Source organism: Seriola aureovittata, chromosome 21 (assembly GCF_021018895.1).
Source record: "Seriola aureovittata isolate HTS-2021-v1 ecotype China chromosome 21, ASM2101889v1, whole genome shotgun sequence".
Taxonomy (NCBI): Eukaryota; Metazoa; Chordata; class Actinopteri; order Carangiformes; family Carangidae; genus Seriola; species Seriola aureovittata.
Genome location: NC_079384.1, coordinates 9233861 through 9367186, shown reverse-complemented (window position 1 = coordinate 9367186; position 133326 = coordinate 9233861). Strand labels below are relative to the sequence as shown.

General features: G+C 40.3%; 4 protein-coding genes across 4 annotated transcripts in view; 3 read left to right on the top strand and 1 right to left on the bottom strand.

Annotated features, from left to right (window-relative positions):
- The first annotated feature begins 11711 nt into the window (after window positions 1-11711).
- Window positions 11712-16273, top strand: LOC130162554 (glycylpeptide N-tetradecanoyltransferase 2-like). Its single transcript, XM_056366304.1, has 11 exons — window positions 11712-11892; window positions 12098-12242; window positions 12939-13057; window positions 13161-13252; window positions 13729-13845; window positions 13983-14153; window positions 14448-14559; window positions 14685-14855; window positions 14985-15152; window positions 15288-15425; window positions 16063-16273. The coding sequence occupies exons 1-11, from the start codon at window positions 11767-11769 to the stop codon at window positions 16084-16086; spliced, it is 1383 nt and encodes a 460-aa protein (XP_056222279.1). The 5' UTR covers window positions 11712-11766; the 3' UTR covers window positions 16087-16273.
- Window positions 16274-18478: 2205 nt separating this feature from the next.
- On the top strand, window positions 18479-73153 carry svild (supervillin d). The gene is made up of 28 exons (XM_056365916.1): window positions 18479-18850; window positions 31612-32111; window positions 47532-47566; window positions 50790-50851; window positions 53768-53865; window positions 54471-54576; window positions 55802-56331; window positions 56905-57040; window positions 63218-63365; window positions 63619-63702; window positions 63939-64025; window positions 64288-64471; window positions 64697-64869; window positions 65491-65646; window positions 65872-66008; window positions 66271-66418; window positions 66817-66962; window positions 67176-67351; window positions 67548-67683; window positions 67857-68157; window positions 68513-68667; window positions 68790-68892; window positions 69120-69461; window positions 69556-69711; window positions 70415-70558; window positions 70956-71068; window positions 71498-71653; window positions 72090-73153. Exons 2-28 carry the CDS (start codon window positions 31735-31737, stop codon window positions 72174-72176), a joined length of 4476 nt encoding a protein of 1491 aa, XP_056221891.1. The 5' UTR covers window positions 18479-18850; window positions 31612-31734; the 3' UTR covers window positions 72177-73153.
- A 39223-nt stretch (window positions 73154-112376) lies between these two features.
- LOC130162975 (G protein-activated inward rectifier potassium channel 1-like) lies at window positions 112377-125617 on the bottom strand. Its single transcript, XM_056366908.1, has 3 exons — window positions 123851-125617; window positions 115277-115493; window positions 112377-114850 (listed from the first exon to the last, which is right to left on the bottom strand). Exons 1-3 carry the CDS (start codon window positions 124517-124519, stop codon window positions 114177-114179), a joined length of 1560 nt encoding a protein of 519 aa, XP_056222883.1. The 5' UTR covers window positions 124520-125617; the 3' UTR covers window positions 112377-114176.
- A 2692-nt stretch (window positions 125618-128309) lies between these two features.
- znf281b (zinc finger protein 281b) overlaps window positions 128310-133326 on the top strand; it is a 6980-nt gene continuing 1963 nt past the window's right edge. Inside the window, exons 1-6 of the mRNA XM_056365194.1 lie at window positions 128310-128447; window positions 130738-131262; window positions 131453-131566; window positions 131713-131836; window positions 132789-132872; window positions 133001-133119. Coding sequence (XP_056221169.1) covers window positions 130810-131262; window positions 131453-131566; window positions 131713-131836; window positions 132789-132872; window positions 133001-133119 — 894 coding nt within the window. The 5' untranslated portion in view covers window positions 128310-128447; window positions 130738-130809. The remainder of the gene's footprint in view (window positions 128448-130737; window positions 131263-131452; window positions 131567-131712; window positions 131837-132788; window positions 132873-133000; window positions 133120-133326) is intronic.

Below are 133326 nucleotides of genomic sequence, written 5' to 3'. Positions count from 1 at the left end.
TAATCTAAAAAGAGAAAAACTAAAGTGGTGAGTGACACAAAATGATGCAAAAGTTAGCTTACTCATATTCATATCTGTTTAGTTTTTTTACCTACTTTAAAAAAAATGCTACAGGAATTCTCAGGTATTCTGGGAAATATGCTTACTTGCTTTCTTGCCAAGAGTTGCACTATCATTATGAAGCTACAGCTAGCAGCCGGTTTGCTTAGCTTAGCATATAGACTGTAAACAGGGGGAAACAGCTTGCGTCGCTCTGTTCAAAACAAACAAAATCCACCTGACAGCAGCCCTAAAGCTCACTGATTAACATGTTAAATCTTCAGTGTTTTAATCCGTACAAAAATCTGAAAATCAACATACTATTTAAAAACCTTTGCTACCTTAAGACAAAGCCAGGCTAGCTGTTTTCCCAGAGCTAAGTTAAATGGCTGCCGGCTGTAGCTTCATATTTAAGTAGACATACATGAGAGTAGCATCAATCTTCGCATCTAACTCTTAACAAGAAAGATGATAAATGTATTTCCCAAAATGCTGAATTATTTCTTTAAGTAAGCAAATGAATAACTTTGTTGCATTTTTTGTTGTCATTGCCTGTAATTATGTTGAAACAAATTGCATCTAAGAGTGACCTTGCAATAAGGAGATAAAACAACTTTATGTTGAGCCATTGAAGCTCAACATGAAATTCATTCACCTCCTTAATTTTCAGACCCGGTCCCGAGTCAGTGAATTGAATTGTGCACTGCTTGCTTTTATTTACTGAACTGAAATTACTCTTGAGGTCTGAAACTGACTGGCTGAGCTGATATAAGGATTAACAGGATGTAACAGCTAAGAACACATTTTAAACAGTCTATTTTGAATGTGTTCAAAGTGAAATGTGTACTTTGAATTACAGCTAAACAATATGTGTACTGTACTTGTTTGTGATGAATTCTGTATTTGAATCACAGTTTATATTCACACTACGCTCATCCAAGTGTCTTGTTATTTTCTACTTGACAAGTTTGGTTCTGGAAAAAGTAAGCCACACATTAATTTACTGAACAAACACGGCAATGCGCTTCTATGCACTTGTGTACTTTAATTCATTGCGGCCTCATTCCTGGCAATGATTTTTAGAATAAGATACATGCTGGCTGTTTTGTAGTTTCAGCGAGGCAGTGCCAGAGGGTTTGAAGTGACGGGCCACGAATCCTGTAAGAGATTATAAACACTGAGCTCCCACAACAAAGCTGTGATTCAGTGTTGGAATCACCTGTCCTGCCCCATTTAAATTGTCCATATTTAGATTGAAAGCCATATAAATGATTGAATCAAACTCATGAAACACATTCACACTACAACTGAGATGAATAGTACATTCTCAAATGATTGTCCACATACATGATCAGTTCATAAAATTATCATTTTATTTGTGTATTTGTGTAGCATATGTACTCAATATTAATTACTTTTGCAAAGATTCAACAGTGTAGACAATATAATTTGTTGCACAGTGCTTGTGCTTTGTATTTGTATTATTGTATGTAGAATATCTATATCCTTCCTTGTACTTCCTTCCGAGTTGCCAGTTTTCTAACCTTGGTGTTTTTTGTGGATTGGGACTCTCAGTAGTAGTAGTCCAGTCACATTCTGGTTCAGAAAGCCAGTTGTTTTTCTTCAGAAGAATTTGACCATTCTATAGGTGAAAAGTAGCTTAGATCAAATAAGCATTAAAACTCCGCTATGTTTCCAATTATGGCCTTTTCTTAATCGACTTAATTTATGAATCTTATCAGTGTTTGGTGTGTTCATTTTGGCCCCTAACTGGATAATCTGTATTTTCATTTGGTTTTATTTCAAATGCTATATTGAATACCATGTCAGGCAGAAAATAATGAGACTGCTGCCTTGACTACAAACCACACATACTATGCAGGAACAGGTATTTGTGAAACAATTACACAACCACACAGTATTTACATTTTCCTTTCTTTTTTTCTTTTTTCTTTTTATAAAAGAGACATTGTGTAGTAGAAAAGAAATGAAGCTGTGGTTAAAATCCTAGATACTGGGGACTGGCTAATTTGAGTAAAATCCATGCTGCAAACAAAAAGTGCTGGAGAGACTGTACAGTAAACAAGACTGGAGTCTGAATGTAAACCCACACAACTTCATAGAAAAATAACTATGTGGTCATCCCTCTCTGTAACAATGTTTCCAAATGTATTAGTTGGCCGGGCCTTGTGTCACTCAGAAAGCAGTCAGCCAATCAGAAAACAAGACTCATTAGACAGACACTAGAGCTAAAGCTCCAGAGGCATGAGGAAGGACATGTCAAACTATATTGAGACAGTTTTTGAAGCTCAAATATAACTTTTTATGGATATCAAAACTTGTGTAGTGGAAAATAGGGAACCTTTGATTGTAGTTAAGATTGATCAAGTATTTGACATGTGTCTTGCTTGTCCTTAAGAGGATTTTTTGATTTTCTCTTAAGGCTCAATGACATTTCCAGGAAGGTAAACACCCAAACAGGTACAATGAGTCTGTTCCTTTTTCTTTTTTTTTCCTTCTTTGCAGGAGTCAGAAAGAAAGAGAATGAGACAGAGAGAGAGCAAGCGATAGAAAAGCAGACATAAAGGAGAGGTGAGATGGAGGTTGTCCATGGTTGTAGATGTAATGGTCATTATTGTAAAGTCAATGTTTCGATCTCCCACAACAGCCATTTTCTGCTATGTCCTTGAACAAGACACTGAACCCTGCTCGCCTCACTTTTAGTCACTTTTAACCATGGTGCCTGCTACACACCTTTGATAATGGTGATGATGGACAAAGGCGGACAGAAATGACTATTATCCAGTTTCAATATTGAAAGCTCTATGGCAAAATCTGGCAGAGAGAGAAAGATAACAGTAATTAGTGCAAGGTGAATGCAAATACTCCGCTCATCATGGCTGGCAACATGGCCAAATATTATCAACAAACAAGGCCCAGCGATTGCATGAATTTAAGAGGGAGGATCCTCCAATCAGAACAAAACCAACCGTTTCATTTTCTGAGTTGTTGGCAACATCAAAGTAGCGTCCTGGACTCTTTGATGAAAAGATGTTGATTAGGACCCAGAAAGCCAGGCCTGCAGTAATTCCAGAGGCAGGGAAGGGGCTGGTGCTGCCATCACCCATTTAACCACAACAGAGTTTTGGTTTTATGGATCTTTTCAAAAAAGTTTCAACTTCCCATGGGTGGATCCCACAGGCCGGCTTACCTGTGATATTACAACATGAAATTTTTCCAATTTCAAAACAACAAAAAGAATAAAAGGTATATCATTTATCTATCTAAGTCTATGTGTCCATGTGAAAATCACCTGTTTGTTTGTTTCATCATCACCCTTGTGGGGAGCCAGTTAACTCAGCCTCAGGCTAGATGTCTTTGCAAGGAAGACAGTCCATCAAGATGACTGACAAGTGTGTGGGATACGTAGATAGCATAGCCCTCCTCCTGCTACTGTTTCTGCAACGTGTTTGGTAACTACTGGATGATCCTGCAAAACCGTGAATTAAATGATGTAAGGACACTTTTGAATGTGTGCTGCTAACATTTTAAAATAATTGTTTAAAGCCACTCTGCAGAAAATTTGATATATCAACGTTGGTGCCCCCCAATGGTAATAGACAGCAAAACACATCAGTGTTGGCCATTCCCCCCCCCCCCCAGTAATCTGACCCAGGGTCAAATGATCTGAAACGATCTCAATGATCTGAAACAAACCCGGAGGATAACAAGGGCCTCCACAGTGGACAGAGAGAAACAAAGAAAGTCAGAAACAAACAGACACATAAAAAAGAAAAGAAAAGAACATACTCCTTATCAATTATCATCTAATCCACTGATTATTGAGGCTGAATGCAAAAGATAGACTGATATTTAACGGCCTAATAATTCCTCTGCACTTTTTAGAAGTATTTACTCTATATTTGGAGACTGTGATGACTTATTTGACAGTCGTGCCTGTCAAGAAGAATTGAGTTGAGTTTAGATAAAGAAATGCATAAGTGACAGAGAATGAGACAAGGACAAAACAATAAACTGAAAGAAAAATCTGAGAGACAGTGAGTCAGAGAAACTGAAAGACAAGAGTCAGCAGAGAGAAAGAGAGATGCAGAGATTGTCGCTCATTCATCCAATCTCGCAAACAACGGAGTTGCAGACACTGAGACAGACGAGGGAGATGGGGAAGAAGAAGAGAAAGCGAGGCAAAGCGAGGAGGATCTTGTTCGGCAGAGAGATCACAGCAATACAGATCTATTTACAGATTAAAAACGGTTCTGACTGTGTGTGTTTGAGTGTGTGTGTGTGCGTGTTTGTGTGTGTGTGTGTGTGTGTGTGTGTGTGTGTGTACTGCAGGCACCAACACATTCACACACAGGCACACACAACTACACATACACACACATGATTGCACAATCACACCTACACACACCTACACACACACACACACACATACACATACAAACACACACACACACACACACACACACACACACACACACACACACACACGCACACACACAAACAGCAAACATAGGTTACCTTTGGCTCCTCATCCCCTGAGCAGAGAGCAACAAATTGCCACACTGCAGTTTATTTGACTGGAACAGTGGTGTGTTTTATTATAGTAGGGGTTTTTGCACCATCTACAGGCCTGGGTCTGAACATATGACATTCACTTATCATAATTGCATATCTAATGTTACTTTTGTGTAGAGTAATCAAAAAATGACATGCATTCCTTGAAAAATAAGATGACTGATATGGTATCTGGAATGAAAAAGCCTGGAGCACACAATTCGAAATAAGGTGCAGTAAATAATGTTTTAACATAATGCTTTTCTTCCTGTTTAATTTGGAGCACTGTGTTGAAGAGGAGGCAGCAGCAGTCAAGACATTTAAATAGTCTGAGCCCAGGCAGCTGTCACTCATAGGACAAACAGGTTGTGGGTCGATCATAGAAACACAGATGAAAGCCAACAGTGCTAAACAACAAGTTACCCTGAAATTAACATCATGTCATCGATGTGGCCGGGCAGGGGCAGGTAGCCTAGCAGCTCTAAATCCAGATGTTTGTTCCTGGGATGACAGCTGTGCCCCTGTGACCCGCTGAGCCACAACATGTAGAAAACTGAGCAAAAGCAGTTGTCTTTCATCTCTTTCAGGTGAACAAAAGATTCACACTGACATCCTTTCTCTTGGTGTCTTGGTGTGCATTGAAAGTTGTATGATTAAGGGAGAAAAACAGTCATTATTGTTACTAAATATTGTATTTGTAGGAGATTATCAATTGTGTTGCCTGTTTTTGTGTTGTTTTGCTATTGACTATTTAATTACATTATATATGTAAAAGCCCAAATAGGGACAGGAGTTGAGAAAAAGCATCATCTCTGTCAAATAAATGAATAAACTAAAAAAAAATGGACTAAAAACCAAACTAAAACGTGGTCAGAACAGCCAAGAGTGAAAGTCTCATCTTAATAACAGCTGCGCCCCAAGTAATTTAAAGTTAAGGTTTATGGTCACATCAGAAACACCTTGACTGTTGTAGATAAGTAATGCCAAGAGGAATGGATTTGATCAGCATCAAATATGTATTACCTAAGGAATTATCATGTTTAAACAGGTGGACAATCAATATTACAAGAAATACACAAAAAATGTCGAATCTGAAAAGTAACAAGCAACAGTGGCTATGTTTGTGTCATTTTTGCGAGTGGCGGGAGTCACATTTATAGACCTTTGAGGATTTCTAAACAGTCATACTGTTTTCATTCCTGTTACGTTTTCACCTGTGTCTGTTTATTTGTCAGCAGGATTATTCAAAAAGTATCTGCACCAAGGATGGGGCATGGGCTGTGGAAGAACCCATGAATTTGAGTTGTTTTCTCTGAAGTCTGGTGCTTGTTGTTTGATATTGGTATTGGTAGAAGTCTGTGTACTCTGAGTGCCTTCCTGGTTTTTTCATTCATTCAACCAGCAGCTAAAGGAGACTGTACACTGGCAGCTAAGCTGCTAAACTACTTGTTTTGCCATGCTTTTTATATTGTATGTCAACTTGTTGTCTTTAGCCTTTTTTTTAACCTAATAGCTTTAAGCCTTGATCCTCATTCACTTCCTTCTGGAACCCAGTCAGTGACATCACAGTGTTCTACACACCAATGTGACATCACCAGTTTTTACAGAGTGCATTGTACCGTTCCAGTCTGTCTCAGTCAGTCTTAGCCTACTGAACGTCTACGTGGACACAACTTCCATTTGTTAGACATGCATAGACAAACTCAAACAAACAACATGGTGGGAAAAACGCAGAAAAGCAAGAATCTCACCTTCATGCCAGTTCCCCTGACAGCAGGGGAGAAGAGAGATATTTATCGGAGGCTCAGTGAACAGGAGCCGGTGGTTTTTGTGGAGCCTTCAGCCTCCACAAGGAAGAAAACAGATTCATCAAATCTGAGGAGCAGAACGACAGGGTTCACTCTGAATAAGTCGATCGTCTTCCTGAACTCTGCCTACCACAAAAAGCAACCAGACGTCAACGTTGCATTTGGATTTTTATCCACCAAGAAGAGGCAGAGGACAGGCATCAAAGAGAGCAACGCTGCCGTTTCGTTCAACTCTTCAGCCTCCTGCAATAAAGAAGCATCCACACGTCCCACCAACATCAGGAGGACGAAGACGGTGCCTGAACAGAGGGAGTGCAAAAATACAGCTCCCTATGAGGAACCTGAGAAGCAGCAGGTGAAACCGAAAGACCTCATCGGCTACGTTACCAACCTCATCCACAGGCTGACTCCTGAAAGCTTTCAGGATTCACTAAGACAACTGAAGGACCTGAACATTGAGGCAGAGGAGAGTCTCAAGTCAGTTATCAGCATCATCTTTGAGAGGGCCTTGTTGAGACCTAACTCATCTGCCCTCTATGCCAGCTTGTGCCAGTGCATCTCAAAGGTTAGGCGTGCGTCTATGATGGATGCTAATTTTTCTCTTATCAACTTAACTTGCTTTTTCCCCACATTTTTTCCCCAACACTTTTTTTGCTCTTTCTGAGCTTAATTATAAGTTCACGGGGAGTTTCCAGTGCTGATAAAGCAGAACACACCGATCACTCTCCAAATAGATATCACTATGTTTTCCAAAGAATGTGAGTTGAACTCGTCTTAACAAGACTTCCTTCTGGTTTTCTCCTCTTCAGATCCAAGTGTCAAGTACAGCTGACCCAACAGCCTCTGTCAGCTTCCGAACCTCACTCATGAGACACTGCCGGGCAGAGTTTGAACGAAACCACGGAAAAAATGACATCTTTGAGAGGCGGCAGAGACGGCTGGAGACCGCCAAGGATGTAAGAATTATGTTCTTTTTGTTGAATTATCACAAAGTTTTTATAAAAACATATTTTCTAACATGAGGAGTAAAGAATAATAAAAAAAATCATTTTTTGTTGACCTTGACGAAGTGTACAGTTCAACATGTTTTTTGTAACATGTCAACAGGAAGAAGAGCTTGAGCAAATGAGGAAAGAGCTGGATGAGGCCAAAGCTTCCCGTCGCTCGATCAACAACATCAGGTTCATCGGAGAGCTCTTCAAGACAAAGATCCTGAGCGCAGCTGTCATGCACAGCTGCATCACGACTTTATTAAAGAACCGAGACGAGGAGTCTCTGGAGTGCCTCTGCGAGCTCTTCGGGACAGTCGGTAAGGACCTGGAGGTTGCCACGGCGAAGCGGGACATGGACTTGCACTTCAACCGAATGGAGACCATCGGAAAGGAAGGGAAGACATCGTCTAGGGTTTGTCTCCTACTTAAGGACACCGTGGACTTGAGAGAGAGAAACTGGTCGTCTGACTTCAATGTGACCTGCATTATGGGTAAGGGCACTGACAACCAGCCCTCAGCCTCAGCCGCACAGACAGCTGATCCTGTAACGTCCCCAGGACAGACTGGCTGCAGAGAGCCTCAGACTGAGGACGCAGACTCAGGCTCTGCCGCTCAACCCCATCTCACTTTGGTTGAAAAGCCACAGCTCACTCTGGACAAAAAAGAGGACGGAGACAAGCAGCTACAGCAGAAGAAAAAGAAGGCTGTCCTCACTGACACCATTCCTTTGAAACACTCACAGACAGAGGACGACATGGAGAACATCTCTGAGGATATCATCAATGAATACATTATTACGAATAACTTGGAAGAAGCCCTGCACCAAGTGACAGAGCAGACCAGCCCCCCCCTGCTGCATGTGTTTGTCAGGTCTGCAGTGGACTTGACATTCGAGTGCGGCAGTGACATCCGGAGAAATATGGGTCTGCTGCTGCTGGAGATGCACAAATCAGGACTCCTGCCAGCAGCCCAGATCTTCAAAGGTCTCCAGGAGATCTTGGAAGTGGCAGACTACATCGCTGAAGACTTGCCTGAAGTCTGGCTCAGCCTCGCAGAACTCATCAGCCCCATGCTGCATCGGGGAGGCATCTCCATGTCAGAGCTCCATGGAAAAATCCAGGCTCTTGTGCCTCTCCCACAGGCTAGTGTGCTGCAGGGACACATCGTCTCTCTGCTGCCCAACAACAGTCCATCTTCTACCCCCCCACCTCCCTATTCCCCCACCCCTCCCACCCCCCCACACCCACCTGAACCCCCGTTAACCCCCAGCTTCCCCAGTCATGTCCATGAACTTGTAAAACTTGCCACTAACCCCCACCCACCACCTCTTTCACCCCCTCCTCTCTCTCTATCTCCCACCCTCTTTCCTCCCCTCTCCCCCCCCTCTCCCCCCCTTCCCTCTCAGTCCCTCTCTCTTCTTCTCTCAACCCAGCCGGCCGAGGCAGACGGCCGCCCCCCATGAGTCCGGTTCCGTTTGAGTGCTTGCTCATGGTGGGAATTGTTGGGTCTCTGTAAAAAGCCCTATACGAAAACCTCTGTTAATCTTTGGCCTTGTATAATTAAAAAATCACTCTCATTCCATTTCATTTTCTTGTCTTTTTTTTTTTTGTTTAAGTTTAAAAAGGAGCCGCGTACAGTATGTATTATCAAGATGTTATTTGCAGTTGAGCACATCCTCTTCAGTTCAGTTTTGAGAGTAGATAGATATCTATGATTATGTTGTACATTTCAGTCATAATCAGTGAATTTAATGCCAGTCGGTGAAGTATGATAGTAATCATCATGCTCAAATCATTAATTCATTCAACTTTATTTACCTACCTTCTCAGCAAAATGGGTGAATTCATTTCCACCTGACAACAAACCAGCAAACCCGAGTGATTCTTCAGGTAGCTCATGAGAGCCTCAGAACAGTTGTAAGATTAAATTTTAATAACCACGCGGAGAAACTGAGTCTTTTTCAGATTCACAGCAGAAATTGGACACAGCCACAACAAAACACAACTGAATGCTTGATATAGACATGGACGTAGAAATAAAGTATATGAGAAGCTGCATCAGCTCACCAGAGAGGTGCTGTGTGCTGTTCAATTGGAAATTTCATTTAGTCTTCATCCTCTGCCTCGCTGCTGCCCCGAGGGTGTGCAGCTGAGCCAGCTGTGTCACCAGTTCAGTCATCCCGCCTGCATCCCAAGTCTTGGGGCTGGAAAGAAAAGTGCACTGACCACGAATAATTGGTCGAGCATGTTGTGCGCTACATTGTGTTGAAACACCTGGGCCTCAAGAGGAACACACTCTCTGCCCTCTCTTCTCTTGCCCACTGCCTCTTTATTGTCAGATCAACAGTTGTTTATGAGCTTTAGCAGGTATACGGGTTATAGGACTGCACTGGTTCCACTACTACACCTTGAATGGTGTCAGGTGTTGCTAGCATCCTTTTCCTGTTGACATTAAGTGTCCAGTGGCAGGATAATACCACAGTAGTACCATGAAGTAGAGACAAAAACAGCTCCAGGCTGCACTTTGAAAATGAAAAAACAAAGTGAAGGCCGCATGAACTGTATATTTCAGCTAAAAAGGGATCAAAAGAGATTTAACCATTTTTAGCACAAATGGTTATACTGAATAATATGGCGCGAGTACTAGGTACTCTTGGGGATGCTCCCCAAATGAATCCAAGCAGCATGTAACAGACTCTGCTGGGACTCCAGTAAACTTTCTTTGGGGTATACAGAGGATGCACAATGCAAGAGATGTCACAATTATTATTAGCAACAGTGCTATGAATGATCAGCAGGGAGAAGCCGCGAGCTGTTGGATCATTTGGTCCAAGTAACAAACTAACTTGTTTGAATACAACTTGCAATCGAATGAGCTGCCAGACTGATTTTTATTAATATAGCTAGTTTAGGTAATCACAGGGGAAGACTGTGGTATGGTTTAATGCAGAAAAACGTCACTGTGACCTCAAAACCATAATGTGGTCTCGCCCCATATACTTCCACAAACATCGGGTTGTGGTCTCCTTATTCAACGTTCATTGTTGGAGAAAATTAGAAGTCTACCCTGCATGTTGTAAAATGCTGCTAAAGGGGTTACCAGTGCGTTAAAAAGAGATGACTATACCAAAAAAGAAAAAACCCTCTGCCTTTGTCTTACCCCCTTCCAACATAATCATTTTTTCACAGTCCCTAACTGACTTATAGCAGACCTGTAGTACCTGAGGAGTGCAGTATTTAGCAACCTCATAATTAGAAAAGGGGCTGGATCTCTGCCTTTATGTCCAGAGATTGCATGGTGATTCAGACGATGGATGAATGTTTAGTTACGGATCTGAGAATGTGTTAATCTCTTTGTATTTGTGTTTTACTTTGGTACTTGGTACAACTTCATCACAGGAACATAAATGTATAAATAGTGAATTGAATTTGTCAGCTGAATTGGATTTTAATTCTATTTTGAGTAAGTATTATTTTATCATTTTTACTGAAAGAATCTTGTCTTGTCTATTAAAGGTGGTCAGTCTAAATTATTGGTCTGATGTGAAGCCATTTCAGAGAAAATAAATATGTAGATCATCAAAAGCTTTAATCTCTAATACTTTAAGTATTTAAAAGCGACCGTTGTTCTGCTGTGTAGCTATTGTTAGATTAAGAAAGCATCTTGTTGAGAAAAACAAGTGAAAATTAAATACATGTAACCCTGTGTATAATTTTTACTTTGTTTTTTAGCTTTTCCTCATCATTACTATATAATGAAACACATCATAAATGATCAATTAAAAGGTTACATTTGTTCTTGTTTGGAATAATCCTCAACAACTTGACAATGGTGAAATTGCTGAGCTGCTGTTAACATACTAATACTGAACATGGATAATGATCATCCAGTCCACAAGATATAATGCTCTGGAAAAAAAGGGCTGGTTTTCAAATAGAACAATGTATGGGAACTCTGCAATTAGACAACCTCAACCAATTAAATCTGCTCCCTGGATCAAGCCGCTATAAGCTTTAATCTGCCGCAGGGCTCTATCCAGCAGCTGTCTGACATATGAAGACCGTGAGAAGTTATATTTAATTGTTAGTATTGTTCTCAGTTATCTATCTGCTGGGTGGGAGTTGGGCTTGGTAACTGAGGCGGTGACTCTCCTCCCCTAACTGCTCGTTGAGATAAGAGCTGAAAAACCACAAATGTGACAGAAAACACCCCAGTTCATCCTCAGCTTCAAGGACTCGCACTTATTTACGATGACTGATTCAAACTCTTTGTAAGTACACTGGTCCTCTCTGTCCTCACTACAATTGACTGGATATCTGAATATCTAGATTGAACACAGGAATTATCGGTGCATGAATATGTCTTTTAGTGATAAGACGCTGACAGAGGATGGTGGTGGCAGTCTAAAAAAGAGCAAAAAGAAGCAAAAGAAGGAAGATGCCTGGAGACCAGAGGGACCCAAAGACCCATTTGCCATGGTTAGTGTCTGTGCGAGTGTGAGTGTTAATATTCAGTGATGTAGTCATTTTGATTTGTGTGTCCACACTCAGAAACTACTACTTAGTTGGATGTTCTTTATGGCAATGATGCGTGAAAAAAGTGTCCATGTCTTTTTTAACTGTCGGCATCTGTATTCAAATGTCAGTTGTCATCCTGTCCTTTCCCTGTGCTGTTCTGTCCTAGCTGGACTCTCTGCCAGAAAAGAAGCAGCAGGAGATCCAGAGAGCCCTCCACCTCTTCTCCTTGGGCCCAAGTCTGCCCAAGAACCTGCAGGAGGCCAAGAGACATACCTACCGCTTCTGGGAGACACAGCCTGTTCCCAGACTGGGTGAGCAGTAATTCCTACTCCAGAAATACTAAGAGAAGTTTGACATTTTGGATTAGTCTTACTTTGACTATGACATGGCAAGTTTAGAGGAGCTAGCAGGTCAGAGCCATGCTAGCAGTTTGCTAGCAGTCTTTATGCTAAGCTAAGCTAACCGGCTGCTGGCAGAGGCCTTATATCTAACAGACAGAGATGACAGTGGTATCAACCTTAACTCTCTGCCAGATTATGAACAGGCATATTTCCCCCAAATGTGAACTTCTCCTTGAACTATTGAATGTGCTTTTCACTTTGAAGAAATATTGAAAGTCAAAACTTTTGCAAACCTGTCTTGTGTATATTTTGAAACGTATTTTTACAACCACTTAGGGGCTACTCCTGCCATCTTATTGGCACATTCCCCCCTTCACCACCACATTACCACCAACAGCATAAATCGATATCATATCACCCTGTGTTGGTAATAATTGTCTACAAGCTTTTATGTTCAATTTCCATGTAAGTTATGCTTTTTATATAAAATGGTAAGGAAGCCCTGAAATGCTCTGTTAGCACTGTCATATGGAAAAGTGTACATTTGAAAAAGTCATTACTCAGAGTACATACATCATTCACTATGATTAAAATGTTGAGAATCAATTTATCTGTATTGCTTTTTGATATATAAAAATCTCTTTTTCTTTATACTTTCATCCTCAGATGACAATATTACAACTCATGGCCCAATAGTAGAGGATGAGATCAGTGCCCGTAAGGAGCCCTACTCTCTGCCTGAAGGTTTTTCCTGGGATAGTCTGGACCTGAGCAGCTGTACAGTGGTAAATTAATAACTCATGTTGCAAACTTTTCTCTGCATGGAGTTCAGGAAAAATCGACTCAAATTTACTGTCAGATTCAAAGCTTTTCCATCTGTCATTTCAGCTGAAAGAACTATGCACTCTACTGAATGAGAACTACATGGAAGACGATGACAACACCATCAGATTTAACTTCACTGTGGAGTATCTGCAATGGTAAGAACACAGGTGCATTTAGTCCCGTTTGATCTCTAGATTTTTGGTATTTGTATCTTTTTTTAACCTTTTATTAACCATTTTATTCATCTAGTGGAGACTGAGCCACTGTTAAAGCGATGAGTGTCTTTAAAGTAGAATATAATTTTCCCACTTTAGTTTCCAGTCTGACCCTCCAACATATTTTATCAGTACAAGCTTTCAACTCTAATCTCTTTGCTGCTGCATTTTTTCTCTGTGATCTGCATAAACTGTATCTCCACCTTTAGGGAACACTTACATAAAAACATAATAACATTTACTTTGAAACTAATAATTAACATTCCTGGAACTGGCACAAGTTCCTAGCCCCAGGGTTAACAGAACCTGCTCTATTCATTCAGCTTAGTCGACTCATGCTAAAATTCTTTTATTGGAATTGTGATTAATCAGAGTTTATTGAGCTACTCTTACGTTTACATTCTTTTCCTCTTTAGGGCTTTACAGCCTCCTAACTGGCTGGCCCAGTGGCACTGTGCTGTACGAGTAGACACCAATAAGAAGTTAGTTGGCTTCATTGCTGCTGTTCCTGCTGATGTGCGTGTGTATGAGACGTGAGTATAGCTCATAAATATATGCAATGTCTTTATGTGAACCCCGATGAGTAATCTTAGTATTCAGAGCACTCAACAAATCTGTAGCAATTTTCCTGCAAATGTCTCAAAGCAAATGCTCAAAATGTGTTCTGCAGGCAGAAGCGGATGGTACAGGTCAAATTCCTGTGTGTTCATAAGAAGCTGCGCCTCAAGCGAATGACTCCAGTTCTGATCCGGGAGCTCACCAGACGGGTCAACCAGCAGGGCCTCCGCCAGGCTGTCTACACAGCTGGCATAGTGCTGCCCACTCCTCTCAGCTCCTGCAGGTAGTTGCTGCTGCACAGGGTTGATTCACATTTGATTTAAAGGGGAACTTAAATTTATTTCTTACTTATTCATGACTATTCAAAGCTATTAAAAAAAGTATTTCGTTTAAACCAAGTTTTCAGGGGCTTTAACACAATGAGGAATTAAATGAAGACAAGCTTCAAACAAATATTTAACAATGGAGGCTACAAATTCTCTTCAGATAGATATAGCTGTATATATTTAAATTGTTGTCTTTTGAAGCAATGTCTACCTTCGCTGCTCCTGTCAAATAAACAGACTTATTATTTTAGATTCTGGCATCGCCCTCTGAATCCCCGAAAGCTGATGGAGGTCAGCTACCCGGGTCTCAGACAAAACATGAACCTGCAGAGAGCTGTCAAGTTCAACCGCCTGCCTGAGTTAGTTTGTGCTGCCACCTAAAGGCAGAAACCTATTAGTGCCAGTACAGTCTGACTTACAGATTTTAACTATCAGGAATTCTTATCGCTTATCTTTTTTCATCTGTCCTGCTATTTCTTTCCTCCAAGGTGACAATGACCAAAGGTTTGCGCCCTATGACCAAAAAAGATGTTGTGGGGATACACTCACTACTCCAGACAAACAGCAGCAAGTTTCACCTCAGCCCCGTCTTGACTCTACAGGAAGTAGAGCACTGGCTGTTGCCACGGGAGAAAGTGATTGACACATATGTGGTTGAGGTCTGACTTTACACGTTTGCAAGTTACAGTGTTGATATCACCACCACCATTTTCTGAAGAAAAAAACACCACATATTACGCAACAGTCGCTACAATAAGAATTCACTCACCTCTGCTCTTCGCGCACAGGGTGATGACGGCACACTCACAGATGTGGTGAGCTTCTATAGCGTCTCCTGCAAGGTGCTAAATCACCCGGTGCACACTGACCTGAGAGCAGCTCATCTCCTTTACATCGTGGCCTCTGCCACAGACCTGGCTGAACTAATGGAGGACACAGTGGTCCTCGCTAAATCTGTGAGTTATCTGTTTATTTTGGATTTATCTTCGTCCATGATTTGGCCTACTGACATAACGATTTTTCTTAGATAAGAAACTTTGGTTTTGTGTGCGTGTGGTGACAAAATAAATGCTCTTTTCTCTCACTGACAGAAAGCTTCCGACATCTTCTTCGCTCTGGATGTGATGGATAACAAGGATTTCCTGGAGAAGCTAAAGTTCAGCGCCAGTGACAAGAGCCTTCATTACTATCTGTACAACTGGGCGTGTCCTAATATGAGCCCAGACAAGGTACTGATTCCTGCAACGTCACTATCTGTCAAGTCACAGTCATGCTATATATTCACAGCACAAAGTCCTGCCAGATGTGATGCCTTTTGCCAAATAACTATGAATTCAACCTTTAAAGTGGAATGAAATTCTTGGATTCAAAAAGGATGATAGAAGACTGTAATCCTGTTTGGAAAACTAACATGCATATTAAATCATTGGTTATTTAAACACTTTTTTGAAATATATATCTTAAAATACCTTACTTACCTAACACACCTAGAAAAAAAAAACATGCTTGAAAATGCTTCGAGATAGATTTTATTATGTGCCAAATTCAGAAAGGATGGGGATACATGAAGAAAAGCTTCTAAAATGCACCGATTTATAATGCTTTCTGTTATTTCCACACAATAAGGCTGGTGGAAGTGATCTCATTACAGCTGAAAAATCACTGACACCCGCAGCAAATTGTGACCTTTACTGAAACTGTAAACACAGACAACACAGCTGGACTACAAAGTGCAGCAGCAACATATAAACATTCGTGGAGTACAAGTTTTCAACCCTCATAAATTTTGCACTCAGTGACGATGATTATTGCGTTTGATAGCTGTCAGTCATCAGTGATTCTTCCTGACGGGTGTGTGTTTTACAGGTGGGCTTAGTGTTTCCCAACTGACCTGCTGTTGAGAGACCGAGGACAGTGGGGAAGATGAAGGAAGATGAAAGGACCACGGTGATTGGCAGGGCAGTGGACATCAAACTGCATCAACAGCATGAATTAGGGTTCAAAACCAGCAAAAAACACACTCACAAATCTATGAAAGAAATAAAGAAATAAAGATAAAATTCAATTTTTCAATACATTCATCATGTGGCTGTCAGTTACTCACTGGGTTAAGCACTTCTGCAAAAGGAAACATCATTTCTGACATGATGAAAAATTGAGTAAACAAATTCATGCAGTTCAGAAAATGCTCCATGTGTATGCGAACCCCAGTTTGTGTGTGTGTGTGAGACAGAGAGAGAGAGAGAGAGAGAGAGAGAGCGAGAGAGCACTAGTCTCTGGGTATTTCAACATGCAATTCACATAACAATGAGTGACATGACACGTAATATTAGTGGGACCAATACACAAATTTGATTCGTGGACACAATCATTAATCATTCTCACACACACAGTAATGTGAGAACACACTCACACACACATGCCCATACAATCCAATTTGAGTGTGCACGCAGCAGATACATAATGTCAGGTGCAAATGCAATCAAATTAAATCTCATCTAGACATGAAATTGATTCAAGATGTTTATGAGAGATCTGTTCCCACAGGTTTAACAAAGATACAGTATGAACCAATGAAAATACTTTATTGTAATTTATGCAAACTCCATGTCTCACGCTGTCAGAAAACATGAAAAAGAAAGAAAAAAAGTTGTTCACAGCCATTTGTTTATCATTGACTTAACCCACTTTCTTGTGTTTTAGAGAAAGCAGGCATTTTATTCTGTTTTTTTTTTCTCTTTGGTTTTGACCATGCAACAGCCACTGATTACTACTACCAGGCATACATGTACTATACTGGAAAGACAGCGTTCAACGAAACCATGAGGTACATACATTGTCAAGATATGAACAGCAGGAGGCGCTGCAACATTAGCATGAACCTTTTCAAGCATCAACTACAGAGGCACGGAAGGTGCAGTCATCACCTGCTTTAGTGTGGAAACACTGGCATGCTGCACAAATTAAGTTAATTTGGGGGATTTGGGATTATTTCGAATGGAATTCTTTTTGCTCTAAATATGAACTGACTGAAAAAGCAGCGTAATAATGAGTACTAATAATGAGTACTAAAGTGTTGCCCTTTGAATTGTGGTGCATTAGGAATAAACAGGAATGGAAAGTAACTAAATATATTTATGCAACTAATGTACTACTTTACTTAAGTATTTCCATTTCCGTGTTAGTTCATAGGCAAATATTGTAAATTTTCTTTCACTATTTGTATTTGATAACTTCAGTTACTAGTTACGCAGATTCAGATTAATAATTCAGACAATAATCAATGAACAAATTATGCTTTACTTTAATAGGTGAAGGCAAGATTAAGGTTAAGACTTGATCCCAGGGGAAATTCAGTTACAAGTTACCCAGCAGTATATACTGCCAATACAAATTATTATTTTGAGTACTGATACAAGTGTCAACACAATCCAGACCACAGAAAAAAAGAAATAATAATAATAAAACAACATCCTGGACACATGAACACTCTTTTTAAATGCTGCAATATCTTCAGCTCTGCTGCTGGTGTGTGCCTGTGCACAGTGATGACCTCTTTAGTCCAGAGAATTCACAGAATGAACATTTGTAATTTACCATTCAAGACTGTCTCCTGTTTAAACATGCATGTGATTTCGTAATTAACAGAGAATAGAAATGCCTCATGTTTGGCCTATTAATAATGCATTCACCTCATAAATCATGACATTTCTCCCCCTTACATGATAGTACATTAACTGCCTTTAACATTAAAATAACATTGTTATTGGTATATTGATATTGATATTGACAACCCTGGTCCTGGTATTACTTGGTATTGGACTGAAACCAAATTCAAATTCAAATTCAAATTCACCAAAATCACCCATCCAATTTAGATTAGCTCCATCTTTCTCAGCTGCAACATTAAAAAAAATAATCATCAATGCAAATTTTTTCTAACTTTTTTCTTTGCTTTATTCCAAAGACAGAAACCGTGTTGTTGTTGGTCTGGTTGTTTCTGTTTGTGTGGGGTGAGCTTGGGTAGTAATTTTTGGAAATTGGCAGTACCTTTTTTCTAATGCTCTGATGTTATTTTTCAAAATAAAAAAGATATCTGAGTGAGTAACTTGTTTCTTGAGGTAAAGTAATACGTTTTTGTACACAGTCTACAGCAACAACAAAAAAACAAGACTCCACAATCAAAGGGGGCGTTTACTAGAAGCACGTGAACGCAGCACCGCCGTGAGTTTTGGCCAATAAGAAGCGACGGAGCATTTTAAGTTTGAAGTTTCTCCAGAGCTGCAGCAACAGAAGCAGTTCGTCTCACCCCCGCTTCTGCACCCTGCCTGGGCAGGACGGAGTCCTGTCTCCCCTTAATTTCGGTGGAGGATGCGTAAAGAAAGCCTAACTGTTTTCTAAAGAGGACAAGAGTCGATTTATTTACATTTCTCTTTCATTCTCGTCGACGACTCGCTCTAACCGGCGAAACTTGAAGTGCCGAGTTACTGCGACGTGCTCAGGTTAACGTTAGCATTTTCACGGACTTTCCAAAACACAGCTAATGTGCGGTTAAAGTTTACTCCGGTTTCGTCGTATAACAGCTGTTTTACAAGGGACTCATAATAATATCTCAGTGGATTCCTCACGAGCAGACCTCCATAAACGATTGCAGGTATGTTATCTTACATTATGCTGTGTGTTTGTAGCGACTACGTTGTTACAGCTGATCTCCTGTTGATTAGCACAAACGGAAAGCTACCTGTGAACCATTTTCAGTATTTGATAGGTTTACAAGGAAGTGCTCATCTGTCACAGACTTATTGTTTGGTAACAAATTGTTACATACAAGGATGTGATACGTAGTTTTGTGTTGAAACACGCCTCACACTCACACGTTCTCACACACACTCATACATACTCACTTATTGTCGTTACATTAGTCAGCGTGGTTTCCTTCCTTAACCATTAGTCTAGGTCTCACAGTTGGCATACAGTAGACACTGGAAGTAGTTTTTATTTAACACTACTTAAGCCTTATGCTGTTTACTCTTGCACTTGAAAACCTCTACTTGATATTTGTGCCTTTTTGTTAAGGCTATGCCATGCATAACTGCACCCTGTGAAGATAACATTCAAAACTATTACATTTTTCTTTTCTTTTTTTTTGTTAAAGCCAGCTGTCTTTTTGCCTTTCACCCACTGTGTCACTTTGGCAGACTGGTAAACAGAGAGTTGAGTGGCTTCCCTGCCTTCTTTCCACAGCCAAGATCTAACCCTGACCAGTCCCTTTGCAAACAGCTGTCAAGAGGAGTGAGCATTTAGGGCTGTGTTGTGCAAAACCACTTGTGAAAACAAAGTGATAAAATGGTTTGAAAATGCTGAAATACGCTTCAGGCTCTACTATCACTATGTACATGTACTTTTCCATCTCTGCTGTTGTGAGAAAAGATTACACAAATGTCACTGCAGACTAGATTATGAAAGTTGGCACAAAATAGTTTGGAATCAAAGTCGCGTTTATCTGTGTCAAACTAACATCGCTATGCAAATACTTGCACACTGCCTGAGTACTGTGTACACTGAGGTGGATGAGACTTGTTTGATTTCTTTTTGAAATATGGTGACTGTACTCTTTGTGAGGTGTAGCCTGTGTTTATACAGTGTGCATTTCTTTCAACAGTCATTTTCCTATGTTTTTCACTGGGCATGGCTCTCACCACCTGCCACCAGCCTGTGAATTCCAGTGTTTCTGTACAAAATACTGAGAAATGATGTAATCTTTAGTTCATTATACAGCATATTTAAAATGTGCTGTTTAAAAATGTGTTCCACACACTACTTTCTCCCAAAAAGTACTACAGTTAATTTTGATTTTATGCTATCAATCATTTTAAGAACAGTTGTTGCTTTTTTACCTCAGATGTTGAATAGAATGAGACTCATTGAAGCTTCATATTTGAGGCCTATGCTTTTTTAGGCTTGCCAAATTGTAATTTTCCTACTGTAGTGGCCTGTGTCACAAAAGGCTTGCCAAGACCTTCCTCGGCCAGCTGGTGTTGAGCAAGACAATAAAAATGTATTGTATGCCTTGTTGTATGCCTTGATGAAACATGCTTAGTGTCTATTTGTCAGGAGAGCACATGTTTGTGTTACTCTGCAGCTCATTAATAACGGAGCATGCTGCTTTGTGTCACTGTTATGGAGTTGGGGAAATAACAGAAAGTTGATGGACAAAGTGCAGTCGCCACTGAGCATGTTTCCAGCCTGTGCAGAGCAGCTGGAGCAGAAGCAGGGAGTGGCTCTTGTCATGCTTCCTTTTCTCTCCCACCTACATAATTCTGCTGCTCTTTACCTGCCTTTTCTTTGGACCGTGTAAAGACCCAAAACAAAGACACAGACACTCCATTGTTGTTGAGCAGAAGTGAGAGTTGTATGGTTGTGGTAAGTGTTATCATCCACCTGAACACCTCGTGTCAGTCAGTCTGGGGGTGGTGCTGCGTTGCCCTAAGCAGGGCTCTTGTTACTCAACGCTGGTGCGAGGGCTTTTGTTGAGTGGAGGAACGTGCTGTAGATGAGGGCTCCTGCTGCAGGGACTTGTCTTTTTCTGTACTGGAACGTCAACTTTTTTGTTTCTCTTTTTTTATTTTGCCTTCACAGCAAGTTCTCAAGAATGCAACGGTGGATCAAGTTTCAAGTCTTGGATCACTAACATAACAAGAAAACAATAGAAAGGAGTGCTAAGGTCTGAACCACAGCTTTAAACCCCTCCTGGCCTTTTTCTCTAGAATGATCCTGCATTTCAGAGCAGTTGTAGCTCAAGAAGTAGTAGCTTAATTGGGAAGGTGATCCCATAGAAAGAGTTTTATCTCAGTTGAGCAAGCATCAGTATGACTCACTGTACCCTCAAAAACTGTGGGACCAAAGCCCTCTCTTGTTGCTTGGTGCATTACAGCTCATTATTGGGAGCCGTCAAAGGACTTTCTCTCCTCTTTAAGCTTCAGAGCAGTTGATGGTCTCTCATTAGGCCTTTATTTTGTGTATTGTGCTGCTGCTTGCCAGTATGCTGCCAAAAAGGTGAAAGATGTTTGGTGCAATGAGTGAATGTACCTCCCACAGGGTGTTGCTAAGCTGAAAAGTAATTGAAGGGATGTAAAAAAAAACAAAAAAAACACTCTTGTTAAATTAGGATTGTAACTTAGATTTATATGGGTGATTAAGGTTTTTAACAAGGCTCTAAAAGAGAGAGGCCCAAAATAAGTACACTTGTGCACCTGGATTGTCTCAGTTTATTCTGAAAGTAGCAGCTAACTACTTTTATGACTGTTTTTGGGTGGCTGAAAGATACCTAGACACACCTTTGTAGTGAATTGTCTTTATTAAAGCTTCTGGTATTATGCATTTCTGCACCTGGTGAGATTAAGCAAAATATCCACGGAGGCCTGTAAGGGTTATTTTTTCATGCTTGTGTTTGTGACCACATTGTATTCATAATATGAAGAAGGCTTAAGAACCACTTGAAAGTGTATCCCACTTGCTCTTGTGTAAAGGTTCTCCACAATGAAGTGCAATGAAGATGCTTATGTACAAAGTAAGACAGCTTTTATGAAATAGAAGAAATGGTTTTACACATGGTCAGTGAGATATAAGTATTATGAGCAGTTCTCAGTCTGAAGCTGTACAGTACCTGCCTGTGTTACTTAACAGTTAAGTAACATGCTGCAGCTGAACCGCAAAACTTGGCTGCAAAAATGACAGGCGCAAGATCCACCCTCTCATCACATCTCCCTCTTTAGGTTTGACCCATCCTCTCTCCTCAGCTCTCACTTGGGTTTAATGTTGGCTGCACAGCAGAGAAGTCCTACAGTACAAATATTTATATAAAGCAGAAGGGATGTGACAATATGAGCAATTGGAAGTCCACAGGGAGGAGTGCTCGGGGTTACCCTCAGGCTAATCTCCGCTAAGACATATTTATAAACTTAGCTAGCAGTTAGCATGGACCGCTTCCAGCTTCAACACCAGGATACTAACTGTATTTGGTCAGTAACTGCACAGCCGAGGCCCACGTTAGTGATGTCTTTAACCAGTGTAATATTTGAATGGCACATAAACATATGGTTATACTTCAGACATTCATTTAATTTGTGCACGCATAATAGTTTCCATGCGTAGAGGCAGCACAAGGCCTCTCTCCATACTACATTTCACTTTGCTTTAGCTCTGTGCCAGAGCCGAATTTCTTCTGACACCATCGTCAACTCAAAACAAAGCCTCTGGATAAAATATCAGAGGGTGTTTTGAATCTGTGTTCAAATGAATGGGTTTATGGGAAACCCTTTCTGTGCATGTCAACCAGGGTTTTATTATCTTTGTGTCCATGTGAGTGACAGATGTTGCCATGAAACAACCATTAATAAAACATGCAAAACAAATGTATCTCTGGTAAACCATATGCAGGGATTGTGTTTGAAATGTTAATGGAAATTGAAGGGGGGTTTTAAGGGTTGCCTTGAATTTATATTAATGGGACAAGTTTACAGTACAAATGCAAATGATGCTTCCCTTTTTCATCTTATCCTCTGTTTTATTACCATTAGATTACAGTCTATATCCTAAACAGTAGCTCCTGTTTCAATCAGGTTTGTGCCATAAAAATGTGACATTGTCAGAATTTGAAGAACCAGTTTTATTTTAGGGTTGTGTCCATGTGAATATTAGTTCAGGAGAGAGGTTTGTTGATTTTTCACAAAGGGGAGTTCTCATAAGCCACCTGCAACATCAGCCACAAAATAGTCACCCGTCATCATTCTCCGCACACTTCACACAATGAACATTTAAACTAATCATAAGGCAATTGACATTTTGAAATGTATGCTTATTCGCTTTATTGCTGAGAGTTAGACAAAAGGATTGATGCCACTCAAATGTTTGTATGGTAAATATGAAGCTACCGCTAGCGGTCAGTTAACTTAGCTTAGCTTAAAGGCTTAAAAGCTAGCATGGCTCTGTCAAAAGGTAAGAACATTTGCCTGCCACACCTCTAAAGCTCTCACACACAAACCCTGTGCCTACGCATATTAGTAGTTCTCGTAATATTATATGAAGGGGCAGTACACACTGTTTCTGCGCACCTAAGCAAACAACAGGTTAGATTTATCGTTTAATCATCATTTTATACATTTTCATGTAGACGCTATACAAGATACAGAAAGGACAACAACCCCAGTGGCCTCAGTATTGCTATCTGTTCATGTGTTTTGTTTTGTTTTTTTTCACTTAAAACAGTTTAGTTCATCTGGCTTAGTGGTAAGTACCACTACTGTTAATACTCCATCTCTCCGCCATAACCCATCCCCCCAAGGATAGGAGACCCCCTTAACCCCTCCACCCCCTGCTCAGTAGCATTCCAGCTGGCCAGATGGTGTCTGCTCCGCGCAGTGGACACCAGAGAGCTGCGAGGGAGAAACCCTGCGAGCAGGATTCTCTGGATGAGACATTCCACCCCACTGATCCCACCCCTCCTCCTCCTCCTCCTCATGTCGCCTTCTTTCTCTGTTCAGTCTTGTCTGTATGAAGACGGTGATGAGGACCATGTTGATAAGTTGTTGACAAGCAGAAAAATCGCATTAGAGGGTTGGAGACTGCTCTGTAGTTACTCTGTGGTAAACTGTGAGTAAGAATGACAGAACACATCACTAACCTCTGCGTTTAGCTCAGAATATTTGTAGAGAAAGTTGGGGTTGCATGCTTTTGATGTTTAACATGCATGTGTAGTTACATTGCCATGAGTGAAATAGCAGTTGTATGTATTTACTTTGAAAATAGTGTGAGGCCATGTATATTTATATAATTTTATGGCAATTGAAGTGTATGTTTTTAATATACTGTATCTAAAGTCATGTCATTTGTCTGTTACTTTCATCCTTGCTGGCAACTTATAAATTTAACTTTATGGTATGCAAGTTACATGCATATGCAAATTTGATAGAAAGCGGCTTCAAGAACTTGTATAATAAATCCTGGAAGTACACATGGAAGAGGACGAATAAATTAAACAAAACATCAGTGATATTCAAAATGACTGGCCTCGTTCAACTTTAAAAATAGTTGGCACACTTTCCATGGAGTTTACTGATAAATACACATTTCTCATTCTTTTCGTCAAAAGTCTGCAAATTTAACACACTTGAAGTGTTGCTGCAGCAAGGCAATGCTTTCCGTATGTTAGTGTACAACAAAGGGTAGTGATTGGTGTGAGGGTAGGTGCTTTAACTGTAGCTACTACAGTATATCTGTCCCATAAAAATACCTGCGTGTGTTTGTTTCTGGCCCACATTAACGCTTTGGAAAGAATCCAATTCAGCACATTGTGAGAGTAGATGCATATTATACCCCACCCTTCCTACTCACCACTGCTGCTTCCATGATTGTAGCCCTGTTGGAGAGTCAGTGTGTGTATTCCTGTTGCCCTGTTTTCACAATTCTTCAGTTGTGTGTCAGTTTGCACTGCAGTGTGTGTTTTTGTGTGAGTTTGCTTGTTTGCTTTCCCATACGTCACATTTAATGGGTCCTTTGAATAGGGCGAACAGAAAGCCGGAAGCCTGGGACAAAGAGCTAGCCTGTAAACGATAAAAAAAGAGGAAAATACAGCATGCTCTTCTGTCTTTAACCTCATAGCTTTGTTGAGATTGAATGATGATCCATCCCCCTTGTCAGAGATTTCAAGGAGGGAAAGCAGCACTCTTTCTTTGCCTGGTGGCAATCGTAGCTCTGCCTCAAGCAGGTCAGTACAGTTTTTACAGTGTCAGTTACTAAGGCAAAGCAGAGTGCAGGCATGAGTACCCAGGGGGGTGTTATGTCAACTGCCTTTCGGGTGACTGGTTACAGTCAGCAGGACTTCTGGTAAAAGGGATTTGAGGGACTTTGTGTCTATGTGAGAACGAGAGGGGAGACAGAGAGGGAGGGAGAGGGAGAGATGGATTAGTCTCCAGTCCTGTTTTTGCCCCATCCTCCTCCTCCTCCTCTGCAGCAGCAGCAGATCTTGTCCTCCCTCCGCCCCCATACCACCAGACTGGGGCCCCTTGGCACCGTGGAGACACATGCCCCACAAAGCCATCACATCCACCCCCACAAAAGCCCATTCTCTCCAGACTCCTTTCCATCTCCTTTCCTCTTTCCCACTTGCTCTGACCTCTGCAGCTCTCTCAATTCTCTTGTTGTACCCACTCTTCTTTGCCTCTGGACTCTTTTCATCCACCCTTCATACTCCTTTTCCTCTTTCCTCTGCTTTTCCTTCCTCTGTCACTCCAACACCCCCGCACCCCCCATTTTCCTCCTTTCTTTGCAGCTGAAAGCCAGGGAAGATTTGAGTCATATGAAAGAAGGGCATTTGCCATGTTAGACAAACACACCCCTCCTGTCGGAATCACCCTTTGAAGTTCTCTGGAAGTGGGGGCCCGTTTCAACAGGATGAAGTGTTGTGAGCGTCTACAAATGCAATTAAAACTTAATGCTGCCGTCTTAAATGCTGAAAGATTGCTTTTTAATGAGAGACACATTGACCACTCAGTATGTGGTTGATTGTTGTGTGAGGGTGGCTTAAAAAAGTGTGACACACCCTGGACCCGCCCCCCACCCCACCCCACCCCTCTCCAGCTGTTTTCTGATGCATTTGTTTGGTTGAATAGATCGGCTGGAAGCTGATGCTTAATGTCCAGTTTGTGGAAGATAGAGTTATTGGATTAGGCACTGGTGAACCATACTTAGGCCTATCTGATTTCAATGGTTGATCACATGACCTAGTCGTTGTCACACACACTCATGCAGACAAACATGCAACACGCTGTTTTCTGTACAAATCAAAGGACACAAGCTATCCTGACAATATTTTGATTATTAGTCAACAGTAGCCTGGTATGTCACTTTTACTGGGTGCTTATTGTACAGAATAAAGGTAAGATTACATCTTCCTTTAACCATAAATAAGATTTTTATTGTGGCTGTCTGAGCACAGAGATTTGGGATAGTCATTATGTGACCGAACCTCAAAGCAAGGAAGTCACTCAGATACTCTATGCAGTGAAACCGTCACTTGCCTCTTCACTCAAGAGTACTTGATACTTCCATCTTTTGTTTTGCTCCTTTATGGTTCCTGAACGTGGCTGAAAATTTCTCAGAACACCAGCCGAAGAACCGGCAGTCGGTTTTTACACTGGCACCTGGTTTTCTCAGTGGAGCAAAGTTTCCACTCTCCACCTTCTTCCCTCAGGAAGAATGTGTGTCAGGAGTTGGCTATATCTTTAACTGCCTCCTCTGTTTTTTTGTGCAGCAAAGGAAAATGGATGTCTTAAAGACTCTCTGATCCTTGTGGTTTCTTTATGTGGATTCCTGAAGGTTTCCAGTGGCAAAATGTTGTCATAATTGTTGTAGCCGAACAGATACCTCGTGTAGTGTCCTTTTCAAGTGTGACTACAACTTTACTGAGGTGTCCATTGTAAACCTAAGAATTGTCAAAATGCTAGAAGGTTAAGGTGTGAAGCTATGTGGTGGTAACTAGAGTTTCAAGGTAAGATTAAAAAAAATGATATAGATGATGCAGAACAATGGAATTCCAGTAAAGTAAATGCAGAAAAATTGCTGACACGTTTGTACAGTAATTTGTTAGTTGCAAGCTCTATATCTTCCATTAGTGCTGTGACCCCTGTCATTAAATTGATGACTTACAGAGAGCTGTGGGTTCGGTGGTTGAACCAAATGGCAGACGGTCTGTCCTTTTTAAATGTTTGCTAAACAGTGCTTGAATGAACATTGCTTGGTCCTGGGCCAATGAAGTGACTGAGGTATCACTTTGCCTCTTCAAGCTTCAGTTTGTCTCACTTTATGAAAAAGCCCCTGATTTCATGTTTTTATACAGTCAAGATCCCTTACCTTTCCCATGCAAATCCACTGTTTATGAGTAGGGTGTAGCCTGCATTCCTGCTCTGTCCGCTTGTGTGGACACGTGATTTCTGAAAAAATACACACTGGTGGGCTACAGGTCAACCTTTGCCTCTGAGGCAGCTTTCTGGCTGGCCCTTGTCTTGGAATGAATCAGTGAGTTAATGTGTGTGTCCTCCCTATGGATCTGTGTGACAGGTATTCTTTTTCCATAAGCAGCCTGCTTCCCATTGTTTCCTGTTGTAATAACATCAGTGGGCTATGAGTAAGAATGAAATCATTAAATTTGAATGGATTTTTTTTTTCAGGTGCTTTACTTGATTCACATTTCATAATGTTAAAACGAACTTTGCGCAATTCAATTTTCCCTGTTCTAACCTTTTTTGCATATCTCCTCATAGTGTTACTTGCCTCAACAATTCCTATTGAGCAACAATACATTTTTTCTGTGCTTTGAGAGCTGCTGTGTTCCTGGTGTACACAAGGATGTTGATAGAACTTTGTGTTGGCATAACAAGACTTATCAGATAGTGTATTTTGAGAGCTTTCTTATTCTACTGAACCTCCTGTGTCTGAAGGTTAGTCAGTTTCAAGTTCTCACCTCTGTGTTAAATCAGAACACCAACACATTCAGAGTATAAGGACACCATAGATGCTGTTAAACTACAGTCTGTAATTCCCAACCAGGGGTGCTTGTCACCCAGAGGGTACTTTGTGTATGTGGAAACCAGGTAACAAGCAAGAAGAGAGGTCTGAAATGCTAAAAGTAATGCATAAGCATACATGGTAGAAATAGTTTACTAAAAGTATTGGATAAATAAGTAAATGTATTGGATAAGTGGTTGAAATAGTTTGGTTTAATGAATTAAACAGCAATTAGTTACCTAAAAGTAATAGATGAATGGTTTACATGTCTGGTAAATGGGAGTAATACAAATGCAACCAACCTAAAACATCAACAGTTCACATTGTTTATATAATGAATAGTGTGAAATAACATCCAGTGTAAAACCAATTCAAATGAACATATTTGGAATATAAAGCGTGGTGTTGATGGTGGAGTGCTTGAGTTTATCTGACAAAGCTGTGGGGAGACAAATGACCAAAAAGGTTGGAAGCCATTGAACTGCTGGATTGGTGGACATAGATAAACTCAACAACTCCCCTCACACATTTTAAATCATCTTTGAACCGCCTCACGTGTTGAAACTTCTGCATTTGTGGTTTATTGCAGTTGTTAGTAGGCCTAAAACAGATATTATATAATCTAAAGTAACTGCTTATAATGACTGGTGCTCTTTGCAGAGAAGTAAATATTTGAAATATGACCACCACAGAGCACTTTGCCTTATAAGAGGAAATTATGATAGTAAATCTGATACTGAGTGCAAAGGGGATGTCTGGCTTTTGAACCCATTCAAAGTTTTCTCACTGCCCTTACCCATCCTGTCTCAAGAGAGAAATGGACATTTGCCAGGTTTATGAGTAACATTTCCTGATTAATGGGGTTTTATGAAGAAGGATATGGGGCACGGCCAGGAAGTGACACATTTGGCCTCTGTTTAGACAGATCTTCCTCTTGTAGCCAGTACGAACTCCCAACGGGCAACAAAAGGTCAGATAACACTCCAGTGATTGGAAACGACGGACTCAGTTTGTTTACATGCCCTAGAGGAGCAGAAATAATATTGCCCGCATGAATTGGCAAGTCGGACTGGTATAACTGCATACTGAGCAAGACAGATGCACTGTCGTCAGTGAAACAAAAGCCAGGTGTGTGCTCAGATATGTTTCCCACATTCTGCCCATCAACAAACTTCTCAGTTGTGTTAAATGTCACATTGAGTGCAGTCAGACCAAACAAGCTTGCTTCTCCACTTCAGTCTGATACTAATGGAAGCAAATATGTTTCTGCCCTCCAAAACTACCTTTATCATCATGTACTTAATCCGCACTTGCACAATTGATCTTATTCAGAGCCCTCTTGTTGTGTTTTGGTCCTGCAGGTTTCTGCCTGCCTGCACTTGTCTGTATTTCTGAAGAAATAACCATAAATAGGTAATGGCACCTCTGGCTATTGTGGCTGTGCAAATCTCCTACCAAAACAAATATTCTTGGGTGAGTTCACATTTGCTGATAGGCATGATGATTTTTAAAGTATGACTCACAACTGTGTTTTCAGTCCCCCTTGTTAAAATAACAGAGGCAGCTTCCAAACAAAGCAGCCCTGATGTTCTGGGTCTCTATGGACCAGCTTTAGCATACTGTTTAGCACTCCTTTTATAGGTAATGACCTAGGTGAATTATGTAAGCTTGTGCATAGTCCTGAAATCAACATCCAAACTCTGGATCGTTTTGCCTTCATAAGGTAATTCACAGGCATTGGAGTGACATTCAGTTGAAACCCAAAAGTTTTTGCATTCATTTTTGATGAGGAAAATGGCTCTTTGCCTAAGATAGGTCAGGGAGCATCACAATTTACTGTTGCCTCAATCTGAGTTTTTTACCATTATTATTTGATGGACTTCACAACCAAAACAAACCTTTTTGAAATGCTAACTTTTTTAACCCTAGAGCAAAAATGTAACATATCTCCTGTGACATCCTTTTCTTATCAAGCTGTGGAGCTCCTGAAGGCTTGAAGCTGGGTAGCAATGGATTTACCACTACCAATTGATTAGGCTTGCCTTTTTAATTGGCCATTTGGTTTTCCTGTTGTCAACTCCATTTAAAAAGCTTTAGCCTCATCTGATCCTGGTTACCTTCCTAGAATTGGTTCTAGTTTCTGTTCTGGCTGTTTGATTGGCTATGGATACTTGCTCGCTGGACTAACAGGAATGGAAATGAACTGTACTGATTTGTTCATTTAACAAACAGATGGTGATTTTTTTCTACATAGGTTAGAGCATATATTTCCCACAGGTGATGGACAACATGTAATAGTCTAGCAGTTTATGGTTTAACTGCATTTAAATTTACACAAGGGAGGCACTGTGGTCCCTTATTGTTTAGTCAAGAACCGTTATGTTAGGTGGAGGAGGGATAGGAGAGGTCAAGGTGAAGACTGAAACACACACAACCACTTAAACACACACACACACACGCAGACACACAGACACACACACACACATCCCCTGACACACACTGATTTCCTGTCTAATTTTTCAAAGCCATAAATTTGAAATGGACCGAGAGTCCTAATTCTGAGCTGGTTTTTATAGCCCAGCAGGTGGTCAAGGGTCTGAGGGATGCAGTTGAGATTTGTTCAGTCTTGTCATCATTACAGAAAAGGCTCTTACGACCAGGGCAGTCTCAAATCTCCTGTCCCTCTTGACTTGACCCATTCTTCACTTTCCCTCATTGTTCCTGACTCTTTAATTACTAACACTTTACAGACAAAGCACCCTCTTGTATATTTTTCCCCTGTTCCCTGGCTATAAATGTGAGAACCAGGGTGCTGAATTAACTTATGCCCTGCCATTTAATGGAAAACAGGGGGCTACATTATCCCCCCCCCAACCTCTCTAACATAAATATACCTCCTTTTTATTCATCTCCTTCTCTTCTGTTTGGCTTTCTTCAGACAGAAGCCCCAAAGCATCGTAAGCATACTTGTGATGTGAAAAACGTCTTGGTGTGGAGCAGTGAAAACCTGCACACACACAGTTTTCATTGCTGCTGTCAGCTGGTGATGCATTTACATAAGTGCAATTTTCAAATCTCTGCATCTCAGCCATGTGTGGTTTTCTACTCTGTGAATACTTAATGGAACAAAATGAGCTCAACTCAGCCTCCTAATTTTTACCTCCTAAATTTAACGCTTGGTATTGAAAAGTGAAAAGTTATTAAATAGAAAATGTTTTATTGTGCAAGAGGTGGAAAGATGCTTAACAGATTTTCTTCTCAGGGACACAAGAGCCTGGAAGGCTATACCAGAGTCTCTGCACACACTGGAGTAGGCGCACAAATATAGACTAAACACATTCACACTCACACTTAAGGGCAATCTAGACTTTCTCATGTACTGTGTTTGTAGTAAATACAGAGTCATTATGGGGTGGGATAATGTTCAAGAGGTGATTAGCCCAGGCACAAAGCCTCAACTAAGTGAGGAATAAAATGGGATGAAGATATTATTTGATGTGTGTTTCTCACTTTCTCTTACTTCCTCCTCCCTCTTTCCAGCCGGCTCCATGTGAGTCAATGGAACAGAGGTTATATGAGAGTCTCGCTGTGGTGGTCGGCTGTCTTTGAGCAGAGCTGGCTGACATCATTCTCACAGGGGGGTGGGGTGTGTGTGTCTCTGCGGTGGGGGGGGGTTAGCTGGGGCAGGGCAGAGCTTGGCTTGGAGCTCTACATTTAAGGCAGTTTCCTATGAAAGCTGGAGAGGTAAATGTCTCGGTACATCTGATTTTACACAGTTTTAGAGAGCCTGTCTTCTTACATTGAACTCTACAATCATAACGCACTAATGATCTCTTCCTTTCTTGTTTGCAGCTCTGGGGTGATTTTGATGGAGTGAGACATTGCTATCGAGGAAGATCTACAAGAAACTTGGACACCATACCAGTTGAAGAAGCAAATTTGAATCTTATCATTTAAACAGTGTTGAACTGCATAATGGATGGAATAGACACCTTGCAGAGCTCAGCCCCAGAGACCAAGGCTGAGCGAATTGCCCGCTACAAAGCAGAGAGGAGGAGGGAGCTTGCTGAGCGCTATGGCAACACAGAAGAATTCACCTCCAAATATGTCCGCAGGGACAGGAAAATTGCTGACACATCCGAAACTGTGTCTTCAGTAACCAAGGAGAAGGAAAAATATGAGGATAATGGAGCAGAGCCAACATATAGCAGGAGGGGCCTCAGGAATAAAGTAGTAGAACCTGTGGAGCAAACTAATGATGAAAAAGAGGCTACCACTCACCTCAAAACAGATGCAATTTTATCCTCCAAATCAGAAGCTGTCTCCTCCATAAAGATGACCTCTCATTTCAGGTTAGTTTATTAACATTTCACAAGTTTAAACAAAAGCACACTCCTTTTTACTCATTGTTTGTGCAAGACCAGTGACACTGTTGTTCTCAATGTGACATAAACTTGGCCGTAGACATTAAACACTAAGCTGACCTGGCATAGAGACTCAGAATGCGAGTGCAAGTGGCCCAGGCTAACATCTCAGGAATAGACTTCAATAAAATCAGCATTTATTATTTAGATTTTCTTGTATGTATCTCAGTTTTGACTAGGGTAAGAGTACGGATAGGGCAAGGCATTGTTCAGAAATATTCGAAAATCGTTACTGATGCAGACACCTTCACTTTGATACCAATTCTTAACTATACTTTTTTCTGTTCCAATTTTATCAAATCCATTTTAACAAAAAGAAAATTACGATGCAAATTGTGGTCCAAATTTTAGTTTTACTTTCATTTTATTTCAAAGCTTGGTCTCTTTACATACTCTAACATGCTTGTGTAAATAAACAGCCAATCATCAGCATTATTGGATTTTGGTCTTAGCATGCTACATGCTTATTGGCTCACTGACGCTGATGAGATTTAGTAATTTACATACATATTCATATTACATCCATAAAAGAATGAAACTCCGATCCGTGGCCGTAAGTGTGGACAGAGTAATGAATAGCTATACAGTCTATACACACATGACGTACAAATAAATCTGCTGAAACTTGGAGCATAATGATCAGATCCACGCAAAAATTGCCATTGAACAGTAGCTCTGTCTGAGGTATTCCTTGATTTAGAGAACATTTGCAGCTTGTAAAGACGTCTATTAGGTTATTGTAAAATGGCTTACTGGCTTCTAATGAGTGAAGAGGAGGCAACAAGTCTGCACATTTGGAGGCCACTTAGTGCTATCTTCTGTTTGAAGTAAATGTAACCCAGGTACAACAAAGGGTTAACTGTTAATAATGTGTTATTGTAATGTTACTGTTTATTCAGAATGAGTGTAGAAATAATCAGCCACTCAGAATGCATAGTTCACTAAGTCCCGCCCCTAGCTGAACATAATTGACAGGTCACTATGCACCTGCGTAATCGGGTCGCGTGTGTGAGACAGAGAGACATGTAATGGCGGAGGAGAGAAACAAAACGGATGAGTAACATTGAAAAAAAAGTTATTATTAGTTAAGCTTAAAACCGCTACAAGCTTACAAAACAACACAGAAGACAGCGGAAGTATTAGCGAGCGGGAGTTGGAAAGCCCCGTTTTTCTTTTCCTTCTATCTCGGTAAGATAGCTAAAAGTGCTAATGTTGCTAATTTCATGTGCAGCGCTGTGTTGCTATGGCGTTGCGTTGCCTGTATGTTGAGTTGATAGAAAAGTTTGTGGTGTAACACCAGAATTGTTTATTGTTAAAAGTGAGTTTTGTTGTTGTTTATTGAAGTGAGTTGATGTAATAATGCTAAATGCTACTGGTACAGTAACAATTTAACAGCACTATATGAGAGAAGGATGTTGAAATATAATGTTGTTTATTATTATTTTATTACTGTTTTCCAGATGTAAATGTTGAGCCATAGTATTTACATTTTACTGTGGGAAATGTGAAGAGTTATGCTAATGTTATTTGCACTTTCATTAGAGAGTGGGCATTGCAAATATTAGCAGAGCCGTGTGTAACATATATATACTGCCTGCAATATTTTCTAATATTGAATTTAAGCAAAATTCAATGCTATTGGCAGGATAGTTATGTTAGTTGTTGTTTAAATTGTATTATAGTATACAATAATGTATGCTGGTATTATTGTACATTGATTAAGATATTTTTTATTGAGATTTGACTTTTGAACTAGAGCGTAATGCAAGGCCTGAACATGTTATCACTGAGTTCTACATCACATGGGATGCTTAGTGTTACATTGTTGTTATGCTTTAGTATTATTGTTGTGCAACAAACAAATAGAAAGAGCAAATTCTTAAAGTCCTGTTTGCTCAATCAAACAGGTCAGGTCTTATGGACAGCGAAAGAACCACTTCTGAAGATCTATCCGATGGCGAGCCTTCCAGCCTGATTATACTTGGAGTAAAGATCAACTCATCGAAACACTTCACCTGGTGGTAGGGTGGTGTTAGTCGCCAGGACTGCACACATATCCACAGGAAGATAACTATATCCAGGACTGTAACAGGAACAGTTACATCTAAGGAAACTAGAGGATTGACTGGACAAATATTGACAGTGATCACAGGACACAGACTCTATTGACTATCAAAACAAACTAAAGACTTTAACTTTAAAGGGCCCATTTTTATTTTTTATTTTCATTGTTGTTATTTACATGTTGTGAATTATCACTCAAAATTCAACTACTAAAGTTACATTTTGAAAAGTACCCTGTTTGTGCTTCATTTATGGTTATAGCAGTCTATGTTCCTTAGCTCCTCACGAACCTAGAGTTAAGTGTAATTTCAGGAGTGGGTTACATGGGTTACAAAAAACATGGCGAGCCAGCCAGGAGCTTTGTGAATGGACTGTAACCATACATGAATGTCACATTTAGTTCTATGCACAGAATAATTTGAATTGCAATTTTTGTACTTTAGTGTTTTTCTAGTTCAAATTTAAAAAATTTGAGGTTGAGAATAAGGGTTCTGGGAATTCTATCTTAAAATGGAAATTGTTGAGACAGAAGGTATTAAAGTGCCAAATTCACTCATAGTTAGTGGGTTGTCTTATACCCCTGTAGATGAGGAGATTTTCGATCACCTTAAGCAGTATGGGCTAATTAGGAGGATAGTTAAAGTTGATAGTCCTGAATCTGAATTCCACAAACAGGCTATTATTGAGTTTGAATCAGGTGAATCAATACAGACTCTTAAAGCCATTCTACCGTTAGACAGGCCAAGTTCTGCAGATCCCAATATCATTCACCATGTGAAAACCCTGGCTAGTGTTTATAGCAGTAAGGCAGGCACTGAAATCACTCATACATTCCTGTCTGAGCTTAAAGGCATAGCCAAATTGAGTGGAAATTCATTCGAAGACATTCTGCGAGCAGAGTTAACTAGAATAACTGAAACCATGGGAGAACAGACACCAGCGGAGGAAGCTGAGGGAGAACATGCACCAACTTCTGTCCAACCACCAAGTGAAAAGTTGGTGACCTCTTCTCCAACTTCCAGAACTCTGCTTAATCTTCAGTCTGGTGAACTGAACCCAGTTGAAACTCAGTCTCATACTGAACGGAACATAGCTGCACAAGCTTCATCTGATGTAGGAGAGTCTATGAATAACTTTCACTTGTCTCCTGATCATCTCAGCACACCTGAAGTGCAGCGAGTGGTAGTGGAACACATTGTGAAAAGCACTGAAATTGCATCCCAGTTTCACTCACCTGTTAAACTGAGGCCTTTCTCAGGAAGAGTCCCTTGTTCCAACTATGAAGTTGACTATGACACTTGGCGAACTAATGTTGATTTCTACTTGAATGATCCCACTGTTTCTCATTCACAGTTGGTGAGAAAAATAGTGGACAGCCTCTTACCTCCTGCTGCTAACGTGGTGAAACCTTTAGGTTCCCAGACTACTCCACATGCTTACCTGGACTTGCTTGACTCAGCGTATGCAACTGTTGAAGATGGAGATGAGTTGTTTGCAAAATTTCTCAATACTCATCAGAACTCAGGAGAAAAGCCATCCAGCTATCTTCACAGGCTGCAGTCATCTTTGAATGTAGTTGTAAGAAAGAAAGCTGTATGTGCCAGTGACGCAGACAAACAACTACTGAAACAATTCTGTAGAGGGTGCTGGAACAATACACTGATTGCAACGCTCCAGCTAGAGCAGAGACAGAATAACCCACCAACCTTCTCAGAGCTTTTGCTGTTGTTACGCACAGAAGAGGACAAGCAAGCAGCTAAAGCTAGTCGGATGAAGCAACACCTGGGCTTCACAAAGGCAAAAGTTCAGGCTAACACGCAAGCTGTGTGTGGCAATGAGATAAATGATTATGATTTGCAAACCCAAGATAACACTATACCTTCAGCCATGGAGCAGATTAAGAAACAAATAGCCAACCTCCAAGCACAGATTGCAGCTCTCACAGTTTCCCCGGGAGAGAAGCCCGTGAAACCTAAAACACAAAAAACCCAGAAACCTAAACCAAAAGAAAACCAGCATATTCCTCAGAAGCTGTCACCATCCCAGTCCACACCATCAAGGCCTAGGCCATGGTATTGTTTTAAATGTGGGGAGGATGGTCATATCGTCACCAGCTGTAGCAACCCTCCAAACCCTACACTGGTTGATGCTAAGAGGAAAGAGCTAAAGGAAAAGCAGCAGGCTTGGGATAAGAAAAACGCTTCTGGAGACACTCCCACTTTAAACTAGAAGCGGCTCCTGTGGAGGGACGGATAGGAACCGACAGACAGAAAAGTCCCAACCGAAAGTTAAACACCGAAAACAAAGCAATACTCAAAGAACAGAGAGTTGAACGAACCAAAAATATCCCAAAAGGACTTATTGGACGAAAGAGTACTGCTAATGTCAAAGTTGGTGGAGTGGAGTGCAACTGTTTGCTCGATACAGGTTCGCAAGTTACAACTGTAACTCAATCATTCTACAATGAGCACCTGTCAGAACACAAAGTCAAGCCTGTGAGCGACATACTTGAAGTTGAAGGAGCAAATGGACAGCCTGTTCCATATGCTGGGTACGTGGAGGTGAGCATGAAGTTTCCTAAAGAGTTCATAGCCTCAGAACCTGAAATACAAACCTTAGCTTTGATTGTGCCAGATTTTCGCTCCAATAGCAGTGTACCAGTACTAATTGGAACAAACACTCTTGATCCTCTCTATGAGCAATACTGTGATGACGACACTCCTCAAACTACTGCATACTGTGGCTATGCACAAGTGCTCAAAATCCTGCAGTTACGGCACCAGCAACACTCCAGCGGCAGGCTTGGCTTGGTCAAACTCAGAGGTCGCATGCCTGATGTCATTCCAGCTGGTCAGAAAGTCATCCTGCAAGGATTTGTTAGTGCAAAAGTTGCAGGCAGTGAGCAATGGGCACTACTTGAAGAACCATCTGTTTCATCCTTACCTGGTGGAATCTTCACAGACCGTTGCCTTGTCACCACACCAACTCAGTATCCTTACAAGATACCTGTAATACTGAGAAATGAAACAGACCACGACATAACACTGCCAACTAACTGTGTCATTGCTGAGCTAACAGTAGCTCAAGAAATTGTGCAAGATACTTGCCCCAACAAAAAGTCAACTGACTTGGAAGAAGAATCCCCTCATTCTGACAGCTTGCAAGATCTCGCCAGCACTTCCAGTCAACAAAAGACAAAGATGAATTCAAACTTGAAGTTTGAGTTCAGTGATTCCCCAGTTCCTGAGGAATGGAAAACAAAAATAAAACAGAAGCTAAACGATTACTCTGATGTTTTTGCTCATCATGATCTCGACTTTGGTCATGCAACAAAAGTCAAACATCACATCAAATTGAAGGATGAAACGCCTTTCAAACAGCGGCCACGCCCCATACATCCACAAGACTACGAGGCTGTGCGACGGCATCTCCAAACTCTCCTTGATGCCGGGATTATCAGAGAATCAGAATCCCCTTTTTCGTCACCTATTGTAGTTGTCAGGAAGAAAAACGGTGACATAAGGCTGTGTGTGGATTACAGGAAACTTAACCTACAAACAATCAGGGACGCGTACGCCTTGCCCAACTTGGAGGAATCCTTTTCTGCACTCAATGGAGCTCAATGGTTCTCAGTGATGGATCTGAAATCTGGATATTACCAGATCGAAATGGAGGAGAGTGATAAACAAAAAACAGCTTTTGTCTGTCCCCTTGGATTTTGGGAATGGAATCGCATGCCACAAGGAATAACTAATGCGCCATCCACATTCCAGCGCTTGATGGAGAAGTGCATGGGAGATATACATCTGAGAGAAGTGCTCGTTTTCCTTGATGACCTGATTGTCTTTTCCAAATCCTTGGAAGAACATGAAGCTCGGTTGATCAAGGTCTTAGATCGACTGAGGGAAAACGGCCTCAAGCTGTCGCCAGAGAAGTGCAGGTTTTTTCAAACCTCAGTACGCTACTTGGGACACATTGTGTCAAGAAATGGAGTTGAAACGGATCCAGAAAAAGTCAGAGCACTTAAGACCTGGCCGAGACCCCAGACTTTGAAGGAGTTGAAATCTTTTCTTGGCTTCTCCGGTTACTATCGGAGATTTGTGCAAGACTATGCCAAGATAGTGAAACCATTAACCAGTCTAACTGCTGGTTATCCACCAACCCAAAGGGGAAGCAAGCAAATCAAAACAGATAGCCAATACTTCCACCCTAAGGAACCGTTTGCTGAGAGATGGACTCCTGCTTGTCAGCAGGCATTTGAGGAAATCATCAGCAAGCTCACATCATCTCCTGTGTTAGGGTTTGCCAATGCCAAGTTACCATATGTTCTTCACACAGATGCCAGTACTACTGGACTTGGAGCGGCATTGTATCAAGAACAGGATGGACAGCTTCGTGTCATTGCCTACGCAAGTAGAGGACTATCACGCAGTGAAGCAAGATACCCAGCACATAAGTTGGAATTTTTAGCCTTAAAGTGGGCTATCACTGAAAAATTCCATGACTACTTGTATGGTAACACCTTCACAGTAGTAACAGACAACAATCCGCTGAGGTATATACTCACTACTGCTAAGCTGGATGCTGCCAGCTATCGCTGGTTAGCTGCCCTTTCCACCTTTACATTTGACATCACATACCGAGCAGGTAAACAGAACCAAGATGCAGATGGTCTGTCGAGAAGGCCTCATGGAGAGTTAACCAATGACAGTGAGTCACAAGGCGAAAGTAAAAGAATACATGAGTTTGCCTCTCATCATCTGAGTCCTGAAAGCAGCAGCTTTTGCTCCACAGAAACCTTCAAGGCAGCCTGTCAGAGCCACACTGTTTCACATGTGAAGGAGTACTTAACATCTCCTTGCTTGGTAGAGTCTCTTGCTATCCATCCAGAGGCCATTCCTACTGTGTTTGAGGAGGAAGCATTCCAAGAAGGTCTTCTTACAGTCCCCAAATACAGTAAAGATGAACTAGCCAGACTACAAAAAGCAGACCCTGCCATCAGTAGTGTCATCAAACTGATTGAGTCGGGAGAACCTGTATCTACCAGCCTCAAGTCTGAGTCATCTGAGTTTCGGCTGATGCTCAGAGAGATAAGTCGTCTTGAACTGAAAGATGGTCTGTTATACAGGAGACGGCAGTGCGACAACAGACCAGTCTGTCAACTCGTCCTGCCACATGTATTAAGGTCATCTGTGCTCACCAGTCTTCACAATGAAATGGGACACATGGGAGTTGAGCGTACTCTTGACCTGGTCAGAACAAGATTCTATTGGCCAAAAATGGCATCTGACGTTGAGACAAAGATCAAAAATTGTGAGAGGTGTGTAAAAAGGAAAAGTCAGCCAGACAAAGCTGCACCTCTGGTCAATATTCAAACCAGTAGACCCATGGAACTGGTATGTATGGATTTTTTGTCTTTGGAACCAGACAGTCATAACACCAAAGATATTCTGGTTATCACTGACCACTTTACGAAGTATGCTGTCGCTATACCTACAAAAGATCAGAAAGCCAGCACAGTCGCCAAATGCCTATGGGAGCAGTTCCTCAGTCACTATGGGTTTCCAGAACGCCTCCATAGCGATCAGGGACGTGATTTTGAATCACAAACCATAAAGGAGCTTTGTGCTTTGGCTGGCATTCGCAAAGTAAGGACAAGTCCATACCATCCCAGAGGAAACCCAGTAGAGCGCTTTAATCGCACATTGCTAAGCATGCTGGGAACTCTGCAGGTTAAGGACAAGACAAAGTGGCGTGAACATGTAAAGCCTCTCACTCATGCATACAACTGCACGAGGAGCGATGTTACAGGGTTTTCGCCCTATGAACTCATGTTTGGACGTCAACCCAGACTGCCCATTGACATTGCATTTGGGTTACCAGTCAGAGACAGTTCATCTACTTCACATTCAGAGTATGTGAAAAACCTGAAGTCTCACTTGAAGGAAAGCTATCAGCTTGCTACTGAAAATGCCAAGAAAGTAGCTGACAAGAACAAACAAAGATTTGATTTGAGAGTGAGAGAGTCCACACTTGACATAGGAGACAGAGTTCTTGTGCGTAATCTGCGTCTTCGCAACAAACATAAACTGGCCGATCGATGGGAGTCAACAGTTTATGTTGTGCAGAAGAGAGCAGGGGACTTACCTGTCTATACAGTGTGTCCTGAAGGTCAGACTGGACCCCAACGCACCTTACATCGAGATCTACTATTACCTTGTGGGTTCCTCTCTGGATTAGAGGAAGAAAAAGTAACACCAAAACCTGGTCGTAGGCCGAGAACAAGGCAGACAACCATTCAGTCAGATGAGCAACCTTTATGTTCAGATGACGATGATGATGAAAGTTCATGGTTCTATCCAATGAAAATTTCTGAGATAGAGACAAAACTTTCAAAAGTCTCAGATACGTCTAAGATACAAAGGAAGACAGCATCTTCAAGTGAAATGCCTACTGGAGCTGAACACTTGCCTGTTAACTTGGACAACTTACCTGAAGAGGAACATCAGATTCTATCTGTGAACTCACCTGACCTGTCGTTGGTCGAGAACGATCCTAAATCTATGGAAATAAACCCTGTGGAACTGGAAGTTGAACAAAACTTACCTGTTGCAAATGAACCCGAAAAAAGCACAGAAAAGACTAACGATCAACTTGAAACAAGTGCAGTAAACAATACAGCTGAAGCTGAACTGGAAAAAGAGCAACAAACAGACACAATGGAACGACTATTGCCTGATTTATTTCAACATGAGAAACTTGCAGTACAACCAGAAGGAGAAACATCAAGTTTACAAAAGACTGTACAAACTGAAGAAACTCAGGATTGTATTTCTTTGTCAGGATCAGAGGATGAATCTCAGAGAGATGACCTCCAATCAGCCACAACTAGTGGTAAAGCTCCTGTTGAAACAGAAAATGCTAACAGTGACAAAGCAGTTGAACACCCTCGGAGGTCTGAGCGTTCAAGAAGAGTACCTGGGAAGTTTACCTACCCACAACTTGGAAATCCCTTGATTTCTTTTGCCCAAACCATATTAGAGGGATTTAATAGAGCTTTAGTTGAAACATTTGAAAGTAATCAATCTTTTGAAAGGAGAACATGAAGGGACTCATGTCAGTTAAGAGGGGGGAGGTGTAACCCAGGTACAACAAAGGGTTAACTGTTAATAATGTGTTATTGTAATGTTACTGTTTATTCAGAATGAGTGTAGAAATAATCAGCCACTCAGAATGCATAGTTCACTAAGTCCCGCCCCTAGCTGAACATAATTGACAGGTCACTATGCACCTGCGTAATCGGGTCGCGTGTGTGAGACAGAGAGACATGTAATGGCGGAGGAGAGAAACAAAACGGATGAGTAACATTGAAAAAAAAGTTATTATTAGTTAAGCTTAAAACCGCTACAAGCTTACAAAACAACACAGAAGACAGCGGAAGTATTAGCGAGCGGGAGTTGGAAAGCCCCGTTTTTCTTTTCCTTCTATCTCGGTAAGATAGCTAAAAGTGCTAATGTTGCTAATTTCATGTGCAGCGCTGTGTTGCTATGGCGTTGCGTTGCCTGTATGTTGAGTTGATAGAAAAGTTTGTGGTGTAACACCAGAATTGTTTATTGTTAAAAGTGAGTTTTGTTGTTGTTTATTGAAGTGAGTTGATGTAATAATGCTAAATGCTACTGGTACAGTAACAATTTAACAGCACTATATGAGAGAAGGATGTTGAAATATAATGTTGTTTATTATTATTTTATTACTGTTTTCCAGATGTAAATGTTGAGCCATAGTATTTACATTTTACTGTGGGAAATGTGAAGAGTTATGCTAATGTTATTTGCACTTTCATTAGAGAGTGGGCATTGCAAATATTAGCAGAGCCGTGTGTAACATATATATACTGCCTGCAATATTTTCTAATATTGAATTTAAGCAAAATTCAATGCTATTGGCAGGATAGTTATGTTAGTTGTTGTTTAAATTGTATTATAGTATACAATAATGTATGCTGGTATTATTGTACATTGATTAAGATATTTTTTATTGAGATTTGACTTTTGAACTAGAGCGTAATGCAAGGCCTGAACATGTTATCACTGAGTTCTACATCACATGGGATGCTTAGTGTTACATTGTTGTTATGCTTTAGTATTATTGTTGTGCAACAAACAAATAGAAAGAGCAAATTCTTAAAGTCCTGTTTGCTCAATCAAACAGGTCAGGTCTTATGGACAGCGAAAGAACCACTTCTGAAGATCTATCCGATGGCGAGCCTTCCAGCCTGATTATACTTGGAGTAAAGATCAACTCATCGAAACACTTCACCTGGTGGTAGGGTGGTGTTAGTCGCCAGGACTGCACACATATCCACAGGAAGATAACTATATCCAGGACTGTAACAGGAACAGTTACATCTAAGGAAACTAGAGGATTGACTGGACAAATATTGACAGTGATCACAGGACACAGACTCTATTGACTATCAAAACAAACTAAAGACTTTAACTTTAAAGGGCCCATTTTTATTTTTTATTTTCATTGTTGTTATTTACATGTTGTGAATTATCACTCAAAATTCAACTACTAAAGTTACATTTTGAAAAGTACCCTGTTTGTGCTTCATTTATGGTTATAGCAGTCTATGTTCCTTAGCTCCTCACGAACCTAGAGTTAAGTGTAATTTCAGGAGTGGGTTACATGGGTTACATAAACATGGCTGCTAACATTTCCAAAATTGGCCATGCGTGCAAGGCAGAGAACTGCCACATTTATTTTGCCATGGTATGCTTTGCAGTGATGATATGCACGCTGCTTGTTTTGGTTCACTTTAGAGTCATCTGGGGGTTCTCACATGTTTAGCACATTTGGGAATAACAAACCGGTCTTGTCAGGATGACTTGGAAGACTTTGGAGTTTTCATATATGCTGCCAGGAATGCTTTTCTTAGAATTGTGCATAGAGTAAGACATGTCCAGTCGTGGGTCTGGGGATGTTTCAGCTGTAATCAAGCAGGGGATCCTGCTGTTTGCACATAGCCAGACTTGTCTGCTCTTGTCTGCTTTTTGAAAAACAGCCTGAGGGAATGACAATAGAGAGCGAAGAACTGACGTGGACAGGGCTTTAAGATCATTTCAGAGTTTGGGGCTTGCGGGGGGAGGGAAATTGAGCTTTGCCAAGTTTTCATGCCCTGTGCTTAATGAAGCAAGATATCTAGATCGATTTGATTGATGGCTTGTTAGAACCGTTTACTTCATAAGACTGGGAAAGACATGTCTTGTGTTCTAATAAACCTTGAAAATAAATGCATTACACGCAGAACAAAGTTTCATCAGATCTTATCTGATAATCTTTCAAGGCAAAACTGTATTAGTTTAATAATGAAATGTATTTTTTTTGTTTGTTTTGGATATCGTCCTGTTTATATCAGAATGTGTTTCATTTTTTCAGTGCAAAATTTAGTGTTGAAATGGATACAGATCATAAATCTTTTCAAGCATAAGGTTTGTGCTTATTTTTGGATATAGAGGAAGTTTAAATAAAATTGTGTTTTGCAGCAATGTGCGGTGGGAAAGAAGCTGTTTTCTTCCAGCATCGGTTAACCACAGCAGAATGAATATTTGGCAAAATACAGAGTAAAGTCACACACAAAGATATGGATGACATTTTTAATTACAGAGAGCACGAAGACGGGTTGACGTGTTGATGTGTTTGTCTCACATGCCTGTCATGTTATCTACTAATCTTGTCAGTTTTGTTATGAGGTTTGCTGCATGTCAAATTCCAGCTGTGCAGTCCTGTGTACAGGCACACTTGTGGCACTCGGTGACACTCACACAAACTCATCGGCTGACCCCCCCCCCACCATATATAAGAGGTTTATTTGTATATTATGCTTTCACCATCAGTTCCAGGGGGTGATTGGAGATATTTGTGTTCTTTCAAAGTATCCTTACAGCTCATTCTGAATTTCATATCAGTTCAGTATATCCCTGATTCCTGGCTGACTTGCATGTACTTTATGATTAGAGCTTCGCAAATATTCACTGAGCCTTGTTAGGCAGTGTGTTTGTGTGCGTCTGTTACAGAAATAGCATGAAGGAAACTGGAACTGAGCTGTCCCAGTGATAATGAAAACTGTCTGTCAACAGGTTTATCTGAGGCAGACAGGAATCCTCCCCGCGTAAAGTCACACTTGAATGGTGACATTCCCAAACACTTCACTTTGACATTTACAAATGTCACTTGAAATTCATCCTTTAATATTAAATATTTACAAAAATTTAGTACATATGATTTTTTTCAACAGCGGGGGCTGTAAGTGTTTTCCCTCAATGATGGAAGCAAGCAAAATTATTTAATTGACTTGAATACCAAAAGTACACTTTTTGTATTTTTTTCTGTCTGCATTTATTTGATAATTGTTATTTTGACAGTTATCACAATGTTGATACTGAACAAATACTGAAGGCTGTTTTTCAAAAATGTAGTCAAAAAGCTTAAATTACTGATATGATATGAAAGAAAGTTCAGTTGGGAGAATGCCACCCTGACAGTGATATGACGGGAAAGAAGACATCTCACTCTGTATGAACTAAAGAAAACACTCACAGGTAATTTGTGGTTGTACAGCAGTGTTACAGAGTGGAGCTTCTTCCCTCACAATTTATCTCTGACAAGTGCTAAGAGCAGCATGTAGCGAGCACACAAACAGACAACAGCCAAGTTTAATTTAGGCCTGACATCATGTTACTGACAGAATTAACATTAATTAGTAACGTTTGTCATTTTAACCACTGAAAGTGGCGCTCGGAGGGTGAGTAGCTGAGTAGCTGAATGATTTCTACACTGCTTTGCTAATGATTATTAGCATCGTGGCTTTATGAACCTGTATTTTTCTAATCTCAGTGTCTGATCTGAGTCTGTCACCGCTGCATCAAATGAATATTTCACTGTATTATGCAGGGGGATAGTATGGAAAGCCGAACCAAGCAGGTCGTCTGGCCAGTTTTGAGCTAAACCAGCAGGCCACAGCAAGACTGCACCTCTGCGGAGTCGTGTAATGACATGACATTTCAAAATATTCTGAAGCAGTGGCGGCAGCCGTCGCAAAATGTATGTAGCAGGGACTGTATGTACCAGGGTACTGTACTTGTGCAAACTTATCATGCTTCTATACACATAGTAGTGTAAATAAGTAAAAAGAATGATATACAAAAGTAAGGTAATGGGAGTTGGATTCATAGTTAACTGTACACAATACTGTACATGGAAAAGTTTTTACATCTATTCCTGTTACCTATCACAATATACAGAATGTAGTTGATTTGTAGATTTTATCCATTTATGGGAAATTCATATGTGTTGTACTGTGTAGTAAATACCAGCAGCTGTGCTACTGGCACAATGGTGCTGGTCAAAAGCCTTAGATCAGAAACAAGATTGGATGACATTTGGCCTAATCTTTGTTTACATGGCTCAACTATTGCAGATTTATTGTACCATTTATATGAGGGGGGCAAGATTTCCAACAGTTAAATACACAAATTAGAGGAAACAAGAACTAAATCTTTTAACCATGTCAGAGTTATGATTATATCCATACTATACTCTTATTTCACCCCCCTCTCTATTTCACAGTGTCACTTAATGCTTTGTGTGCATGCCATAATGTAATGGAGCAAGAATGAGAATGTTTACCGTAAATCCTGAATACTAAAAGCCATTTACTTTTAACTCCAACTTCCCCCATTACTGTATTGCTGTTTTTCTTCTCGCCCAATCTCTGCACTCCACTCTTCTTATCTGGTCTTATGGGAGCATAGCAACAACATGTGTGGCCCCTCTCCGTCAGCCAGCAGTCAAAGTGTGGGTGGGGTTGATGAAGTGTTGCTGAGCCCTGCAGTTGCAGAGTAAATTATTTTGTCACCAAGGTCTACAAACAGACTTTCCAGTAGCTTTAAATGGGTGAAGTTATGTAAATTATGTGACACTGTAATAAGTTAATTTTAAAGTTCATGTGTATATTACACACCCACAGACTGGTGTGTATGACATCACTGATATTGGTAACTCCAACAATTTGTTTTCCATCGCATTTCCCATCTCCAACTACACCATATTCACACACCATAAGTACCTTGGTCTGGCATATTTTGACTTCCCACAGTATGACAAGGCTCCGCTGAGGCAGTCCATCCGAAAACTGACACAACTTTCTGCGGTAGCCAAACCCAATCCTAAAATTACTGTAAAAATTACTTTTCAACAGTGTTTTGGGACTCAAACAAGGACAAGTTAGACGACACTGAGTTGGATTCAATATTTAGTTATATTTTTGTTTTTCCCTCATAACATAGTCCACACTACAGTATTCTTACTTTTATATTGTTAAAGCGTTTATTTGATGTGTTTGACAGCTGAATAACTCTGCATTAAGATATGTATTCTACATCATAGGTGTTTGATATAATATTTTATAGAATGTCCTGTAGTTTTTATTTAATCATTCATCTTCAAAATGTCACTAAAATAGACACAAAGTGACTCAAAACAACTCAGTTGCCACTGCTCATTGACACGTTGTCATGTGGTCAGTTGAAACTGTTGCTGCTGTATTTTAATGGAGCACAATGTTTTGTACTTGAAGGAAACACAGCATTTTAAATGGACCTGGCTTTATTTAGACAATGGTCCCGATCTCGATTGGGCAGATGAGCTTGGGGCTATCTCCCCTTCTTCAATAACCTTTGACCCCTTCCAGATGTCCACCACGATTCTCTATTGTGTTTAAAGCAGCCCCCAACCCCCTGCCCTCCCTCTCCTGTTACATCAGCACTGCTGCCCCACAGGCAGCTGCTGTCCCCATCCATATTTAACGCCCATTACTTAGAGATGAATGGCCATCTTCAGATGCTACACAGGCATTGCTGTTCTGTCTTTGCTAACAAGGGACTGGAAGAGCAGTTTGAGTAAATGTTGTGGGGTGCATAACGTACAAGGGAGTGTAAGTTTCTTTCTTCATCCCTGTTCGTTTGGTTTATGTTGCATCTTTTTTAAATGTGGCTTAAGTGTACATTTTTGGATTATAGCTGTGTGATTTAGACTTCATATACTAATTTTTATGTCAAGCTTGTAAGCATCAGTTGTAACAGCTGCGTAATCCTGTCATCACCTCAGTATGTTAGAGTGACCTCATTTGTCTCTCTGTGTCTCTCTCTCTCTCTCTCTGTCACTCTCTCTCTGTCTCTCTCTCTCACTCTCACTCTCTCTCTCTCTCACTCTCTCTCCTAGGCTGCTGGAAACTGATGACACCAAGGAGCCACAGGGTAAGACGAACCCTCCACTTACACCACACTCACATCCTATATTGTTCCACGGACTGCTTTATCCCTTAACTCATTCAAGCTATCGCTATTACTCAGTGTTAAAGGAACACTGAGCTCATTGCTGATGTCAGATCACCTACCTGGTTTATAGACCTTTTCTTTGTAATACTCTGCCACTGAGGAGGAGTGAAAGAAAACAGATCTATTGATGTGCTTGGACGTGTTTTATTGTCTAATTTAAAGTTTATGTCGAGCCTCAGGCAATGGTTTTCTTTCTCAAAAATAAGGGAGATAATGTTTGGCACGTGTTTGCAGAGTTTTTGTTCAAAGATCGGGTCGTAGGAGGTGCGCGCATACACTCGTGTTTTTCTGTGCAAATGTTTGACCGTATGCAATTACACTGGAAGCTTGTTTCAGCCAGCTAGCATTATGAGCTAATTTTGGAGCCTGCTACTATTGAGAGAAGAAAATGGTTAAGTTTACACATGGGCTACTGGCTGCTTTTCTGACTCAGTCAGCCACCTGAGCCCACAGCCTGAGAGTCTGTCTGTCTGTCGCCTGTCTGTCTGTCGGTCTGTCTGTCGGTCTGTCTGTCGGTCTGTCTGTCGGTCTGTTTGTCTGTCTGTGTGTCACTGCCTGATTGTACAAGAAAAAAAAGATAGCGACAAAGGGGTGATAGGAAGGTACCTTTAGCAAACAGCAGGTATGTCAGTATTTCAGGACGCGTGTTGCAGTGTTGTGTAACATTTTTTACTTCAATCAGGAAGTCAGGTTGAACAAGTCTAAATCATTTTCAAACCTAATCAAAACAAAAGAAGCAAAGAACTAAAACTTGAGTCATAAGACTATAAAATATCAAAGCCATTATGTTGAGGTTACAGTATAAGCTAGTTCTCTAATCTAAGACCTTTTATGTTGAAAGGTTTTTCATTGTAATCACTGATTGAGATAATGCATTGTTCCTATATTTTCTAAATGTAAAAAGTGCAGAACACACATAAGTAGTAAATGACAGAGCTGGTGTATCCAAATATTATTGGATTATTGTATTTTACTGAGCTGCTAACTCATCCACTGCCATTAGTGGAGCTTTTTTGTTGCAGCAACATAGGCTGTATATGGGCTATACCATCATCTCAGTAAACTGGGTCTAATCTATGATGAGAACATATGCTACATACATTTTTGGAATCTTGGAATTTTCTGGTCTGTTAATACAAACATGACTTTAAGTTTGTCAGTCTTTAAGAAAAAATCCAGTATGTTCGGAAATATTTAATATATTTATTTCATTTGAGTAAAATTTAGCCTGTTAAACCAAATCATTGATTTAGACCAAAAATATGAAGACAAAATAATACTGAATACTGGGGATTTCCTTTGCTCTGATGATTATCTGTCAAACATGGTTTGTAAAATAACTGACTAAAAGAGACCAAAAATAACAGTGTATTTTTCTGGTTGGAAGAGAAACAGATACAGAAAGAGAAAGAAAGGACAGTCAGTGTTCATCTTTAATAGAGATACAGTATGTGCGTGACAGAGCCACAGAGTATGAGAGCACTGGCAGTGCATACACAGAGCTGATGGAACTTCCTGTCCAAGCTGGCAGAGGAGTCAGTGCTCAGAGCCAGAACGCCTCTCATGGTCGCATCGAGGGTTTCCCTGACCCTCCAGCTTTCAGCTATCTTAACTGTTTCATACTAAGGCCTTCAGTTAGATGTGTTTCCACTGTGCAAGTGCAGTTTGTCATTAGTGCATTCAGAATGATTTCAGCTCACCATGACTTTGCTGGAAAGGTGCTACATCTAAACATATTTAGAACCCTTTTCTCCTCCATAATCATTGTAAACAATAGGTGGCCATATACATTGCAGGTGCAGTGTCTTCATTCAAAGCAAATACTCCTAGATTTTCCCTCTGGAGGGAGAGAGTCGGTGCTGCTGTAAAACATATTGTGCAGATTATATGAACTCTACTTTGTTTCATCATGTACTCTGATATGTCCAGACTCTATTGGCCATTAAAAGGTCAAACGCCCATCCAGAAAGTTCTCAGCAGCTAAAGCTTAGCAGTCTTGTGAGATGGATGAAAACACTTATTGAAGAGTCAGTGAACTTAAGTGGAGGTTTTTCCGTCTCTTGAGTTTTTCTTCTCTCTCTCTCTCTCTCTCTCTCTCTCTCTCTCTCTCTCTCTCTCTCTCTCTCTCTCTCTCTCTCTCTCTTTCTCTCTCTTTCGCTCTCCCTCTTTCACTTGGATGTTGGATGGATGATGATGTAAAAAGATTGGACCGGAGTTGAAAACTAAAGGAGTACAGTCTGAGTGGAATCAGCAGTCTGCAATGCTTAATGTTTCATCATCTGAACTAAATCATGCTAAGTTCTGGACAGCAGGGGAGCATGGAAACATAAATCATAACGAGAGTATTAGGCCTAAACTGAGCAGTTTTTTCCAGTGCAGAACGGGGGTTTTTCAGAGACATGCCATTATTTGGATTTGTTTGTTCCTCTGTTTTCTTTAGAGAGGGGGGCCACCTTGGCTTGAAATGTTAAATTGTCAAGGCAATAAAAACAGATTTAGAGCTGGAGAATGGGATTGAGTGTGCTGACTTAAGAAATTTGTATTGTTTTGGAATATCATTAAATTTAATTGTTTCCTTTTGTCCGGATTAGAAGATTATTATATTCTCAGGGCTGGTTTTGATTAGACAGCTCACATGAGAAATTATTTTCTTTCTCTCGCACACATAAGCACAAACACAAAGTAAATGTATTCCTCCCACATATCCCACAGTCGCATATCTTACTATCACTCTTTTATGTCAGAGTGACTCTCTGAATCCACTGGTGCCTGGTAACTTCTCAGACTCAACCTGAGGTCAGTGCACACATCGTGTGTGTGTGTGTGTGTGTGTGTGTGTGTGTGTGTGTGTGTGTGTGTGTGTGTGTGTGTGTGTGTGTGTGTGTGTGTGTATGTGTGTGTGTGTATGTGTGTGTGTGTGCGTGTGTGTGTGTGTGTGTGTGTCTTGTGCCGAGTTCTGCGTTTACATGCGATTGTGTTCAATGTTTACAAAAAGTTAGTGCGAGACCAGACATCATGTTGTGGAGGCCAAACACATACCATCCATCTTAAACCATCATTCTAACGTGACACTTTGCCCGATCATGTGCGGATCCAATTCTCTGCATACATGGTCAACCTTGTCTGTGTGTGTTCTTTTCAGTTAATGAGACACCTGTGGACTCATCCAAGACGTCTGCTACATCCAAAATGTCTCTTTCTAAGGTACGGTATTTTTGAAACACTTTGTTGTTTGTCAAGGTTTTCATGGTTCAAAATATGGCATAGTATGTACCAACTAAACCTTGATTAATTACTTGTTTTTAATGTAGAATATGTTTAAATGATCACAGGTCCAAAGTACATTTACAATGCCCAAATTATCATAGAAGCATGTTTGCCTGATTCACACGTGTCTCAGCCACTTTCCAGCCTCCCCCTTTTTTAATTTAAATTTCATTCCTCCTAAAACTGCCAAGATGACAGCACACAGATTACCAAATCCAAACTTAAAATCATCAATGTCTAATCTTTTGAGTGATGTCACAGATGCTATATCCATATTTTATCACCAGTCTATGGTTAATTCTTTTTATATCCCTTGCTGCTTTAGTCAAAGCCCTTTCCAGTGCAGCTGGTGTATGCTTCAACCTCCCTCTGGAAGTTTGCTCCATTAATAACAAATTGAGCTGTTCCATACAGCTCTGAGCTGTCCTGCACCTGGATACAGGCTTGGCCAAAGTCATGACTTCCGCACACACAGTCCATGGAGGTCTTAAAGCATCGGTGGGAAGAAAAGTCTAGAGAGCCAGAAGATGCACTCGGAAACAAAAACTGGATAATGTCCCCAATCCTTAGGGAAAGCTACATGTGTGCTTAAAAATGAGCTGGGTATCGGCTTTTCCCAGGCTGGTTAGGTTTCAGAAGTGGTTGGGTTTCATGATAGTGGATGTAAATAGCTGTTCAAACTTGGCCTTCACAGACCAGGAGCAGTGCCAAGGTTGGCCAAGTGAACGCAGATGGCAGCAAGACGCTCCAACCAAAAAAGTGCTGGGAAAACAGGCTCCCACAAAGAGGCTATCTCACAATCAAACTTTTTCTTTATCTTTTTTTGTCTTCTCTCTCTGTCAGTTGTTCTGCCCTACATCTCTGTTATTATAAGGTCTCTCACTTGAAGGTCATCAGCAGTGACAGATGCTCATTTGCTGTCTTCACTTTGCCCTTATCACTCATTTCTCCTCCACAGTCACTGATGAAAGCCAGTGAATCAGTGTCTCCAGCAGGAGAGACCAAGTAGGAGTGAGGTTATAGTGTGTCTGCTTTCCAACACGGATGGAGGCAATAAAATGTGTGCATGCAGAATTCAGGAGAAAGATACAGCTCATTTATATTATGAATTTTATGACTGAATTTCCAGACTAGTATATAAAAACTTGTTTTGCAGAAGGGGATATATTCCTGCTGGGTGGAAAATAAGATCTTTCTTTAAAATCTGTGAGGATCAGTTGGTTTCTAAGAGGTCTCTAATTGTGTAAGCTTCCGTATGTAATTTTGTGAAAAAACAGCATTTGATTTACATAGCTTTCCTCACAGCAGGAGATCCACTTATCTTCACCAGGTCACCCCAGGGCACCAGCAAAGTGTTTACTGACAAAGCTCTCACACAGCTGCACGGGTTCACACTGTATCCAGGTTTTAAAAAGTCTCTGACTACAAGTAGACCTAAAACAAGATGCGCAGAGATAAAGTGAGACTTAAATTATGTCTTTTTTTAATGGATCAAACTGATTGAGATTTTGTGATTAGATAAGGTCCCTCTTTTTCTATTCATCTTTCATTTAGCTGGTATCAAACAGGACTATCCATTTCAGGTTGATAGTGTATCTCCAAGTCTTGAAAAAAAAAAACCTAGAATGCATTAAAAAGGTCTTAAATATTTAATTTTCCCTGTTATAAAATGTTTTGTATCTGATTGTGGGCTGTTAGAGCTAAAAACTGTCTTTATACACTTTTATAATTTTAGTGTACGACAGAGCATTGATAACTAGTATTTTACAAATTACAGTTTTTTGCTTGATGAATGTGAGTGAGTGAGTGAGTGTGAATGGTTGTCTGTCTCGATGTGTTTGCCCTGCGATGGACTGGCGACCTGTCCAGGGCGTACCCCGCCTCTCGCCCGAAAAGATGCTGGGATAGGCTCCAGCCCCCCCGCGACCCTACTAGAGGATAAGCGGTAGAAAATGAATGAATGAATGAATGAATGTGAGTGATACCACTGAAGTGTGACAAATAACCAAATGGGTTTTATGTCTAAAAGAAAATGAAAAAAGACGATGGGGATGGTGGGTAAGTTATGTAATCAGTGTGTGCCTGAACACTGTGTAACACTGATAACACTGACTACTGCAGCAACCCATCCATTTTATGTTGCGTACTACACCCAGGTCACATTAATTCATTATATCATTAGGAATTATTGTTATATACTGCTAGGAAGTACTGAAAAATGTCATACAATAATAAATGTTTATAGGCCTTGTCATCTTTCATCATACTCTCAAAAAGGCATTAAATTGCATCCTATGTGGTATTAAAAAGATCATAAAATGTCTTAAAACTTGGTTTCTGCAGAAAATGAATAACTATTTTGTTTGATTTGCATGTATCACTCACTGTTTTAATTGTAAAGGGCCTATGAGAGAGTAATAACCCTACATCGTCAACTGTATCTTACCCTCTGATCTTAATATGGACAGTGAGTCAGACAGTGGACCCAGTGAAGCAATGTTTAACCTTTACAGAAGGTAAAAAAATAAATAAAAACAAACCAAAATGGTTCCCTCAAGGAGACTTTGCTTTAATGTGGAAAATGCAGCACTGGCAGTGCTCATCTGTCTCCATTTTAGTTTGTACTGTATGTACTCAAGGTGCGTAGATTTCTCATACTTGCTCCAATCCAGTAAAACCCTCCTTCTCAGTCACTCATAAACCACAGCCCTGACCTCTGAACAAGTGGAGGGGTGGAGCCTTATTCATTCACTCACTTCCTTATCAAGATTTGTTTCTTACAGCTGGTGTAAGGCTTCAGCAGTACGTCTCAAAAATCCAACCCCTAACCTTCACCCCTCTCTCTGCCTGTAGGACCTGGATGGGACAGAGGATGGACGCAGCGACAGACATGCTGGTGACGGAGTAAAGCGTAAGCTAATGAGCAGTGACGAAGAGGAAGCCTCTACCAGGTAAGCAGGTTCAAACTGCTTTTCATGCCAGCGTGGTCAGATCTTTTTATTAGACCGTCTACATTAACACTTTTGAATGGAGCTATGGGTTTTTTTTTTTTACCAGTCAAGTGATATTTGGTGAACTGTGATATATTACATATACTACAACACAAGCAGATAGAACACCCTTGAAACCGACTGACACTCTTACACACAGACTGAGCAGACTGAAAGGAGCACAGAGGTAATTACAGAGCAATTGAAAGGTTGTCCATTGATGTAAACAGCTGCAGAGATAAACCAGATAAACCTGCAGGGCTTGCCTTTAATAACACACTCTCTCTTACACACACACACACACATTATGTGGTAGCCATGGTGATGCAAACCAGATTGAAGTTGAAGCAGTGATAGCCAAACTGTACTTAGCACTGTAACCACTGGAGTAAGAAGTCTAGTGTGTGTGTGTGTGTGTGTGTGTGTGTGTGTGTGTGAATAATTAATGATGGTTATAATAGATGGTTATAATACTAATAGTAATAGTAACTTTTAAGAGTGTTTCTTAAAAAATAAATGTAATAATTGTTTCCACCTTCTTTGTCTGTATTTTACTGATATTTCAGGCTTCCTAAATCTGATGTAGGCAACGCAATGGAAGAGAGAGAGGCCACAGATGAACCTTCATGGAAGGAGCAGCATGAATATGCTACCACTGCAGAGCAAAAAAAGGTTAGTTTTTGAAAAACATCACATGGTTCCCATAAGTCTCAAATATAAAAACAAGTCATCTCTGTGGATTTTGTTGGGAAGGTCATATTTTTGACCAATACTGCTGCACCACTGCATGTAAGCCAATTCCAGAGCTCTTACTCACCTTAAATTTGGCTGTTCTCATCAGATCTGTTTTAGTTTAGCTTTTTGTTTTTCAAACATGATATGTAGATTGTAATCTGTCACTTATGTACAGTTGCAACACAAACACACACGTTCTTTGCTTCATCTTGACAAAATGCGATTACGTCACCCAGATCTTAAACTGATCCTCACAAGTCATGAAAGTATGTACACATACTCTTTACCACACACTATGCACATTGTGTTTTTCATTTAAGCACACCACCTGGTTAGCATTGCACTTTAACACCAAGCCGCCCTCAGTGTATTCATATTCATTCATCTCCTCTTAAATCAGCACTCCCTCATGACCTTTGACCTGTCTGTGGGACGTCTGCTGTTGTTCCAGCTGCTGTTGTGCCATCTAAGCAATAGCGTATTGAACACACACTAAAGGATTTGTTTTTATGCTTTTTCATTGAAGCAATTTACTGTATTTTGAAGCATGTATTAGAACAGTTAATTTATGATAGCTTGTACTACAAAAGGCTTTGTGTCTCACAATTGCAACATTACTTGGCATATGTTTTCTATTATTGTGTTTTTTTTTTTTTTGAAAAGCACAACAAAGCACATGCAATCTCCCAAACAATGGACAAATCCCTCACTTTCTTGACACACTGTTTGTTTCTGTTTGATTCTTAATCCCTAAATCTTCCATATTCATTTGCTTATCCCCACGTTTATGTCCTTTCTAACATCCTTTCCTGCTCCTCAGACCTACTAACCCTCAGCCTCTTGATAACAGCAGTAGGTCACTGTAAGCACCGACAGTAGTAGTTGGAACAGGAGTATGTGTTTGTATACATGGTTGCATATAACAGTCCATGAGACTTTTAGACAAGCAATAAGAAGGTTTTTACCATTTATGAGGAAACTACCAAAGAGTTGCTATTGGGAAATGTTGGTCCGGTCAGTGAAAGTTACATCCTATAATCAAGCAGCGTCGAATACACTTATTCAAGTGGTGCTGCAACTTTAATAGTTTGTTCCAGATATTATAAATATAATTCCTGGCAGTAAAAAGAACTTTGTCCTTTTTTCTCCCGCTCTACATCAGCCTTCCAGTCTCCTCTCTGACAGCAAGAACAGAGACGCCTCTCCTCCTCCCTCTCCTCCCTGCCAGCCTCCCTCGCTGCAGCGCCAAGACTCAGGGCCTCGAGGCATCAAGGGAATCCTTAAGAAAAGCCGCTCTACCAGTGTGGAGTCCGACCACAGCGAGGGCTCTACGCCTGAGTGCCCGCCAGCCCGACAAAGCAGCGTCACCCTCAGCCACCCTGAGAGTGAGGAAGAGACAGAGGAGGCATATGAAGAGGAGCAGGAACAGGAAGAGGAGGAGGAGGAAATAGAGGAAGAGGTCAGTGAGGAAAATGAGGATGAGCCATTAACTGATGATGTCACAGACGGAGGGAGCTTCAGCATCGACAGACAAGAGAGTGGAGGAAGCAGCGGTAGCAGTAGAGGGAGCTTTGAGGAGATGCGAAGTTCCTCGCCTGATGAGAGCCTGGAGAAGACCTCCACAGTGTCAGAGGATGTTGAGGAGCTGGAGAGCAGTTTGGATGGAAGTCTGGGCTCGTCACGCAAACAGAGGTCATTGGATGAACAAAAAGACTGCGTGCATTATGTTACAGTCGGCGTAATTTGTGTGTCCAAAGAAAAGTGAACAAAAAATATAAAATATCTCAATAAATCTCAAATATTACACAAAAGTGTGAAAGTGAGTGACAGGCCTTTTACACATAATAATAATAATAATTAATTAATTAATTAGTAGCAGTTGTATGGATTCTAGCTAAAGCTGACAAATAAAGATAAACTCTATGCTTATGATAAATACTGAAACATGAGTATATCCTTTTAATATATTTAAGTGTAGTTTTGATTCATTTTCATTTGAGGCATGTGACCAAAGCTGCCAAAAATTGAATATGCTGAGCGTCATTACGTGCAAAAACAGTAAGTTTAAAAGTCTGAGTTTTCCTAAATATTAAGTACAGTACATTAACTTATGACTGGGTAACATTCAAAAATAAAAGCCAGGGAACTCAACCTTTCTACATCTGTAATACTCAGACTGGCATGTAAAGGTAAATCAGTCAGTATGTTTTAATACCGCCTTAAGAAATTAAGGAAAATAACTTATGTGTGTTTTTCCCTTTTCAGTTTGGCAGAGTTGACTGGGAGAGACAATGAGAAGAGGGATACACCGAAGAAGGCCAAGCCATCTGAACTGATCCAGACATCACTGGCTGATCGCTTCAGTCAGCTCCAAGATTCTGAAAATGCCTGGAGGAAAAAGGTGAGTGAGTTTTTACTGAACCTTTCCTTTGTGTAGTGGGGTTAAGTTGTTGGTCAGTTGGGATGAATAACAGGTCTACAAGACTTCTTAAAAGTAAAATCCATTTTTGCTGCAACATCATTACTGCAACATCAACTATGTAATGAGCAAATCCTGCCATATGTCGAGGCTTCCCCTCAGCTTTGTGTGCCGGGAAAGAAAGATTTGGCCGCGAACACATTTCTTCCCCTGCTGAATCAGCTTATTTCCCCGGGTGGCTGCCAAGAGGGTGTCAGGTTAGGAGGGCTTTCGGGGTGGGGGTGCAGCACATTTGGGAGTGGTGATGCCAAAGCCAAAGATCCAGGGCTTAGCTAGCCTCCCAGAGAGAAAGAAAGACACACCCCCTTCCCCTTGTAAAAATAAAATCCTACACCATGACAAACACCTGCAAACCGTCCGAGCTAATGCCTGCTTCCTTTGCTGGGTTTTGCACCCCTGTCCCTTCTCTCCTCAAGGTTACAAAAATAATTCCCTCCATAAATAAGCGTTCTTCATAAACTTTCTTGTTTCACAAATGTATATAAACATCCAGGTCAGACAGTTTTACAAAGCTCAGCTCAGGGTTTAATAAACAAACGCTGAGACAATTGACATTTTGAAGTGGTGTTGGAAGTGCGTGCAGGTTTCATGCTCTTCTCCTACACAAACAAGGCCACCCTCTCTGAGTATTCAAGTGGAAAAAGAACATTGCACTACATAATAACGACCTTACACATAGTGCAAGAAAAGAATGATGCTAACAGCAGAGGAAAAACCCTGTGTGCCACATGCACAACAGCAAAACAGTCAATTTGACAGTAAGGTTGAAGTGATGTCATGTTTATTTGTATGAAGCATCTCTTGGCTTGATGTTTGTAAAGACCAGTGATCCTCTTGGGGGATTTCTGGTTTGGGCTCATCCTTCATCCAAAGATGACCTAACCTTAGAATAAATTCACTCTTAGTCTGGAAAAAGCCTTTTTATGAGTAAGTACAGACAGCCAAAAATGTGGACGAATCCCCAGTCAACTAAATACTTTAAAGTGATGTCATTTTACATTTGGTCTGTCTTCATTGTGATAAATCAACAAGAAGTCCGTAAAATTTAGTGTAATCCCATTAATGGCACAAAAACTGCATCCTCAACACTCCTGGACAAACGAGGACCAAACTGGTGTCCAAAAAGTCTGCGGATTTCTCCCTTTAACTGGATCTGAGGTTATTGCTTGTGAATTGGTCAGGAACCTGCTGTGAACTGTGGCTGCTACTGTAGAGCTCTAGGAAACTGACTCACATCAGAGATGTAGATAATGCATGCTTTGGCTAAATTATTGGCAATGATGCCATGTGTGCATTAGCTATGTGGCATTTACTTGCATGTGACTATTCTTGTTACATTTACGTTTCCCTCTTGAGGGAAAGGCCGTTGGTTTAGGCATGTCAATTTATCTCAGACACTGCCAAACTGGAGCAGATGCTGTTGCTCTTTGGTTGATATGTGGGAGACCAGGGAATGTAACATGCATGGTACACACCATGGTCATCTCCAAACAGCTCCAGATGTTTCCTGTTAAGCTTGCTAAGCTGTTCTGTTCGCCATACTTATGTTGTAAAATGAGGCCTTGTTGTAAATTTAATTTAAAGAGGGTCTGTCATGTCCTGGATAATGATCGTTAATCATAAGTTACATTGACTCTTTGCAGCTTGTTACCAGTTAATGATTAAGAGTATACAACTTTTTCAATATGAATTCAGTTTGAAGTTGCAAATATTAAAGTGTCCTTTACAAAATCCATACAGGCATTGAAAGAATATTTGAAAACCTACAGTTTTCTTTCAAATCCTCCAGGATTTACTTAATGCCTAAGTTTTGTTTTCCAGCGATGAGTCACTGAAGACCAGTCTGACATCTCTCCACAAGTCAAAACACTGACACTGAGGCTACCCCCACAGAAACTTAACTCCATTAAGACTCGGTTGGAAATGTTGTCCCTTGAGTGTTGATTCCCAGAAAACGGATTAGAGATAATCAACTAAAGATGAGCTGATTATCTCAAATACATTGAGTGTGTTGAAATAGGTTCTCTAAATAGGCATGATCCATGCAAAGTTAATGCACTGATGGGAACAAACTTTTGCCATTAATTCCACCTATGGGGTGAGACATTTTCACTTGAGCCCAACTAAATCATGAAGCTGGTCCCATACCGTCATAAACCGGAATGATTCACATCATCTCAGTTTATGGTGTTTGATTTCTCCTCATGCATTGTTATAAACAGTCAGTTTCCCTTTCCCTTTCGCTCTTCTATTCTCCCAAGCTTTATGCCAGGCTTTAAATGACCCATATCTGTTCTTCAGTCTCCTGTGCTGAAACCTGCTCACTCCAGCTGCTGCGGTCCAATGTCGCCCTGCCATGCTTTTTCTTCTCCGTTCTCCTCTGATAATTTTCCTTTCCTCTTCTCTTCCTACTGTTCTTCCTCCCTTTTACCCTCCTTTCCAGTTTCCTCTGTCCTCACCTGTGGAATCTACCCCTTTTTTTGACTTTGACACCTGCCTGTCAGCCTTTCCCTGTCCCTTCAGGTGAGTGTTTGTACATAAATATGTACCATAAGCGCCACTTTGCATGGACTCGATCGCTTAATATTTTGCCCCTCTTTCTCTACCTGTGCTCTGGACAAACTCCACCCGTCTGAAGATTACCACTGAGAAATCAGAGCTGTCGACACACTTGCCGTTGCTACATGAATGTGGTTTGCTGACCCTCAGTTGCTCGATATCTGTGTCAGTGGTTTGGCTGAGGTGCTGTCTACACCATACAGTAAGGCAGGGCTGAGAAAAATAGTTTCCTGTGGGGGTTTGAGGCCCAGGCTCTTTCCTCTCCTCCCCTCTCTCTGGGGTCCTGTCAGGCCAAGGTATTTCCCTTCTCTGATTGACTCCAGAGATGGGCTGCTCGCTGGAGGGGCTGTGTCAATATGTGAGAATGCTTCAGGACTGTGTTAGATGACAGATATTGTGGTTTGTGTTGGAGCATGACTATGAGTATTATTGTACTAGGAGCTTGTTGTGTACAAGCATTTTGAAGTGGTGTTTTTGAATGTTAATAGTTTAAAGGTACAAGAAACAGGATTTCCTCAATCTTGTAGTACAAATAAAATGAAAAACTCACATACGCCCTCATGCTACATTCAGGACGTGTATGTGGAGAAACATCTCTGTACGTCAGATGTGTCGCATTCTCTCATGTTATGAAATCAGCAAGAGCTCACTTTGATGTTTAACCCCAGTGTGTTGTCTCTGTGTGCATGCCAGTGTGATTAAATGTATTTCTTTGAACTTTTCTCTCATGGCAGGCTAATATTTGACCCCATGGAGCAACATGTTTGACATTAGAATGCAAAAAAAAAAATCTGTTACCACTTGTTACTTTGCCATTGTGTGAGTGAGGGAGAGACAGATGGAGAAAGAGAGAGGGGTTTGGTGTGTTTGAGTGGAAGATTGTTTGAAAGAAACTGGTGTTTTTCCATTCATTCAGTACATGGCTGTTTGTTTATTTAAGCATGTTAATTGAGGACAAATACAAAAATACCTTTTATTTAAATTTTTTACTCTCCACAGGAAGGTGGTTTTATGGCAGTGCAGTTTCTAGCTGTAAGTGAGTAAGCAGGGATAGAGTATCTTGCTTAGGGACAGTTCAACAGTAAATATATTGTTGGAAAGGACTGTTGTGTGCATTCAACTTTTGACCTTCCAGTCTCTGAGTCTCTCCAACCACTGGGTTATCTTACTTCTTGTGTAGCAACCACAGGTTTTGACCTGTTTGATTCAGATCTACTTTTTTTCTCTTTGGGAAGGTTTTTTTTGGAAATACCCTGAACTGTAGTTAATGCTGTAGTGAGTGTTAAAGTTGATCCACAAAATGAATATCTGTTTTAATGGATTTGGATTAATAAAATGTATGAGATGGTAGCTATAAGAATGGAATTAATCAGTTAGTAACCTTTAACCTTTGAAAATAGTGTGGTAGAGCTGAAACAAGTCAAATAATCGATTATCTATGGTCAGAAAATAAATTTATTTGATGATTAATTAATATTTCAAGCAAAAAAGCCCAAACGTTTCTTGGTTCCAACATCTCAAATGTGAGGATTTGATGTTTTTTTGATACATGCATGATAAACTTAAACCTCTTTGGGTGTTGGTCAGATAAAACAAGCTGTTTGGAAACGTCACCTTCAGCTCTGGGAAATTACAATGAGAAATTTTTGCTATTTTCTGTCAGGTCAAAAAGATTTATGGGGAAAAAAGATACAGCCATTAATCATTAGTTGTAGTTCTATAGCATGGTTTGTTCAAGGTTTGTATGAGTTACTGTCACAGTATCCAGGCATCTGCTGGGTAAGAGGCAGAGCACACCCTGCGCAGGCCCCCTTTTCGGGCTCTACTCATGATATTGCTCATTAGAAATTCACATCAACAGATTTGGAAATGTTGTGACCTAATGCTACTTCACAAAACATTGAAGTTACAGTATGACATATTATTAGCTTTTTCCTGCTGTCGCAGGGCTGAACAATTAATTTTGAAGCTGTGATACCAAAGTACTACTTTAACAAGCTGTAGTATTTTTAATAAAAGTACGGCACCAATCATTTATTTGCTCACTCTAAAAGCAACTGCAGCCAAAAAACCTAGTCATCTGTAGCTGATTAAGGCTAATTCTGTGAGTTGGAAAAACTAAGATATTAAGACTCCTACCTGTTGTCTGGTTAATATGGTCTTTCCATGCCAGTGTCTGTACTATTAAAACTCAGTAAGGAAGAACCCTGCAGGTATCTTGTTTATTACCACAGAGACAACCAGGAAAGGCCTGGAGATAATCTATAAAAATCACAATATTGGTTAAAAAAAAATAAATAAAAAAATCAGTTAGAGGATAGACTACTTATTTTGCAAGGAGAGTCTTCCTGTTCTAATGCCACGCTGACATCAGTCTGACTGCAGTTCACCACTTTAGCCCAACATCTTTTTCTCTTTAAAGCTGCTGACATCTGTGAATGTTTAAGTTGACTCTTCAGAGCATACAGCAAAGATGATGTTATAAGTTATAGTATGACAGTCAGCAGATCACACACAGGCCATCTTTCATCCACAAAGCACATTCCTCTATGACTGTAACAAGCTATTTGGTTTTCGGGAATCCCAATCATTTGTTTGCCATTTACTTTAATTTCATGCAGCACAAACTGTCCTGCTGTTGCCCTCATATGACTAAATGCTGGATGTTACACAGCACATAGAGCACTAGTACAAGAATTGTTTTGGCTCCTGCCTGCAGCTGTTCAACAATTGTCCTCTGCATAATACTGTTTGTCTGCTTGGAATTTATTTTCTGTGTTTCTCCTGTGTAGTCATTCTGCAGAGATGGGTTTTCCTTTGCGAGACTAAGCTGCGTGTAACCCACTGCAGAAAGGAAGTCACCACTCATGCTACATTACACATAGTGAATTGCTCATTATAAGTGAAGGAATAAGGGGTGGCAGCCAGTAAAAACCCAGGCAGGGCCATAAAACGCTTCAAATATTTAGGAGTGGAATATCATTAATTACTGTAACACTGCTCCTGGGGTCCAGTGGGACCAAGAGGCCCAGTAAACCTCTGCTAATTCATTTTTAATGATGGAGTTCAGGTGCAAAAATGGCAGCAGGAGTAAATCACGATAAGGAAAGCTCTACTGAGCGGTGGGTGATGGATGGCCTTGTTATATAAACAGGGGTTTTGGTGTTTTACTGTAAGGACTCAACAGCCTTCATGTTTTTTGTTTTAAAAATAAAGTTTGAATGACACAGTAAAAAACCTCTGCGGAAGTAGTTGTTTTTGGAAGAAGCCACCCTCCTCCAGAAATAATTAAAAGTCATGGGATCGTTCATAGTTCACTGTTAGATTAATCTCTGCCTATGTGGTTGCTTCACTGTCGTCTTTCACCATCACCAGTAGTCTCTTTTATCCTCATGCAACCTCCCTCACTCATGGTTACATCACTGTGTCCTCATAACTGTCTGTTCCCATGTGAAATAAATGGACAGTAGGATAAAAGACTTTTACTCTTCAAAAAATAGTCCTAATGCTATGTCTGGAATTGAATTATTTTTCCAACAGAAGTCCAACCTAGACGTGGAGCCCAAGATGTCGCTGGTAGAGAGGATGAAGATCCTCAAGCAGAAGGAGGAGCAGTGGAAGAGCAGAGGCAAAGGAGCAGCTAACGACTCCGTCCAGTTCACTGTGGCTGGACGAATGGCCAAGAGAGGTGAGTTTACTCTGAGTGGCCTTCAGCTGGTATGAGCATGTTCATTGTTCTGCTGTGATAGGCAAACTCTCCATTCAGCTGCATGACTCCTTCAAGTGTCTCTCAGTGTCTTTTATTTGCCTTTTTATACACACACACACACACACACACACACACATACATACACACGCACACACACACACACACACATACATATATATTTATATATATATACATATCATTAGTCATCGATTCTCCCCTTGTTTTTCACCAGGTCTTGTGTCAGACACAGGAAAGGAGGAGTCACCACTTATCTCTCTCAAGAAGTCTAATGCCACACCCGTGAAGCCGCATGAAGGTATGTGAGTCTGTGAATCAGATAATCAATCAGCAGATGTTATGAATATTTCAGATATATTGATACCTTGAACTAGACTCTTGCTCTCATGTGAGTCACTAGGTACCACTAATTCCAGATGACAGAGACTTTTATTGAATTTTGAAAACTTGACATTAATGCTATAAATGAATCTTGTTCTGAAACACTGAGTGTACTGAGCCACAGTTTATCAGACCTCTGTTTGTGCTGGACAGAAATCTCCAGTAGAACTGATGTCAAAGTGGAAGGAGATAAAAGACTGGACAAGCTTGAGTCCTTCCTAGACAAGCTCCACAATAAAGGTACAACCCCCCTGTTTGTTATTGTTTTCCACATAAGATTATATTCAATTATATATTGTGTGATTAAGCATTGTATATGTTTCTTTTACTGCCACATAGCCATAGTGTACATTACATTACAGATCTCAATCATTACAGAACTTGTTCTTTCACTATTCACTCAAAGCACAACTCGGCAAAAAAAAAAAAGCATCATTGGCAAAAGCCCTAGTTTAACACTTCCTGTTCCTTCCCCTCTGTTTCCTCATGGTGGTGGGGTCAGGCGTGAGCAAAAGCAGGACATCCACGATTGAGGTGACGGCAGAGACGGAGAAAGAAGTGATGACCCTGGATGATGAGGAGACCTTTGGCAGCTTTTACAAATCTGTCTCACCCACGACTCTGCAGGTCTCCAGTGTGGTTCTTACTGAGGAGGACCTCAGCCAGATTCAGGCTGATACACCAAAGTTAGTTTATGATAATCATAAATTAGTTAGTGGCATCTTTACCCCTCCTCTGAAGATGTTTACACGATCATTCGCCCCCGATTATGTCTTAACTATTTTCCTTAACAATATTAATACATTTTAACTTACATTTAACTTATTTCTTGAACTTGAATGTTTGTCAATTTCAGGTCTTACATTGCCTGTCTTTATAATTTTCTCTGTTTTGTGTATGAATGTCTAAAGGCTCACCTCAGCCGTAGCAGAACACAAGCGTGCAGTGCGACCAGCCCGGAGAAATCAAGGCTCCAGGAACCCTCTGCGGGCTCTGGCTGCCCGCAACGACCTCCGGCAGGTGTACACTGAACAGAGGCTTAATGTAGCCACAGTGGAGACCAAGAGGATCCAAGTGGAGAGGAGTAAGACTGCTCTAACTTACCTACTGTGCCACTGCTAAGGTTCTTAACCTAGCTAAAGTTAAGAGTCTTAGAGGGCTCAGCAGCTTGAAAGGATCAACAAAAGTTAATCCCATAAAAACATCGATAGAAAAACTAGCAAAAGAATGAGATTATACCCAATAAATATAGTGTCCTTTTAGTATTTTAAATTCAGTCTCATGATAGCAAATTTCCCATCAGTTCATGCAGGAAATTGGACAATGACTTTACATGTACTGTAGTAACTTAGGAAAAGTCTTTGGTAAAGTCTTAGGACCAGTAGAAATTTAGCTGGGGCAATTTCTCAAGCGCCCAACCTGATTTTAGGTACAATTCTCTATATTCAGTTCCCCTCTATAGACTGGGCTGACCTCAGTGACCTTTTCTCATTTATGCAAGAGGAAGCAAGACAGTTATATATTTGCTGTCAAGCGCAGCTCACATAAAAGAAGAAATAAGAGAACACATCCTGTCTTTTATAATCTATGCTAAAGCTTTGTTTGTGTTTGTTTTGTTGATGGCAGATTCAATCACGACACTGCATTAGTTCAACCTTTAACCTGTAGTAGTTGATAATTGTGTCATTTTTGCTCTCCCACCCAGTGGCAAAACACTCCAACCTGGCCGATGTGGCCTTGGCAGGCCTCGCCAGCAAGGAGAACTTCCGCAAGGTCAGCCTGCGCAGTGTCAAGTCCACCGATGTCGTGACCAACAACAGTACACTGCCTTTCAACAAGCTCATGCTTATTCGCATCAAAGGTCAGAAACACAAGAGAATGTGCTGTGTGTTTGTTTTATTTAAATATTTGTTGAATGCTGCTGTGATGTGTGTTGATTAATCACCCAGAACCATTTATTATAAAGAATGACATAAGACGTTAAGTTAAAAACCAAAAAGGAAAATACAAATTTTAACTACAGATGAGATAAACGCTATTATGTCTGGTTGCAAAGAAGTAAAAGCTGCTTTGTCGCTGTCTGTAGGTCGGAGGCATGTCCAGGTGCGCTTGGTGGAGCCCACAGCCAACTCTCTAAACAGTGGCGACTGCTTCCTTCTTATAACGCCAAAGCAGTGCTTCATGTGGAGTGGAGAGTTTGCCAACGTCATTGAAAAAGCTAAGGTAGTGAATCTCACACATACTTGGATGCTACAGAGCTAGCACTGTCATGTTTAGACAGGTACTGCTACATCTTGATAATGTTGAAATAGAAAAAAAATGCTGCAGAAGGAATATTTCTGCCCCAGGTAAATCCATATTTGCGTTTTGATCAACATGCCCTGACTAAATACAGACTTCTTACTTCTCTCCTTGCTGTGCTTGCTGAGATAAATGTTCCACCTCTGTACAGTTGTAACATGTACGTTATTCTTTGTGTGACCAGGCATCAGAGATGGCCTCGTTCGTTCAGGCCAAGAGGGACCTCGGCTGCAAGGCCCCCCAGGTGACGGTGCTGGAGGAGGGCATCAACACCGAGAGCCGATGGGCCAAAGAGTTCTGGAGCCTGCTGGGGGGAAAGACCAAATACAGAGGTATATAACACACACATTTACTATGTACACTGAAGGATGAATGCCAGCAAACAAGGTGATCTCAGCTGATCACTCACAGGCTTATACACACACTGAACAGTTCACATGCTCATTATCCTCATTTGCTTTCTCTCTGTCTGTACCTCTGCTGGGTAACAGTCAAACTTTTATTTTGGTATTTTAGTGAGAGTGAGTGAGAACTGCAGTTCTTGTTTATACTTTATGTTATAATATAACACTGTCTAATAGAGCTTGTAGGTATCTACTGTTTTTCTTAAGAGTATGTCAGCTGTGTTGATGCTTTCTGACTCAAAGGCTTGAAGCTTGGTTTACCGTGTGAAGGTAAACCACTGCTGTCATACACGTAGGCTTACGTTGGTGTGTGTGTGTGTTTTTAGGGGCAGGGGAGCCAGAGGAGGATGAACTGTATGAGAGTGGGGTGCTAGACTCTAATGGGGTGTACAGACTCCAGGGAGACAAACTGTTGCCACATGAAGATGCCTGGGCCTCCATCCCGAGCGTCTCCTTGCTCAACTCTAAGGAGGTAACGACACCTTAGAGTTGTGACCTCATAAAAGATGACTAGGATGAAAGGCTAATGTGAAAGTTAGAGATGTTAATAAGACATCCCTAATACTTATTGTACACATTTATGATTATGCTTCTGTTGTGTTGCATGTTGTAATAACTGCGATAACACCAAGACATTTCTCTGTTTTCTCTCCACCTTCCTGCTGCTGGTAATACCCCACACCAGGTCTTAGTGTTTGACTTTGGCAGTGAAGTGTACGTATGGCATGGGAAAGATGTGCCCTTAGGTGATAGAAAAGTGGCCGTCAAACTGGGAAAACAGCTTTACAGCGGCAGCTACGACTACAGCAACTGCAGAGTCAACCCTTTAGATGCCTCCTGCACAAATAAGGATGTGCCTCAGTGAGTATGACCGACAAATCCCACTCAACTATAAAAGAGATTTTGTTAGATTATTTGTTGTGTTATTGTAGCCTCTAGTGGTTTGATTTTGCCAGCACATCTGCACAAAGAAGCCTTTTTTTTTTTTTTTTTTCAATTTTTCAATGATAACTTACGTGTGTGTGTGTGATTGTGTAATTGTGTGTGTGATTTCCAGGCAGGGGGAGGGTCGTCCGAGCTGGGCTCTGTTTGGCCGGCTGTCAGAGCACAATGAGACATCGTTGTTCAGAGAGAAGTTCCTGGACTGGGCTGAGAGGAAGAAAGAGGAAGCAGCTCAAGCTGAGGAAATCAAGGTAGAGATTAGACTCACTGTAAACAACATATTAGCAGTGACTGTGGATATCTGACGATCTGTTTTAAAGGAATTAAGTTGAAACACTGCTCTGCTCCAGCTCTTTAATTAATGAATATACTGAGTGAAGTAACAAATTTAAAACTGACTTAAAAACATTGTTTGTGTGCTCAGAGTCCAGTCCACTCCACTGTCCGCTCCCCACTCGAATTGGAACTGCAGCCATTCGATGCCAGCGCCCTGCTGGACAATGAGCCTGAGCCAGTGAAGGCTGTTCTGGAGGGAGTTGACGTGCAGCGGGGCCACGGCCTGGTGAGGACCGAGGATGGTAGGCAGGCAGAGTTGGCTACAGTAGTTGTAGACGCCTGGCACATCAAAGAGCACAGTGAGGAGGAGCTGCCTAAAGAGAGTGTGGGCCAGCTACACGAGGGCGATGCCTACATCATCCGTTGGAAGTACTCTGTCACCACATTAGGTGAGTCATGCTTGTAATCCAGCATTAGCCTGAAGAATAAGAATTAGACTTGTGAAATAGGAGGTTTGAATATGATGAAATATTAGTAAAACATGGGAGAAAATTAATGGCAAGAGGAATTAGTATCTGTCTGACTTACTCAAAATACTTAAATCCAATCTATTTGGAAAGCACATGTATGAGTGGGAACCATCATTTCACTGAAAAGTCGAGAAAATAATCACATTTAACTGTGGATGACAAGGTTTGAAAGAAAAGAGGCTTTAGTGTTGCATTGAAGGCCTGTAACTGTCCGGACATGGAAGCAGAAGTCCTGATTTCAAGCCCTGGGTTCACTCTGGTTCTGTTCTCTCAGTGGGGAAGCGGCAGAAACCCGGGGAGCTGAGCGCCGGAGCTCCTGGAAGAGAGAGGACCGCTTGTTTTTTCTGGCAGGGCCGGCATTCCAGCATCAGCGAGAAAGGAACCTCAGCTCTAATGACAGTGGAGCTGGGAAGCCACCGGGGGTCACAAGTGAGCATCAGTTCATTACAGTCGCACACAATCAAAATGTTATTATTATTCTCCGTTATTGTTATTGGAGGCATGGTTCCTGTTTAGCAATGGAAAAAAAAAAAAGATTTGTGTGGATACAGGTGTTGGTGAGTCAAGGGAAAGAGCCGCCGTGCTTCCTCCAGCTCTTCCAGGGAGGTTTGATCATCCACAAGGGCAGCAGAGAAGACAGTGCCAACAACACAGGTGAAAAACAAAAGAAGATGTTTGTTGTTTTCAGTGATGCTCTGTTATACTGCTGATTGAAGGCTTTAATTCACTGTAAAATATTGTATCAAACTCATCAATACCACATGGTGAGTTCAGACTTCTTGACCACTTGTGTTAACGATGGACTCAGATTTGTCTTACATTTTTTTATGTCACAGTAACAAATAGAATTTTTAAAGTCATATTCTCTCGTCCGTGTTCAGATGGCTGGAGGTTGTTCTGTGTCCGTGGTGAGGCAGATGTGGAGGCCTCACTGGTGGAAGTGGACTGCCAGCGTGCCAGTCTGCGGTCACGCGCCAGCTTAGTGCTTCTTAATGCTCAGAAAGCTCAACTCTACTTGTGGCATGGCTGTAAATCACACGCCAGTGCCAGGCAGGTGGCCAAAAGAGCTGCGGACAAATTAACCCAGAGGTGTCCCTCAGAGTTAGGTCTGAGCAGCACCAGCAGCGTGGAAGTTGAGGAGGTGGAGGAAGGAGCTGAACCCTCAGAGTTCGTGAAAGCTCTGGGCTCGCAGGACAAGAAAGCCTACGACTGTATGCTGCAAGGTGTGTCCGCACAATCACACGCTACTTAAACCTACTGAGCAACAAATTATCAGCTAGAAAGATCAACAATGATTTGTGTGTGTGTCATCTCTAGATCCAGGGAAGTACAACTACACACCCCGGCTGTACCGGCTGAGTGCCAGCTCTGGGCTGTTTGAAGGGGAGGAGCAGCTGTATCCTGCCCGGGTGATAGAGGGAGTCATGGCGATGCCTTTCCTGCAGGAGAACCTCTACGCCACACAACAGCCAGGTACCACACACCTGCAGCAATGTTACAGCTCAGTGAATTATATGTTTATTATTTGCCTAATACTTTCTATTAAACTAAACATCCCACTTTGTTTCTGGAATATAAATCAATGTAAAACTGTGTCTGATATGTGTGATATGTTTAGAGTAAGATGAAAGAGCCAGTGGGAGTCAATACTAGAACAGAAATATATCTACATAATATTTGACCCTTAGTTGAGGAAGAAGACATACAAAATTACATTTGTGAACCAGCACCAGGACAGTATTTACATAATAAAAATGACTCCTCTTGTTAGGTGATATGTCAGTGGCTGTACTGTAAATCCAAATTCAAAATAATTTGTACATTTTAGAGATTCATCCCTGATCTGAATCAGAGAGATTTTGCAGAAACAAAGAGTTTGTCTTGGCAGGTTTCTCATCTAGGACACAAAGAAGCAGCAGACAGAAATTACAAAGATGTTCAGTTTCACATTGTTCTCAGTTTGAACCTTGGACTGATGAAAATTTAACAATAAGGTGCTGGTGTTTAAAAGACTCTTTCACATGCTTCTCTGTTGATCAATATGTTTTATTGTTAGGACTTCATGTGCAACCTTCTAGCCTTCACAACGCCTTCAGTAGAACATATTACCCCATTGTGCCATTGGGTGTAAAGTGCTCTACCTTCCTATCTCATTCTCATGCCATGACTTCTCCAGCTCTGTTCCTGCTGGATAACCGTATGGAGGTTTACCTGTGGCAGGGCTGGCAGCCTGAAGACACGCAGTGCACCGGCTCTGCAAAGATGCGCTGGGACAGCGAGAGGAAATGTGCCATGGAGACTGTGCTGCAGTATTGCAAAGGTCCGAGTTCACAGACAGAAATTTTGGCTAAAAGCCCAGAAGTGCTGAAATGTTTATGTACTGTAATCAGACAGGTGCTCTCATATATTTCCTCTCCAAAGTGATCATCTGTGGTGCACATAGAACACAATCATTTATTAAATTAATTATTCAAATCTGAAATAAACTCTGTGATCCTGTTGCTTATTTTGCTGCTAAATAATGATTGGTATGCTTTTGTGTTTTAAATATTGATTTATTTTATTTTCAACTACTTATAGTAACTGACACTAAGTACTTAATTCTACCAAAAACACAGCTAGTAATTTTATACTTCCTCCATCCAGTAGCATCACCACCTTTGCATTTTAGTCATTTTCATCTCTTCTCCAATTCTGCTTTTTTGTATGATTTACAGAGAAGAACCCTCGGCGACCCCCCTTGGCTTATCTGGTCCTAGCAGGCTGCGAGCCCCTCACCTTCACCAACATCTTCCCATACTGGGAGAAAGATACCAGCATCACTTCAAAGGTAGGAGCCATGTAGTTGACTCCAGAAAGAATCTAAATCATTTTACTCAGCTGTTCAGATAAAGTGCCATCACACAGATGCGTCTATTAAAAGATGGCATGCAGAATCACATTTAGTGTGAAGTGAAGAGTTGTTGGGGAAAAAACAGACTTCAGTGCAACAGAGGTTTGATCTAATGAAATTAAGAATTTATGTGAATTTTAAATGCTCCCTTAGACTGAAACCAGTGACCTTTCAGTTTCCAAACAGCCTCATTAAACTCATGAACACTGCAATATATTGCCTGGTGGTATGAATTTATTTGCACATATTTACATATTATCTATTTAAATCTGTTGTGTATAATTTAAATCTTAAATATAGAAATGGAAACTACAGTAGTTAAATTTGACATTTGTTTATTCTACTGTAATTCATATGTGCATGCAGCTTGAGAGCTCCAAGAATAAGGTGATCTTGGTGAAGGAGGCCCTGTCCAAGCTCAGTAAGCAGCAGTACTCCATCGAGGAGCTGACCCGCAAACCGCTGCCGGAGGGAGTGGACCCTCTGCGCCTGGAGGATTACCTGTCTGACGAGGACTTCAAGGTAGGACACACCTGGTGACTCCTGAAGGATCACACAGCTAAACACTTAGTGTTAGAAGACAAGAGGAACATTTAACAGCAATATTCAAACGCAACTGATCAGCACCGATAAGAAATGCAAAGTATGAAACTTAAAGGTTTAAAACAACAAAAATCATTTTTGCTTCCATCCAGTAGAAGCTTCCTGGCAGGTAAATCAGTTGTGTGTTTGCTTTTGCTGATGAGACAATCGTACATAGTTATTTAGTGCATACCTGACAATATGTTAGAGCTGATTAACATGTATACAGATTTGAAATATTCCATAGAAAGAGATCCAGTCTATAACTAATGACTGTCAAAGACCTCTGTGCTTTATGTTTTACATTATAATGTTATTACAGTGCCAAAATATTGTCACTATCTGTTGTGTGACATTTTTCCTCTTACTTTTGCAGACACTTCTTGAAATGAATCGAGTTGAGTTCAACGCCATGCCAAACTGGAAGCAAAAGAACCTGAAGAAAAGCAAGGGTCTGTTTTAAAACTAATCTTTTGTACACAGGCTTTTCTTTTCTTTATGTTTTCTCAGCAGCTTTTCTTACATTTTTTTTTTTTATTCCAAGAAAAAAAAGAAATAATGTCCTTCTTTTGTAAAGGATAGGAAAAAAAAAGCAAATGTACAATTTTGTTCAAATGTTGATCTATTTTTAATAACAGTGCCATTTTTAATGTTTCTCTGTGTCATTGAAATATTTAGCCAACAATCATGTGCAATTGTTAATCTTTTTGATAGTATGTTTTCTTTGTATGGTAAGAATAGTTACCCCTGCATTATAAATATGTAATATACTATAAATGAATGTGTTTTTATGTTTAGTCCAGACATGTCGAGTTTTGGGTGAGAATGCGTTTGTATGAAAGTAGCCAGTGGTTTAAAACTGGGAGATATTCATCGATTTTTACATTTCATGGAAAAAGTCAGCCCTGTGTAGCGCATCAATGTCTCCACTCTGAGGGTGCCAGAGACAAGCAAAACAAATGAAAGTTCAGAGAGCAATCCCTATAATATGTGGTTGTTTCAAAGAAATTTGATGGTTTCAAACAAAGACTGTATGCCAGACATCTTGTGCTTTAATTGTAATGGAAAAAATATAAGTTTTTATCTTTTTAGTTTTTATCTATTTTGACCAAAAAAGATCACCATATTCATTTGTGTGATGAGGTATTTTTGTCGCATCAGATTGTGACCTTGTGAAGAGCAGAAATTGGTCCAAATTAAAACATGGAACTGAAACTCTGACTTTCAACCATTACACTGATACTGTAGTCAGTGTCATTGAAACTGGCCCATAATCTTTGGTACTGAATATTTCCTCGCTTATGAATAACTTCCTGCCAGTGGTGGCAGCCCTCTGATAAACTGGTTGTTTGGGACCAATTCAAATGTTTTTGTCTTGTCATAAGTGTTTTGTGAATCTGTGTGTGTGTGTGTGTGTGTGTGTGTGTGTGTGTGTGTGTACATGTACAACTAAAAGTATTAAGTGTGTGTATGAAAGAGAGACAGTGAGAGAAACTGTGCAGTAGAAACTGCGTGTTGTAGCAACAGCTGTGCTCCTTATAACAGTATGTTTATGTATAGAACATACTTTGATAAGTGACTTAAGAAAATCTCTGCATGATCACGAACATGTTTTGCTTAACAATCCTATATGAATTTGTTGCAATATGCATCTTTTGTTGTGATATCTAAGATCTGCATTATATGTGGAGATGGCAACCAGGCCAGCTTTTATTTCTTGGCACATAAAAATGAACATTGGTGGTTGGGAAATGAGATGCTCATTCCCTTTTTAAATAAAATATTTAAAAAATGTTTGCCTCTGATCTTTTCAGCAGCACCGGCGTGAATGCCATAGTAACATCACCCTCACGAACAAGATCCATCAGAGATCACATCAGACAGAAACATGATGAAAATGAACAATGGCTCACTGGGACAGTTTGAGTAGAACAGAGGCATTGTTGATGTTATTAGTGCTCAACCTACTATGGCAAGTCATAATGTCTGCTGTGAAAAGGCCTGTTGGGATCAATATTCCAACAGTTACTGCATTGCAAACACAACAGTTTATTTCTTTGGAATAGCTAATCACAGTCATTTATTTTATTGCTGTGTTTTTTTTTTTTCTTCAGTTTTTAAAAGTAAAATGATGCGTTCTTTGCTGTTGGCCTGAGAAGTTTACTTTTTCCAACCTGCGTTCCTTGTACTGCTTTAAAGCCAAGAATCTATTGTGGCAACACAAGCTTTTACAGTAGTTGGACATGATGCCAGCTAAAGAATCTCAACACCAAAATCCTGCCCAGGCTGTGAACTCTTATAGTGGAGCAGTAAAACATTACAGAGCAACTATTTTTCAAAACATCTTCATAGCCCTTTTTTTTTTTTTCACAGCAGGGATTTAAACTTGTCATATCAGGAGAAGCACAGGTTGAACTAATCACATTTACCTCGCCTCCATTTCATTTAGGGGTGTCGGAAAGCTCTGCGAGTGAGCCAGCAAGCACAATGCCAGAGCTGGAACTGCTCCACCTAAATTGAATAAAGCCCAGTATTAATGTTATTAGTAACACCTGTGTTGGACAAGTCAAAAATATCCACAGTCTGGTCCGTGAGAAAGGTCTCTACAGCTTTGTTAGATTAGATGCTTTAAAATCTATAAAGCCATTAGACCACAAATGGCCATTTCATTAAAATATCTCAAGGAACCACATCTGGCAAGAATGATGTTGTTAGTTTTGGCTCATTTAGAACTACGGTGAATAAAACAGCTGGGACATCACACTCAGATATTCAGTAAGCTCATTGTTGTCATCATATTGTGCACAGGCTGGGAGCCAATGATTATTTGGCCACTTGGAGGCCGAGAAAACGAGCTGTAAACACACTGAAAAAATGTTGCTTTTACATTGATAATGGCAACGTGCACATTTACGCATTGAGCACACGGTAAAGCGACACTAGAATTCATCTGGAGCTGTGTTCGTCCACTTCATTGATGTAAATCCAATATTCACTCTCCTTTTTATCTCAAATCCTATGAAAAATCTCCTGGGCAGGCAGCATCAGAGTATGGTGGCTGAGAGAGATCAATGCACTTTAAGAAAATGTATGCAAATTAAGAAAACATCCTCATCAATTTGTCAACACGTGTGTGCTGCAAATACACGCGACCAAACCACATACAGAACGCACATCAAGTACCACAGACAACAACTCAAGTGCTTCCAGGGGACACAAAAACGTGGCCTCTGCGGCGTCCAGTGACAATTCGCTGTGGGTTCAGCCTGATGATTGACCTTTTTCATATACAAGCATTCATTGATCTACATAATGGAAATATTGATTATACAACACCCCGGTGTCCTCAGTATCTACATCCGTGACTGCGTTACTATGTAGTTCTCTACTTCCAATTTTTCTGAGGACATCCTGAAGTCTGCTTATGTTTGCACCTTTGCAAACTGCTGCATTAGGTAAAAGGTAATCATGACAGTCATTCTTATATTCAACCACCAGGGGGTGTTGTCTGTCCAACCTTTACCTTCTGTGAAGCATTTTGCTGTAAATCTGTGCAGCCTTTTGGGTTGTGCATTATCAAAAAGGGATGAGAAGAAAATTAGACATTTAAAACTAACCAAAACAAACTTGTGAGGCAGAATGAAAATTTCTGTTTGTGGGTGGAGGTTAGACTGAGGAGGTACATCTCGAACATTGTGTCATAAACATTCATAAGTATCCATTAAGTTCTGCCTGACTCATGCATTTCACTAGCCATTTTAAACAGCACCTGCATGGCTGGGGTGCAGTGCAGCTGTGCATAACACACCCAGGGTCACTGACATAGCCTACAATATAAACACTCAGAGATAGGCATGTATTACATAAAGGAAACATTTATTCAAACATAAACGAGCTCTGCATCTCTTCCCTGCAGAGCCACATATCACACTGATGCAAACAAACGGCCCTAAAGTTACTTCCACAACAGATGGCAGGAGGTATCCGCTGCTTCCTCAGCAACTGGGCGGCTGGTTTGTTTATTTATTATCAACTCTGTCCTGCGAACATTAATCACCTGCATCGCTCTGCCTTCTGGCTCAGGTGCCACAGCAGCCCACAATGTGGCTGACAGGGAGGCAGACACTGAAGCTGCTGATACAAGGTAGATTAGCTTGAGTAATAACGCGCTGGATGTGAGCTGATGGAGCTGGACGAGGAGCTTCGTTGGGCAAAACAGTCTAGAGCTTTGATCAGGCCCCAGATTTTGACTGAGCATGAGCCCAAAGAGTTCCTGAATTCAGTCTGAACCTGTCACTTCATGAAGTAAAACACAATTCAAAAACAAAAATGTCCCTTCTCCATATGTGTGTAGGTGTGCTTATAACTTCATAACTGCAACCCTCCAATCCTGTTTGTTTTCCTTGACTATACTGATGAATGTTAATTATAGACTGAACTTTCAAAATAAAGCATTCTGGGTTCTGTCAAGTTTTACCAAGGTGACAATACTTTTAGCGTCAACACACTAGTTAGGGGAATAGTTTTAGGACATTATGGAGATGAGACGACCAATATAACTCTCGTGTGTACGGTGAATATGTAACTAAAGCAGCATTCACTTAGCTTAGCTTAGCATAAAGACTGGAAACGGGAGAAATGGCTATAGCCTGGTAACAGGTAACAGGTAATGAAATCCTCTAAAGTTTATCACAGTATATTTTAAAAGTTTTAAATCAAAGGGAAGAAATTAGACAGTACAGTGTTGTGAAGGTTATGTGCCCCTAATGTTTCTTGGCTGGGAGCAGAAACTTCCTGGAGTATCTGATGTTTTCCTGGCAGACTTCAGAAAGTCACAGCTCCCAGCCAAGAAATAGCATAAAACCATAAGTTGCCATTTTTACACTTTTTTAAAAAAATGACAAACTAAATATATTGTGTCAATTAGCTAAACCAAGCAAACAGACCACTTCCTGTAGTTTTATTTTAACAGAACTTGAATGAGAATCTTCTCCACAAGAAAGTGGAGACGTGTATTTCCAAAAACCATTTCTTTAAGTTCTTTGTAAAAATGGTGGAACGGGGAGAGACTTCTGGAAATGTTGCTAACATACTGGAGGCAACCATAACAACATGAAACATTCAGTGTGTTTTCCACAGTTCATTCCAGGCAACATTAGGCTTAGACTCTCTTGCATTTTACCCCAGAACTTCCTGCAGTTTGTTAAAACTGTCCTTGCCAACCTCTATTCACTGGTGATTCAGAGCACTGTATGTGCGGATTTCAAAACTTAAAATAAAAAGATAAAAGTAGTATCAGAGTTATTTGATTTGTGTATGTGTGTGTGCGTTTGGCGTTTAATAGACGCCAACTTCAAATTTTCCCAAGGCAAGTGATTTCACTCAGAAAGAGCCAAACAATGCTAATCTGCAAAATACTGTACATGTCCCCTCGCTTTTCTTTGAGGTCTTCTTTCATTATAAGATAAGATGTGTATTAGCTGGAGCAGCGGAGATGAACTCTGGATGGAGAAAACCAAGTGAGTCCTTCGGATTCTCATAACTCACAAAGCAATAGTGCTGGGCTCTGCTGGAAGGAAAAACAAAGTAAAACGCTTGTTTTCTTATATGGGAAATCAAAGACCTTGAAATATTAATTGTTCGCTCCAACCGCAGGAGCCAGTGTTGAACAGAGGAGAACCTGCAATAACCTTGGATGTCTGTAAATGTGTGTCTGTGTGTGTGTGTGTGTGTGTGTGTGTGTGTATGTGTGTGTGTGTGTGTGTGTGCGTGTGTGTGTGTGTGCGCGCCCTGAGGAGAATCAGTGGAAATAAAGGTGATAATGTTGATAATCAATGTTCCTCTCTGGCTTCCCTCCCAGCAGCTCTGGAGCTGGATCAGCTCGCCAAGTTCTCACAGACTGCTTAATAGCTACAGTGGGATTAACTCTCTGTTTTCTATTTCTGTTATTTAAAGTACAAGTACAATTTTCTTTACTTGTGTTTTGAATGCGGGACTTTTACCTGTAACAGACTGCATTTACACTGTGGTATTAAAGCATCTTAATAGTTCTGATAGTTCCTTGACAATAATTTCCTTTTGTGTGTCAAAGTAATTGCAACTCAAAGGCTCACATACTAGATTTGTCAGGGTTTTCAGTGGTAGCTAATGGCCTTTTATAAGCAGACAGAGCTGGCTCAAGAATCCTTGTGTCAGGACCTAAATGTGGAATGTCTGTGTCATGATGACGAATAACTTAATTCATTGACACAGACTGTGAAAAGCATGTGAAAGCTCTGATAAATGGACTTTGGACTTGGGGTTATTGTGTAGCATGTTCTGTTCTCAAGGTCAAGAATCAACTTCTTTTTTCTTTGACAGAACAACTGAGAGCAGCTTTATCTGTGGATAGCTGAGCTCTCCTGGTCCTTGTTGACCTGTTTTTTATTCAGTAGGCTACAGATGTATATCCTTCAGGCTGCAGCTGCACCTCATCCCCAAATGAGATGACGCGCTGAGGATTTATCAAAACTAATGATGCATCCAGGCAATCTTCAACAAATTGAAATTTTTTGTTGGCTTTGACATCAATAAATCTTGTAAAAACATGGACTCCATTACAGGATGGATTGCCAGTAGAAGCCACTGATTGAGTCTTCAGATTGTCCTTTGGAGTCGGGCAAACCTTTTTATTTTATTGACAGATATGGATGCCTCTTTTAGCACTTTGGTTTATTTAATTTCCTCTTAAATTCATCAGGTAACAACTTAAAAAATTTCTTGCACAAAAATCTTTAACATGTAATGATTCACATTTTGTGACTAATTAAAGTGCCGTATTTCTGGTTTCTGCTCAATTTACTCTCTGACCAATTCCATCTTTAAATCAGAACTGACACACTCATTATTTTGAGTTTATCCACTTTTGTTCCTCCTAAATTAGCCAGTTAGGGAATACTGGAAGCCAACATGGCTCCGTTCTGTTCAAGTGTCCTGGTAAGCCATGGCAGTGTGACAGTGAGCCAGCATGCACAATACAGAGACCTTGAAACTGAAGCAGCCAAATGGAATTAAACCATTTATTTACACTCATGCTTTTGCTTCTGTGACTTGCCAAAATGTCAACCGTGAAAAGGACCTATTAAGTAAATAACTTCTAAAGTGCCCCCAGTAGAGTCTTGAGAGTCTTTTAAGAGGTAATCTCCTTGTAAGGGAATGTAAATGAAGAATGAAATAAAATCAAACAAGCAAACACTTGCATAGCACACATGTTAAGCATTAGGAGAGCTGTTCACACTGAGCCAACAGCTGAAGTGAGCATTTATATAGTCTGATGTGTGATGTCAGTGGGTATTTCCAGGCAGCAGATGGTGACAGTTTGCCTACTTAACTTCACCACACTCCCTCTCTCTCCCTCACACACACACATACTCACACACCTTAACTATACAAGCTTCCATCACACGGAGAGAAAACAAACAAATTCATATCCTACACCATCCTTTGACAAAAGCAGGTGCTCTACACCACTTGCATGCATAAATGCCTCCTTCACACACACAAACATGAACACACACACACACACACACACACACACACATCTCCCAGTGACGAAAGCCTGCCTGTATCGACCATGACATCAGTCCTGTTTCCCGCGGATGAGAGGAGAACTGCGGATGACAGATTGATTGAAAGATCTTCCTCCCCCTCTCATCCATCATTTCAGTCTGTTCAATCCATTGGCCACAAAGAGAGAGAAAACCATTTAGGCCAGCCCTGACCATCAAGTCACCCAGAGGGGTTTTAGGCAACACACAGCTGGGGCTCCGCTCTTACAGAAAACATGGGGATCACAGTTTGTTTGGCTTGGATTAATACAAAGTGCCATTTACTTGACCTTGCCTTTCTGAATGTAAAGGTAGCAGACCTACTCCTCCTGATGGTGATGTAGACTGAATTTTATTAGCCCTGTGGCGGTTGAGCTGCTTCATAATCTAATGCCAAAAGTTCTTTACCTGAGTGAGGTTGGGAGAAGCCCAAAATTTAATCTCGAGACATGAGGGGTGTGTGTGTGTGTGTGTGTGTGTGTGTGTGTGTGTGTGATTTGTCTAAGCTGCTCTAAGATATGTCTCAGCTGATGCTGTGTGAAAGTTGGATTTTGACTCTATTCATCTTACCAATATGTTTTGCAATTACACTCATGAGATAAATGGTGAAATAAACCTGAAAAGTAGGTACAACAACAACAACATATGTGTGTGAGGCAAACCTATTTTAGGTTTAGATGTAAAACTCACTCACATAAATATCTTGGTGTATTTGTTTCTTTTATTATGTCTATCAATATGTTGCATTGTGCACCAACCAAGACAGCCTCATAAACAATTGCACAGATGGGCTTTTCTGAGATTGATAGATATTAAACACCCACACAGGTTCCGTGTGGGCAAACAAACTGACTCAGCAGCTAAACATTTAAAGCTAAATGCAGTAGTTAGTTAGTTCAAGAGTTTGTATTGGGAACAGTGCATCCTATAGCACAGTGGTTCCCAACGGGGTAATTTACTTCCTACTTTTGGCAGCAGCAGAGTATTGTCTCTGAAAGCTAACTGGACTCTCAGCCGTTTCGTGTCTGTCTTTTTTTTTGTGGGTGTGTCCCGTTGATAAGGCCTGTAGCTTGTCAAGTGGAGAGGATAGCGGGTTTTTGGCGGTCTTGCGCATGCGCATTAAGGAGAATCCTTAGCTCCTTGAAGGGTGATTAGCTATAACCAAAGTGTGCTTGTCAAGCTATCCTTGACTCAGCTTCTACTGTCCTGAGATCGGTTATGATATCGCATTATAGGCATGAGCAGACGTGTGTGGAAACTAAAGGCGGTAAGAGTCAGCAGTAGCATGTAAACGATCAAATTACACCGGTTTATCATGAAGTTTAAGAAGTTTGAGAAAGAATATTGTTACACAAGTAGTGCAAGTTAGCTAGTTAGTTAGCAGTAAGCAGTGTAGCTCTGAACAAACAAGTGCAAGTTCCCGCGTCTCCCCTGTGCTTCCCAACTAAAGTCCAGACTAGGAGCCAGGAAAGGTGAGGCAGGTAAAGGCAGGATACTGCATTGTTACTGGAGTGTGTCACTGTCAGTTAATTGTAAATATTTTTAATGGAAGTGATTTTTAGATATTTTTCCTGCATACTCTACATTTCAATAATCAGACATCAGAGGAATAGTAATCTTATATTTCTTCAGCCAGGAAGATGAAACGTGAAGATGTCCAGAGCAGCAAGATGCAGGAGAGAGCTTTTCAGCACAGGAAAGACAGGTGGCACATGTGAGACAGGACAGGCCCTGAATTAAAGAGAGATTTGCTACTAATACTATCATGTAAAGGTAAGTGTTGGCAGCCACTGTGACAACACATACAGCCACACATACCTTGTCATTGTCCCATACCGATTAATATTGTTTTATAAACCTTTATTTTAAATACAAAACAAACAGAGTAACCCACATGCAATACATTCAACCGTCAAAAATAGGTTTGAAAGCACAACGTGTTGAGATCCCACAAACCTTGGATGTCTGCAGTGAGATGAGCATTTTAATGACTTATAAGGTACTTATCCGGAGAAACAAGCAATGAACACAACAGTACAATAAACCAAGACTTCTAGGTCAGACACCCATTAGAAAGGAATATCAGCGTCAAAGCTGTAGAGCACCCTGCCAACAGATGCAAACACTCCTGTATCCTTGACACAGACATGAAAAAGCCATGGTAAAAAGAGCTCGGTAAGAGCTTAGAGCAAAATAAAATATGTTTTTAGACATCACAGTGGGGTGGTTGGTAACAAATCTGTGTCGGTGTATAATGTGGAAGAGAATATCACTAGGGAAATATGGCTGTAACAAAGTGTTGTATGCTTTTTGAAAAAAAGAAATGGGACTCATTTCTAAAGGAAGACATTTTCAAAAAACAACAGGATCAAAGGTTTCACTTATTCAGTGAAACATCTGTTTGATAAATTGGCACAAGATTTTGTACAGACATTCTTGATTTTCTCCTCTTGTGCCACTATGAGGCTGATAGTTTTGGTTGTTAGTGAAATGCATTGATAATTGGATGCACTGCCATGAAATTTGCTACAGACTTTGATCCCCTGATTTTTCATCTAGTGATGTCATTAGGTCACATTTTGTGGTTTTGAATTGTGGCTTCAATAAAAATAATCATAAAATCGTAAATCACTATAACCAGAATCAAGAGACCCAGTCAATGTACTGTAGGTTTGCTGTGTATCTTTAGCAACAGCATAGTCGTAGTTGGTGTGCTTTGCGCTTTGCTAATCTCTAAACGCAGACTGAAACTTTGCTATAAGAAAGGTCTTTCATAGGCCAATTTGTGTCTTTGGGATTTTAGCAGGAGGAGACGGCTTTGTAATTGAACCATAATTTCTGTATGATGATGGGACTCAGCTTCCCTGTACTGCCTGCACTTATTACATCCAGTGAGCTTTTTTGTTCTTATCATCTAATCCTCGCTAAACCCATCGGGGTCTTTGGCAAAGCTAAATGGGGTTGTCCACTGTCTGATATGGAGTGACCCTCTATGTGGCAGAGGAAACTGAATTAGTTCTGCCAGGTTGCGGTCTCTGTCCTGCCACCACTTTTGTTCTCTCTTCCGTCTCACCTTCAGTCCCCATATAATACTTCCAGACCTACTTTTTTTTTTGTTTTTTTTTTTTGTTTACAGCATATGAATTGATTTGCTCCAAAATGACACTTTCACCATTGTGAAAATAGGGGCACCCCTTCTTTTACTTCCTGATGAATGAATCTGAGCAAACTGTGAAGAGAGCACTAAATGTCTAAAGGTGCCAAAATGGTCACACTTTTATAAAGCTTTAACTATAACTTTGCAATCACATCTGTATTTTAGTGCTTTTTACCAGAATTCATTCCCACTCCCTCCTACTGCCTATTTGGTCTTTTATGTCCATTTCATCCTCATTCCACCTCTTCTTCTCAGTCCATCTTTAGCTGTAAGTTTCTCCCTTTTCACTGTTGAGGTAATGGATTATGTTCCACATTTCTTGCACTTTCTTACATTATTGTTGCATATTGTTGTCGGGTTGTCTGTCCAATTCTCATGGACACGATATCTCAGTACTTCACAGAACTTCTTAAAATTAGGTATAAACATTCACCAGGACTCAAGGATGAACTGCTTAGATTTTGGTGGTCAAAGGTCAAAGTCACAGTGACCTCTCAATACACTTGTGCCACATGTTGTGTGTTAAGTGGCCACTCTCACTGTGCTCCATAACACCTTGCTGAATGAGAGTGGGGGGGGGGGCAGAGATGCTGGTGGTCTAGTGGCAGTGATGATTGCTTACAGAACCTTTAAATTCACTATTGTTTACTATTAAAAATGTGAAGCACATCTCATTTGAACTGAAACCCTTCAAATGCAATTCCTTTGAACCTCTGAGTGCTTACTACTGATTGGCCACCACACTCTATATTGGATCTGTAATTGGACAGCAGCTAAGGGTTTGGTGCAGGGTTTGATACTGTACCTAGATTTCATCAAGGACACTGTAAGGTCGATTCATCCATGACACACAGTCTAACATTGAGTGAGGAGAGAGGATGTTAAGAGGCGTGCGTGATAAAGCTGTCACTGTGTGTGTATGTGTGTTTGTTAGAATCAGGCAGGGGGTTTGGGCTTCAGTCATCTGTTTTGTGCTGCAAAGCTTTGATATGTTTCCCCAGATTAGATGTTTCTGATGTTTTTACTGGAACAACAGTCTTGAAAATAATTTATTCCTACAGTATACGCGTCTCCTGTGGTTTTATACAAACTCATTCTCCTACACAGATGGTGTGAAATTGCATTCATATTTGTGTTTACCTTTGCCTGTAATGCATACTGCATGCATGCATACACAGTCACAAACACATACACACCCATACATGCACATACATGTTGCATGAGTACTCACACATATTACCTCAGAATATTCAAAATTGATATCAGTTTATATTTATATATTCTCAGCTGGGTTTCAGTTTCACTGCAGGTGTTTATCAGAGCAGCAGCGCGGTTATGCATTTCATTTTCTATATGTTTTCCTTTTTCTCACTCATTTTCCCTCCATCTCCATCCTCTCCCATCCATTTACTCCCTCATGTCTATCTTTTCTTTCATCCTCGCTCTCTTTCAATCTGTCAGCCTCCATTCCTTCTTTCCCATCCCCTCCATCCTGCTTCCCTTCTCCATGTCTGTTAAATTTCAACAATCAGTAGCAGTGGGAAAGCTTTTTTCCAGCTGTGTGCCATCACCAATATCTGCAATTTAGGGTCAGAGGTGCTGTTGTATACACCTCAAAGTGCCTTCAGGACAAAGGAAATGTGAGTAACATGGTCTGGATGGGTTTCCACGGTGACTAACAGGTTTCCCCTTAACGTCTTAGAGTGGAACTTTGTTTTATTTGCTTGAAAGAAGGGGCTGAGTTTTGTGGTTTATATAAGATCTTCCTTCTTGATCCCTCGAGATAGTGGTTTTTGTCAACGGGTGCATGCGTTCTTTGTTGTTGCCAAACTTGATTAATTTGGTTTGGAGTTGAAAACTGCTTTCTAATTATCCTCAAATGGTTTCCCTTTACAGGCTTTTCCCATTTGTAAAATGCATTTGCAGTGTCACAGGCTATAAACAGCTGAAAAATATCCCAGTTTAATTGCAGGCTTCTGTTGCAGTCCAGATGACAGGATTGCAGCGCTATTAAAAATGATGGCGACTATGTAATTGTGATGAACATTGTGTGTCAACATGTAGCACTAATGGAAACACTAGCCTCTGAACTAGCTGACCAGCTAACCCTCCTCACTGCATGGGCCCTGAGGAAGTAATAGACTCAAGCAGCTAATTTAGTTCCCCTAGAATGTGTTGCGTGCACTGTCACAAAGGATTTCAATATTGTGCTGTACATACATGATGACACACCATTGCGCAGCCTGGCAACATGTATGCGCTCACACAGATTGCCCTGACAGACACACTCATGTTTTTACAGTAAAAATTATTACCCGTCATCTTCACATATCTACAGAGAGGAGAGAGAGTCAAGTGCTTTTTCAGCCACAGACAACATGAAGTTTAATTTCACAACTTCATAGAGCTGTCTTTTTCTCTCAGTCCCAAACCTTCTGTTTATTTCCTCCACTGAATTGCAATTTTCCCCAGAAGTGTTATTTGATTATGTCTTACTTTTCATGTCTGTGCTAATGTTGGTTGTAAAGCCAGTGTTTGTGCATTTAGGTAGAAAATGTAAAGGTGAAACCTGCAGAAGATGATTTAGAATTTTCATTCTTCCCTTTCTCCTCAATATCTACAAATGTTCAGGGAGATTTGTTTTGGCAGAAACCTCTGTTGTTTCATGTATCGGAGTGATGTAATAAATGTGACACAACATCAGCAATTTTCCACAAGAAACTCAATTTCCGCAGCAGCAGAGGGGATTCTCTGTGGTGCTCGCTATAGCTGCAATTTTTTCTTATTTTTTTCCACGTCTCACCTCAGTGCAGTCCATTACAAGCATTTGCTATCAAGGGAGTTTATTACTGGCAAAAAAACAAAAAAATCACCATGATCCCTCCATTTCCACTACCTAGCGCGTGTTTCCTATAATGACACACATACACTTTGACATGTTTGTAAAATAATCTGCGCTGTGACCCCTCCTCGAAAGGGGTTATGAACAAAGCCATTTCCTGCTGTTTCACATCCTCCCTGATGACTTCTAGCGCTGCTGGCAGGCTACATTTGTTGTGCGCCCTCGATCCGTCTCAGCATGACCCCTAGGTCCTCCTGTAATGCCACGCCAGCGTTTTCATGCGCTGAAAAGAGGCCTAATCTGTGTGTTTGTTGTCACTGGTTAGGGTTACTTTGATGGATGGGATACAGGGATTCAATAAACTGTAGAAGATAGAGTGGAAAAACCACATTTATGTAGTTTATCATTATCACGGATACTCACATGGATGAGCACACATGCATATGCATTCGAAGATAAATTCACCTACTATTTCTGCATAAGTGCAAACTTCAGTATTTCTTTTTAAAGAGATTAATGAGCTGAATTTATTGTCTATATTACAAATTGCTTACGGAATCATTCCTGTGGTTTCCTTTAGTCTTAAGGGCCCTTGTGATACATATTGCATCTGTCTCTGGTCCGTCTCTCATGCTGAACCTTGAAACTGTTCAACTGTAGAACCTTGATTAGTAAAACATCAGTTGTTGAAAAACAATGTAGACATACAAAGAGGTGCTTTACAGAACTATGATAGTTCTTATAAGCGAATGCAGGCCATTCATACATACAAGTCCTTAAATGTTAAGTTAGGAGCACGCCCTTGTACACAAGCCATGTAACTTATACACATCTTTCTGACTGAGAAACCACATTATAGCCCTACTGTAATCCCCATCATACATGATAATTAGTTGCCTTGTCATCAAAGGGATAGTTCAACATTTTGGATGCTACACTTCGCTTTCTTGCCAACAGTTAGATGAGAAGAAAACTTAAAGCATAAAAATAATGATAAGCTGTTTTATGGTGGTCATGTACTGAACTGTTACTCAGCCAGGATCAGTGATGTCTTTGAATCTTTGCTGGTTGCTGGCCATTGCATTTTACTGCCTTTTTTTTTGTGCTGTGGAACAGTAACTTCAACTTCAAGGACACTCTTACCTAAAGATTTCTTTGATGTAAGTTTAAGTTTCAAGTGGTACAAATACCCAACCTCTGTCTGCTTTTAAATTCTCTTCAAGCAGCAGATCAATTGTGCCTTACAGGGAGATTTAATTGATTTACACAATAACAGGGTCTGTTTCTTAAAAATATGTCATATTTTCTATCTGTGTAAACCAAGCCGATACATTAAATGTCACCTGCTCATGTGTAAAATGCGGTCATGCTGGATTTCACTCACAGCTCTCACGGACACCTCATCCCCTGTGGTTAGCCACTGATCTAGCCATTGGAGGTTGAGTCATCACACGTACACACACACTGAAATACACACTTCACTGAACACTTCACCTTCTGTGTGCTTCTCCACTGAGGCTTCTTCAATCCCCTCTATGCTGAGATGAACGAACACACACACACACACACACACACATACATACACATACGCACTCACTTAGGCAGGGGAAGACTTGCTGTACCTCCAGCATACACTGTTACACATACACTCCCATACAGCCACACTCACAAAACATACATACACAACACATGTGCTGTATGAGGTTTCAAATTTCACGCACGTCTGCTCTACGCTTCTTCGACTCAGTGCAGGTACACTACAGTAGCTCCATCAACTCAGTAGGCCGATAGTTAGAGCTTTAAAGAGTTTTCAAGTTTTCAATGGATTGGCACGTTTTGCCAGCTCGTTGAGAGACAGGACATACAAGTGTCCTCCTGGAGCTCACCTATATTTTTTAGTCATGCTACTGGCATGGCTCTAGGGATGGCACTGTTTGTGTGTCAACTGGTCATTGGCCATTAGTCTTATGCAGACTTAAATAGTTAACTGCTGTCAGAGGGATTGTCATGAAATTTGGTACAGATATTCATGCATTGCTGATGTTGGGGAGCCCCTGACTTTTCCTTAAGCACCAACACGATTTAAACATTTCTCATTGCACAATTTAAGACCAAAAATCTGCAAAATGAATGTCATTTTCCATCAGCCTCAGCTGTACGTTGTGTGCTGATTAGCAAATGTTAGCGGACATGCTAAACTATGTAGCATGCTATGCACGCCATGCACAGGGCTGCTGGCATGACTTGTTTTATTATATATATATATCTCAAGTGTTAGACTTTTTAAAATTAAATCCTTCGTTATCCCACAGCTCCATATGGACCAACAGGTGGCTAATGCAAGCTTGTTAGTGCTCAGGTGACAGAGAGCTGCTGTGGTCCACACAACTGGCGTCAGTGAGACTGTTAAGCAGTTCAAAATGTCTTACATTTCCTTATTTATTTTTTAATTTTTTAAAATTTTTTTAATTTTTATCAATCTGCTTATTTAACATGCTCTTCTAGATTTTTTAGAATTGATCTTTTTTATGACATTGAGCAGCTTCCAAGGAGGCTATGAAATTGTCATTTTGTGTCTCTGACATAACTTGGTTAAGATTAGGTAACAACCACTGTAAATTACCTTAAGTGTGGTCCCATATCGTCACCTTCCTAAAATAATGGCCTAAGTCATGTTTTGACAAAAATGTTTTTTTTGCCTAAATCACCCCCTCATGATGCTGGCCACCTCTGGTAAAATCGCCTGAATCCTCAGTTGAGGGGAACATGCAATTCTACCCCCGGTTGTATAATGGCCTATGTCAAAAGTGTGACTCTTTTGTTGAGTTTTTTGTGTTTCCTGAAAAACCTGAAAAAATGACTTAGGCCATTATTTTAAGAGGGTGTCGATATGTTAAACTGTCTGCTGGGGCAACATGATTTACTCTAATCACTAAACAATCACACATTCTGTAAATGATAATCTTCCAGTATTACAAAATAATCTCAACTCAAAGTCAAGGTTACAAGCTTTTTTGAGCCACATGTCACGAACTTCCTCAGCTAAAATAACGAGCAGTTGGTGCTAGCTTCATATTTACCGCAGACACGAGATTGGTATCAACCCATCCAAGTCGCAGCAAGCAAATGATTATATTTCCCAAAATCTCAAACTATTCTTTCAACATTTTTTGTAATTGAAAGTGTTGAATCTGTTGATAAGAAGGAAGAGCTACTGAATTCACTTCATTCATTAGCAATCTTACACCTGGTGAGGTCTGAGGACATGCTCATAGATATGTTGTGTTTAATATACCTTGCTTTGGATATTCTAGAGATGAAGGTGTATATTTGTGATGTTTTTTTATCAAGGAGTGTGTAAAATGCCTCTTTGATGTGCACTGGTGATAGCTGATAGATGTGGTAACTCTATCACAGCTGCTTTAGATCACCAGATTGTGACTGGCTGATTGAACACAACCTATGTAAGCTTTGTGTGTGCTGTCATGTGAGAAACTCTGAGGTGACTGTGTTTATCTAGTCTATCTAATGTTGATGTGATTCAACTGCATGAAAAAAGGAGTGTGTACATGTCTTTCCTATTTATTTTCATTACTATCCTGAATAAATATATCAAAAATCAAAACTCTTAAAACCCCTTTAAATTGATCCAGCCATGTGGTACAGTATCTGACGTGTGTGTGACGTGTGAATGGGCTGCCAGTGGTGCCTAGATGGACCCCTGCATGAACAGTGACATGGACAGACTGTCAGAGCCGCATGGTGGCAATGAAGGAGCTGATCAATAGCATGGATGTGTGAAACGGAGGACTGTTTTTTTTTTTTTGTTGTCTGAACTGCTGACTCTGTGAGGGAGCATGCAGTGTGTCGGTCTGTGTAGCTACTGAGTGGCAGTGTGTGTGTGGAAGTGAATGTGTGTGTCCCGTGTCTACCAGATGGAGCTCTTGACAGTGAACTGTTTTGGTGTGGGGGTGCAGTGTGAGAGGCGACATTGAAATGATGTCACACAGTCCTCTTCCTGTCTCCCCCTAATTTAATAAACTCTCTCTCCCTGTCTCCCTTTACCTCGCTCTCTCTCTCTATCACACTCTAATTCCATCAGATCTGGATCCCCTTGCGTACATTGCAGGGGTGGGTGGTGTGTGTATGTGTGTGTGTTAGGAGTGCAGGGGGTTAAACATGCGGATAAGACAGTGGGTGCAGTAAATTCATGGCCTTTCCCGTTTGACAAATGACTCTGTCAGCCTCTCGAAGGGCAGCGGCCCTCCATCGACCCTCAAGGTGCCCTTGCACACATTCAACTGCGACTGCGAAGATCCAAATTACAAGTGCAATGAACTTCATGAACAAATGTGCAGCTGGTGCCTCTGGGGAGCACAGTTAACACATTTCATTGTGTCCCCCTAGTACAGTGCATCAACCTTTAGCAGGGTTAGTGGCAGAAGAAATCAAACCTTTAAAAGGATTCATTTATAAAGAGAGGGCACTGAATTGACAGAGTCACATTGGTGCAGGGATTAAACTTGTGACAACCTATAACTGTTATTTATTTTTTGAGCTGAGTAAACCTCTGCAAACCTACGTAGAGAGGGGTGTTTATGGGGAACGTATGTTGCAGAGGTTTTCAGAAGGGACAGCTCACACACCCTCCCAATGTCAACAACATGTGTTGCAGACATGCACATCAAGGAAGCTGATTGGTTCATTCAAATCCTGACCGGTGGGAGGTTTGAAATGGAGAAAAAAAAAACACATAAACATTATACAAGTTTTACCTATTAGCATAAAAGAAACAGTTACATGTCTCCCAAAGCATTACACTATTCATATATCATGGCATGAAATTCTACCTGAAATCAGATAATTTATATGAGGTGTCGTCCATACACATCTGGAGGTAAATCTTTGTAGCTGTTCAGAGCTGTCACACCTTGAAGGTGGGAGAGAGGTCGCTGTGACAGAGAAGGGTGATACAAGATGACGCATACAAACAGGGACAATAGCAAACTTTCAGGCAGTCTCTCCTCAGAGACATTCATGTCGTTGCTCTTGTTTAAACATATAAAAAGTGACATACGTATGAAGAGAGACAAAAGGCAGTTTGAGAGAGGGGTTGAAATCCTGTGTAATTTCTCACTGCTGCTCATCTGTGTGTAAAAGACATTGTGAATTTACACTGAAGTCACAGCCTTTTCTTGTTTGGCTAAATAAATCACTTTCATCAGTTTTCACCGATGACATTTGGGAATGGGAATCAAATCAAAGTCATCAAACTGCTCAACCCTCTAATTTTGACTTTTTACACCCATTACAGAAAATAGAAGGAATTGGATTTTCAAAGCAATTTTCATCTCCTCCATAACGGAACATGGTTTAGCTGAGTGTTAGCAAATCATATTTAATGGCACCGTGGGGGGGGGGGGGGGGGGGGGTGTTGGTTGGAGGAGGGCTGCTTCCATTAGGGTTAGGCATTGTGTGACAGCGGGGGAAATGAGAGTTGGTTTGGAGTGGGCGGGTGGGATGTGACTCCCTGTGTTGGAGAGGGATAAGGGGCTCCGTTTGATAGAGTTTGGTCAAAGTGGGCTGATAGAGTTGAGCTTTACAGTTATGAAAGCAGCTCTGAAATGGAAGCGTGTGGGTGCCAAGTGCCTTGTCGAACAGTCGCTTATCTAATTGCATGTCGACAAGTAGGGGGGGAGAATTAGCTGTGTGCATATATGTGTGTGTGATTGTGTGTGTTCATTCATCCCATGCCTATTGTAATTCCATCATATGAAATCCATATTATTGCCTGTGTGTTTTGTGGTTTCCTGTGCCAGCTCGTGCATTTGTTGTCACTTGCTTTTGAGGATGTAATTAGGTTATTTATTCATGTAGTTACTGTACCATTAGTGTGTGTTTGCTTCAGCTCATACTGTACTTTCATGTGGAAGAGCTTCCTCTCCCTCCACTCATAAGAGTAACTGGAGTGATCTGGATTGCGAGGTCTGAATAATTGCTATGGGGATTCAACACACCAGCGCTGGTGCAGGATCCCAGGTCAGTGTCACAGTGCTGAGACATTACTTTTCTCTTTCAGTGCCAACGACAAACAGTTCACCTGCCACAGCATATTACCTGGTACTCTCTTCACTTCAATACAATATGGTACATTTGCAGAAATTGCATTATTTTTATTGGTGTTTTTTGATTAAGTTCCTTCAGCAGGAGAAAGCAGCATCCGTTTTGCAGATGATGAAGTTTTGATAATATGTGTTATAATATTCTCACAGTGTGGACTCACTATTTTCACAACATGCAATGCAGTAAAAAAGATGGCCAAACCAGTCCTCCAAAAAATAAAAAAAATAATTGGTTTTGATTATGTTAGAATTAGATGTAAAAAGTACTCGGTTAAGGTTGATAACAAACGTATTATGTGTAATATTCATAATATGTCCAGTCTAGGGGTGGCCAGGACACAACAGGAATGCCCCATCCTCCCCAAGTCCCAAGTAGCCACCAAAAAAATGCTAGATTTATCAGCTGGTGTCTTTATTTACAGAAGAGAGTGACTTATAGCTTCAGGACACAGGCCAAAATAACAAACGAAACAAGTTTACCTGAAAACAAGACATCAACACAACTTGCCCAAAGCTTACCAAACCAAAATACATCAACTAAGTGCAGCATCTAACCAAAACATGAGAAAAAGTGATCAGGAAAAAAAAGGTAGTCCACCCCTACTAACTCTTGAAGTATCACAAGGAACACAGGGCATGGCAGTGAGCAAGTGGGTCTCTCCCTTTGCTGCTCGGCTGCTCCATCTTGGCTTTTTAAGTTGTGGTGGACATCTGACAGGAGCCAATCAGCTGCCACCACGAAAGCTGTGCCCCAATCACTGGCTAGTTTCGGCACACACCTATTTGCATACACACGTCACACCACCTCTTAAGACACAAAAAGAAGAACACATACAACAAAATAACAGTATACGACCGCAGTCATAACATATGCTTCACAATCAGCAGTTCCTTCACCAGCCATGTGGCTAACAGCTGGCTAGTGACATCTAATATTCATGCAGATGGAAAGTGTTGTCCCTTATCACTGTTTCAAAGGTCATGTTCATGCCAAGGCAGTTTACTGCCGCAGGTCTTTCCACTGTCTAACCTCCTTGTGGTGGCCTGAGGTGCTTTTTTGTATTGTTCATTTAACTAAGATTTCATATTCATTAATCTATTTATAAATGGGAATTAGTTGTTCCAACAGAACACTTTGTGTCTCTGACATAACTTGGTTAAGATTCGGTAACAACCACTGTAAATTACCTTAAGTGTGGTCCCATATGTTAAAGTGATCTGTGGTTTTCATGTTTGTTCATTTTATTTTCTTGAGGCTGTTATTATTTTTCCCATCATTATTATTACAAAGGCTAAAGCTGTTATTTTGAATGAGTAATTCTGGTAGGAGGCAAAAGAAAAGAAAAAGAAAAACGCCTGACTTTTTGTTTGTTTGCAACTGCCAGATAAGGTTTGTCAGTTTCATATTGTGAGTAAAGCCTGTAATGCAAGACTGTTAAACCACATATCAACACTATACATCGATACGCTGTTGTGCTTAACAAATGATTAAGATTCTTTGGTTAAATTAGGCCTAGTCTGACAAAATGCTGAAATATAAAATTTTAGTATATAAGTAAATAGAGTGAAGCATGCTTGAATGAAGTAGATTAAAGCTGCATTTCCTTTTGTGATCCATTGTGATTTTGCGCTTTCTACTTTCCTATGTTCTATGTTAATTGAACCTAAACGAGTGATAAACATTTCATTTTAAGTTTTAATTAGCTTTATTTTAGCACTCTGTCAGAATCATTAAGTAAAAAAAAGGCTAAAAATTATTTTCTGAGGTTTATAATTCAAGATCTTGAGACTTGTTGTTTCATAGGATAAGGCCATATTGCAATACTGTATACAGTTAATATATAAAAGGATGTTAATGTTTAGTTTTGTTTTTTTTCTTAGCTTGTATGGTATGTTCAAGGCATGTTTATTGGCCTATCACAGATATATCAGTATCGGTGCATCTCTAGTCACACATAACAACAGAAAATAACATTTACTGTTGATAGGAAATGGAAAACAAACAGAGGCTTCTCTTTTTCAGTTTTTTCAACACTTTTTTCACCCCGAGATGTTTAAGAGTCTTCTTGCCAGCACAGTCTCATTGTCACAACGCTGTAGGATAAGATCATTTTGGCATATTATGATTTATATTTGATTCAGATGTTTTTTTTCTTTCCTGTCGTCTTGTAAGTCCTGCAGCTGCATACAACAGACCTGTAAATATAGGACAGATTATATAAAACTGTTCACCAAGTCAACACGACTATGAACATGCAGCATACAAACAACCACAACGTGAATCGGGGCTTCAACAACCGTGAAGATTAATGCTAAACAGCTGTGACAGGCAGATGCAGGAAGCGCTGACTGACACGTCAAAGAAAATTGCACTGCATGTGTGTGTTTCACAGTGTGTGCATGTGCTCTTGTAATCCTATCTTTGTGTGGACATTAATGGAGATTGGTGGTCTTCAATTCTTTAGGAGCTGTATCAGGGTTAAGACTTGTTTGTAGGATTAATTCAGGTTTAGGTTAATGGTAAGGTAAGATTATTAGATAAGTGACTGTTCAGTCCTCAAAAGTACAGAAATCTGGAAGTGTGTGTTGGAGGGGTTCATCTGTACAATACGAACCATAGTGTATATGTTATGAGCCCTACTGTGATCAGTATGTATGGTACACTGTGCACCTGCTGCATTATTAAGGAGAAGTATGCGTATGTGTGCGCACACATGCACACATGAAGAAGATGAAGGAGATTCAGACACATGTCCCCTCCAGTTTTTACTCTCCCACGCCTCCTCCTTCTCCTTTATCTGAACCTCAGCGGTGAGATATTCAGATGCAAAGGTCAGCTTGACTCCTACTTCTTCTGCTCCACTTCACCGTTTAACCCCTCAGACCCGGTGTGTGTGTCAATAATGTCAGATGCGAATTTAGATGGGGGGGGGGATTATTACATTATTACAGCAGCACCCCGTGTAAGGACAAACGAGTGAAGGAACTGTGGATGTTTCAGTCAGAGAAATTAACAACGAGCTGGGACACTGTACATTTCATGTTTCATTCATTCATTATTACTACCAGGGGGCGAACAGGAACGACATGAGATCAGGTGTTAGTGTGTGTGTGTGTGTGTGTGTGTGTGTGTGTGTGTGTGTGTGTGTGTGTTTGGAGTTAAAGTTGATGCATGTGTGCGGCGCCTCTGAGAAAATTATGGGTTTTATATGCGCCTGAATGAGCGGTGGCCGACAGGAGGGATATCCCTCGAGGGGAACGCTTGTATGCATGTATGTGTTTTGCATGAGTGCACATTTCTGTGTGTATATTCACACTCGTACATACGTATGCACAGAGGCATCTCGGGGTGTTTACCTTAGCTGTTACATGCCTGCTTGTTGTCTTCAGGCTTATGGTGTGTGAGCAGCACTGCTAAAGCCCTCAGTTCATTCATCTTGTGGAAGATACAAACCTTGATTCCTTTCTTTAATTAACCACTAAAGGATGCATCTAGGACAAATTTCCAACTGTCAGTACCTCTAAACATCCTCTGAGCAAAAACCGCATCATCAGACCTGGAGTGATACTCCTCCCTGTGCCTCAAATACTCGAAATCTGTTGCCTTGATAATGTATAGTTTCCCTGCAGTGAGGAGTTGTTCAAAGCTTTTGGTATCAAAACAAATCATATTCCACTTCAGCTCATAACACTGGACTGCACTCTTTTATAATTTACCCTGTCAGTGTTCACGCTAGTTAATATCAAATGAAGGAATAGCTGGATATTTGCATCAGCGGAGAGCCTGCTCTTTGCACTTCATTTTAATTTTAGCTGCATGAGTAACTGCAGAGTGTCAGATGTCAGCATTCATCTCATTATGAAACCTTATGTTTTGGGGTGATGTATTTTATTTGACTACTTAAGTAACGAATGAATTTAAGTGCTGCTGCTTTAAACCTGCATGGTGTGACTGTGCCTTCTGTATCTGCAGCTGATATCCTGAGCTGAGAACATCTAGTTTATTATCATCTCCTTTCTTCTTTGACAATTATTTTTCATACTACCCAATGAAGCAAGTAATTGCACTTAAAGGGTCAGTTCACCAAAATTACATTTCCTCTCTCAACCCAAAGTGGTGTTTACCCATGCCACGGTAGAAACCAGTTGTAGACTGGTTTCAGCTTCATTTGTCCTGGTTTTGAGATATCTGCCACGGAGATTTCTGTGACCATATCAGAGGTAAATTTCACAAGTACAGAAAACACATAGTAATATTTAGGACTGACCCTGACAGATCTTGACATGAGGGTTCCGAGCACTGAGGAAACAGATAAATCTGATGGGTCTCAAGGTCCCAAGAGAATAGTGGAAGTGGAAAAAAAACACATCTCTGTTCGTGCTTTTTAAAAATTAATTACTGAATAATATATCATCTTTAGGCCTCTAAAGAGTATACAAATAAAACGATCTGTTGTGAAAAGTCTTTGGCAGATTGTGACAACTAGTCAATACATAGGGAAATAACATTTTCAGAAAATTTATATAAAACAATTTGGGATTGCAATGTGGAAATTTGAACTCATTACCTTAGATGTTGAAAAAAAAAAAATCACCCTACAACCCTGTGAAAGAGTTGAAGGGATGTCAACTCAGGGTGGTTGTTGGCTGGTCCAGCCCTGAATGCAAATGTTGGTAACTGACCGATTGAATGACTGACTGAGTGATAAGGTTACACCATTGATCACCCCTAGCTGAGTGTTAGAGTTTCCCTATTGGATGCTCTTTCAAAATTATTTGGTGTGAATGCCAATTTAGTGCCTTTGTTGCTAGATTAACTGACTTTCTTTTCCAAAAAAGCACATAGTGACAAATCTAGCAACTTTTTGGACAAACCTTGGCTCCTTTCCATAGAAGAGAATCGCCAAGATCGCCTTGTGAGCGTGAGGCCAGACATTCCCTCTGAAGGCATACCTCTCCATGCTGACTGCAAGGCAGCTTCTCTACTTTCTCTACTTTCTCTACTTCTCTACCTTTCTCTGTAAGTGATTTGAGTGTAAATATAGTCAAAATTACAGCACAGCTGTTGTCTTTAATTTATGTGTATGGAGATTTTTATCAGATGACGTTTCAGTTATAAAATCAGTATTTAGCATTGCAGAGCAGCAGCTTGGAAATGGCTTGGAAGTGACTGCTGGCAACATGTAGTCTTGGGCCGCGTTTCAGTTATTATTTCATACATATTTTGTTGTCTGACAACAGAAAAACATAAATGAGAACAACTTTATTGGGAATTTGGCTGTTTTAAAACACTGTATATGTGAGTAGGAGAGAAGCAAACAGATAAAGGGCAAAAACTGGCAGACACTAGGCAGAATGCAATTATTATGTGGTACTAGGTTTTGACCCAGTCTTGTTGTGTAATGTGATTTGTGTTCTGTGTAGTTACCCTCACCTGGAGGAACTGGAATGGTTAGTAACCTAACTTCCAGCTAAATGGAGGTACATTTTTTAAAGACTGTATACTGTATATATCTAAATACTATTTATAACCTATAACCTATAATATTTGTATATTTTTGTTTCTATATCACTGCAACAGTTGACACAGTTGCAAGTCAGTTCCAGTGTTCAACCAATCAATCAACAGTCTCCCTTTCAGTTCAAGTTGCTTACATTATCAATCAGAAGGTCTGTCTCCTCTCATTGGCAGTGGCTCTGACCACTTCGACATATCTACCCCGTGTTTCACTTTACCACCTTGCAAAAATCCGAATATGGGCTTACAAATAGATTTTCTTGACAGAATGAGACAAAACTGGTGTCAGCTGAAATTCTGCTGTAGCCGTTGATTCACTTGAGCAATCTTCTGTTATCTCCTGCAGGGCCAGAGCAGCACTGCCAGCTGTAACCTCGCAGCAAAATACGGCTGCTTTCTCTGTGCTGGAGGTACAAAAGAACGTCTTTTACTTTAATGGCTTATGCATTTTTAAACAACTTATCTTGTACTGAGTGCAGGAGTCTCCAAATGTATTTGTTTTTTTCATATCTCGAGTCTCATCTGTGTCCTGCAGTCCAGTTCAGCGATTTCAGGCGCGAAGGGAGGGGGAAGGAGTGGAGAAACCTTCTGTCCAATGTTTACACCACACAACAAGCGTTGTGTGAGGATTCTGTACGTGTTTCAACATTTATATATTCACATGCAATATGAATGTGTTCTTTTATCGTCTCAGTCATGTCTTTCTTCTTCTTCTTCTTCTTCTTCTTCTTCTTCTTCTCTCCTTCTCCTTCTCCTTCTCCTTCCTCTTTGTGTCTCTTGCTCTCTGTGCTTTAACATTCAGTATCATCAGTAAATCATTGCATGTCACTGTGCAGTGGCACCTCTAACAATCAATTAGTGCAGACACTTAGTCCAGTATCTTGATGTTAACAAACCTGAAATTACCCCATCTTTAGCCACAGTAGCAGCACAACTCTAGGGATAGTAGTGTCAGTCTGTATTTTGGTCCACCGCTTTGAAATATCAGACAGCAGCTGGATGGATTTCCATTAAATTTTGCACAGACATTCATGGTTCCTAGATGATGAACCCTACGGACCTCGGTGATTCCCTGACTCTTCCTCAGGCGCCACCAGGAGGTTCACAGTAGTGGTTTAGAATGAAATATCTTGACAACTCTCGGATGCAGTTTTTTACAGACATTCATGACATGACAAACCAGAATTCAGCTTCTGTACTAAATATCTTTATCACATTTCAGGTGTGGCTCCTCTATATTAAATGTAGTCTTTTTAAGATGACTCTCCGACTTCCTCTTTTAGCCTCTTTGTATCTTATCTTGCCCCGTCTGTCCCAGCAGCTTTTCTCAAGGATGTCACAAGGTCTGCGTTGCTCTGTGGTACAGCGATTAAGACATTAGCATGCTGCAGCATATTGGGATAAGGCTTAAGAAATGAATAGTAGACAGAAATCACACCAACTGTCTTCAAGCCTTGGGGGAAGAATTATGACCTTTCACTAGTTTAGCTGAACCAGGGTTTTACCTTGAAACAATAGCAGCGATATGCTATGTGAGCACCTCTGGAAGGTCAGCTGAGGTACAAATTCGCAGTAGGCAAAATTTAAAAAAAAATTCCCCAGACAATCAACACACTGTGGTTTTATTTAGAGAAGTTTTTTTTTTAAATGAGACAGCGAGACACACAAAATTAAGATACTGATGAGATGAGTCAGTGCCTGTACAGAATGGAAGTACTAAAGGACATTACTTGAACTAATGAATGTAATGTTACCAAATGGTGCTGCATAACTTACTTTTGCAAACAACAACAGAGGATTTGATGGTGATTAAGGTAAAAGCAGGTGCTCCTCTTGCACACACAGGCTAAATTCTGTCCACAAGAAAAGGAATAAATTACTCCAGTACAAAAAGCTCAAAAGCATTTAGTTAAAGGCGTGTGTGTGACCTTGAGGATCAGTGCGCATAAGTGAGGCCAAATGAAGCAATGTGTCTTCCTGTAAAAAGTACTACCAGATTGACCTCAGAGTCTGATGTCATTGTATTTATTCAGTGGTGACAATCCCACTCTCATTTTTCCCGGCCTAACCCAGTCTATTTTACATAGTCGTGTTGTACCTGTGGCACAATAAATCATGTGCAATAATCCCTTGGATGTAACAGGAGTTAAAGTATTTTTTATGTGTTTGCTATGTGTTATATACAGTATGTGTTTATAGGAAGAAGGGGTTTGTAGTTAGGATTCAGGGTACAGTGTAATCATTACCAGTGTTACCAGCAGTAGCATCAGCAGGTGTCAGTATCGCTACGTGAGCAGTGTATGTACAGGTGGCGTCATAGGAAAGTCTTGCGAGAGCAAGTCAGACAAGAAGAATCTCTGTGTGGAAGATGGAAGCAGATAACGCTGTGTAGCGATATTTCTGCACTTCACACTGTACTTCTGTGACACTGTGTTAAGTTCTGTTAAGTGTTTATTAGCAACCGTGTTGAATTTAGCCAGTTAGCAGCCAATGTTAAGTTAACGGCCGCCATTGCAGTACTCGGAGCCCGGAGGTGGCCTCAACAATGAGCCCTCAGAGGAGGGAGTCCCGGTCATGACTGTTGACTGTTTATGTGACTGTTATGAATAAATATGGTGTTATGTTTTTGTACATTTATGGTATTTTGTTATTGTTCAGCGTGAACAAGTCAGACAATGAGAATTTCTGGCTGCAAGATGGAAGCAGATAACGATGTGTAGCAACTGTGAACCTAAAGCGATATTATTGCACTTTACAGAATATCTTCATTAAATATCTAGCACCAGATTGAGCCTGTGAGACTTCATTCTTTGCACCGCTACATACCAGCATGTTGATGAGAGGCAGTTTTCTTCAAGAAAGAAGTTTATCTATGTAAAGATAAAAATTAGCAATCACCTTGCTGCTTGTTTCATTCAACTGACTTAAAAAATTCCTAATCTATGTTGTTTGTATGTTTGTTTTAAGAAATCAGTAAGAAATCACGTCGGCACCAGGGGCATGGGTTTGGTTGAAAATAGGAGAAGAAAGTATAAGGAGAAAGGGAAACAGAATTTCCATCCCCAGAGGAAATTACTTTCTTTTGTATCAGTGAGCGATCGCAACACGCCGTGATGTTCAACACTGCCTCTTCAGCTCAGTAGTAAAGTTCAGTACACAAGTAGCTTTCATAAGACATATAATAGCAGTATTGATAGATTAATAGAGTTATGACATCATGATTGTTTCGGTGGCTTTTGTGGTCTTTCAGTGAGCTTTTCAACAGGCAGTGGTGTACCATATATCATGACTTTCGTTATAGACAGTTCAACCTGATTTACTATTTAAAAGTCCTTCTTACATAGTGAACACCTCTCTGTGGGCTTGTTATTTTTACCAGTTGATTATTTATGTGAAGTTTTGCATGCTAAATGTTCCTCCTACCCACCGACTGACTTTAGATAACCCATGGGTAAATACTGAACTCACAAAGGCTGCTTTCCACTGCCTTTTACTTGATAAATGGAATAAATTACAACATATTTTAAAACTTGAACACCTCATCCCATTGGGTGATTTTAAACCTTTAAATTCAGCAAGATTGGGATAGATATTTGTGATATTTTAAATTTTTTTATTGCTGTTTGTGCTTCAGTGGAAGTGGGACTGAAGTTTGTTTGTTGTATAGTATGTTGTACAGTCATCAGTCTGAAAACACTTCCCCTGCTGTACTCAGGTCCCTCTCTGAAGAGATCTTAATCTCGATGAGACAACCTGATTAAATAAAGGTGATATACTGTATATGTTGTTTGTTTGCTGTTACCATAAAGAACACAGTGCACAAGCTGTTGTAGAATAAGGGTCGTGATACCAACTATTGGACGAGTTATAATCCAAAGATAGAAACATCATCTGATTGTGTCTTTAATCTTTTCCTGTTCTTTGTTGTCACATAGCAGAACTGAAGTCTGGCTGCACATGCGATGCATGTTCACCTCACTGGCATATATCTACAAATATATGTATCTGCAATAATTAGGTCAAAATTTATTAATTGAATTGAATTGTAGTAACAGGTTTAGATCAGACAGAAAACAACAGCAAGTCCTCACAAGTATAGGAATATGTGTGTGTAATGTTCATAAAAGAGTTAGAAGAGACCCAACATAAAATCCCCTGAGGACAAAAAAAAAAAAATCAACGGCAATCCAATTATCCTGCTCATAAAAACGACCTCAAAGCTTCACTGCAGCTTCTCAGTGTTCATGGACTTTTTATTGTCAGAGCATCTTATTAAAGTTCTTATGATATACAGTAGCAAATGTGTATTCAAGAATCAATATGAATTACATAACGGTACCAACATAATAACATAAATATGTCATTAAAGTATGTTATAGTGTAGGTTTTGTGTCGTTTTGTGCCGATTGTGCAGCAAAAGTTCATGAGTTTTTCATACAGTCAATTTGTTTCTAGTAGCTGCCCAAATCGAGGACACTCTCGACAAGATGAGCAAGTGTTCCAGTTTCTTAGTAGTTGCTCTGTTGATTGAATCAGCGAGTAATCAAATCAATCAAGTAATAAGATTTAAAAATTTCCCCAACTGATAGAGCACAAGGTTGTATAAGAAACCACAGACCTCCACAGAACATGCAATCTGATTAAGTTCCTCCTAAACACAATTTGTCCACTGTTAATGAAAATGAATGTAACCTGCCTCCACACACTGTTTCAACAGTAGGCCAGTGAGGCTGCAGAGCCACCATAGTTAGTCCAGTCACATTTACCTGAATGTAAACACATATCCCCGCTGTCAATGCAGCGTTTAAGTGTCAACACCACCTTATTTCCATTTCTCTATTTGACACTTGAGGCTCTTGTCTACAGCAGCTTGCAAATACAGACCTGAATAAATAGGAAGCACTGGTAGTTGTGGGGATACAGAATACCTCATTTTAGTTGCAGGAGGATCCCTCGACCACCAAGTTATCCCGCACGAAATGTTGTGGGCATCAATGTGTCAACAGCTGTGATGAGATTCATCCTAAAAGATGAAATGGAGTCATATATTTGCTGGCGTCACGGGAGACTAGACTGTGTGTGTGTGTGTGTGTGTGTGCGTGCGTGCGTGCGTGCGTGCGTGCGTGCGTGCGTGCGTGCGTGCGTGTGTGTGAGAGAGAGAGAGAGAGTCACCGACTTGTCATAATGTTGATGACACACTTGCCAATAGCAGGTAATGGCACCACAGGAACAAGTCAGTCAGCGAACATCCTGTGTCTCGACTGTCACAGATATAACCGACACTCTGCTGAGCTCTGACAGACCCCTTGATGTGAGGAGTTACATCTGAGTTGTGAACGATGCCCTGAAACAGAAGGTGAGAACACAGGCCAATAAGGAGCATAATGCTTGTTTTATATTCACAGTGAGAAGAGAACAGAATGTTTTTCCCTCCTCTCATTGTGCAGCTCTTTATACAGATTGCACTCACTTTGAAACAACATTTTCATTTACTTATCAGTGTGCAAAAGGTGCTGAGCTGCAGGCTTATTTTATGTATTGTGTACACATGTTTCTGTAGTGGCTCTCACCATAGATAATCATGCTATGGATTGTCATAAACAACAGTGAATCCAATATGGTGCAGCAACTAAAGGGAGGGATTTTTTTTATCATTATTTTTTATTAAAGCGATGGACACCACTGTGGACACTAAATTTCTCTATTCAACGTGTTTGCTCGTGTTTCATACTTATAAAGTCACCAGCTGCAGATAGTGTGGAACCATAAAACAACACATAAAACACAAGAGCTCCACTCCTCCTCGCTGGATATTGTTACATAGTGGATCATTTCCTGAATTCAGCACTTACTAAAGATCATGTTAAGCGAATGAATGCCTATGTAGCAATTGCAATTAAGCACTTGTTTTCTCTATGCAGTCAGCACCCACCTCTCCTCTTATAACCTGTGCGGTAGCTTTAACAAATGGCTTTTAAGATCACCGTTTTTTGTTTTTGCAGCAGTTCAAAAGGCCATCTTCGGGGGGAAAAAAAAATCAAACAACAGAGTTTTTAGTGGAATATTGATTCGTCATGGGAATGATATTCTGAGGAGCAATTTCATTTGCCTGTTTCCCCTCTATGGTAAATTAGAGCGTGGCAAGTCTTATCAAGTGCATTTCAGGACATGAGACTCACTGTGAATACTAATGAGAGAGAGGGAGGTGTGACGTCTCCGCCCTAAAACTGGAGCTGAGTCAGTTAAAGGGTAAATCCACTCAATGTAGGAAATCATTCCTAATTAAATATAGTCTGCACTTGCCCAGTCTGGTCTGTTATTGCCCATGTAGATATGTCTGCATGTATCATATTAGCCCATATTATAACAGTCTTTCTGGATCCATTTCTGTTCATGTGTTTGCTCCATTGTCTGACCAAATTTGACCATATAGTTAGACATCAATGCTCTTTTATTATATATTCGTACACCATCCATATGTTTTTGCACTTGGCCGTAAAAGTGCAATTGATCAGTGGGCAGTGAGCAAGAGCTCATTCTAATCAATTAGATACCAATCTTTGTTGTACACAAAACTTGTATGACTACAAAGTGGAATTTCTCACTAATTACATAAAAATTCCACTTTGCAGTAGTGCAGTAACCTGTTCTATCAGATAGAACATTTTCTAAACAAGCATCACAATATAAAACTCACAATTTGCTTTCATACTCCAAGGATGAAGGCAGTGTGAATGAAAGACGATTGATTAATTTCATCGAATTACATTGTGCTTCATAAGTTTTACCTTGTGTATGTGCTGTAGGTCATGGTTGCACTGTTCAATCATGCAAAACCATTTTCTGCTTATCCTAATTACACAAACCTGCCTCTTCGAAACAATTACCTCTGAGTTCAGTAGAGACAGATGGCAAAGAACTGCTGGGAAAGCATTTAGCATGGCAAAGATTTTTTTTTTCATCCTAACAACATCTCAGCTCCTATATTGTCTTATTATAAACTCACATGAGAGCATAATGCGCATGCAGCTTTTTTTTTTCTCAAGGGCATCACAACATATAAGCCACTCTCCTCCTCAGCTGATAATTACCATGACAGGCCATGCTGCAGTAACATTAACACAAGACTCAGGAATGAAAAAGACTTTCATTAAATCCTGGTGTGAGCAGATCACTTGACCCACTTTACTGCCAAAAGATATCAAACATCACAGGTCACCAAAGGTCACCGAACCTCCCCGAGGACATACTTTTAATTATCTTTTAAGTTTTTATTAAGTCTCCCATAATAGACTTGGCTTGGCCTCAACAGCAGCCATAGGGTGAATGCAAGGGCACACTGTATAGCTGCCCCACCCGTGTTCTTAGCTTTAAAGCTTTTATCTGACTTGGTGCTCTGCAGCTCTGTCATTAATATGCTTCTTGTTTTAAATATGTTTTACCAAAAACTCAATTACTCTCTTTGTTTTAAAAGAGGTCAAGAGTCACTCCGTTGTGCTTTGGTTTAATAAAAATAAAATGTGAAAAGCAAAATCATGCGAAAGCCAGAAACAACGTCTGGATATTGTGCCCACAAGGAATTTTGTCACAAATGTTCCTTAACGCCAGAGGACAGAACACACTAAAATTTGCTTCGTAACCACAGATGGCCGTCTCCATCACTAACTGGAGACTAATGGTATTCCCTCAAGTACAAGTCGTGTCACTGCATTAGCTGTTTTAGCATGTTGCCCCCCGCTGCTGCTCACAGTTTAGTCACAGATGGTCAGTACAAGTGCACAGGAGGACTATGTGAACGACACAAAGCAGAGAGCAGGCTAAGAATTACAAAAATGTTATTTCATTCCAACTCAAAAAGAGTGACATTGGTCTTTAAAAAATGTTTTGCTTGTGACTGTATGATTATCCTGTGTGTATGTGTGTGAGACAATTTTTTATTCTATTAATGCTTAATGTGCAGTAGAAAAAAAGCATTTACTCCATTTTCAAGATGAAACTCATCAAGTGGACAGAGTGAGTGATGAATAATAAATAGTCTGTGCCAAGCAGGAATCATGTCATAGTATAAGCCAGCAATCAGTTTTCCTGCCGGAGCACCAGGGAGTGGATGAGCGATACAGTAATTGCTGTTGTCTGAGTGAATCCCATGGGGACTTGCTGGGTAAATAATGCAGAGCTAATTGATTGGGACTACTCACAATTGATTGGGATACTGGAGCCAGTGTAATAAACTAGAGAAGTCACTGCCATTGGCATGTGAGAGAGAGACATTAGGTAAAGGCTCACACACATGCTCTTCTTTTATGTCTGTTTATTGCAGTACAACAGAGCAAAAGATAATCAAGATTATTATTATTTTTAATTACAGAATAAATGGCTGCACCACAAAACTGGCTGATTTTGTCACTGTATTATAAACTAATACTCTGTGAGTGAATAATCTGCTTTGTCAGGTAAGACTATGAAGGAGAGGTCAGTATCCTCGGTACAAATGACTCACTTTCCTGCCTTACCATTTGTCCCCAAACCATGCCGTGATTAACCTCACCCAGAGGCTGTAAATCAGCCTGGCAGGAGCTGGATAAGGAAGGAGGTTGAGGGCACATATGCAGCTTCTGCACAACTTGCATCCTGGCTAGCACTGCATCATTTTCCCAGAAGACAGACTGGCATTGTGGCCAGTCTGGGACATGTGCACTCAACATTTGTGTGTTTGCCAGATTGAAGAGCCTGTTTGCTCAGCTGCTGTTTTTTCTTGAAACTGGCGAATGTGTGAAACAGCGTTTTATTGGTCATTATTCTGCTGCACTGATAGCAAATCTGTTCCCAGGCTTCCCCAGCCTGGCAGTCAAATGCTTAGTCGTGACAAGTATACTGTCCAAAAACCCTCAACGATAAGTAAGTGTTTGACCTAAATATCACTTTGTTGGTTGTTTCCTTTACTTTCATATGGCTTCAGATACAAACTAGTTTTTGTTTTTGTTGTTTTGTTTCATTTTTGAAAAGTGTTTCAGCAAGTGAGCTAAAAGTATAAATTGTTGAGAAAGTTTGCTGAAAGTAGTGAATAAATGGTGTAAATTGATAGCTAAAAGTATAAATAGTGAAAACAGATAGCTAAAAGCAGTGGATAAATGACTGAAATATAAAAAAATATATATATAAGTATGCTAACTTATATAAATAGCTATAGCTATTAAAATAGAATAGAAAATAACTAGAAGTAATGATTTATGGTTGAAATAGCTAAAAGTAATGGTTGAACAGTGGAATAAGTTAGCTTAACATAACAGATCAATGAAAGTAGCTAAAAGTAATGCCTGAAGGTTGGAACATCCACTCTATGTGAAGGTAGTATGAATGCAGTCGAACATTAACAGAATTACAAAAACATTACAACATTATTTTATCATAAGTAGTTAAATAATACCTGATATAAAGTTAACCTGGGAGCTGGGAGCCACCACTAAACTATCCTCTATGAATTTTGATTGAAAATATGTTATTTTTGCCTTCAAACAGAACAGAGCCACAAGGAGTTAAAAAATATGTTATTTGTTGCGCTTCACTTCCTTAAAGAAGCACTTATTACAGCCTCCTCAGCCGCCAGTGTTGTCTCATCCCAGCTCTTCAAGGAATTGCTTCCTAGCATCTGGCTTTAATAAAAGTTTGAATTATTTATCAAAGTTAGTGTGCGGGAAACATCCACCACTGAATCAGCTGTCACAGCACTGTGCTGAACCAGTCTATGTGCTCAGTTAATCAGATTAACTTGTGTTCTAAAAGTTTAATTTAATAGGATGCACCTGAACAAAAGCCTGGTGTTAAAGCCTGCTGAATTTGGTACCAACTTAGTGTGGGATGATAAAATCTGAGGGAGACTGAAAGTTGGAGTCAGAAGTTTGGAAAGCAACAAACAAGCTGTGTTATAATATTTTTAGTACATTGATGCTTCTCATATTGAGATGTTTGTGTGCGTACCTTAGAGTTTGCCTCCTCTTGTGCTGAGGGAAATTACACTTTTATCCTTCCAAATGACACAGACAATGATTAGCTGACATCTCATGTTCTACAGTTTAGACAAAAAACCTCCTGTCTAAAAGTTGTGTGCATGATGGAAATCAGGAAGAGGAGCTAAGACATCTTTGTCCCAGAAAATATGTAAATTTCCCCAAGATATGTAAATGTTCTGAAAATATGTAAATTTTCTAGGACATGAACAAGTCTTTATTCTCGAGCCTCTCTTTGAAGATTACTAAATTATCCCAAATGGTATTTACTGAATGAGTTACTTAGGTAATCCAGAGGGGGAAGATGAATTAATATGATGAAGACTGCAAACTAAGTGAGCAATGCAAGTCCTTTTGGAAGATCAAAGGTGCTAGTTTTAGTTGGACAAGGTTCTCAAGTGCTGGAGCTGCATTTTTCTCTTCTACATGTGAAAAACAGGAAAATTATGTCTTTGTCACTCACTGAAGGTGTCACCTGAATCAAGGCTCATAGCAGAGCTGGTGTGTGGGAGACTGACAGAAAAGAGTGTAATTTATTTCAGTGAAAGATACGCACACTTGAAATAAATTAACAGCTTTGCAAATAGTGAAATGCAGAGTAAGGACTCCTCTTTTCTGTAACCAAATCCTTAAGTTTGTCACCAAAAAAAGTAACATGAAATGATCACCTATTGTGTAATACCTGAGCCATAGCATTGCATCTAAAATATTTAGGTAATCTTTTTTGTCTAGTGTTCCTCGTAGACAGATGAAGTCACACATTTAAGCAGGAATGTCTTCCCCAAGCAGTGCTTTTCACTTATTAAAAGATCAATCAAATATTTATTAGACAAGCACGCTTTTCACAAGAGACGAACATGCTCATAAATTTTCTGCCATGTAGCAGTTTGACTCAGAGCATAAATGATTCTGTCCGCTTCACTAACTCTTCACTAAAGTCTTAAACAATTCAGGAACCTTTCCATTTAAAGCAAAGGAAGCCTTGTGAAGGCAGTTACTCATTCAAAGCAGCAGCACTCGCTCCCGAGGTGCATCATCCGCTAATGTGCGCTGAGTGATTTCGTATTCACAGTGGTAGGATTGTAATTCAGAAAAAGTCTTAGCGGGAAAACCCAATTAGGATGCCAAGAAGGGGCATGTAATAAGATTCAGACACTCTGTAATGGAGTGACGGGGAAGGTAATAAGGCGGGCCCATGTTGAGCTCTCACTCTGAGCAGATTTCAATCAGGGTCATCCTGGGAAGCATCATCTGCCTTGAAAATGGGATCCAACAACCTCCCCTCCTGGTTTGGTAATTATGATAAAAACGCATTATACCTTTTTAAGACAGGTGATTCATTTTGCAGTTTCTACAACAAATGAACAAAACTTTATTTTAGAAAAGGCTTGAAAATCAAATCAATGACTATTTTGACAACCCATTGATGGTGTAAGTAGTTTATTCCTAATAATAACAAATATTTACTGGTTGCAGCTCCTCAAGTGTGAGGTTTTGCAGCTGTTCTGGTCTGTCACTTTGCACTTGTGGCTTATGACAGATATTATCAGTATTTTAAAAAACTAAACAAGATTTAGTAGGATGATTGAAAATTTCATTGTTATCACCAAATAAACTTGTTTTAAGTTTGAGGTACAGCATGAGAAATAATATGGTATCAACTTTGATTATTGCTTATTTAGTCGTGAATATTTAACCTGCATTAACTGCCACTTGGGGGCAGCAGGAACAAACTGTAAACCCAACCGTCACGCATCATCAGCTTTTAAGTTGATGTGGCTAATGTGTTGCTTGTTTACACATCCAGCAACATTATCATTCATTTGGAGTCGTGTTTCTGGCCAGCTGCTCAATGTCAGGCCAATATATATTTTTCATATTCTCTATTCATGATATACTCTATATTTGGTCTCCACCAACACCTGAGGGAAATATCTGTATCTGTAATATCTGTATCTACCATTTGGTGCTGAGCAGGCATTGTACAGTGGGTTTTTTCACTGTAAAAAGAGGTCATCAGGTGATACTTGTGCTTGTGTTTGTTACTACTTTCACATTACCTGCAGTCATATAAAAATGCTGATTATAGATAACAAAGACTTTTTCACGCTTTTAAGATTCTAAGGGTTCTTTCCATGACTTTCTTAAATTTTCTGTTTTTCGGTTTATTAGCAAAAAGATACTATCTAACTCCATGTGGTATGATTAGGAACTAGATTTATGTGTACGGTGACACGGCAGCTGAAATTAATTAAACTGTATCAAATGAATCCTTCTCCCAGAGAAACATGCGACTTTCTTCTATTATCCTGCTTCATCTGTAGCATTGTTTTAAGAACATTTTATTTAATTAATAACTTTTGGTCACAATACTGCTGACACTGTAAATGTATGGTTGAAAAAGACCTCTTGAGATTGCATTGCTTTTAGAGTATGCATTTTTTCTGGGTGGATGTGAAAAGCGGAGAAATATTGATCTTGAAACAAGCATTTTTCAAGTGGAGGATGCTTTCTTTATAGAGTCACCAAAACTAATTCTTACACTCTTCAGTCTGGGATTTTAGCTGAAAGGACACCACAGCAATAAAGAGCAATTGAACCGATGTATGGTGACGCATGGAGAAAGCAAAGAAAGAAAAGCAATTGAGATTCTGCAGGGGAGAGCTGAACAATATTTACCTAGGCTGCCCCGAGCGAGCCTGTGGGCACAACACAGCTGACACCACGAGTGAATGATGCCCACTCCAGTCTCTGGTGGTGATCAAAAGGAAATTTTAAAATCTGGTTTGTTCTCTCTTGAACATTTGGACATTTTCTGTTTAATAAAATATCCACGGGTATTGGAAACTCTTCTCTTGGACACTTTAAACCATCTAATTAAAATATTTATGATAAAGGTTTTAAGTTTGTAACATGTCTGCGTCTGTTTTTGCTGATACATGTGAAGAAAAGAAGTGGTGTGTATTTACAGTAAGAGAAAGTGTCCATGGTGTAGTGAGGGCGGGAAACTCCCATTCCAACTTGTTCATTAGTTTGATGGTCTCTTCATCCGTGAGGGCGATTTACATGTGATCTTAGCTCGTAGATATAGATTTATTCACAGCTGCTGGTGCCTGTAAATGACTGCATCCATGCAAGGAGGTCAAAATAGAACAGAGCTCCATCCTCGCATTGTAGATGATCTCTCAATTCACAAGCTTGTCCAGCTCACCAAGCTAATGGCACTGTGCTTTAGAGAAGTGACAGTTTTTCTGCTCATTGACTATGGATGAGCATCTGGTCAGTGTGGATGTGTGATCTGATCACTGTACTCCTCCTGAGAGTGTTTCTCTTTTTCCCTACGCACACAGTTAGACATGTAGACACACAGTCACGTTCTGCACCCACATATGCCTATATCGTAGCATACAAATGCAACTTTAGCCTATATGACAATGACTGGAGCTCTTGTAAACATAAATGAGCCTATCAACTGCAAAATGGGCTTGTGAAGAGGCATTACACTGATTATTCATAGATTTAGACTGGTAAATTTTTCACACTCATTCAGAAATTGTAACAAAAAGGATATCAGCATCACCACTCTGGAAGCTGATTTATCTGATGGACTTGGGCATGTGATTATATACCTAGGTGATTTAATGGGACACACCTGCTTGCAAATTTTCATTAGGACATGCACTTAACTGGATCTGCAGTGAGTCTATAAACTGGAAAAATGCAGATTTGAATATCATGCCTTTAGATGCTGTTAAAAGTATGCATTAGTGGAAATGCATTGGTGTTGAGGTACTTGTACTTCAGTTTTTGTACTTCTTCTCCACTACAATAGCTGTACTTACAACAGCTATACTAAATAGGTACTTTGCAGATTATGATTTTATATATAAAACTTACATGCACTATGATGCATTAAGATTCAACTACTGAGCAGTATATAAAATTATTTGCTAAAATCAACTCTGCCTCAAGCATATGCATTAAAATTCTTCATTCATGTTAATGCAGTCATTAAATAACAATCTAATATCGTACAATTATATTTTGCTGACAATCAGTGCCGTAAGAAGTAGTCACATCATACCACACTATACTGTTTTATCAATACTAGACTTACATTCACATGTTTACTTAAGTAAAAGTACAGAATTACTATCAGCAAAATGTATCAAAAGTAAAAGTACATGATTGGCAGAATAATTCCTGTTTGTGTGTAATATTTGACCGTTATTGCTAATGGATTAATGTGTAAACTTAAATTGTAGCTGGTTTAGGTGAAGTTTTTACTCAAATGCAGTGTAGTAGATGTTAAAAATAATATAAAATGGAAGCACTTAAGTAAAGGTCAAGTACCTCGGAATCCGCTTTAAGTTAAGCACCTTTGTAAATGTACTTAGTTACTTTTCATCATTGAAGTATTAATTGATCTGTCTCCAACAGTAGGAGTTGTTTATGAAACATTGATAAAAGTTGTCTGGAACAGAGTTGCGTGAGCTATGTCTAGTAGATTCATTGCTGTGTAATGATCAACTATACTTTCTGTTTCCACCTTCTATTTTTAATCAGCTCAAATGTAGTTTTTACGTTTGGTTGGATCTCAACCATTTCTTACAGTGGCCCATGCTTATTATTATACATAGCATATTTTATTCTTTTTTATAGATGTAATGACCTTCATTCCACGAAGGAAGTGCAATTGAAATGAAAATTAGACTAATCTATTTCCCAAGCATAATTTAATGACTTAGTAACAAGCAAAACAGATTTTTCTTTACAGTTGAATCCATCATTATACAGTATTATGTCTGTGTGAAGAATGGTCTGTGATTTATTCTTCTTCCTATCATTTATCTGAGTTAATTTTATCTAAAGCTGGACAGAGGTCATTTTGTACTGTCAATGAGTTACATAATCAAATTTCTGTTTTCTGCTGTTCTTCGCAGTATGACTAATTAGCTCTGGACATCCTCAGATGTGTAATGTCTGGAAAATTACCCTTTTCTAGAGCATTTCCACCTCGATAGGCACAATCAAGACAAAATGAAGTGCCACAGAGCAGCCTGGTAAACAGCCAGACAACAAAATCATAGCTCAGAGGAGAAAGCTAAACGCTTTGACGTTAAGTGAGCAGAGGAAGGAGTACGTACGTTAACCTGGTAAATTAACATTTTTAAGTTTCTTTTACCCTGAACTCTTGCCCTCTTGTAAATTGCTTCAAAATAGAAGCTACTCACACTCACATTTAAGGTTTTAATAATTGATGAATGTTGGTTAAACCATCACAGTGGGCGACACATGAGCTACTGATGCATAATGACGGCTAAAATACCTCTGGGTGTTGAAATGTTGACAGTCAGCACATACACAACTGGAGTCCCACAGAAAATGTGATGCAGCATATGGAAAGAAATTCTGTACACATAGACACAGGTGTGATTTCAAAGAATTTATTATTTAGTAGTTGCAATATGAAGTTTTATCTTACCTTTATATTGGCAATAATATGTGTCCCCTGATGTCAGCATCCCTGCATTCCCAGATTTTTGTTTTACATTTTAATAAATCAGTTCATGATGAAAGAAAGTCTGTAGTTCAAAATTGACATGTGATTACATTTGGTCACCCATGCGTATGCCAATGCAAACACTGCACCAAAGGGTAGAAATAGTTAAAATTGTACAGTTGTAAACATACAACTCAAATGTGCATTCAAATACACAAATAATCAGTACAAGTGATAAGCAAATACAGTGTATCAACCTGACTTGTGTGCCAGAGTTTTGAGGAATTTTTTTTCACCCAATTCATGTTGATTGACCGTTCGCTAAGCCCCATACCTACCAAGCTTTCGTTCTCACACAGCATGTATGCAGTTTACAGTGATAACAGGTATTTTATCACTCACATTTCTCAGTAAGTTTAGAAACAATGGGTTTTTGATTTCAGACAGAGGTAGACAAAAGCAGGTTTCTCATTTCTAGCCAGTAACCGTCGATTTTGTACATAAGTTACAAAACTTTAGCTCCATGAAAACTCTGTCTAACTCTTTTTAAAACTACACACTTGGTGGCTATATACTGTACATGATTGCGTGATAAAAGAAAAAATAGCTTTGTTCTCATGTTGCTGTGTAGAGCTAGTCACTCAAGTGTGAAGGAAAGATGTGAGATCATCGCTGTTTTATTTTGTTCTTACATAACCCTGTTTGACTGCGTAGCTCACTTACCAATTATTATTTTTACAAAATATATTTTCAGTTTTTAAGATTATTATTATTAGAAGAGAAAAGGCTTTAGATTGAATACTAATGTGTTTGGGAAACATAACAATAGGTAGTAGGACTGGCTCGGGTTAATGGTATGTAACATTTCCCAAATCAAATAAAGAGCAGGCAACAGTTGCTAACATTAGCCTAAACTCTGACAGCTTCCATGCCCACACAGTGAAAAATTACTAACAGTGAATGTGTTAGTCATGAACTGGGCTTCTTTTTTAATGTAACCTGTAGAAATGACTGTAAAGTAGGTAGTTAATTACAAGCTCCTTGGCCTTGAAAGTCGCGTTTGGTTAGCGCTGCAGGTTGTAGACTTCTTAGTAGGACATGCAAACGTTTGCTTCAGAGCAGTCAAACACACAGTTTAATCATTTGCTCACAATTTTTTGCTCTTGTGTTTTTGAAAGTTAAAAGAAAGACACTTCCATCCAAACTCTTTAAATGACTATCACGCTTGCTACAGCCCCATGTGCACCACTTGAGTATTGAGGGAAAATCCAGAACTTGACAGGCCTATGGTCACTATGCTTTGATTGGACAATCACTGTTTGGTGGAGGGGTTTAGTGAAAAGTCAATTCAGGTCAGTCTTAATTATGAAAAAATGTGTTGTATGAGATATTCAGAAAGTCTTTGATGCGACTCCATGAACAGAAGTGAAAGAAACAAGCAAAAGGGCAGAAGTGTTAAAAGTCAGTAGGGGGCACAGATGGTGATCTATCAAAAAACGACTCACAGTATGAGCGGATGGATGGCTTATTGGTGTTGTCCTTCTATCTGTGGCAATGGACAACCTAGTAGAGAGCCTAAGTAAGTAAGTAAATGTAAAATACTGGACAAAATCTGCAAAAAAAAAAAAAAAAACTTATATCACAGTAGTCTTTATGTATATACAATGCCCATCAAGCCTGATTCATTTTCAAAATGTTTTTTTTAGTCTTAAAACTAGACTGCAGAATTCAGCGGTCAGCATTCATTCTGCGCAGTTTGGGGGGAAGGTTGTCCTCCGGCCGACTCCCTACCAAAGGGATCTGGATTGGTGTTGGGGTTGGAGCAGAGATGGTGCTACTGGCTGCTGGCAGTCTGTGTTTCTCCAGCTCACCCTCCTCGGCATCTCCGTCCAAGGACAACAGCTGGACCTGTTCCTCTGGATGTCCCTGCCTTGCAGCTGGGATGGAGCTGGACCTCAGCCTCTGAATACTAAGTGGCAAGTCTCCTGTGCTGGAGGCTTTCCCCCCTGGCAATGCTGGCCCTGTCTTCAGCCCCCTCCAGAGGAGCTCCTCCTTGGTGGAGCTCATGCGTTGGAGTTTGCTGGGCAGTCTAGAAGGTTGGTCCTCTATGTGATCTGCATAGTCGGCTGACAGGAGTCTTTCCCTGCGGCCTCCACGGCCGCCATTGCCCAGCAGAGGAGAGGAGGGGTTGGGTGCAACAGGCAGAGGGTTGGGTGATGTCAGTGAGGACTTCTCCTCCTGCTCTTTGACACTGTAGGGAGGTGTAGGGACCTCAAAGGTGTTGTGGAACTGGGAGTAGTCGACTCTGAAGAAGCCCTCTTCCAGTGACATGACAGGGAGGAAACGATGACCCCATAAGACTTCATCCTCAGTGTAAGATGTCCTCGCCTGACATGTCATACCTATGAATGAAAGAAGAGACATTGCTGTTGAGGAATATTTCAAATACAGACAAGAAAAATACAAAAAGGATATATTACTTCAGAAAGTGGGCTATTAAATAAAAATGGGCAGAAAGCCAGACAGGGAACTGAAAAGAAAAGTGGTGAATTCCTTTCAGGGAAAAGGGAGACAGAAATAAAAAAAAAAAAATGACAGAGATGGAGAAGAGCTTGTGCTATTGAATATTTAAAGACCATGAAATTAAATATTCTGTTAAATATTACTGAGAAATGGCCTAGGCCACAGGCTAAATGATGATGAAACAATGCTTATTCAAAGTAAAATATATATACACATACATATACATGTATGTATGTATATACAGATAGATAGATAGATAGATACTAAACACACTATTGGTGTAAGAAAATATAATTAGCTCTAACCAGTGGTTTCCACAATGCCCTCTAGGATGACAACAATCTCAAACTGCTCATTCATGAGAGAGCGCTGCGACAGATCGAAGAATGGGCTCTTAGTGTTGATTTCGTGGCAGATGGTTAGAGGCGACACCAAGAAGAGCTGGTCCGCCCCCGTCCCAAATCCCACGTCCAGTTCACACTGGTCCAGGGGCAGGAACTCACCCTCAGGTGTCTGCCGGGACTGGAAAAACAAACAAACATGGCATTTACATTTTTACTTACTACTCAGGATAATTCTTTCAACTTTTCTCCTCTACAGCGGGGTCAGAGCACAGGGTTATGAAAGCAAATAATAATTGTATTAGCAAGTGAATGCCTAATTGTGACATTTAACCACCGCTTAATTTTGAATTTAAATAGCACTTTATTTATAGCACTGAAATATTTCCATGCTTCTGTAGTAATGTGGTTTAAATTCCCCTCTTTGAATTTCCCAGCAGGTATCTTCAAGTGGTGCAGTTTCAAAAACTTTAGGGTTCACAAATTCAGAGGGAAAATTGTGTTCATTTTTTTTCAATGTTAATTTTTCTAATAAATAAATAAATACAAATCAGTTGCTTATAAGATTTAAATTATTACAGCTATTATTTGTTTTGACACAAGGTCAACCTTTGCAAAGGGAAAATTATTCATTTGAGTAAAAACAAAACAGAGGTGTAACTCACTTTGCTTCTGACCTCTCTGACCAGCTGTTAAAGGCACAATCATAATTGTCCTTTTTAAGGATCAGTCGGTTCAGCTGTATAAAGCACAACCACTGGTGTCTGACAATATAGTGAACAAAGCAAGTGGTCCTGACAGACGGCAGGGATGAATATTATCAACAAGCCAGTGAATGGAGTCCCTCCAAAAAATTCAAGGCCTTGTTTTTTATATCTTGCAGGGTTTTTATGACCCACAGGATTTGCTGGTGTGCAGTCTACGAGGCCTGCTTCGCCAGCAGGGAGAGATTTTATGTATCTCTGTTGTATAATTTGTGCCATTTTGATAGATATTTTTCATCCAGTACCCATTACAGATACTATATAGATATGTGTGCATGTATGTTTTGCAGATGTTACCCTAATGGGAATGTAACTGAAGCAGTGTGCATGAAAATGACTTTGAGATGGTAATTTTGTTCTGTGATTCGATATGGTTCCATGTGAAATGGGAGTGGGATGTTGGGTCGAGAGTTAAAGGAGCTATTTGTAAGTTTTGATTTTGCTACATATCAACATTAACATTTTCAGCTGTTCACTTACTGGTCTAGAAAAATTGTTCAGCATCAAACTTGAACCTTTATTCGCCCAGAGCTTTCTCCACTTGTGGAGAGCAACAATGTTAACTCTTGTTTTACTTCTATTTCTATCACCTATTTTCTTCTACTGAAGTTTGCATGCTAATCAGCTAGCCCCGGTTTGGCTGGAAAAACTCTGATTTTCTGATACCGAGTCAGAGGTCAATGAAAACACAACAATGGCTCTTGGCAAGACTCTTAAGTAAACAGCTGTTAATGCTCACGCTATGTAGCAATTTCAAAACTTATAAATAACTCTTTTAGGCGGGAGTTGATTTTAGGGCCGAAAAGCAGGCGGGACAAAGCCTATAAACTGGAAGTGATCATAGCTGTTCAGGATTTCTTACATCATCCCCACGTAGAGAGGAAGGGGATGAAGAAGAAGAAGGAGACGTTTTTATCTTTGGTCTTAGGATTTCATGTTGATGTGATGGCATCCAAACACACTCCTGTGACAGCTGCTTTAGTGGGATTTTTTTAGAGTTTGCTGACACACCTGCATGTTTTGTAAAATGAGAAGAGGTGGTTGAATCTCCCCAAAAATCTATTTTTTCTCTCAGCTCAGGATGAGTCAACAAAACTGTTTTTTGTTTTTTGTTGCAGAGGCAGAGGCAGGGGTAGATTTTGATTTGAAAAGGAACATTTGGACATATTTTTGGCATTTAGTGATAGAGAGCGGAACAATACACCCAGGGGAGGAACAACACTTCACAGGACCTTGATGTTGTACTCTGTGCACTGACTGGTGAATATGCTGTGTAAAGGAGAGAGCAAGGGTGTGAAAAACAGTGGCCTCCCGCTTCCCTCACATCTCTGTCAGACAACATGAGCATGGTTACAATTTATATTTTAAGACACTTTGACCTAATCATTTATTCTGTACACGCCTCCTCATTGCCAGAACATTAGAGTACTTAAAAACTCTCTGTAGAAGCCTGTCCTCAAAGGCAAGTATCATTAGATTAAGGAAAGGACACTAGTGCTCGCTCTTCAGAAACCGAGCTCAATCAAATAAAGTAGCTGTTAAATTAAAACATGGAATTAGAAAGGAAGCTCAAGGAAGTGGAAAAAAGGAAATTTAGAGCTTATAAATTCTCTTGTCCTGTCAAATGCAAACCTGTTAATCTAGTTGGTATGTCAAGAATGAATGATTAACAAAGAAAAATGTGTTTGTTTCAATCAGACGGCTCTGAAACCTATATGAATTCCACTATCAGTACGAGTGAATAAAAAGCATAAAAAAGAGAGAAAATTAAATCCTCTGTCCCAGTAGATAAAATGTATTACCTTAACTAAGTTATATTCCTAAATGGCTCAATTCTAATAGTTCTCCCTGTCGCCTCATGTTAACTTGAATGCAGAGTAGTGTCTCTGGCCCTTTGAGTGAGGAGCCACTTGGTCCACAGATGGCAAACAGACTGCCATTTGTATTCAGAGTGATGTTGAGGACAGAGGGATGTGACATTTCACAGGAAGACGTCTGTGCCCACAGATCTCTGGCTTGCCTCGGTGAGGGAACGTGTCACCCATCATGCTGTATAAATGATGGGTGCTCCCGAAATACGCAGCCAGGGAGCCTATGCCTCATGGCCACTGAAGTTAAATCAGGATAAACACTGTTGAAAAGTGTGGACGCCTGACAAAAAAAAATTTAAAATAAAGAGAAGAAAGACTGTAAAAAGCCACACCACCTGCCTGTGCTTTAAAGTACATGTGTTCAGGGTATTCTTGTCATTTTGTTGCCACTGCTATTCCTTACATTGATATGTGAACTGTTTATATCTATATTTAAATATTAATTCATCAGCTTGTTGGCCCCATCCTGCAGCAGTGTCCAAAACAGGCAAAATTCTTAATTTAATACTATTTAAATACAAGTGTGATAATTTTTCAATTGATTTTTCCATATTGCTGTTAATCTCTGCTTCAGGAAAAGCTTCCTCCTTCTACTATAAGTGAGAGAAGCACATTAAATCATTTTTAAAAGCCTGCCATGTCTTTATATTAATTCATTTCTTTCCCCCAATCATTTAAAAATGTAAATTGTCATTGAGATGCTGCAGGCACGTGTTGCGTTTGTCAGCAATGCTCCTACAAGTCAGTGAGATTGGAAACCAATTTCCTGGGAAGTCATATTTAGGCCATTCGTTCATGGCTCCATTGACTACCACCATGGTGTTACAACAAAATTATACCTCTTCCAAGGAAGGAGAGACCTGCTCGACACTGAACACTGAATGGTTTTAACAGGGTGAAAGCCTTGTGTGTTCACAGGGGGAAAGTTAATGGCCTTTGTAAGAGGACCTGATATAGAGGGAGTGCTTAATTTACCAAGCCACCTGAGATTCTGGTTGAGTGAAAGCAGGCCCAATCCCTGGTGACTCACTTCCTCCTCAGTTGACAGTGTGTGTGTGTGCCCGCGTGCAGGTGTGTATGTGAGAGAGATGCAAAGAAACACAAACAGCGACAGACAAAGTTATACAAGTGTGTGTGTGCGCGTGCGTGTGTGTGCGCGTGCGTGTGTGTGCGCATGCGCACACATGTACTTGTATGTTTGTGTGTCTTTAATACAACCATGCATGTGCAATGTGTGTGTGCTTATGCCCGTGTGTGTCCAGCTGGAGACTTTGAAGCTTAAGCTGGACATCAAACATAAAGCTCACGCAGACGTCACATTTGAGCTCTACCATATTACCAATCTTTTGACAGCACCATTAAAGCTAATTCATCTGTCCCTTCACCTCCTTCTTCTCCTCTTTCTGCTTGTCCTTCAGAGTTAGACAGTGGCAGATGTTGCGAGTCATGCTGACAAGTCTGCCTGCCTGTCTAGCTAAACCCCTGCATCCATGCCTGTCTATCTGCTACTACTAGCCCTTATCACTTGTCTCCCGCTGTGGACCAACCTACTGCGACGAGCTTCTGCTGACACTGACGAGCACCGCCCAGCTGTCACTCTCTCCCTCTGCTTCTCTGTCTTTTTGTTGGCTCCGGTTTTCCACATTGCTGCTGCTGCTTGCTTTCTCTCTTGTCTGAGCACTTTTTTTTGTCTTGTTAGAGTGTGGGTGGGTTTCCTCTGCCGCGCTGCCCCCCAAACCAGATGCAAACATGTTTCCCTGTTTTAAAATCATATTCTGCTAGTGCTGCAGGGGTCAGTGCACCACTACATTCTATTGGTTTATTAATGAAAGGTGCATTAATATTAATGGGAATTCAAGGTTATCTTTTTAAGTTAATATACATTATGGTTATAGAGAAATGTGAGAGTCCTGCCAAGGGATAATGTTTCAAAATAAAACTGTATGTAAGTCAAAAAATTGTGTAACAAGTCTAGGCACTCGCAACTTCTTTACCCTTGACACAAAATGTGTGTTTAACTGCATTAAAAATAATTTCTACTCACATTCAGAAACAGGGTCCCTGTTCCTTTGACTACTACCTTGTTTTGACAAAAAGTACCTTTATTTATTCATTCTTTTTAACAAGATCCCTCCTGGCAGGTATGAATTACTAGAAAGATCTTGCATTCCAGCAAGGTTTCGTGACGGTTGTGTGGGATCACACTTGTACACGTTATAGAGTTGTGAGGAGCTATTGACATTGACAATCTTGACAGTTGTGTTAGATATGTAAAATATCTGGTTCTTTAAAAAAAAAAAAGAGAAAAAAAATTCAAGGTACAAGGCTTTCTGATATGTGTGATGCCATCGATTGAGGAAAGCTAAAGAATCTGTTGAGAAAACAGCACAACTGCAGCTTTAATCAATTCACTTTTGGATTCTCGGTCAAAATTGGATGAATTCAGCAATTATGGCAGCATTTTTTCTTCACAGATTCAACAACAAAGCATTGAATTTGAATTTGCTACCGCTCAGATTCATACATCTGACTTTCGCCATAGTAACAGTGGCCAAGGCTCATGTGTATTGTAGTATTCATACTGGACCAAATTGATGGACAAAAGATGATTTCTCAGAAACAAAGTTCAAATATATAAAACTGGGGACCATAATATAAACCAATGTGGTTGTTACACCATTCATGAGAGTACAGTGCTTCCATATTAAGCGACAGTGAGGATACTGTTTGTAATGGGAATTAAGACTGGAGAAAAACCCTTCCAGAACCAGCAGCTGCTCCAACTTCACTCTACTCTCAGACCTTCAACTGGTAAAATTCATGTAAGCAAACAGCCCCGCTGTCACATGTAAACACAGTGGGGGAAAAACCCCACCAATCACAAGGTAACAGCAGAACCTTTTGATTGGTGGGTTTTTTGTCTTATAAAATATTTCGAGCAACAATCTTTTGGAAAACTACTAATAATAACAACTAATAATAAGGTTGACACTAATGATAGCCAATGGAAAAATAATGCCTATGGTCTCTCACTACCTCCTGGATAAGTATATACAGTTGTGAACAAAATAAAGTTGAAAAGAGTTAAAATGCACCAGTATAATGTGCTTGAGTTGCTTATTACGTTCATGCCATCTATTTTATGCAAGCTGCTGTTTTAAAATTTGCAAAAGATAGCTGCATCCCTGCTTAATGATTTGTAAATAACACAAGTGCTGATCAAGAACCTGACAAACTTTAATTTTTGCCAAAATCCAGAGTATCCAGGTCCCATAAGAATTTACAGCCCACACCTATCCCTGAGTATCCCTGACAATTGATAGCAGGTGCCATGCCACAGTGCGTTTACACAGCTCCATCATTAGGATTTACTGCAGCATGCCTCATTTCTCCAGTCAGCTTTATGGGCAACCCATCTGACAGTGACCTTGAGCTGTGTGTTACCTGAACACGAGTCACGGTGTTGTTTCTACAGTGCAGGTATAGTACTACCGGGTGATGTAGAGTCAATTTATTCTACAGTACCCCATTGTACACTGTACAGTTTGACACCACGATGGCATAGTTTTATGGGCTCTACAATGTCAATTTTAATATAGATTAAAAGACATATTGCAACGCTCCATTCAGCGGCAATGCTACAGTGGTATCCTGCACATTTAATCAACAATCCAAATATGACAAATCACTACATCTGTTTCACGATATTATCCTGCAGCGAACATCAGAAACTGCAGTGGATAAAAGTGAACTCGGAGAGCATGTTTTGGTTGGTTACTGTTTGTCCTCTGGGTATGACTGATGCCACTGAATGTGATGCTCCTTAGCAGCCAATTAGGAAAGTCCTGGATGTCTGACCTTCGACCAACACATGAATAGCTCTGGCTTAAAAGATAATTTAATGCTCATTTAAAAGATCATTATTTACTGGCAGAAATCCCAGATCAGGATCATCACCTAAATCGAATCAATTGATCTCTGATAGAAAGCCAAGGACTGAAAATAAAATAAAAAAAGATGGGTGAAAGCAATTCAAACAGTAAATGTTCCCACTGTATTTAGGTTTGCAGTAATTATGTTACACTCAGGCCGATTCATTAAAAAAGACCTTAGAGGTAAAGATTAGGTAATGTACTCTGCTGGTTCTCCTTAATGTGTCTGATATGCAGCAGTATTGTAGCAGTTGTTGCACCATGTTCTGCTTTAAAAGTTATGAATGAGAGCTGATTAGGTGCAAATCAAATTTCAGCTAAAAGTAGTTGTACTGTGTTACGGTATCAAACAGAGAATATAATTTAAACTATCCCAACAATTCTTCTTTAATAATAAATCTGAAGTGGTCCCATGTGCCTTAAAAAAAAGAGGTAATTCTACTGAGGCAACATCATGTGCAGACAAATCTGACCGAGCTCAAACATGACAGCGTGCCCCATGGGTGGACATCCAACTGCTTTCAGTCGTTTTGAATTAATAGGATGAAAGCAGTAGAAGTTACAGAAAACTATAACAGAATATTAAATTGCCTGAATGAAACTACTGTTCTCTGTGGCAGGAGAAAAGTTGATGATATTGCATTTCTGCCTTGCTGTTAATTGCAAGGCAGAACATATTTTTTCTTTGCCTTTCTGGGCTATTAATTAAAAAGCAAATGATAATGAAATGAAATGAAAATCGTCCTAGAGAGGGCTGAAACATTAGAGATAATAAGTTATTTAATCACAGCTTTTAATGTGTTAAACTGAGTCACTTTTATTTCTCTGCTGGGTACCATTTCAGTTTATTTTCATCCTAATCAAAAGAAAAAATGTCCGACACTGGACAGAAAATGATACTTTAAATGAAATTATATGCTTGGATAAAATCAGGGTGCAGCACAAAGCATTAAGTGTGACCATATTAATGCAGTCATGGTGATACTAACATAGGCCTACTGGGAGCTTAATGATGGTTCTCCCTTGAGAACCACCAGAGAGCAAGAACCCTGCAAAGTAAAGTGTCATCTTGAGATCATCAGACTACTCCGCAGAGACGACATAAGCAAAACTAACTCTCCCTGTCACAACAGAGCTTTCAGATATCTACCAGTGTTTGGACTGTGTGTATGAGATGTGTTGAAGTCTGCTACAGAAAGTGAATGCAGGACTTCTTCATAAAAAAAAGATTATACGTATGTATAGGTGTATATATACTGTCTTATGGAGCACCCAGCGCTTCAGATTAGTGGTATTTTTGTCTTTAGGTGAGAGTAGCCTCAGGAAACACAGTCTTTACCTAATTTTTTCCACTAAGTATAAGAATTGGTTCAATAGATCTTTTATTCAATAAGCGTAATTTCGCACCTACTGTCCCCTGGGGGACCATTCATCTCATCTGTGGACAGTTGAAACAGAGCCTGAACTCAGATATACAGCCTATTGACAGCGATTCTGCTGACTGGAGAGGGGGGGGGGGGGGGGGTTAGTTTGTGATGACCCTGAGTGTACCAGGCAACACACTCAGCAGCTCAGAGATTAAGAGGGAGGAGAGCAGAAAGAAACAGAAGACTCCTGATAAATCCCACAGTGCTGCAGGGGGTAAATGTAAATGGTCACTTATTAAAATACATCTGATGTTGGAGCCTCATGTTAAAACCATGGCCTCTCTACAAATCACAGAGACCCTCAGGGAATGCAATCAATTCTGGAGATGAATGGGAATTCAATGCATGACTTGGAAAGCACTCATAAAACATAATGAGCAATTTCAGAACAAATGAAGAGACTGTCAATTAGTCGCAGGCTTGATAGTGGCATTTGTAGAGTTGAGATGAAGAAGGAGGCAGATGCTCACTGTGCCAAAGTGCGCCTACTTGTTTAATGGTTTTGGAGACATTGCGCTCCTCCGCTGTATAACCTGTAGCCTACCTTGATGAGTTTGCACCTGATCTGCGCGGACACCATATGGCTGTTCCGCAGGTTCCCCACTCGGAACATGAGACACAACTTCCCGTCCCGCTGCGAAATCACCGCGTCCTGGCTGAACATCAGCGTCTCCGCGCGCTTCTTGGGCTGCGACATCTTGATGAACATGCAGCCGATGAGGAACGCGTCCACGATGGACCCCAGCAGCGACTGAAAGAGGAAGAGGATGATACCTTCCGGGCACTTCTCCGTGATGTAGCGGTAGCCGTAGCCGATGGTCGCCTCTGTCTCGATGAAAAACAGGAACGCGGAGGGAAAGTTGTACACGTTGGCGACGCACGGGGTGTAGGACGAGTCGTGGCCGCCGTGGCTCAGGTCGCCGCGGATGTAAGCGATCACCCACCACATTGAAGCCATGACGAGCCATGCAACTGTGTAAGTGAGGATGAAGATGAGCAGGTTCCAGCGCCACTTGAGATCCACCAGCGTGGTGAAGAGGTCGGAGATGTACCGGCTGGTCTCTCCGCCAAGGTTACCGTGCTGGACGTTACAGCGGCCGTTCTTCTCCACAAACCGCTGCCTCTTTCTCTTCACCGGGGCGGAAAAAGTCATGCCCCGGTTGGTGTTTACCACCTTGTAGTCCTCTCCAAATTTCCTCCTTATGGCTGACATTGTATCAATCTCCTACTTGTGACAGGCGATCAATACACGTGCAGAATTAGGCTCTTTACGCAAGTTTGGTACCCCCCTGGCCAAAACCATGCAATAACATTCAGCGCGCCACTCGCATCCTGTGAGATGGAGATGCGCTCCTCTCGTGTAAATGAATCCTAAATGAGCAGAGATTCTGCGCAATACATGATTCAGACTCGGTCCTTTACGCAAATGAGTCTCCTGCAGGTGCTAACTTTTTGTTCAGGTGTCATCCATGCATGAAAAAAAAAGAAACTCATTCAAAAACACATTTTACACAAAAGCTGATTTCAAAGGTCCGTCCTTGGTCGATCCACTGAGTTTCTGCCATCAGCAACCCTTTAAATGTGAATGGCAGGCTACAGTGCGCACTTCTGCCTGAGGGAACACGCTCTGGTAGGAGTGACTTCAAATTAAAGACTGTAGAGGAACTGCAGCACGGGTGGCAAATTTCTCTTTCACACAAGGGTGGGGGACCTGATGTGGGCTTATAGATAGGGAAATGTTTTTTTTTTTTTTGGCCTGTATCCAATCAGGTAAAAGCATCAGAGCGAGCAAACAATGTAACAATGAAATCAACCGTGAGCAATTTCTTTTCATTTTATTATTTTCCCCCACATTACTTTGAAATTTGTTTCCTGTCGCCTTATTATCTCTATCTTGAGGAAAACGCTGTATTATAAAATTGGTTTTTCGAAGTACTCGTGGTGATTGGCGGCTATTTGGTTCCCCCTAGTGTAACTGCAGAGGAAGTAAACCTGAGCGATGCCAGTAACTGTAGATGATCAGCACTACAGTATATGCACAGGGGAATACTCAGTTTATAGTTTCAGACAGTTTGTGAGGGGATGTCTCAACAAAACTACATGTTTATTGGAATATTAAAGGGGTTGTTCAAGAAATGTAGTAGGCTTACCATAGCCTATAAGCATGCTTCACCCCAGTCCCTATATTATCACATTCATATTAGTATATATATTTGTTGTCAAAGCAATTTACACAATTGGAGCATGAAATCATTGCTGTGATTTTCTGTGGATGAGTACATTTCTAATGAGGGCAATGATGTCATCAACACTGTATCTGTAGTGTGTATTTTTTTTCAATAAACCAGTTGTAAGGTTGTGTGATGTCTCTGTAAAAGTAGGTAAAGAGTATCAGGTTGTAATGCTTTGAGAATTTTACAATATTGTGATTTCCTCTCTAATTACTTCATCACTGTCAGTGATATATCACATCTCCCACTTTGTAGAACATCCTGTTTACCTCGCTGTTATAGTTAACTGAGTACAAAAGGCTATGAGGCTGATGAGGAGTACAGAAAGAAGGAAACATGCAGTTGGACAGTTGGTCCCAGGCCAGCAGGAAATTAAGTGCTGAACACAATGAGTTGTTCAGTATTAGGTTTGAGGACTGCTTATACAAAATAAATTGCAATGAAAACAGCACGTTAAAGTAATTTTACTGGTTGGAGGTTTTGAATTTGGACATAATTTGTTTATTTGATCTTTATTTGATCGGGCTGTCTCATTGAGATTAAGAGAGACCTGAGAACAAGAAATGATCACGAAAAGACAATCAACAACTACACAACACAATAATGATGATTTTCATATCAGCAGAGGACATGGAATTGAACTGTGGGCACAAAGGGACAATTCACACGGCATGACATCTCTTTAGCTGCTAAACTTCTTATAAACAATGACGCTCTTTCACATCCACACAACTCTCAATTATCATTTATGAAATGCAACTGTCAAAACATCAATTTCAGTTTTTACTCAGCTGTTCCATGTTCACGAAGAGTATGTTAAACACATGAATATGAATATGGAAGACAAAAAAAATCAGACAGATGTAGCCTAATGTAACCGGTAACACCAACAGCATAATCTCACTGATAGAAAAAAACTCAGTATTCTAAACTTCACAAAGATAAGACTCTAAATGTCTATTTAGTTACACAGGTCTTTAACCTTTTGATAGTAAGTAAGTATGTGGCTTTAAATTGGTTGATCGTTATTATCAGAAACACTATAACTCACCTAACACAAATGTCTTTATCGTATCATTAGTCATACAGCGGGGAAGTGATATGATGAGTCAACTCAAATGAAATTCAACAAGATTATAATGATATCATAATTTGTCACGTTGAACTGTTAAGTGAGCACTTTATTGCTTTAAGCTCCCCCGAAGCAAAATTGTGATATTTGATACATTAATTGGATACCGGGCAATTAAACTGATGATGAAAACCATGTTTGTTTCTTCAGTCAACGATTAAAGATGTGTTGTTTTGCATTGTGACTGTTTTTGCTGTTGACTCTTGACTCTGTCCTCAGGAATCAATGCTAAACAAGCTCGAAGTGCAGTAAAAAAAATTCCAAACACTGTCTTATATACTTCTAATACTTGCTGATATTAGATATTAAATGAAAAATACATCAGTGGGAAAAGAAAAGCTTTCAAGAATTATTATGCAAGCAATCAAAATAACCAGTTCTACTCAAACACAGATATAGTGCCTCAACATTTCAAAGGAAAGGACACTGATTACATGAGTCCATCTCACACCAACAGAATCTTTTCTGCTCGATCTAAGGAATAACATAACAAAGTTCTATGAACACAGACTCGCCATTTACTGTAATAAAAATCTGAACTGGTGATAAAACTGTCACATTTAAGGGCACTACTTCATGTATGCTTTTGTCATGGCTGGATTAACATATTAGGGGGCCCAAGGGCAAAAACTGGGTCCATATTGACCCCCACCATCACCTTCATTTAGAGGTATGCACAGAGGACAATATAAACAAATACAATAAAAAGTATAAAAAGAGATTTGACACAAAGGGTCCCTCTGCAACGCAAGTCCACAACGTAAGGTAACAATGTAAGACCCAACTAAGTTGATATTGCACTTATGTGGTGCAAATTCCCTTATGAAATTTGTGATGACTTCAAACTACACATTCACAGCAACAGGCAGTGTGCTTATGCAGTTTCCATCTAAAAACAAACCTGATGACAATTTAGACAATTCATTATCCATAGTAACCGTTCAGTCAATTAAGTCTGTCATCCAGATAAACCTCAAGAAAAATAAACCTAATCTCAACCATTAAAGGTGTTAACTTTAAATTTAAAAATGTTGGCACACCTACCTTCTGCAAGACAAGGTTAAAAGGTTAAGTAATAATACTTAGGGTTAGAGTTAGTTAATTTTTTAGTTAATTAGATTATGAAAATCTTTTTTGGAGGGGGAGCCCAGGGGCTGGTAATCGAGCCATGATAATATTTGGTGTTTCCTTCATTCATGCTGCTAACTCAAATTCTAGCAGCACAATCCAAGGCCTCATGTTGCTTGACCTGATAGAAATGATCTAACTGACAGAAAAAAAGAGAGCTGAAGCATTCCTAACCATGTTCATGTGAAATAAATCTGTGCAAGCCTCATTAGGATTGCACGAGGCAATATGGTGAGACAGACTTGAATAAACATGAAATTATCATGCAATCCTATTTAGCAAATGCAGTCTAAGTAAACAGCAGTGAGTTCAGTGTTCTCAGTACCTTTCAAAACGTTTTAGCAAATAAGGTCAAATTCGTGGCAGGCCTATTGTATTGCACTATACTGCATGCTCATGTTAATGCGTCCACCTCAGGTCCACCTCCTTTAAGTGTGTTTACATCACTGTCCAGTAAGACTCGCTCAAACCTCGGCAGCCTTCGCCTGTCTCCTCTCACGACCCGTCCGCTACACCCATAATTCCCCGCGCCAGGACAAGATGGAAGAAAGCAGCGACCGCCGGAGAACAATGTTTTGGCAATAAAACCCCTAAGCGGCGAATACAGAGACAATACAGGCACGTTTGAAACCAACTGCGGTCATGTGTAGGTGAGTGGGAAACTAAATTGACTTTTTATTTTTGGCGAGCGCTCGGCCTTTGTCGAGATTTAGGCGACGGAGACGTCTGGCTCGGCGCAAACGGGAGATGCAGTGAGAGCCAGCATCATTGTTTCTGTTGCATGGGCCGTAATGCGGGTTTTCAGTCGGGGCAGCTAGCCGCTAACTAGCTAGCTAGCTCGTGGCAGCTTGATTGTTATAAACACAGTCGCCTCGAAGCCTACAGTTTTATTTAGCTTGGCCACAGGATCTGGAGTCAACATGTACCGTAAGCGCCGAGGAATGTTTTTCTAGCTCTGTGTGCTGGTGAGCATTATCCCGTTGTAATTACAGCTAAAGTTAGCTATCAATAAATAGAGCGCCAGCGTTGCTCGCAGCCAGACAGATTTGATTTCACGAGCGTCATCAAAGCTTGGGAACTGGAGAATGAGCAATTCATGCCGCTGACCTGACTTCAAAGTAAACTGGCTGTTTAATTTCACCTTATCGACGGCTATTACACTCCTTTCTGACGATTTCATGCTATTTGGTTTAAGCTTGCTTCCACCACATAGTATCGCCGTTTAAACAGTCACTATATGAGTTAATAGCATCAAATCATGGATCCTTGTTTTAGCGTTAGCTAGCTTGATAGCAACACCGGGTTACGTTAGATTGGCCATAACGGATCAAATTATAAATGTATTGACTACAAACGGCTAATTTCAGCTCCAATAAGTTTGAGTGTTGATCTGACTTTATTTGAACGCGTGATTATGGTTTGTGGGACGTCTTGCATGATTGTTTTGATTGAAGACTTAAAGATAACGCTGATTGTGTCTCATTGTGGCTAGCCTGCTAGCTAACTATGCTAACTATTATGCATCACAAAAGCTCATCCGCTTTCTGTTGAATTCAGTGTCGCGCAGCCAAATGGTCGGTTGGTCTAGACTAAATAATAAATTCTCACTCCAGTCATTCTGCTGTACTCGTTTCGATGCACGTCCCGCTTAGTCACCCGACTGCGCCTGCCTAAAATCACTGAAATGTCTCGCCGGATTTGACCTAAATATTGTTTGTTTTAGGCAAGTGTAGTGAACCGATTCCTTTGCCAGTATTAGAACCAATGACGCTAGTTTTTGCATTCATGTTGGGTTATTAGCCAAAGATAGCACGTATTGTTGTCTAGCATGATTCAAAGGGTTAAAACAATAGTGATCTTTAGTAGAGATTTTATTTAGGCTACTATTCAAGTCACATGTGGTGCAAAATGTCGCAGGTAAAAACAAAACAATATGTAGATTAAATAATATAGAGACAATCTTTTTCTAATAGAACAAATTTGACTGAAACATTTCTCTTCTGAAGTTTCACTTATTTGATGGTATTTGACAATTTTTACTGTAAAGTCACTTAATTAAACCCTCATACACCATAGATCACTGACACCATTCATCCTTAATGTATGTTTCTCTGTACCTTTTTTAACCAACACCTAGGTATACATGAACCACATTACCTTATCTTCTCTTACAGTTTTCTTTTAATCAATCTTTTCTATTTGATGCATGCTATAGAGAAGTATTTTCACTTTCAAGCTCAGATGGCTGACCTCAGCCTTTTCAGTTTGGTAAAGAGGTGGTAATGGTTGCGTCTCTTTCACATATTTGTGAGATACTGATTTTTCTAGCGTGTAAGCTTTGGAAGGTTACTTGAGTAAGCTGTGCCAAAACCTTTGGTTGGAAGGGTTAAGATAAAGACTTGGGAAGTCTAGTAATAGCCTTGATTTTGTTGAAAACCTGTACAGTAAATTGAGTGGATCAGTGTTATCTCTTCTACACTGATACATAAATCACATTTAATTATTACCAGTATTTATTTATTTATTCCACTGTTAAAATTTTTTAATATGCTCTGCCTTATTTCAGCAAACCTGTACAAAGTAAAGAATTTATTTCAGTTTAAAGGTTTCTCCTGTTTTTTTCCCCCCAACAGTGTAAATTAAATGTATTTTGTGCAAAATATTCATTAAGGCTTCCAGTAACGTAACCAAGTGCTAAGCCCAATAAATCCAATCAAGTAATTAATGGTTGACTGAGGGGAAATTCTGAGAACAGTGAAGTGCATGCAGTACACACTGTGAAGGCTATGTAGCAGTGACTAAATTTACTTAACTGGCAATACTTGTAAGAGATTTTATAGCAAAGACAACATGTGACAATTACTTTGGATTTTATATACTTATTCATGTCTGTAATCATCAATACTTAACATGACATTTTAAATCTGCCCTCTCTTTCAGGATGTTCTCCTCCTGCATTCCTCTTTAGATTTATTGCCCTCCTTCTCCCCTGCACAAAGCAAAAGCACCACCATGAGTATTATCCAAGACAAATTAGGCAATGAGTTTTTGCGCAACGGTGGCATGGACCCCAATTTTGCACCAGGTATGCTTATGTTCAGCCACCTGCCACCCGTCACCAGTTTTACACGGCTGGCCTCCCAGTCCGTCATGGGCGAGCTTCCCCAGGAAATGATCCTGAAGAAAGAACGTGACTCACCTCCAGAACACCACGGCGCCACTGCTGCGAATACAGGGGGCTTCCTCCACAGCATGGGCATTAAGCAGGAGAGGCTAAGTGAGCTGGATTACCGTATGCCCCTCTATGGCGGGGGCGGAGGTGTAGGGGTGAACTGTGTTGGAGGGGGCGCGGGGAAGAGTGGCACTGACATGCCGGACATGTCTTTCGGCAACCACCACCAAAATCACCAGAACATGCTCCTGCATGACCTCAGCCTCAGCAATGTTCGTTCCCTTGGAGAACCGGTGAGGAAGCATGGTGGTTCTAAATATTGTTTCAAGTGATATATTGTTCAGTTGCCTTTTTCTGCTTAGTTTCCTTTTTTACTGCAAAGTCAGGAATTGTAATGTAAAGGCTTTTATTTAAAGATTGTTGTTTACTCTTACAATAGTGCCATCTGCAGACTGGTATACATACTCTGTTCTTTGTTCTTAGATGCCTGGAAGACCAGGTAAAGATCCAAAAGAGTCCGCAGGTCGAAGAGGGCGGAGGAGCAACGGGGACGGGCAGGGAGGCAAAGCCCGAAGGAAACGCAACGATGCTGCAAAGGTTAATCTCTTCTGTTTTCCTGCTCCCCTTCAGCACACCCAGAAAAATATGTGTTGTGTGGCTGAAAAATATCTGCACATTTATGCTAACAGAAGGTCAACAAAATGTTACTTGTACCACTTGTACTCATGGTTTTCTCCTTCTAGGCCATGATGTTGGATGCAGATGGAGCCTGCCTGTCCCCCAACTCAAAACCACATATCTGTGAGCACTGTAATGCTGCCTTCCGCAGCTCCTACCACTTGCGCAGACACGTGCTTATACACACAGGTGAGAGACTTTCGCTGCTTGTTAGTGCTTTACTCTTTTCCTTAGGCTTTCCACAGTTAAACTTTCTTTGCTGATCAGAGCTTTTATAGCAAAAAATATAAATTGATCTAAGATACACACATAACATGTTAAGTGAAAAGCAGAGCAGATACTGAGACAGTGTCTGCTTCTTTCTTCTATATAACACAATGTTGTGTCAGAATTTAATGCAGCTGACAAATTTTTATGAAATATTCAGTCCCATATCTTTTTGGAGGGAATCTGAATATGCAAGTGGGGATATGGCTATGTTGCCAAAGTTTGACAGAGTAAATACAAAATAAGATTTATCATTAATAAACATAACACTCTCAGAACAAAATCAATTTCAGGTAACAAAGCAACTGCACTCTTTGTGAGTCTTACTGATCTCCCCGTCAGTGCTTCAGTGGGAATTTATTTAAACCAGACAATCACTAAAGCCGGGGATGACTCAGTGATTACTCATGTATTTCTGGATGTCTTAGTCATTCTCTTTGCTGGGAATTCCTCATGTGGTTCTTTGAATTTGAACTCATAAGTGATTTAAAGGAAAATTCAGCTTTTTTACAGCCTCAATTTATTTAATTATTTTGTTTTGTCTTGATTTCTTCCTAGTGTTATTTTATCTGACAAACATTCTGTGTCGTCTAAAGTATTTAGTACAATTTAGACATGGGAATTATATATTGTATTAAACATTTTTCTGCAAAGGAGCCCTTTGCTGTTCTAAATCCATAAAGCTGTGCAGCTTCTTCAACATATCTGTTGATAGTTAGGGTGTAGACTGTTAATGTATGTGTATTCATGAACCATGCATTTGACAAAATGCCACAGGCTCCTTGTCATTGTGACCATGTGGTGAGCATAGTTATGTGACAGGCTGGGTGCATATTAATGTGGTGAGCGGATGGTTGTACTCTTGATCGCACAGGTGAGAGGCCTTTCCGGTGCAGTCAGTGTAACATGAGCTTCATTCAGAAGTACCTGCTCCAGCGGCACGAGAAGATCCACAGTGGTGAGTTTCTGTACTTGGATATGTAGTTAACGGAAGTGTTTTGGAACGAATGCCTTCACTTGTCTGCAGTTCATCAGTTTATAGAAACTGGAAAGATGCACTAATACTGTCACTGCTGACTTTTGCAGGAGAGAAGCCTTTTAGCTGTGACCAGTGTAATATGCGATTTATCCAGAAGTACCATATGGAGCGACACAAAAGGACACACAGTGGCGAGAAACCATATCGCTGCGATACCTGCCAACAAGTAGGCAACATAGTTTGTTTACTAAGTAGCTTCCCACCGCTTTCTTGTATTTTAAAATATCTTTCCTGTCACTATTGTATTTCATTTTGATGGATTTTAAATGGTCCTTTTATTGAATAGTATCTGAGTCATTATCATCATTAGCATGTAAGCAGTCTTAATTTTGTATTTCTGTACTTACCACACCCAAAGTCCCTTTTAAAGACC

What these genes read in the sequence shown, in the direction of transcription:
- LOC130162554 (XM_056366304.1), top strand. Translation starts at nt 11,767, where the DNA reads ATGAATATGTCTTTTAGTGATAAGACGCTGACAGAGGATGGTGGTGGC. An exon ending in CCAAAGACCCATTTGCCATG is followed by an intron (nt 11,893 to 12,097) that starts GTTAGTGTCTGT and finishes GTTCTGTCCTAG; the next exon opens with CTGGACTCTCTGCCAGAAAA. An exon ending in ACCTGAGCAGCTGTACAGTG is followed by an intron (nt 13,058 to 13,160) that starts GTAAATTAATAA and finishes CTGTCATTTCAG; the next exon opens with CTGAAAGAACTATGCACTCT.
- svild (XM_056365916.1), top strand. Translation starts at nt 31,735, where the DNA reads ATGGATGGAATAGACACCTTGCAGAGCTCAGCCCCAGAGACCAAGGCT. An exon ending in ACGTCATTGAAAAAGCTAAG is followed by an intron (nt 66,009 to 66,270) that starts GTAGTGAATCTC and finishes TTGTGTGACCAG; the next exon opens with GCATCAGAGATGGCCTCGTT. An exon ending in CTCAAGCTGAGGAAATCAAG is followed by an intron (nt 67,684 to 67,856) that starts GTAGAGATTAGA and finishes TTGTGTGCTCAG; the next exon opens with AGTCCAGTCCACTCCACTGT.
- LOC130162975 (XM_056366908.1), bottom strand. Translation starts at nt 124,519, where the DNA reads ATGTCAGCCATAAGGAGGAAATTTGGAGAGGACTACAAGGTGGTAAAC. An exon ending in TCAGGTGCAAACTCATCAAG is followed by an intron (nt 115,494 to 123,850) that starts GTAGGCTACAGG and finishes TTGTTTTTCCAG; the next exon opens with TCCCGGCAGACACCTGAGGG. An exon ending in GGGCATTGTGGAAACCACTG is followed by an intron (nt 114,851 to 115,276) that starts GTTAGAGCTAAT and finishes TTTCATTCATAG; the next exon opens with GTATGACATGTCAGGCGAGG.